Source organism: Rosa rugosa, chromosome 4 (assembly GCF_958449725.1).
Source record: "Rosa rugosa chromosome 4, drRosRugo1.1, whole genome shotgun sequence".
Lineage (NCBI taxonomy): Eukaryota > Viridiplantae > Streptophyta > Magnoliopsida > Rosales > Rosaceae > Rosa > Rosa rugosa.
In genome coordinates this window covers 44752051-44888249 of record NC_084823.1, presented here as the reverse complement: position 1 = coordinate 44888249, position 136199 = coordinate 44752051, and the positions used below count along the sequence as shown (strand labels likewise).

Sequence of the window (136199 nt, the reverse complement as noted above, 5' to 3'; positions counted from 1 at the left end):
GTCAAATTTTTGTTCAAATATTAAGCGACATAAGGCTACACAAAATCATAAAGAATCAGATATAACCAAGTTTAAACTCCAGCCTTGCATTGTGTAGAAACCTTGCTTCCATTCAGATCTGGACTTGACTGATTTAAACACTCTCCAAAACTTAAATCTATATATGGAAAAGGTACAAACTTGCCACCAGAAAAGACACAATTGGAAAAGAATCACCCAATAAAAGAAACTCAATACCAATTGGGTTTCTTTCAGTAATCACCCAATTGTAATAAAAAGAACATAACTTTTGAGTTTAGACGTGTTTTTTTTTTTCTTGAATTGTAATCACCTTTCAGTAAGACTTTTTTGTATTTGTAAACACAATGATCAGTATATTTGATTCACAGTATTCAAACAACATTATTAAAACTTTAAAAGTGGCAAACCAATCAAACCCAACTCACTTGTGTGATTTGAGTGTTCCCAGAATCAATTCTAACATCAGCAGTATACATGTTCACGAATCGTTAACAGAAAAGTGGATATTAGAAATTTAGATTTTACCATGGAAGAGGTATTTGCATGCTGTGGTCTAGACAGACTCGCAGGTCGCTATTTTTCTTCACCGTCAGTTGTTTGTAGCATTGTGGGCATCCCTCGTACCACCAGCCATCATGTGTTGAAAATCTGGAAAAGAAAGCTTCGCAGTACACCAATTGGTTCTGTATTAGAACATAAATATGTTAGAAATTTGAGGTCATTTTGTGAGTTGTTTGGATTAGCAAGTATATAGACATAGCTTGAATTTTTTACCTTGTATTTTTGGGGGTTAAGCTTGTTCAATTTACGCACAGTGGTTTTATCCTCTTTTTCGACTTCTGCTGCTGTTAATTGTTTGTATGGAGTGGGCAGTTTTTTGATATTATCTGTTGCCTTGGAGAACCTTGAAATTTGCAGAAATGTTGGTAGGAAACATGCAGTGAGGAGGAAGATGTGGTGTATAAAAAAATGTTAAATATTCAACTTACTCGAACTTTCTTTGCCATTACTCATGTTCCATTCTTACTTCATCATTATACTCTAAAATCCGATAAACAGTATGCAAACATTTCCATCACGAAACTAAAACCGTTATGACATCCGCAAGCCATAACCAATACATCCAAGTAATTACACAGAAAATCATAATCTAAAATGGCTGCTTCTTTTTTAGAGAGGTTACGAAAACATTTGTTTTTGTCTTTTCTAGCGATAAAGGACTTGCTCATATAAAAAGAATTTTTTGCAATGTTTTACTGTATGATTTTTGGAAAACTCTTTGCCAAATAAAGGAAACATAACAGTAACTCTCTTTTCTGTTTAGCATATTTTAACCAATTGTTCCAATCACCCGACAATCCTACACATTCAATAAAACGTTAAACAATTGTTATCAACGGTTAAATAAGTAACTGCCTATAGATTGCAGACAAATTTGATCAATGGTTATAATCACCTTAACGGTAAATCTCCACAGTAAAAATTTCATTTAATAATGATGAATTGAAAAACAGAGCCCCAAAATAACAAATAAAAAATTGAAAATAATAACAAAAGGAAATCTATCAGCTTTTCCATAAGAACTATACTGCTTCCACTTAAATAAAACATTGCATAGAAATGAGTACAATTTAAAAAATTACATTACCTTAACCAAACAAAAGGTGCTATAACAAACTCCTCCCTAACTTCTTTCAAATATCACTGATCTTGATACCTGAAATGTATTTTTTCGATCAATTGTAACAGCAAATAACATATTTGTGATTATGTCTTTCTTCGAGAGAGAAAAAAAAAATTATATTTAGTTTTTCATCTACAAAACTGATTTCAACTTATATAACATTCGCAGAATGTCATGTAGTGTACCTGTAAATAAACAAATACTTTGTTATAATGACAATCATATAATTCATAACATTAACTGTTTTTAGCTAATTCTAATCTTTATTTCTTTCAAATTCATATCTATTGCTGTTCACTCTTTTTTATCTGTAAGCTCATTGACATTCATAGAAACACAAAGTAAAAACAAAGTCAAACAAATTCATATATAAACCCACATCAAGAAAGAGAATTAATTAGCAAGTACCTATGGGTAATGGAGAAAAAATGATTACCTCAAATTTGGCGTTCTATGTTGCAGAACTCTTGGTGAAGTTTACACTGCCCGAGACAAAATAAGAAGTAATGAGTATGAGTTACATATTAGTTTTTTTTTTTTCTTCTTTTTGATTGGTACTATGAAGTGTAGTCTAGGAGACGCAAATAAGATTTGAAGAGCTTAGTACTATAATTGACCTTTTACTATGACATTAAGAAGCAAACTAAAATCCCAGTAATAATCATTAGCAGAAGATACAATAACTCTTAAAAGAAGGAGAAAAAAAAAAACCAGACCTGCATCCCTTTAATAGATTCTTAGTTTGAAATATGCTTCAATGTTCTTAGTTTGAAGTATAATACAATATTTTTAGTGTCAGATTTTATCCTAACTACATCCGTGCATGTTCTTTGGTTCAAAACAATTGATAACATAATTCAAAGGTGATCACAAAGTTGAGCAGAAATATCCAAAATGCAGCTATGATAGGCTTCCACTAAGTCAGATTGAAAATAGCTAAATTCAATGACTTCAATACATCAAAGATATTACCTCCTTCACTGTCAGTGAATTCAAGTTATTCTTGACGTGATTGAACGCAGCAGTAGCTGTAATAAATTGAAAACAGAAAATCATAAAAAATTCTTACCGGAAGCAAAGAGACCAAGACTCAGACTGCACAAAAAAAAAAAAAAAAACTCAGCTTCTGACCAAACCTCCGACAATCACAACAACGATAAAACACAAAATCCAATAGCTCAATATAACTGAAATCTAGTAGCAGAGAATAAAAAATAAAAAAAACAAAGCTCAATTTAGAGGAATGATGAATGATGGGTTGGTGGTTTCCTATGCTATTCAAGCAGGTGTAGTAATCTAAGAGCCATATTGGGCTCATTGGAGCAGTTTGATTCACTACTCAGTTTTATCCTATCGGTCCTTTCCATAACTATATGAATGATGTCCACATCATTCCAATCTTATACCTCTATTTACACAAACAGTTTCTACATAAATATAAAAAAAAAATACCAAGTTCGTTCGTTCTGATGACAGAAACCGATTCAATCTTTTGACTATAGCTGCAAATACACACAATAAATTTATCACTTACCTTTATCAAAACTACACAATCAACCATGAAACAAACCATACCCAAAACTTAATTTGACCAAAAAACAACACAATCAAAAACACACAACCCCGAAACCCTCAACTACCATCTACAGATCAGAACTTTAAACAAAACCCAGACTACATTCAGATACAGCTGCAATCGGACCTGAGAAACACGCGAGAAAATTACCCGATCAAAGCTTCAAACATTCCAACACTGCCGATTTCAATCCCTCTTCTGGCATCAAACAGATTGAAGACATGCATCAAACCGATGCATGAGAAATCAGAGGAGGGGAAAAAATAAACGGAATCGAAAATCAAATACCGAGAATCATGCTCCTCCCGTCCCCTTGCTCCTCATCTTGGTCGAATCGAAAACCCATCAACAACCCCTAAATAATCGAACTGAAATACATAAGTAATTCGAATTGAAAACAAAAGCCATAAAAAACGAACCTTCAAGTCAAAAATCTTCATACCCGCCCCTCAGTCTCTAGGAAATTTTATCACTCTCTTTCGCTGTGAATTCCTCTCCCATTTCCTCCACAATCAGCCTCCTTCTCCTCGCCCAAATCAGTCGCACACCCAAGAATATGTCACAAAAACACCATATCAGACACACACCCAACAATCTTTCACAAAAACCCAACAAATAAGTGCTGAATCGAATAGAAATAGACAGAGCAACGACATGCAGAACCCATCACCCAACAACTACATACCTCCAGATGCGCAGAGCCGAGCTAAGAACGAAGAGAGAAAGAGAGGAAAAAGATCGCTTCTATCACCCCCAACACCTTTTATACCTAGGTCAATAAGAATACCGTAATTAAGCAAAGAATGAAGGGCAAAACGGTCATTTCACAGTACCGGCTCGGCTCCAGCCGGCACTGCCGATGAACAGTTAACTGAGAATTAGAAGATATTAAATTTGCAATGTTGGACTTCCCATTAATTCAGGTCAGGCTGAAGAGATACTTGGAAGAGTTACCGGGATTGCTCCTCTCCCCTACGACCCGCGTTCCGGATCGGTCGATACCGATCATGGTACGTTGGAGACCCAGATCGCCATCTTTAACGATCTCATATTGAATCGATTGTTTACCTAGGATCTATTTCTGGTGTTATTGAAGAAAATTGATTTCTTCTTCGTGATTAGATTGCCTTCATCGTTCATTGAATATGCAGAAGTTTAACCGATTTAATTCAAATTTAAAGGCATTATCTGCCTCTCTTTCATACATTGGTCATTAAATTCTTTCTATTATTGTTGTTGACATACACAAATTCATTTGATTATTTCTTTGCATTTAAAACTTTCTTTAATTGGTTAATGACTTAATCAATCCTTCAAAATAATTTAAGAGTTTGATTATAAACGTAGAGTGCATAAAATTCAGAAACCTACCCTTATCGTACCGAGTACCTAGGTAACTAGCGTACCGCGTATTCGCACCGCTACGACCCGCGATCCAGGTAACACTGCCGCGGCCTTCACCACTGTTGTTGTTGCGTATGCACGCAAGAGCAAAGAACTTGCGTATGCATTGTTGTCAGGATCTTTGCTGACAACAATGCATTGGTAAAGTAAAATTTGTTAGCGTAAACCACAAAATGCCATCAGCAAAGTGAATCTCTTTTTTTGTTTCCTCTGGAGGCTTTCTTTCATTGGAAAAAGTCAATCCTCTTCTTTTATGGGTGCGGCTATTGCTACCCTATTAACTACTTTCTTCACCCTACAAGTTTTTGATTTATTGAAAGACTAAAATACACTAATATAAAATTACAATAAAAGACAATATCTTATTAAAAATTATAATTTATTTTTCTTATTACACAATGTATTAACATATGACATGCATACAATTGCCTTCAAGTGGTAAAATGAGTCATCAAAATAGCAATATTAGTCCTCAAAGTGGTAACATGAGTCCATAAAGTAGTAAATTTTCTTAGTTGCCACATGAGCCCTCAAGTGGTAAAATGAGTCCTTAAAGTGGTAAAATAAGTCCTCAAAGTGGCAAAAATAGTTGATATATAAGAAATATTAACATATCATAGCCTTACCCCACCCTACAGAACACGTATTTAAACTTCATTCTTAATTTCTTCATTCATCGTCCTAACGCTTTCTGTTCTGTAAATGAGTGAACTAAGTAAACTTGAAATTAAAAAAATATATATATGGTGAGAAGAGAATATAGGGTGAAGAAAGTAGTTAGTAGGATGTCAATAACCGCACCATTCCTTGCTTCATTTGTTCAATGCAAGCAACATTATCCTCATAAATGCTTGTTGGCTCGTCTGTGGTAGACTTCATACCACAATTACTCCGAACATCCGTAACTATGGATCGAAGCCATATACATTCATGAATTGCTTCGTGAAGAGCAATAATCTCTGCATGATTCGAAGAGGTAGCGACTAAGGTCTGCTTTGTAGACCTCCAAGATATCGCGGTCTTTCCTTTGGTGAATACATAACCAGTTTGGGAACGACCTTTGTGAGGGTCAGAGAGGTACCCAGCATCAGCAAAACCTTCCAAAACACTTATATCATTTTGGGTTTGGGATAGGGGACGTGAACCACTATGTATGGCGTCCCTGACATTTGATGGGTCCGAATCCGTCGTCTCTCATCAATCAAAATAACTAAAATGGTCACTCCAATCAGTAGCTGATCTATGCCTAAGGTTGCAGCCCAACCCAGAATTCTAGTAAAAAATAAGTACCTAAAGGGCTAGTAATAGCCTACCCTAGAAAAGAAAAATCATTGCGTTAATGTCCTAAGTCTCTCTTTTTCCTTCCAAAGCTTTTCTTCTTCCGGTCTTCCTCAACGTTTTGATTATGAATATACATATAAGTTTAGCCCACTCGATATTTTGATTATGAATCCCCGTGACTCCAGTGTTTTCTAGTGAAAACTTCATTCATACAACACATGTACACAAAAGCAAATTAAACCAAACAGTCTCTAGTAATATCACTGCACATATACTTGCTTCATCAGCCAAAACAATACCTAAGAACTTCCCAGATACATACAAACGCAAGATCCAAAAGCCTATTATTGATCACTCGATCACTATTCCACGCACCTCAAGGTTATTCAGCTCCTTGGGTCTCTTATAGTTCTTCAACAACAATGAACAGCAAACAACACTGACAGAAGAAGCAGCCATTGCAGCTCCAGCAATCCAAGGGGGTAAGCGAAATCCAGTGGATGGGAAGAGAACTCCTGCAGCTATTGGGATCCCGAGCACATTATATCCCAAAGCCCAAATGTAGTTCAAACGAATACGGGTGAAGGTCTTCCTTGAAAGATCAATGGCAGTTATCACATCCTTCAAGTTGCTCTTCATTAGCAGAATGTCTGCTGCCTCAATTGCAATGTCAGTGCCAGCACCAATTGCCATTCCTACATCTGCCGCCACAAGTGCTGGTGAGTCATTGATGCCATCTCCCACCATCGCCACAGTGTAGCCTGAAGCCTATGAATAAGATATTTGAAGTTTAATAACCTGTTAGCATAACTAACATAAACATGAATGAACTTAAGAACTTCCTCACGTAATAGAGTCATTGTATGTACCTGCAATTCCTTCACTTTATCTGCTTTCTGGTCAGGTTTCGCTTCGGCTATAACAGTATCAATACCAACTTCATTGGCAATAGAATTTGCAGTTCCCCAATTGTCACCTGTCACCATTATGCTTCTAACATTCATTGACTTGAGTATGGTAATTACTTCTTCAGCACCTGGTTTCAGTGGATCAGATATTGCTAGAACTCCGGTCACTTCTCCATCTATGGCTACTAGAATCCCAGTTTGAGCCAGCCCTTCAGCTTCTGCTAGGTAGTCTTCTGCATCGAGTGGAACTGCAATGTTCTGGTCCACCATCAAGCTCTTGTTCCCCACAATTATTTCCCTGCCCCAAACAATAGCCTTCACCCCGTGACCAGTAATGGAGGCAAAGTCATGCGCTTCTGGCCCGGCTGGATTCTCTTCATCTTCTCTGAATTTTTTGGCATACTCAACAATGGCCTTGGCCAAGGGGTGTTCACTGTTAACCTGAAATGTATGCGTCATAAAGAACTGTTAACATACATGCTCAGATGTTGATTTTGATTCTGAAAAACATTTCAGTCCATCTAATAAAGCAGATATAGCAATTGCTTACACAGGTTAAAAGCCTACCTCAGCTGCAGCAACAAGTTCATAGAATTCTCGAAGCACCATATTTTTCACGAGTCGTGTGTTAACAACCAGTGGCTTCCCAATTGTAAGAGTCCCTGTCTTGTCGAACACAATGCAGTCCACCTACAACATCAATAATCACATTCATAGGAAGCAAACCCAAATTTTCTGGGAGGGCATGGTCATCAAGGTCCACAACTTGGTGAACCAAATAAAAATTTACAGCAGCAGTTATAACTCAAAAGGAATATGTACAATTCTTCAGACCTTTTTTTAACATTTTTTTTTTCGTCGATGCAACTTCATAATGCATGGGTGAAAATGCAAAAAAGATGAAGCTCTCTAACCTTATGTGCACTTTCTAATGCTTGACCTCCATTGATCAGTACACCTTGGGATGCACCGACTCCAGTACCAACCATGACAGCAGTAGGAGTTGCTAGGCCTAGAGCACAAGGGCACGCAATAACCATGACAGAGATCCCAAACTGGAGAGCAAGCTGAAAGCTATCCATGGACTTCGGTATCCAAGATTTCCGGTAGCCATGGAATTTTCCAGCCAAAAACCATGAAAGCCAGGTAAAGAATGAAAGCATGATCACCTGAAAATTATAACCACTTTTTAAAAAAGAAAATCCTACAATATCTTCAAGTAAACCAAACAGAAAACATACAGAAACAATGAAATTGCATTATAAGTTTATAAAACATACCAGTGGCACAAAGAATTTAGAAATGCGGTCAGCAAACTTCTGAACAGGAGCTTTTGCCATCTGAGCTGACTCAACAAGCAGTACAATCTGCGCGAGGGAACTTTCTGATCCAACCCGTGTTGCCTTGATATGCAACACACCATTTTCATTTACAGTACCTCCAATGACTGTATCACCCTTCCTTTTTGCCACTGGACGCGCTTCTCCACTTATCATACTCTCATTTACATGGCTTTGTCCCCATATCACATAACCATCCGAAGCTATCTTCGCCCCTGGAATAATTTTGATGACATCGTTCTTTTGTATCAACCGACCATCAATTTCTTCTTCACCTAAAATGTTTCCTTCTTCGTCTGGAGTCAACAAAGTGGCTGTTTCAGGTGCCAAATCCATCAGTTTGGCAATAGCATCAGATGTCTTCCCCTTAGCTAACACCTCTAGGTACTTCCCTAAGAGAATGAATGAGATTAGCATTGCACTAGTCTCAAAGAAATCTGTACCCTTAAAATGTGGGGAGGTGGCAGCTCTCAGTACGGAGTAAACTGAATAGAAATATGCTGCATTTGTTCCCAAGGCAATTAACACATCCATATTAGCAGAACCATGGCGCAATGACTTGTATGCCCCAGTATAGAACCTCCGGCCTATGATGAACTGCACCGGAGTAGACAGAATCCACCTTATAAGCTCCCCAATGCTGAGCATATTTACTACTTTCTTGTCTAAGCCATGCTTAAGTCCAGGGAAGTACATGAAGACCATGGAGGTTAAAAATACTGGAATGGTGAAAATCAAACTCCAGAGAAAATCTCTGTAGTACTGCTGAATTTCCTCCTTCCTATGATTTTCTCTTCCTGCTCCACCGCCTGGATAAATTTTTGCCCTGAAACGCCCGGATCCAGTTGTTTCAATCACATTGATGAAATTTCGGGGCCCTGTCATATCTGGCTTGTAAGACAGGGAAATTTTTCTGTCATCATGATGTATGTCTACACCTTGCACCCCAGGGAGTGCTTGAAGAGACTGTTCAAGTATTCTCATTGAATGATCGGTCCTTACACCGTCAACTTTAAGATCTATCTTGCTTATGTCTTCACCTGAATTAATAAGTATGGCTTCGAATCCAGTGTCTTCAATGGCTACCATCAGCTGATTGCAGCTCACTATCTTTGGATCATAGTGGACATCTGCTTCTTCAGTTGCTAAGGCAACTTGGGCTTTTTGTACACCATGAACTGCCTGCAAAGCTGATTCAACAGTGGAAGAGCAAGAAGTGCAAGTCATTCCTTTGATCCTTATTCTGCACACCAACGTGGACTTCTCGTTTCCCTCATCAGCAATCAATGTTGCTTGAAATCCAACATCTTCAATAGTCTCACGGATAGTCTCTGCCTAAAAGGTGTAAAACAACAGCTAAATAAGGCTAATTAAGTATGAAAAAATAAACTTCTACATAAAACTAATGGGAACAACGATGAAAAATGAAACTAGAGAATAGAAGCCTGATAACTGTTAAGAGTATAGGACAAAGTCAAGTTGAAAAATGGACTGCATCATGATGAACACATGTCGTGATCTGCTGCAGTTTGTTACACCAGTAACAGAAATAGTAGTATAAATAGTCATGCTAGCTATTTTTCATTCTCATTCAGTTATAACAAACTGTACGATTACCAAAAGGTTAATACCAATTGCCTCTCTGTTTTTTCTTCGTCTTCCTCCTCTAGCTTAGGGTTTCGTTCACCATTGTTGCTTCAATTTCAAGCTTTTTCACTATGACTATGAGTTTTAACATGTTAAAACTCATAGTCATAGTGAAAAAGCTTGAAACTCCAAAACTATTTTGAAGTGTGAAATAATGCTAGCAAGTTCATATACATTGACAGCCAAGAATCTAAAATCTTGTATGAATTGTCTCTACACAAAACTTGCTCAACTACAGATGTCTCCAGCTGGTTCAACACTCTTGAATTAAACACCTGGTATTATCTAGTATGAAAAATGAAACACAGAAAACCATAGAAGCCACTACTCTTCATGCTTAGTAGAAATCAGTTTGTAGCTAGCCACACTGTTGGGGGCATACAGAAAGTTGTTTTCATACAGTTGCAACCTCATCTGTATAAGTTCGGAGCCTCCACTAATCTTTTTGATTTCGTATCTTGGACTTATGTCTATGACGATGTTGTTTGTAGGCTTCTACTATCTTTCTAATCTAAATCCTAAACACTAAATCAAAACCTCAGAAAAATGTCATCTTAGACATAAACACAAGAGCAGCACCTAAAAGATCAGCAAAGGATACTATTTCCTGTTTTTTCTGTTCAGTTTTATCTAGGATCAAATTCTCTGATATTTCATGTTGACTTTAAATGATATTAAATAGGATGCTCAATGTTTCTTGTAATCTTGTTGCTGATAGAAACACACAAGGAAAGTTTAGCAAGAGAGCAAAACGTTTATATAAGACGAGCAAGAACAGTTAAGTTTCTGATTCAAGGTGCAAATCTGTCCTTATTGGCTTAGTAATATTGTCTACGTACGTAGCCCAAATGTTGAGCTGAATAACATGAAGTGAATCTGGTTTGAGGTCCTGTATTCTATTCAAGTTATTCAAGTTGGTTTATTAATAAATAGTGATTATGTAATTTGTAAAGTTTGTTGTATGGATTGACTTTTGTGGTTTAATATGCAAGAGTTTGGGCTGTAGTTGGTGTGAAAGAGATTTTTTTTGCTTATCACCAAAATTATTTTCTTGAGCACAGAAGTGACTACGTCAGAAGATTAAGATAAGGTTTAAGGAAACGCGAGAGAAATTGTGTAGAACACTCTCTCTTATTAGCTATAATAATAAGTAGATGAGTTATCTCCCAAAATTGAACCAAAGTCTTTAAAAACTTACAAATATAATTGTCCTAAGCTTAGTAGCGCAGTAAGTGGTTAACTTGGAAACAATATATATTAGCCAAAATTCTTTGGACTTATCAAAGTGGTATACAGGTTCTATGTGCCCCCAAGAGTATAATATCTTCTAAATAAGTACTCTGCTGCTTATGACCACTTAGATTTGAAATATAAACACAGAAACAGCAAATATAAGCAAGATCCTCAAATTTTTTAATACCAACCCTTTATTGTTAAGGGTACTCAATTTTTCTTCCAAGTTCCGTGGATGAAGATAATTTTTGTTAAAATAATTAAATCATGTTATGTCATGAAGCTAATTAGGTTTTAAACTTTTAATTAATCGAAGCTCCCTAAGAAAAACTCAATTTGGCATAATCCCAATCTCAACTTAAAGTGAATGCATGTATGCAGGAAAATGACTCCTACCCAGAAACTGAACAAAAGTAGCAGAAGTAGGTAAACTAAATCACATTTTTTTTTTGAGAAATATGAATTGCATTAATAAGCAATCTAGATAGTTACATCAGAAATAAGTACACGGGAGAGCCATTGTAGTCCATCCTCAACTCAAACTTGAAATGCAGGAAACACAAGCGCATTTTTTGCTAAAGTATGCGCTGCCTGATTACATTTCCTAGGGCTATATGTACATATAACTGAAGAGAAAAAGCGGAAAAGATTTCGCACTTCTTCAACCAAAGCACCTTCAATCGACCAATTAATATCTGCTACATTCAAATCATTAATTACTCCCAAAGCATCCATTTCCAAAATCATTAAATCACATGTTTCACATTAAATGATCAATGGAAAACACCCAACAAAATTAGATCCACAAGAGAAAAAACACATAAAAAAAAAAGTTATAAAATCTAGAAAAAACACATAAAAATAAAAAATAAAAAAAAGTTATAAAATCGAATTTTAGTGTGACATCATCATCCATGTGATCCAACAAAACGATTCTCACTGCAAAGAAAGAGTAAAGTAATGGACTTACGTTAACGAAATTGGGGAAGAACATGACTTGGGCACGGTTGTTGAGCACGTCGACCACCGCCTCGCGAATCCCGGGTAGCCTCTTCACAGCCTTCTCTACCGATCCCGCGCAGGCTGAGCAGGTCATGCCGATGACGGAGAACACGGCCTTGGACTCGGTGCCCACCACCATAGTGGTCTCCTCCGTCACCACACCCTTCGGATACTTTGGCATGGAGGGGTAGTGAGGCCTCGGCGACAAATCGCTGCCGCTGCGGCCCGCGATCTTTAACGATCTCATATTGAATCGATTGTTTACGTAGGATCTATCTTCTGGTGTTATTGAAGAAAATTGATTTCTTCTTCATGATCTAATGCAGAAGTTTAACCGATTTAATTCAATTTTATTTGCCTCTTTTTCATACATTGGTCAGTAAATTCTTTCTATTATTGTTGTTTACATACACAAATTCATTTGATTATTTCTTTGCATTTAAAACTTTCTTTAATTGGTTAATGACTTAATCAATCCTTCAAAATAATTTAAGGGTTTGATTATAAACGTAGAGTGCATAAAATTCAAAAAACTTACCGCGTACCTAGGTAACTAGCGTACTGCGTATTCGCACCGCTACGACCCGCGATCCAGGTAACACTAGTTGGAGATGAGGGGGGCTGATGGAGGGCCTTGAAGGCGGTTATGTGCTTTGCCTGCATTTTGGGTAATAAGCTCATCTCTTATGAATTTCACTTGCTTTCAACTTTTTTTTTCTGATACAGATACAAACATGAAACAAATAGACATATCATTTTGAATCAAAACTACTGAACTCGAGTTGCTCATGATAAACTATCAAACTCTAGCAACATAGGTACTGATTGTTTTTGCTTTAAAATTTCAGGTGGGTTTACTGTATGATGAGGTTTCCCTGCAGAATGTGTTAGACATGATAGCTGATTGGACTCCTGAAGAAAGACAGATGCTGAGAGATAAGGTGATAAACAGTAAACACCTATATACAAAAATGTGTCATCCTGCAAATACAATTGGGATTGATTAATTTAATAATTTTGCACATCTAAGTGTGAATTTTTTTGTCTTGCAGGTTCCGAAAATGGGTCTAAAGACACCATTTCGTGATGGATTACTCAAGCAAGTTGCCGAAGATGTAGTAAAGTTTGCAAAGGTAAATTTCTCTTACTACTGAAATAGTATGCATGTGTGTGCATGCGATGGGAGCTCATGGATCATCTGTTCTTGTACAGGATGGCCTGGAAAGAAGAGGCTTTAAGGAATCAGGGTTCTTAAATGAAGCGGTGGAGATTATGAGAACGGGTAATGACATGGCCTTTCAAATTTTTTCTTTTCCGGGGATAATATGGTGTTCATGTTGACTAGTCCATATATGCATGGCAGGTGTAACACCGGCTGAGAAGCTATTGGAGTTGTATAATGGGAAGTGGAAACAACAGATAGACCCAGTTTTTGAAGAGCTACTATACTGAACTGAAGTTGGGCACTTAAGCAGGGTCACTTTTGTGTGTGACCATCGCAAAATTTCTGGTGTAATCTATATGTACGTAGCTGCTGTCAGTTTGTGTCTTTGTGTATTCAGGCATTGGATTTTAGGCAAATGATCCTTCGGTTTCCAGGTTATGTATGAAAGGTTAAAATAAGTTCAAACTTCTTGCTTGAACTGATTTGCAGTTTTGCACAGCCTAATGGTATGTTGTGGGAACCCCATATATATATATATAATATATAATTTTTCTGATATGCCCTTGTTTTTAACAATGTAGTTCTGAGTAAGCAAAAAGAGTAAAAGAGCAAATATGCCTCTGATGTGGCATATAACTTAAACTTTTGATTAAATCTTCATCCTGGTGTGTAAAACCTTTCAAATTTTTTATAAATGATGGATGAGAAAATTATGAAATCCATAGGAATTTATAAATGATGGAATCTTTAACTCCATCAATCTAAAATTCCATTAATTGCAATTTCTGTTGTTTGGTTGTATCCATTTAGAATTTGAAATGTGTAATAAATTAAGAAAGTTTAAAACAAATAAAAAAATAAAATAGAAAAAAACCTTGTTTTGGAAATGAAAATTGAATACTGTAAGGGAATTCGTAAATGACACCTATTTTGGTGGAAATTGAAGTGGGGAATTTAAATGATGAATTCCTTCGTTTTTTTTCCACAGAGAAATTTAAAATTTCCAGTTTGATAATGCCAAACGAGGGAATTAGCTTATAGGAATTATGAAATCCTCACTTTCAATTAAATTCCATCATATTTTCCCTCATCCAAACACACTCTAAGTGTAATCAATTACTAAAAATTCAAGACCCTCACATTTATAATGGAAGCAAAGGTAATTAATCATTTTTCTTGTCAGTATTTAATTAAAAAAATCAAAAATTAAATTGAATTCAGAAAAGAAATATATATTTAAATCGTAATTGGAGCCCATAAAATCTGATAATTAGAGTAATACTAAATTCTTTTAAGGGTTTTTATCCATTTACACCATTTTTAGAGATTTTTTTCCCACTTACCCCATTAAGTTTTTTTAATTCTCTCTTACCCAATACACTCTAAGGGAGTCTTCCCTAATACCCCATTAAGATTTTTTTTTTGTTTTTAATTTTTTTTTAATACCATTTTACCCCTCACCCCTTTGTTACTTAGAGAGAGAGATAGAGAAAATGCAAGAGAGAGAAACCATAGGAGACTTCGCCGGAGCCCGGTCCCACCTGCCGGAGTCCGGTCACCGGCCACCGGAATCCGGTCACCGTGGAGGAGAGAGATAGAGTGGCCGTGGATGTAATTAATTAATTGATTTAAGGGCAAAATGGTCATTTGGTGTTAAATTAGGTAGGTGGGAATAAAAATCTGTTGGTGGGGTAAATGGGATAATTTTTGCTCATTTTGGGGCTATGGGTCAAGGACCCTTCTTTTAATAAAGGATGGAAGAATATGGAATGAAAGAGTTAAAAATGGATCTAATAATTAATTCTTCACTATTTTTTTATTTTATCTTTACAAAAAGAGTAGTGCTACATACACCAAAAAATTATACAAAAAACTAATACCAAAGGATGTGGCATCCTACGTGGCATATGTCCAGTCATCACCTTCAATTAAATAATTTGCAGCATATTATCTATCTAATAATATTCATTTTCAATTAACCTAAAAATGTAAAAAAAAAAATTAAAATAACTTCCTTATATAAAAGGAAGACGTGATGATCAAACAAACCAATCTATAACTCTGCAAATTTAACGGTTCACAGATGTATAGAAAGAGGTGGATGATTATAGATAACCAGCCCTGAAAAATTAAACTTTTTTTTTTAGAAGAGAAAAAAAAATAATCATAACTGAAACAAGTCATGTAATCTAGCTAACTAAGATGTCGCTCATCTTTAGAAATTAGAAGCATCGACCTTCGATTCTTCAACTATTGATTAAGGCACTTGAGGAAGGGTGCCTTAATCAATACTTTGATGCAGTAAGTATTCTTGGCTTTGGATTGGAGGCCCGAGGAATAGTAAAGTGCATTTGCATCAGATTCTTGTCTATAATTTTGTCCTCGTCTTTGCTTGTATTCTCGATTTCATGGCTATGGCTATGGCGAGTCATCTTCACTGTGGAGGACTCTGGAGGTGTTCTATCAAAATAAAAATTTTAATTGTTGATTTTTATTTTAAATGAAGAAGAATAAAATATGAAGACATGTGGGAAATTATTAAGATTGAGATGATGATGTGGCACATGCCACCTCATTTGGTATAGGTTTTTTGTATAACATTTTGGGATCTGAAACATTTTCCTTACAAAAATTATATGTAAGTTTAAAATTTTGGAGGCCCACACATTTGGAGGCCCTAGGCACAGGCCTATTTCGCTTAGGCCCAGGGCTGGCACAAGAGCTTCTCTTTTGATGGTGAGATAGAAAAGGATTGTCTTGTTGAATCATATTAATGATTTTTGATCTTTAAGTTTCAACTTTCAATTGGGTGCTGGGGTCTGATACGCAAGCAATGTCAGTATGGAAATCAAATCTCTCAGGTTGCAGCCGTGCCTTAAAGTCATGGAGTAGAAAAACATTTTCCAACCCCACCACTCAAGTTGCAGAGAAGCTTGTTGAATTGGAAAAGCTTTATGAGTCCAATCAGCCTGATGTTCTGCAGCAGATTCAGAATATTACTTCCCAGATCACCAATCTCTGGACCCAGGATGAAATGCACTGGCAGCAGCGTTCCAGGGTAAATTGGCTAAAGTTGGGAGATCGGAACACGAGTTTTTTCCATCACTCAACTCTACAGAGAAGACAATTTAACAAAGTCTTGCGCCTTCAAGATTCAAATGGGGATTGGTTGGAAACTGATAGAGAAATTACCAATCTTTTCTCTGCTTATTTTCAGGAGTTGTTCACTTCGAATGGCCCGCAAGAGTGGGGTGAAGTTCTGGATTTTGTGGATCCAGTTGTCACCACTGATATGAATGTCAAGCTCACTGAGTTGATTACTCTTCAGGAGGTTAAAGATGCGGTTTTTGATCTAGGTGCAACAAAAGCTCCGGGGCCAGATGGTTTTTCTGGTGTTTTCTATCAATCTCAATGGGATACTGTAAGAAGTATAATTCATGAGTTAGCCTTACAACATCAATCAACATCCTCTCTGCTCCAGGTTATGAATCAATCTCATCTTGCTCTTATTCCTAAAGTTAAGGCACCTGTGACTGCTTCCCAATTCAGACCAATTGCATTGTGTAACTTTTCTTACAAAATCTTGACTAAGATTCTTGTAAATCGTCTCAAGACTTTCATGCCATGTCTAATCACTGAGAATCAATCAGCTTTTGTTTCTGACAGACAAATCCAAGATAATATTATTGTGGCCCATGAGATATTTCACCATTTGAAGTTGAGCAAGTCTGGTGACAATTACGCATTCGGTTTAAAGTTGGACATGAACAAGGCATATGACCGCATCGAATGGAATTTCCTTCGAGCTGTTCTTCTGAAAATGGGCTTTGCAGATCGGTGGGTGGATTTGGTTATGAATTGTGTTACTTCTTCAACTCTCTCGATCCTTATAAATGGAAAACCAGGTCCATTTTTCAAACCTTCTCGTGGCCTTAGACAAGGAGACCCCCTGTCTCCATTCCTATTTCTTTTTGTGAATGATGTGCTGTCAAATATGATCATCAAATCTTGTCAACAATCTCTGCTGCATCCAGTGACAATTGGTCCCCAAAGTCTGGGTATCAGTCATCTCTTTTTTGCAGATGACTCACTGTTTTTTCTCAAGGCTTCTCTGCAAAATTGTGAGATGTTATCAAATTTACTCCATACTTTTTGTATAGCCTCAGGTCAGCTCATAAATGTGGAAAAATCGTCCATTTATTTCAGTCCGAATACTCCCCCAGAAATAGGTCATCTGCTCAGTTCAATCATGCAAATCCCAACTGTGACTGATCCGGGGAAATATTTAGGCCTCCCTACATTTTGGCATCGTTCCAAAAAAGCTGCTCTTGGTTATATCAAGGATTCTATCACCAAGAAGGTGAAAGGCTGGAAGCAAGCTACTCTTAGTCAGGCCGGCAAGGAACTTCTGATTAAAGCTATAGCGACAGCAATTCCAGCCTACCCAATGGCTTGCTTCAAATTCCCAGTTTCTCTTTGCACCCAACTCAATGGGATTTTAGCAAATTTTTGGTGGGGAAGTCAGGACTCTAATGGTCTGCACTGGAAATCTTGGGATTTTCTTTGTCTTCCCAAAAAAGATGGCGGTATGGGGTTTCGAAACTTGGAGGATTTCAACAACTCTCTCTTAGCAAAACAGGCTTGGAGAATCATTCAAAATCCTACAGCTCTTTGGGTCCGTCTTCTGCAACAACGATATTATCCGTCAGCTTCCTTTCTTATTGCCAAAAAAGGTTCTTCTTCGTCTTGGATTTGGTCTAGCTTGCTCATTGGAAGAGATCTGATTCTTCGGGGTTCTCAATGGAATATCGGTAATGGTATTGATGTTAATATTAGTCGAGACCGGTGGATCCCTTCTAACCCTCCATCAAGTCTCTTGTTACCTCAGCAGTATCAGCGCAACTCAGTGGCTTCCCTCATCAATTGGGATACCAACACTTGGAATCTAGTGGACATTGCACCCCATATATCTCCTGCTCAAGCTCAATTAATTTTTGCCATTCCAATTACTGATAGAAGAATTCTTGATTCTCTTGTTTGGACTCACACCAAAAATGGTGAGTTTTCTGTAAGGTCGGGGTATCACTTCCAACATTTTCAAGTGCATCGAGAATTATTTCAACATCCTCACAGGTCTCACAATATCCCGTCCCACTTATGGAATTGGATATGGAAGTTGAAGACCATTCCGAGAATTAAGAACTTTCTTTGGCGTGCTTGCCATGGAATTCTTCCAACAAAGGGAACTCTCACTAGAAGACACATTGCCACCTCTGCTGAGTGCCATATGTGTTCGCATCATGATGAGTCAATTGAACACGCCCTCCTGACTTGTCCCTGGATTGTAAGTGCTTGGTTTGCTCATCCTTTCTCTTATAAAGTCCCTCTCCAAACCATTACTTCTTTTGACAGATGGTTATTCTCTGTAAGTCAATTAGAGAAATCGAGTGACTTTGCTACGCACATATCTTTCTTTCTCTGGCAATGTTGGAAACATAGATGTGATTGTCTATATAAACATATTCCTCCAGACCCTATCAGGATTGCTTTGTCTTCTTATCATGCAGCAAATGAGTTTATTGCAGCAACCAAGCCTGGGATTCCCATTTCAAGACAATTGCAACGTCTTACTCAGTCTCTTCCTTGCCTCTCAAGATGGATTCCACCTCCTATGAATGCCATTCGAATAAACACTGATGCTTCATGGTTCCACCACTACAATTATGAGCAATGGCTACGGAAGGGTAGCCACGGTTGCAGTGTTTTGTGAGCAAGAGTTTCAGTCAACGTAATTCAATCACTGTATGAATGAATCTGCGGGTGATGCATGCCACATTTATTTACAAGCGTGACTTTTCTTTAAAATATTGCTTCAGTCCTCTTTTTGCATTGGTCTTGGTAAATCCCTCTCTCTCTCTCTCTCTCTCTATCTCTTTGTCGGTCACTTTTTTATAAAATATTGTTTCAGTCCCTTAAATGTCCCCCCTTCCGTCTCTCTCCCCCTCCCCTTCCCAAAAACCAGATCTGTGACCCCCACCGCCCTCTTCAAAAACCAGATCTCTGACCCCCACCGCGACCCTCACAACCCCCTCCGTTTCCAACCATCACTGATGGCCTCTCCTTCTATCTTTTTCATGTTATCTGCACTTTCCTTCACACATGGATCTGATCAATTTTATAATTGTAATCTTTTCTTCTGTCATATTGCGATTTCTTCGATTTGGCTGTAAATTTGAAAAAATTGTGTATCTTTTGTTTGTGAGGTAGAAATTTCGTTTTCCTTTTTGTGAGTTTTGATTATGAATTGAGTTTTTGGGTTTATTTCTGTTTTGGGTTTTGATCTTGAATTTATTTTTTTTTTTTGATACTTGCAGGTCGTATTGTTTGGCTGTTAAAACCCTCTGCCAACCTCATCTCTCAGGTATAGTTTCTGGGTTTGAGTTTTTATTGGTTTGAGATGGACTTTGAATTGGGTTTTCCTGAGGAGACCAATCTTGTATCTTTCTTAGTACTGCTAAAGTGCTAATATCTACTAATACTACTGCATCTAACAATATTGAATCACTGCATGAACTACCACTTGAAAGGAGTTTTCTGTTAGATTTATTTGATCCGAATCCCATTTTACATGATGGAACTTTCTGTTGTACTTTACTGTATATGAATATCTCTTTAAAGGTAGTCATATGCTTCTTCTTTCTTATCTAGCTCCTGCAGTTTGCTTCAACAAGGAATGAAACAAATAATAATAAGCCCAGAAACCTCTAAAGCTAAAGCATTAGAGAAGGTGGAGGATAAGTCCAAAGTTGCCAGGGTATACCAAATTTCCTATGCAAAATTAATTGTTTGTTGTTTTCTTACAGATTAATTGTTCCATAGTTTTCTTACAGATAATATGTCATTCATGCTGTAGTGCTAAAAATGTTCTTTGATGATTATTTAGGCATTGAAGGAAAGTGTTCTCCATTAAATATGTGAGGCAAAGCCATTGGCTCTGATCATTGATTGGAATTCACTCCTGTCTAACAAAAAGAAGAGAACTGTGATGTATTTTTTTGTATTTTGCTGCTGAGTTAACTGACTAATTTTTGTTCAAGCTGATTTACTTAGCAACTTGGATAATTACTGCTTACTCATTTCCTTTGCAATTTGGGCTTTTGTTAATTGTTCTTATACCCTTTACTAATATTTGTGTATGTTGTTATTAATTGCTGGCACATACTAAACTAGATTTCCCAACTTTCTTGCTTGTTAGCTCAATAGAAAATAGTTGATTGAGCCTTCAAACATTTAAAACCAATTGCAGGTGCTTGGCAGCAAAGGGTGAAAAGTCTGGTGGATGTGAAAGATATTCCAAATATTATCGTTCGCCATACCCAGGTGAATGGGCAAGTATTTCTTAGCTTATTTCTTCTGCAATTATTTGTCTTGCAATAAAATCTGATTGGAAGTTTAACTTTTTCTGTTAAAACTTTTTCATAAATGTAGTAAATTGTTGGTACTTTACTCATACGTAGATTGTCATTGCATAAACTGTGACATGACTGTGTAAGGATTGCATAATCTGAACTTTAACTTGCAGCATAGCCCTGGCAAAGTTTGCACCAGAATCACAGGGCACACTGAATTTTAAGTTTGGAACTTCTTCTAGAGCTGTATATTAGCCTTGAGAACTTTTTAGTTAGAAACTTGTATGTGATAACAGTACTATTGGGATGGAGTGGGTTATGTAATGCTGTATTTGGTTTGATTTATAGTACTCATAGTGACATTACTGTAATCTCTATGGTACAATGAATGAAGTTATTAATTTTATTTTCATCTTTTCTAGGCATGGTGAATTCAATACCCTGCAAAGCAGGTTAAAATCCAATGGAGATTTGTTAAATCATCATATTAATAGAACAGAAATTGGTAAATTAGGTTTGAATGGAGATGGGATGTCACGGATCAATATAGGCGTGGATAAAAGACATAGAGGTAGGGCCCCTGCAAGAGTCAAACTGAACAGAGCCACATTTCCATTTATATGTGACATATGGGCCTAAAGCAACTGGTCCACAGGGCACTGACATGAAAAAAAGTGGCTGCACCGTTACTTTGCTCCATAGACACAGATAATCGTTGCCTTTGACCTCTATACCCACGAATCATGCATGTGGCTGTTGTTCAGAATCGTGGTGGTGTTCAAAGACTCTCTTTTATGTGGATTAGCAGCAATTGCTCGTGATTCGAATGGTCGGTTGGTTGCGGGCAGAGCAATAAAGACGATGGCCCCTTCTGCAATGGCTGCAGAAGCTTTGGCTATTAGAGAAGCTATGCATCTTGCCAACACTTTCCCGTTGCAGGATATTTTCATTTCTTCCGACTCTCAAGATATTATCAACTCTCTTAGACAAAATAGCCCTGCTTCGGATTGGACAGCAACTAATATTCTCTCTCAAGTCCGGTATCTCCTTTCAACTCGGCATTTTAACTGGTCGTGGACCAGTAGAAAGGCAAACAAAGCGGCACATATTGTTGCTTCGTTAGTCTATAGTGGGAGGTGTCCTCCTAACTGGGTTCAGCACCCTCCTTCTCCCTTAGCTGCAGTTCTTGCTTTTGACGGTTTACCTAGTCCTCCTCACTTGTAGAGGCTGTTGTTTGTGTCTTTCTTTTTGTTGTTTCTCTCAAGGGTTCTTTTTCCCCTTGTGTTTTTTAATGATATTCCCCTTTGCCAAAAAAAAAAAAAAAAGTTTCAACTTTCAATTCTTACAAAAAAATTAGCTAAATTGGAAAACTTCACGGATGTTCGTCATAAATACTAAGATCTCTGCCAATTTTGACCTAGATGTTCTATAAGAAGGGCTGGCTCAAAACTCTTTACTCATCTAACAATGACACGGGAATATTTTAAAATTCATTTTTCGAATTCTGACATGAATACTTGTATTTCACACTCTATTATCCCTTCCTTTTCTGCCATCTGATTCACGTGTCTCAGGCTCTCAGCAACCACCAATAGTTTATTTAGAACATGTGGTAAACACATGCATTTGTCAATACTACTTTATATAATTCGGTTTAATCCTCGCATGTCACTCGTGGTATTAATCTTGCTATATTTTATTTCTCATCCAATCATCTTTCTTAGAGCAGCATTATTGGCTATAGTGTAAGTGGGTGCACAACAAGTTGAATTTGGTGGGACAATGTGTGTGTATATAGTCCTCGACGATCACCATTTTTCTTGTCGAGAAATATCAAAGTTGTTGCAGTGTACTAGCAATGGCACTCATTTCCCAGACAAGTTCATCATACTACTGCAGAAGCATTGGCTTCTCTTCCTCTGCATTTTATTCTACTACTACTACTACTAGGAAGATACAGGTTTTGCATGTAGAAAATGTTGCAGGACAGAAACGAGGACGTAAAAGTGCGATAGTTGCTGCAAGTCCTTTCACAGAAGATGCTGTAGTAGCTACAAAGCCGCTGATGAAAGAAGATCTTGTAGGCTATCTTGCCTCTGGATGCAAGCCCAAAGAAAAATGGAGGTGAATTTATATATTGCAGCTTACGTTTACATATGTATATGATTCATTTGCTAATCATAAATGCTTAATTGTAAACCAAGTAATAAAATCATGCTCCAATATCCTGTTCAGAATTGGCATGGAACACGAGCGGTTTGGCTTCGAACTAAATACTTTACGTCCGCTGCAATATGAACAAATAGCTGAGCTGCTCTATGGGATTGCTGGGAGATTTGAGTGGGAGAAAATCATGGAAGGTGGTAAGATTATTGGACTCAAACAGGTAATGTTACTTGTGTTCTGTTAGACTGCATTTTGATTTAGTTTTCATTACATCATTGGTTAACTTCCTTTAGGTATTATTCTGTCATTTGGACGATACATACTATTTTCAAATTCTATATTGAATAAATGGAATTTCCTTTATTTCATCCTCTTTTATGTGACTCCATATCATTTATTTTGATCTCGGACCAGCAGGGTAAGCAGAGCATATCACTAGAGCCAGGAGGTCAATTTGAGCTTAGTGGTGCACCTCTTGAAACTCTGCAACAAATTTGTATTGAAGTCAATTCACAACTCTGTCAGGTCAGTTAAACTTACTGTGTTTTTGAATTCACATGCATGCTAGGGTCACCCTTCATGTATAAATACCAACAGTTTGTTCTCATATATATACCATTTTCAATAGATCAAAGCAGTTGCAGAGAAAATGGGAATCGGATTTCTTGAAATTGGTGGTCAGCCGAAATGGAGAATTCAAGACATACCTATGATGCCCAAGGTATTGTTTAATTCTCTCTAAAACCATTAAGAGATCTCCAAAGGCATTAAAATGCTTTGCATTAGGAAAACTCAAATACTGACGACCGAATGCTTATTCGTGCTCAGGGAAGATTTGAGATTATTAGAAATTACATGCCAAAAGTTGGCTCGCTTGGACATGATTTGATGTTAAGAACTTGCACTGTACAGGTAAGATGACTTCTTTTATAAATTTTTATTTCATCAGTTTGGGTAAGGACGGCCGTCCCAAGGAGTCTAAACTCATACACAACTGCTTATTTGATCTGTTCATATTTCTAGGTCAATCTGGACTTCAGTTCTGAAGCAGACATGAAACGGAAATTGCGTGCTAGTCTTGCTTTGCAGCCTGTGAGGAACACTGACATGACCCTTCTATATATATATATATATATATATATATATATATTGTATATTCCCCTGTAAAACGTTATATACGACATATATATATCTAACATATATAACCTTTCAACATAATGAAACAGATAGCAACAGCCCTATTTGCAAATTCACCTTTCACTGAAGGAAAACCGAATGGTTTTCTAAGCAGGAGAAGGTTTCTATCTACAGTTCTCATGTTACTTCTATTTGTTTGTCCATGTCATCTGTATTGATACTTCAAGTTTCTGTAACAGTCACATCTACACTGATACCGACAAGGATCGCACTGGCATGCTTCCTTTTGCTTTTGATGACTCCTTTGGGTAAAGATCATAGTTGCTTCATTTCACTTTGTTGTTCCTCTAACTAGCCATCCTGTTTTGTTCACATATGCAGTTGATGTGCTACAAACGCAAGAATACAATTCCATTTCTAATTATGTGAGTTTGTATTGATATATGCAGGTTTGAGCGGTATGTTGATTATGCTCTTGATGTTCCCATGTACTGTGTTTATCGGAAAAATAAGTGTATCGACTGTACTGGAATGACCTTTCGGGTATAACCATCTATCTGTTATATTTTTTGTAACTTAATTATGTCTTTGTTTGTTTCAAGCTAGTGTTTTGTAGACATATTCAATGTGATGGTGTTATTCATGCAGGACTTTATCGCAGGAAAGCTTCGTTGCCTTCCAGGTGAATTACCAACACTGAATGATTGGGAGAATCATTTGGGAACTATTTATCCAGAGGTACCAATAATAATCAATCATCAGTCTATAACGTTAGGATTTTCTGATGCTATTGACTAATAGTATATATTTGCAATGTTGGTCTTTTCCATTAATTCAGGTCAGGCTGAAGAGATACTTGGAGATGAGGGGTGCTGATGGAGGGCCTTGGAGAAGCTTATGCGCTTTGCCTGCATTTTGGGTAATAAGCTAAGCTAACTAATTCATTTCTTATCAATTTCACTTGCTTTCAACATTTTTTTCTGATACACACACAAACATGAAACAAATATTCATATAATTTTGAATCAAAAGTACTGCATGAACTTGAGTGGTTAATGATTAACCATCAATAACTCTAGCAACATAGGTACTGATTGTGTTTTGCTTTAAAATTTCAGGTGGGTCTACTATATGATGAAGTTTCCCTGCAGAATGTGTTAGACATGATTGCTGATTGGACTCCTGAAGAAAGACAGATGCTGAGAGATAAGGTGATAAACACATGTTAACAAAAATGTGTCGTCCTGCAAATACTTGGGATGATTAGCATAATAATTTTGCAAATCTAACCGTGAAATTTTTTTTTAAGCAGATTCCAAAAACGGGTCTAAAGACACCATTTCGTGAAGGAATACTCAAGCATGTTGCCGAAGATGTAATAAAGTTTGCAAAGGTACATTTCTCTCACTGCTGAAATAGTATGCATGTATGTGCGTGCAATGCGAGCTCATGGATCCTCTGTTCTTCTGCAGGATGGCCTGGAAAGAAGAGGCTTTAAGGAATCAGGGTTTTTAAATGAGGTGGTGGAGGTTGTGAGAACTGGTAATGACATGGCCTTTCTAGGTTTTTCTTTTTCGGGGAAAATATGGTGTTTATACTGACAATTTCATATATGCATGGCAGGTGTAACACCAGCAGAGAAGCTATTGGAATTATATAATGGGAAATGGAAACAACAGATAGACCCAGTTTTTGAAGAGCTACTATACTGAACTGAAGTCGGGCACTTCAGCAGGGTCACTGTTGTGTGTGAACATCGCAAAATTTCTGGTGTAATCTATATGTAGCTGCTGTCGGTTTGTTTGTGATATATTCAGGCATTGGATTTTAGGCAAATGATCTTTCAGTTTTCAGTACCCAGGTTATGTAAGGAAAGGTTAAAATAAGTTCAAGCTTCTTGGTTGAATTGATTTGTTCAGCCTAATGGTATGTTGTGGATAGCCCTTCTATATATAATTTTTCTGATTTGCCCTTGTTGAGCTGTGTGAAAATTCCAGAAGGATTTTTAACAATGTAGTTCTGAGTAAGAAGAGAGTAAATATGCCTCTGATCGATGTGGCATATCACTTAAGCTTGATTTAAATCTTCATCCCGTTCGATCCAGGTGTGTAAAACCTTTCAAATTTTCAGGTGTACGTAATCCTAGTTGTAGCTATTTTTAGCTGCTTTCGGTTTGCGATTAGAGGTAGACCTTCCCACAAGAATAATATAAATGTAAATCTTAGGCAGGCCGGAAGCGTCTCATCTAATTTACAATGGATATAATCAGATCATTGTTCCAGGTTATGTCATGGAAGGTTAAAAATAATTGAAACTGGTTTTGAGTTGGAGTCATTTGTCCAACCTAATGGTATGTTGTTGTGGTAAATAATACGCTGCCGAGTTGAATAAAAGTTCACTTTGCTGCAGTCCAGTTGATGCTTCGAGTTGTTTGCTTAATCTTATCGCTCTTTTCTTCCATGTTTGTTTGTGCTTCTGTAGCTAATTATTATCTGTTATATCACATGGTTGATGGTATATCTGTTAGGCCTTCAGTAGAAAAGCTTAAATCATGCAAAATGTATAAAGGATGTTTGGGAATGGATTAAAATGATATGAAAATGTGATGAGAGAAGGTTTGCTTTTGTCAAGAAGGTTCCATTTCCCTTTGGCCAAAAAAAAGTTTGATACTGATACATTTCTCTTTAAAGAAAAAGAGACGTTGATGATCAAAATGAATACTAAAGCTTTGCTATATATACGTCAGTAGAGACTATTCTAGACTATAATCAAAGATGGTATATGCTCTAAATACATCAGTTCATGATAGTGGGCCTCTCTTGAATGGCCATAGAATTTGAATTTGGTGGTTTTTTTTTGTCATGTGGAACATTACTTTTATCAATGCTGATGAGTGTTGTACCCCATAATTTTGCCCACTTATCACCCCCACAGATTAAACTAAGGTTTTGATAGATGCCACAAGGCCTTGCTTTCTATGGTAGATGCCACAAGGCCTTGCTCCTCTTTTGATGATGAGAATAGAAAAAGGTTGCCCTGTTGAATATGATTTTTGGTATCCAAGTTTAAACCTTCAATTCTCGCAAAAGAAATCAACTAAATCGGAAAAATCTACGGATGTTCGTCAGAAAAACTAAAATTTCTGCCAACTTTGACCAGGATATATGTTCTGAAATAGAAGGGCTCAAAAAAACTATTTACTCATCTAACAATGACAACAGTTTACTAGTTTTTCGAATTCCAACTTGAACACTTGTGTTTCACGGTCTGCTATATATCCCTTCCTTTTCTTCCATCTGATTTCATGTGCCTCAGCAACTAAGACCTCCGGAATTTTTTTTTTTTTACTAACTTTAGATAAATTGGCAAACACATTTTGTGAATTGTGTTTAATAAATGCGGTTTAATCCTCGCATGTCTATTCCCACGAGTAATCTTGCTGTATTTACATACGTATATGGATTAACTTATCATAAATGCTTTCTCTGGTGGCGCCTTCTCTTTATCTGCTCAGACTACTCGAGATTTACCTATGCCTTCTTCTTCACTGCTGAAAAAGAAGAAGCCAGTTATTCGTCGGCTAGAGCGATCATCTTCTGAAATGGCTTCACAGGATACCGTGCACATCACGGCGGAGATGGAAGGTATGGCTCAAGAGGTTTCGGAGCCGAACAAGGTTAGTGGGTTGTCCTCGGTGGAACCTTCTGATCCAAGTTCTCAAGATCTAGATATTACTCCTGCCATGCAGACTGGTCAGAAGCAAACCTTGACTTACAAGAAAAGAGGTCGAGAAGAGGTAATTGTTCCTTCCCCTAAGAAATTCAAAACTATTTTGGGTGGTAAGCTTCTCACTCTCCATGCGGATGCTCTTGGTTTGGCTGAAGTTGAGGATGATGTCGCCCTAGTGACATTGAAGAAGAGGTCGGGAAGACCGTTGGGAAGCAAGAACAAGGGTCCCAGGTCTCAAAAGAAGGTTGTTTTGACCCCTTTGCGTCTTACCTATCCTTCTACTACTACTGCTCAGGAGGTTGGCCCTAAAGCTAAGGGCAAGGGGAAACTCTAGGTTTCCTGTTTCTGTGCCTACCTTTGATTTAGAGTCTGATGCTATGTAAGTTAGCTTCTCTACTTGTACACCAATTGAGGTCTCTAGGCGGGTAGAGTTGCTAAAGCAAGATCTTAGATAGTCTTGGGTTTTTTTCTCATTTGGTTAGGCACTCTAATAAGTGTGCGTATTTTACAATGAGGGTCACTTGTCGTTTGTTTGGCGGTTTGTGCCATCTAGTACGGTTGGTATGAAACAACATGTGATGTATGTGCCTTCTGGCCATGGATAAATTAATGAAGTTATCTATTTCTCAAAAAAAAAAAACTTATCATAAATGCCTGTAAACTAAGACCATGCACCCAATATTTCGATCAGAATTGGCATGGAACATGAGAGGTTTGGCTTCAATTTAAAAAGTTTACGTCCCATGCAATATCAACAAATAGCTGAGCTCCTAAATGGCATTGCAGAGAGATTTAAGTGGGAGAAAATCATGGAAGGTGATAACATTATTGGACTCAAAAAGGTATGATTACTTGTGTTCTTTGGGACTGCATTTTCATTATGTGTTCGTTTATATTATATGTCTAACTTCCTTTAGGTATATTTGGATGGTATATTCTATTTTCAAATTCTATGTCAAATTAAATGATCCATTTCTAAATCTCATTAGTTGATCCTCATATGTATGACTATATATCAATTATTTATTTTTTGGACAGCAGAGTAAGCAGAGTATATCACTTGAACCTGGAGGTCAGTTTGAGCTAGAGGTGCACCTCTTGAAACTCTGCATCAAGTTTGTATTGAAGTCAATTCACAACTCTGTCAGGTCAGTTAAACTAGCTATCTGTGGTTTTGGAATTCAGATGCAAATTAGGGTCACCCTTCATGCATAAATACTAACAGTTTGTCCTTTTATATATATATATGTTCTGACTAGGTTAAAGCAGTTGCAGAGAAAATGGGAATTGGATTTCTTGAAATTGGTGGTCAGCTGAAATAGAGCATTCAAGACATACCTATTCAAGACATACCTATGATAACCATCACAGGTGGTCGAGTTGGTAAAAGCCTCCAGGTGTGGAACCCCCACACCCGGGTTCGAATCCCGCCGACGCTTATTGGAGTTAAATCCCAATATATTCTTGGTGGTCAGGGGGGAGGAAGCGTTCTGACAAGATCTCCCGAGCACGGATTAGTCTCTGAGCCTAGGAAGCCTTTGAGGACACCGTGTGATTGACAAATCAAAAAAAAAAAAGACATACCTATGATGCCCAAGGTATTGTTTAATCCTCTTTAAAACCGCATTAGGAAAACTCAAATACTGATGATCGAATGCTTAAAAATTCATGCAGGTCTTTCTAAATGTACCCAGCAAATATCTAAATACACTCGGAAAATATTTTACACCCAGTAAATTTATAAATTTTTTAACTACACCTAGCAAATTTTCCTATAATACCCTTTTCTTTAATTAAATCCAACAAAACTCATACACCCAGCAACCCTCGTCTTTGGTTTCTTAGGATCTTCAGTGTCGGAAACCATTAAATTGCCAGAACAGTCGACAAACATAAAATTGTCCTTGATAATAGGTAATATCTAGAAAACAAGGCCTTTGGATCATGTATGCTTTATTAATCATGCTCCATTCATTGTCTTCTTCTGGTCTGCAAAATGTCATTCTCTCTTAGATATAAAGAGCCATGAACATGTAATCCGAGGTCCAAGAAGGATTGTTGATGGCACAAACTTTTTTACAGCGAACGGATCACACATGTGGATGACATTACTTCCGAGATCATCATGCTGATAATACTTTTCATATATCAAGTTATCTGGCAGCTTAAGTGTCTTTCGATTCAAAGGATGCAGTAAATTAGGTTTGGTTTAAATTTCCTTCCAAGATTTCTTCATTTAATTTCTGGAAGGTGTGCTCTTCCTTTCTCAATTGTTTGTCAATTTCTTAGAAGCTGCTTCATAGCTTTCAGTGCTTGTTGATTGATCGAAGTGCGATTGACTGCTACACAGCAAGAAAGTTAAGTTTTTTTTTTTTTTTTTTTTGTTGAATGATAAACCAAGATGAACATACCTTATTAGAAGTCTCCAAAATCATGATTGCACTCACAATTTTGTCAATATCATGTGTATTAAACCTAAGAGATGAAACAATTATAATGAAAAGTGAAATTTGGGTTTAAGGTTTTACCGGAAGAAACTACGTAACTAGCTAGACGTGAACATAGTGAACTGCTGGGTACAAATAGAAAAAAGATTTCAAATTTTATGGTTTCTTTTGTTATTATCTTAATTTACCATGACTTTTAATGTCATTTTGTCTTTTCATGTATAATTAATTTGCTGGATACATTTAGAAAGACTCATTCATGCTCAGGGAAGATATGATATTATTAGAAATTACATGCCAAAAGTTGGCTCGTTTGGACATGATTTGATGTTCAGGACTTGCAGCGTACAGGTAAGATGACTTCTTTTATAAATTTTTATTTCATCGGTTTGGGTGAGGAGGCTAAATTCATACGCAACTTCTTAATTGATTTGTACCCATTTCTAGGTCAGAATGCTAAAGTCATACACAGCTTCTTCATTGATTTATTCCCATTTATAGGTCAAACTGGACTTCAGTTCTGAAGCAGACATGAAACAGAAACTTCGTGCTAGTCTTGCTTTGCAGCCTGTGAGGAAAACTGGCATGAACCTTTTTTTTCCCCTGTAAAATGTTATACATGACATATATCTGACATATATAACCTTTCAACATAATGAAACAGATAGCAACAGCCCTGTTTTCAAACACCCTTCACTGAAGGAAAGCCGAATGGTTTTCTAAGCAGGAGAAGGTTTCTATCTACAGTTCTCATGTTACTTCTATTTGAACATTATAAAAAAAATAATTGTAATTCCTCTTTTGACTTTTCCCTCGAGTATCCTTTTCACATCAGGAATGTATTTATGTTTTGCCTGTTTTGGCTTATAACTTCCTGTAGAGAGTCAGGGTCTTAACCATTTTCCAATGAGGATTTCTATGACCTAGCAGGCAATTGTGCAGTTTAAATCTCATTGAGTAGCAAGCAAAGAGCGGAACAACTCTAGATTCTTTGTTAAACTTTCCTCCTCCTCTGACATTTCAATTCCTCTTATCACCATCTCAACACTATCTTGAAAGGGGATATCCCCAAAAAGGCTGCCTTGAACAAGGGACCTCACTGCCATTGTTGCTTGAAACGAAGTAGCCAGAACGGTTATACATTTTTCCTATTCATTTACAGGAAAATTAAGAAACAAATTAAACTCATACGCAGAGATAGAAAGGTAGAATACAACCATCATCAGAAAGAAAAAAGTATATATAAAAAGATAGCACTTACAAAATAAAGAACGAAGCAGCACCACTTGCGAGGGAGTTCCTGCATCATATTGTGAAAGATTAGAATGACCGGAATAATGAAGCGAGTACCAAACAGAAAGTACATCCATATCAATATTTGCATGAGAAGCTTAGTAGGATCAATACTCACATATAAGTTTTCAAATTTTTCGATGAAATCATCAAAATAGCTTGAGAATTCTTCCTGCACACAATAGGTAAAATTAGAAGAGGCAGAAGAATCAGCTCTAGCATAACACAGCCCCTAGAACTGTTCTGTTCTAAAATCAAACAATAGCCTTACTCGTAACAACTCAGATAATTTTAAATAACACAATTCAAACAAGTTCAAGAAGTTCAAGTTGCTTTAAAATGGAAGGAAATATATGCAATGCTTACCTCACTCATCCCGTCTGGTTTTTCTATCCTTATCGCATTACAATAGATTTGTCCGAGCAATATTGGTTTAACCTGCAATCAAAAGGTTGTGCACTCAAATGAGAAAATTAAATCATAATAGCAAAAGACTGTTCAAAAAGAAAAACTATCAGTTGATTAAGCAATTACTTAAAAACTAAATGTATATGCGATTAATACTCATGCTGCGACAAGTATCTTTTACATACTGTTGCAATAAAAGAGAGAGTATTACATTGGCAGAACATGAATGAAACGAAACCTGGCTAACAACTAGCAACTAAAATCATTTGTTAGAAAACAATGACAGAAGATCTGTTGTCAGTACCCATTGTGTGCTCAGACCACATGCGAGAACACCGAGAACACGCCTAGCTCTTTTAATGATATCTTCGTCCTCCGTATTACCTGTTTCCAGGATCATTTTACACTCATCCTGCACATAATATTATAATTAAATAAGAGATTTCCAAGAAGATCTTTCACAGTCCCAAGTCCATTCGGTTGTCAATAAGAGTTTTTGTAGGGAGAGAGAGAGAGAGATTTATAATGGGATACCTCATTCATTCTGCAGGATAGACCATAAGATGCAAAGACGGATTCCACCTCTTTCTTCCACACTTTGTTCAGATCCTCTGCAAGAGATCATAGGTGAGACTGTGAATATTTTTTTTTCTTTTTCTTTGTTTAGATCCTCCGCAAGATATCATAGATGAGAACGTAGGTAAACTTTTCACCTATACAAGACACTTACTGATTGTACAAGATCCAGCCTATATACCCATTACGATATGTTTCATCTATTTCTAGTCATTATCAAGATGCAAATATTGCCAGAATTTTTGCGCAAAATTATTTACTAAGTAATACCCGATCGAAATCATAAATTTGGCCTGCATATTGTTCTAAACAAACATATGCTCTGTCTGTTCCCACACTTCATATATATTCACAAATAAGAAAGCAAATTTAAGAGAAAGAATAAGAAAAAGAGATCGAGGAACGTACTACAGATATCATCTTTCGAGAATTCCACAGTAAAATATTTGTAAGTCGGCTTGTACATCCTTTCCAATCGAAACCCTGAATTGGCATGCAGATAAAATATATAGGAATGATCATGGACTCTGATTTGTACATAAGGCCCATATTTAATACCAAACACAAATTTATATGCGGCCCTGTGGTTAAGGCCCATGTTTCTTTACCCTGAGGTCATTAGTGATTTGATCAAGGACAAATAATAATATAATTAAATTTTACAGCATCTCGAAGGTAATATAATCAGTACTAACCTTCTTTAGTCTCTTCGTCTGCTCGTCCAATTATTAGGCTAAGAATATGTATTGCTTGGTGATCGATATATAATAGATAGAGATGTAGGGTATTTATATGCATAGTACTATGACCCTCCCATAAAGGAAACTTAGCCCTAATTACTTTAGGATAATTAATTTTCCTAGATAAAAAAGGAAATAGGTTCGGGATTGGAGAGTAATCAAGTCCATACAGCCATACTGTTAACGCTTTCGACTCAACTCTAATTTACTTTCTATAAATGAATCATCATCCTTTTTCATATGAGAAATGCTAGCAACCTTCCCCATCTACCTTCCATTTCTACATTTCTCACTCATTAACTGACATTTGTCCTCTTATTTCACTCAAAATCATAACATTAATGTCTTACAAACTAACTTTTGTATTTTCTGAATATGCCCATATTTATTGCATATCAACAAATTTATTTTCTTTCATCTTTCTATTTAAATTCGTTTCTCTTCTCTTTCCAACGAAAAATTCTTCTCCCCCATTCTCATTTTTCATTACAAAGCCTGAAAGCCCAAATTTAGATAATCATATCACTGAATAAATCATCATGATTGAAGGAGATTGATGACCTATTATTCAATCCCTGATTCAATTTTGTTTAAAACCTAGAATTTAATACAAACTACATGGTTTGAGTAGAAAGAATGCTGAGACAACAATGAAGGTTTATGGGTTTCGATCATTATTTCTATTTTTTCTCTATGTTGTGGGCGTGGGAATTGTTTTTCTTGATCTGTGCTATAGAATTGAACCCACAAAATTGGTATTTGGTTATTGTGGGCATAAATTTGTTTAATCTGGGTGTGGGAAACTTTATTTTGTTTGGGTATTGAATCGAAGAAGAGTTAGTATCGAACCAAAGAAAAATTGGGGGAGAACCAAAGAAGAATTATACAAAGAAAAAGGAAAAGGAGGAGGAGGAAGACGAAGAACTTTTCTGATCTGGGTTATGCAATTGTTCACAGAAGGTGGGTAGTGAACCAAAGAAGAATGATACATAGAAAAATGAAGAGGAGGAGGAAGAGAAATGGGAACAAGAAGAGGAAGATGAAGAGGAACACGAAGAGGACAAGGACGACCAGTTCGCAGATAGAAAGAGAGACCTGATCGCAGAGAGAGGGATTTAAATGAAGATAAAAGAAAATAAGAAAGAATTAATTGTGCTATAATTAGGGTTATATTCAGAAAATATAAAAGTCAGTTTGATAAACATTAATGTTATAGTTTGAAGTGAAATGAGAGTACAAGTGTCAGTTAATGAGTGGGAATGGTAGAAAGAGAAGGTAGATTGGGAAAGGTTGCTAGCATTCCTCTTTTCATATTACCTTGTGTGTCTTTTTGGACATAAGACCTTGCTCTGCAATCATGCAAGAATTCTAGCTTCTTTTTTTTTAGGGAAAATTTCGCAAGCAGTACACCAAGTAAAGACCACTAATAATTCTTATACATAAAGTTCCAAACCAAACATTTCGGTACACGAAATCTGAAACTCGACCCACTATCAGTACACGACGTCAATTTTTGACACCAAAATGTCCATTATGCCCTCAGTTCTTTTTTTTTTTTAATAAATTTTTTTTTCTGTTTTTTTTTTCCTTCGTTTTTTTTGTTTTTTTTTTTTTGTTTTTTTTTTCCTTCGTTTTTATCTCTTTCTTCTTCCTCACCTCCACGCTCACTCCCTCGCTTCCAACGCCGCCCTTGCCCTCCAATTGGTGAGATTTATGGTCCTACAGCTTATATTTGTAACTCGGCCAATATTTAGTCATGTGAAAAGAAAGAAAGAGATAAAAACAAAGGAAAAAAAAAAACGAAGGAAGAAAAAAAAATAACAGAAAAAAAGAAGGAAAAAAAATAACAGAAAAAAATAATAGAAAAAAAGAAGGAAAAAAAATTATTAAAAAAAAAAAGAACTGAGGGCATAATGGACATTTTGGTGTCAAAAATTGACGTCGTGTACTGATAGTGAGTCGAGTTTCAGATTTCGTGTACCGAAATGTTTGGTTTGGAACCTTATGTATAAGAATTATTAGTGGCCTTTACTTGGTGTACTGTTTGCGAAATTTTCCCTTTTTTTTAATACGAAAGATAGCTTATATTAGATATGGAAAAGCAAGAATTTTAGTTCTCCAACTAGTTTTTACATTTAACACTAAAAAGGATGCAAAGTCTTTTTAATTTGAACACTGACTATAGACATAAATTATAGGTTTTGAAGCAATCTAGCCAATATGTTTCCTAGCCTAAATGCTTCGTTCATGACTTCATGGTCTCGATCAGTGGCGGAGTCAGAATTTTACATTAGGTGAGGCCACCGGGAGTCAAGAAAAAATCTGGAAGTTTTCTTTTCTGAATGGGATGTATAAGGATTAGAAGGAGCCTAGTTTTTTAGATCTTTTTTGTCATGTAGTTAGTACGTCTACATGCACGGGGCGAGTTAGAGTTATTTGAATCAATCAGTTGGCTTATTTGGAAGGGGAGGGATAATCTGAAGCATGAAGGCAAAATGGAGGAAAGAAAACAAATTATAAACCAAGCTGAAGAGTGGTTAATTAATTACATGATTATAAGACCGCAAGGTCGAATGGGAATTTGGGAACCCATCTTACTGTTGTGCAGAGGGACAGAAATCAAAGACGGACGCCTCCAGATGAACTAAATGTGAAAGTCAATGTAGATGCAGCAATTGATTCTAAGAATGGTAAATCGAGTGTGGGTATAGTGATAAGAGATGAAAGTGGGTCACTTAAGAGTGCTGCTCAGAGGGTTATTCAAGGTACACCAACTGTTCTCGCTTTGGGATGTAGAAGGATTTAAGAGGGTTGAATTAGAATGTGATGCTACTAACGTGATAATGGCCCTCAACAAGTCAGAGTTAGATCTTGCTTTGGAAGGTGGTATATTTGAAGAAATTAAGCTTCTATTGTCAAAGTTTGAGTTCATTCCTTGGAGGGCAATACCTAGAGAATGCAATCACGTAGCTCATAAGGTAGCAAGGAAGGCTTTCAGTGGCAGGGGCATCATCTTTTGGAATTAGGAGGCTGGGCCACCTTGGCTCAATGAGGCTTTGCTAATTGATTGTCATGTTTGATGTATGGGGGTAATACTCTTTGTTATTTGCTCTGATCAACCAAAGTTTTGAATGAGGTCACATTAACCTCTATGGTTGTAATTGACCAAGTTTATTAATGAAATCTTTCATTTGATCAAAAACAAAGTGCATCATCAGAAGTTTTGGATGAAATTGAAAAACAAGAGGAGATAGTGTGTGTGTATTTCTGATTTCCCATTCCAATTGGCTCGTAAATTCTTATATGGTTAGTCACTTAATCATCTAAGTGATAAAACTCAAGTAATCATCACCCAGGTCATATGGCCATCCATCGATCTATGCCATGTGCTTCTGTTTCCTTCTAGTTATATTACCACCGTTTGCTTTGTCCGATCCCTTCATGTTTTGTGCTTCTTCAGACCTTTTACCTCCTCCATATTTGTTAACTTAGATGGTCAATTCTTGAGGTTAAATTGGATACAGAAAGAACTATAGGTATAAGGTTAAATGAAGAGAAAGGGTGGGGGGAAATTTCAAGTGCAGCTGTCCACCTGGTTTGATGGGAGTCTTGTTTTCTACGGAGGGAACATCCCAACACACTCTGCTGGTATTGAAGATGTGGATGGTTCATCCAACTCTCTTTGGCCTTTTCTCATCCAATCCAGTTTTATCTTATTGACTTTAAAAGATAGGCTCCAACTGGAATCATATCTCTTAATATCTTATTGATTATTGAATTAGACCACTCAATTAGTAAATTATATCATCTATTTTATTTTATTTTTATGCGAAAATTATATCATTTATTGGTAGGTATAGAACTATAGATCAATGAACAAGACCACCCTCTGGCGAGTGAGACATATTTTCACTAAGTGGTAGATGTGAAGACCCCATGCATCATGGTTGGTGTGTACCTTATTCTTCTAATCTTGATTTCAAATAATCTAGAATCATTAAGAATAACGTATGGCAAAAAAAATCTCAATTTGATGTGTGAAAAAAGTGAGAAGATTGGATCCCTTGTGTTCATTGGATTCCTATACACTCTTAAGGACATGGGATTTTCTTAAGAAATTATATGTTGGTTTAGTGTAAGAAAGATCAACAATCAACATTGGATTCCAAGTAGCCAATGCAACTAGTCCTAGTGGGGGTGTTGGAGAAAGATCGGCAAAAATGTTGGACAGACTGACAGGAATCTTCCATGCATGGCTCCAATAATTGTAGTTTCCTACTCTCCCTGATACATTGCACACATGGTGTAAGATATGCAATGGGAGAAGGTACCTATCTTGATCTGAAAATAACATGAAGGTTAATATGGTGCGGATTCTTTCCATAATACTAAGCATATATACTGGGATTTTAACTCACTTATACTGACATGATGACATAAAAAGTACAGAGTTATTCACATTCACTCAAAAGTCATAATAATGCATATTTTGTAAGGATGTAAGATATATTAAAGTACAAAATATAGCTCAAACAATTTTGTAAGAGATTTTTAGTGTTGAAATGTTCATTGAGAATGTGCGTTCAATGCTCCTTTTTTTATTGTTTTTGGTGGGAGTCTTTTGCCAATGATAATTTCGTCGGCGAAAATGCGTCCCTTTTATTTTATTTTTCTTGGAAGCATTTGTCGATCATCATTTATGAAGCTCAAGATAATGTTTATTTTACCCAACATGCATGCATCCTGAGAGGAAGATGCGCGTATTAATGTATGTATTGTTGTTGTCATAACACATGTAGCTTCGAATATGACATCTCTCTTTCGGATACTACTTCACATTCGTTAGAGGAATACACAACATTAAAGACAGTGATCTCCCCCTAATATGTGCAAATAACTACTCGAATTAGAGAGAAGCAAACAAAACCCACCAAATTAAGAAAATGGGCGTTTTTGGAATCTTGTTTGTGACAGAAGTGAAATGAAATGGAGAAGGGATGGGGTTGATATAGTTGAGATCGATTGAATGTGGCCAGAGGTGCAAGCATGAATCTTGTTGTCGCTTTCCTTTATCCAGCTCACAACTCTTGTTGGGAGCTTGACATGCCTCTCTGAACAAACCCACATGAAATTATTAAATGGAAATTTTGTATAATTTTCAATTGGTAGCACACAAAATATCACAGATCGACTTGAAGAAGAAAGCTTCAAAACAAAGCCTAACACCTACAAAAAGGGGCATTCCCCATTCCCCATTTCACAGTTTTCATCCTTCCTTGCTTTCTCTTCCTCTTTAGCCTCCCAAGCCTTTGTTTTCTATAGTCGAAAATGAGAGAAATCTTGCACATTCAAGCCGGGCAATGCGGTAACCAAATCGGAGGCAAGTTTTGGGAGGTAATGTGTGATGAGCATGGGATTGATCCAACTGGAAAGTACAATGGGAATTCTCATCTTCAACTTGAGAGGGTCAATGTCTACTACAATGAGGCTAATGGGGGTCGATATGTGCCTAGAGCTGTGTTGGTGGACCTTGAGCCAGGAACAATGGACAGCTTGAGGACAGGTCCTTATGGGAACATTTTCAGGCCAGATAACTTTGTGTTCGGCCAAAATGGAGCTGGGAACAATTGGGCTAAAGGGCATTACACAGAAGGAGCTGAGCTGATCGATTCTGTTCTTGATGTGGTTCGTAAAGAGGCAGAGAACTGTGATTGTCTACAAGGTAATCTTGAACCTGTATCTGTCATATATAAGCTTTTCTGATTAATTTCCTCTCCTTTTACCTGACTAATATCCCATGGCTTTGATATCTTGGTAAAGAAGGAACTCAAAATGGGACCTTTGCGCATATTATATTGCTAGGTTCAAAATGGGATTAAACTAGTCTAGCGTTGACATTTTTTTGTATTAATTCTCTGCCCAAAACCATAGAAAAAGCACAAGCACAAAAGATGTAAGATTCAACCTGGTCAGCAGCTATTGGGCTCAACTTGTTGGGCTAAAGTGACACCATGCTTCGATATCAGCATTTTTTTTTTTTTTTCCCTTCTATCCTAATTCCTAAACATGTATCCCGCAGATTTGAGGTTCCAAATTAGAGAACTAACTTCTAAATTTTTGCTCTAGCAATTCTAACCCTAAAATGTTGAACCACAAACTTTCATACTTGAGAAATACTGTTACATTTCATTTAATCAGATTCAACGACAACTTATGTTATCAAACTATTTCAATGATAGAATTATTGATAGTATTCATTTTAAAGTCCATTTCATTTTTCTTCTTTATAAAAGTTCTATTTTTGAAATGCAATGATAGAGATCTATCCAACATGAAACATGAGGAGTACTACTTATGTGAAATATATCAATTCAATTAATGGAGTGTTTTTGTTACAGGCTTCCAGATTTGTCATTCCCTTGGAGGTGGAACAGGGTCAGGAATGGGAACCCTACTGATATCAAAGATCAGGGAAGAGTACCCTGATAGAATGATGATGACTTTCTCAGTCTTCCCTTCCCCTAAAGTCTCAGATACTGTGGTTGAACCCTACAATGCCACCCTCTCTGTTCACCAATTAGTGGAAAATGCAGATGAGTGCATGGTCCTCGACAATGAAGCCCTCTATGATATCTGCTTCCGAACTCTCAAGCTCACAAATCCAAGTTGTAAGTAGCATTTTCAGCTTCCTACTAAAACTTGCATCCGATATACATGGTATATAGTTTTGTAAATATTTAATTATCGGTAAGCACTTCGACATGTTATAGTCAAAAAACTCATCTAGTACTACCATGTATGTTGTGTTACTAAATTATCAATTTGAACCATAAGTTACATGCATGGGACGCATGAATCTAGTAACATAACATACCATATATACTAGATGCACGAGTAGTCGATCGCAAGAGAGATTTAAATATAGTGACGATGCATTTAAGAGCTAGTTTCATTTCAATGAATTTTTTTTAAGTGTAATTAACTTGTCATATGCATATGGGGTTTTTACTATCTGAACCTACATTTTTACAGTTGGTGATCTGAACCATTTGATCTCCACAACCATGAGTGGAGTCACATGCTGCCTCCGCTTCCCAGGACAACTCAACTCTGACCTCCGAAAACTTGCCGTGAATCTCATCCCCTTCCCACGCCTCCACTTCTTCATGGTTGGTTTTGCACCCTTGACCTCCCGCGGCTCCCAATTCTACCGTGCCCTCACCATCCCTGAGCTCACACAACAAATGTGGGACGCCAAGAACATGATGTGCGCCGCAGACCCCCGCCACGGCCGATACCTCACTGCCTCAGCCGTGTTCCGTGGCAAGATGAGCACAAAAGAAGTTGATGAACAAATGATCAACATACAGAACAAGAACTCCTCATACTTTGTGGAGTGGATCCCAAACAATGTCAAATCAAGTGTTTGTGACATTGCTCCAACCGGGTTGTCCATGTCCTCCACATTCATGGGGAACTCGACCTCGATTCAAGAGATGTTTAGGCGTGTTTCAGAGCAATTCACAGTCATGTTCAGGAGGAAGGCCTTCTTGCATTGGTACACAGGAGAAGGTATGGATGAAATGGAGTTTACTGAGGCTGAGAGTAACATGAATGACTTGGTCTCAGAGTATCAACAATATCAAGATGCTGTGGCACAAGATGATGAGGAAGAGTATGAAGAGGAAGAGATGGAGAACTGAGGACAAAACTAAGTTTTGGGTTGGGAAGAAAAATCAACTATATATGTAATGTTATTGGCTCTCTATTGAGCTTAATTAATTTTGAGCTTATGCAATTGTGCTTGATTATTTTGCTTATCAATAAGGGGGGTTATTGTAAACTGTTCATGGGGATTTGTTGTCATCGTGATGTTGTGAATATATGATGGTTGCATTTTATGTAATTTGTCATTCTGATTACCTCTTAAGTAATGTGCAATATTTCATGGATAGATAGGAAGAGTAATGGACAAAGGGAAAGGGAAAGGGAAAGGGGAAGGGGAAGGATTAAAAAAACAAAAAAAACAAAAAGTAAAAACATCTTAATGCGGTGAAGGTGGATCGAACACCTGACCTTCAGATCTTCAGTCTGACGCTCTCCCAACTGAGCTATCCCCGCAGTTGTTATGTTCTGCTGTTCGATTTTATTTGTTAGTAAAATGAGTTAATACTATACTAGGATGCTTGTTACACTTACACATGACCAATAATTATTTTGTGGTCTGAAGTCTGAACCTACATCTGGCTTGTTAAGTGAACGAATCGAGTAATACGGTGTACAACTTGGCTTGCTACCTTTTTAAAAAAGTGAACTCGACTCCTTTAAGCAACAAGCTATGCTTGATGCGACTAAATTACGAATTTTTTTATATATATTGTTAATTCTAAATGAAAGGCTAATTAATTATTGTTAACTTCTCCGATCTAGTCAACTAGCATTTTATCTAGTGGATGAGATTCCAACTTTGAATTGCTCCTCCTTACTAATACTAGCCTTCATGTATACATGCTCCGCAATTTCTTTTTTTTTTTTGAGAAAATAAACAACAAAATGAATGGATTAAAACAATTATTGTATAGAGAAAATAGTGGGAGCGAAAACTTAGTTGTGAGATATTTTTTTTATTTTTTCTTAATCAAATTTTATTTTACAATTGTCATATTTACCCCTTTGATTTAATTAGTTTTCAAAGTTTTTTAATCTTTTAGGTATATATCTGTCGAAATTTTTGGTTTTAACTAACAAATTTTCTTCTCTTAATAAAATACTAGCAGTGGCCTACACACAGCGTGTGAGGGATTTTTTTTTTTTTTTTTTTTTTTTTTTCAGTGTGTGTGGTGTAGGTAGTTAAAAATTGTGGAAACTCCTACCACGTCTCCACTACATATAATTGAATTTCTGTTTTTATTTTTTATTTTGTTAATTGACTTTACTATCCCTATTGCAGTATTGCTTATTTCTGATTCAAAGTATCTTAATATATAAGGGGCAAATTGGTAAAAAAAATCAGTTATGTAGAGCAATCTCTCTTTTCTTAATAATAGTATAGAGATAATAAATAGAAAACTTCATAAAAATTTTAAAATTAAAAAATCGAGTAAGCAACTCAGTTACCGAATTCGTACAAATATTTTATTTCAATTATTATTTTTGTAAGAAATATAAAAGTGAAATTGATTTAGCCATATAAACTGTGCTTGAGCAAACAAACCAAGCTTCATAAGTAATTAATCACAGTTTGATCCTAATTTGAGCAATCTCATGACTCGAGAGCTTACAAACTTACTCGTGGAGCATACCAAATCTCAAGTTTGGCTTCTTTCATTTACAAGTCATGCACGTTCAAATTAGCTAAACTCAAACTTAGCTCAATATGAACTCGAATTGTACCAACCAATTAATGTACAATCTTATTGCAATTATTGTTAAATCCTGTGGTAAACTTGTGGTTATAGCTTATAAGGTACATTGATAATTTGTTAAATATAATTCTTCTTAAATATCCTTCTGTTCTGTGGTAACAGTTATCAAATGGGTCCATAGCTCAGTGGTAGAGCATTTGACTGCAGATCAAGAGGTCACCGGTTCGAACCCGGTTGGGCCCTTTTTTCATTTGTTTGTGTTTCTTTCCTTTTTCTTTATTTTGTTTATTATTAACCCCGTTTCAGATTTTTTTTCTCTTCTTCATTTTAGTCTTCTAAGCTAAATTTTCTCAATTACCATTGGATTTAATTTTTTTTTTAATTAATGGAATACTGAAATTCAAACTTTAAACCTCTAGTCAACAAAAAACTTTTTTTTCTTTTTTTTTTCTTCTGTGCGAAATTTTCCCAATTACATACCATTGGATTTATTTATTTTTTAATTACTGGAATACTGAGATTCAAACTTTAAACATCTAGTCAACAGTTTGTTGGAGAGAATAACCAAATGCTAGTTAGTGTTAGATTCAAACTCTTGATGATACAGTCCCCACAACCCTAGAACTCTTTCATCAAATTTTATAAATACATAAAACCTGGAACTGATCCAATAGCCGTCACGTTCAACTAAGGTTTGAAACCTAGGATATCCACAACCCTAGAATTTAAGCATCGATCCGATGAAGATGATGCCGATAAAGATGGTGATATCAAGAATATACTCACGGCTCACTGCTTGTTTTGGCCACAACGACGATCATGAGATGTGGAGTAGTAGGCAAATCCCAAATGATGTCATGGGATTAGTTCTGCAACGCCTACCTCGCCCAGATTACATCCAGTGTCGTGACGTATGCCCTACCTGGCGAGACATAATTGATAGCAGCTCTGTTGCCCCTCATCACCTTCTGCCATGGCTTTTACTCGATTCCAAACATCTCTTCTTCATCAAAGACGGTTTCCTTCTTAGTGACCACCGGAAAATTTCGACACTCGTTAAGCCACGATGTGTTGGATCAATTGAGGGGTGGTTGATCATGCACGAGTACGTTAAGAAAAGCCGCTACTTCTTGAACCCGATTACAGGTGCTCGAGTCATACTTCCTTCATCAAAATGCATTGAGAAAGAGAAAGTTGTAGCCTCTTCGGTACCAACAAGGAGAGAGCACTGTTATGTGGTGAGCCTTAATTTACTTTCTGGCCGTTTGGCTTTTTGTAGGCCGACCGACCAATCATGGACTCCCATCGAAGCTTTCGAACCCGAAACTGAGAATGCCCTCGATTTTCGAGATGTAGAAATAGTTGCGGGAAAACTATATGCTGCAACTAGCAGTGCATTGGAATTTCTAATGGTGTTTGACATCAATTTGAATGGGGGCGTTCCTAGCTATACAGCTGAAAGGGTAGTTATGCATTACCCTAGTGATGGTGGGATAAAACTTGACTATAAGATGTACTTTCGGACTTGGTACCTGGTAAAGGATTTTGAATCACATGAATTGTTTCTTATTTTGCGTAACACTGCTCTAGCCCAGGTGACTGAAGGATTTCAAGTGTTGAAGTTGGAGCACTGTGATAGTGGTGGTGGTGCTCGTTGGGTGGAGATTGTTGACCTTGGTAGTCGGATATTGTTTGTGAGCATGCTTAACAATAAATGCATCTCTTCCGAGAGAGGTCTTAGTGGCTCCAATGATAAGGCGCTTGAAAGAAATTGCATTTATTTTGCTTTTGATTGGCATAGTACTGAAACATCACCTATAGTCGACTTTGGGGTGTTTTCCCTGACAAAGAGGAGCGTCAAACCCTTGAGTTGTCCTATAAATCATTTGAGCCGAGAGTTGAATCAAATTGTGTGGTTTACACCAAATCCTTGGTAGCTAGGTTAGTTTAGTAATCCTTGGTGACTTATGTCTTCCATTATGCTCAAAGATTTTCAGTTTCATCACTCTAGGAAGTGCAGATAGGCTTACGAATTACAATTGAAAGGTCCACCAGTGGAGTGAGTTCTTGCTCAACCCTCAGTCCAGTAAGTTTTAATAAGATTGATTCCTTGCTCTGAGCAAACACAGTGCACCAACACACCTACACTGGTAATGCTTCTTTTCTTGGCATTAGTGAATGTTTGAAATCTTTCCCTGGCTCCTATTGCTTATCGCCAAGCAAATACGGTAGCGCTCAGTATGCGTTGACACAGTTGCGAAAACTTGTTTGGAATCATGTCCTGATTTTCTTTTGATGTAATGCTTGCTGATTGTAACACCCATTGATTTTAATATAGGTTATTTCCTCTCAAGAATGAACACACCTTTCCACGGCAAAAAAATTCGTTGTTTGCTTTGAGCTTTCTGTCCAATCCAAAATTGAAAAAGTTTAACATTCATTTTGAATGACCCCTTAACCAGATGGTTTCCAGTTTCTACATGATTTTCTAAGATGATTGAGAATCAAAACCATGACATGTTTTCCAGCCAACCCCAAATTACCTGCATATCTAGAAGACAGACTCATATACACCACTTGGTGCGGCAGCACGGGCATGATTTCCACAATAAGAAACAAATTTTATTAATGAGCGCTAACATAACATAAGGAGCTGATGTCATGTCGACAGGAGTGACCATGACAAATGGCTCTGTACATAAATTACAACCATGGTAATAGCAATTTTTTCTATTCACCCTGTCAATGCAACAACGTCCACAACAGTTTGAACCCTTTACAAAAATAATGTTCCATATGCATCATAGTAATTTCCCAAGATTGTTGTATTGGAAACAGGTAAATGAACAACAATGAAGGGCACATCTGTCGTAAACAACGTAAGTGTCCATGTTACTCCCACACCAAAGAGACCAAACCAACCCATCCAATAGTATTGCAAAAAAATGCTTCAAGATCACAACAAATGAACCAGCCACGCAAATAGAAGATAAGGATCACATCTACTTCAACTCTGAGGCTTATCTTCAAGACTGATTAACTTTTGAGTCTCTGATCAAGTCACCAAAAAATTGAGATCCCTGTGTCTGCAGTCCCTTGCTCATCTTTCAGAAAAAGAGAGTCCAATAAAAGGAAAAGAGACTCAGGTTTGATCTTCACTACTAAATTCTCAAGCTGTTGCATTCCTTTTAGTTTCAAGTACAGAACCCTCTCTGAGGGCTACTTGTGCCTCATCATCCCTTCCAAGTGAAAAAAGAGCTGCAGCTTGCAAATAGGATGCAATGTGCCAAATAGGGGAAATCACTTGGGCTTGTGACGCATCATTCAAGGCTTCCTGTGGCATTTCACTCATGAGATAAGACAAACTACGGCGTGCATAAACTGTCGGAGAAACCATGGTCCCAACATCAATAAACTGCAGGTTACATGAACAAACTGTCAGCTTGATGGCAAATATACTCCCTTTCAAATGGGGAGAGGACATTGGGCTAGGTTTTGGGCTAAGGGTTAACGGAATTGGAATGGTTTAGCCTGAGTTTGGACCAGCCAATTTAAAAAGGTAAGTACAGGCAGGCCCAACTACATGCCTTATCATACTTATAAGCCCAACTATAGGCCTTATCATACTTATACAAGTTTGAAAACTTTATATGGCACTCAGTCTTTACTTGTGCAAGAATTGATTGCCAAATCTGGACATGTACTCATAAAGAAGGGCAGCTAACAAAATCTAACCTGAGTGAAGCAATCAATTGCAGCTCTGAAATCTTTATGACGGAAAGAAACATCACCCTTTTTCTTCGAGTTCAACGTGTCCTGCATTTGGTTGGTCCACATCTGGAATGAAAGCTGAAAGATAGAAGAACTCCTGATTAGCATACTGCATACCACAACCTATAACTGAGCAAGTAATGTAGTGTGATACAAGTTCAATGGCATATGTAACTGCAAGACAAATGTACCCAGTAGATGACAAAATCACAAAAAGCATAATACATCAGTCTGGACAAGCATAATACAATGCTGCATGGTTTAAATGTGATGAGAAGACAAGATTTAAAAAAGAAGCGCACAAATCTATTATTGTGCATACTGCAACTTAACAAGAAGCACATTCCACTTGAACCAGTGAACGTAGTATTAAAGCTAAAAGTTATATCATAACTAATTGGTTGATACTATGTCATTTTGGGGGTATAGTCATATATAGATCTCAAAGCAACTTCATGTTTTTTTTTTCCCCTTTTCTGGCTAAACATGCATCTTCATGTCACTGAGCACAAGTACTGATGAAGGATCAAAATGTGTCAGGCCAATACATCAAAATAAATTCTGTATCTTATTTAAATAGACTAACTAAAAGAAAATAAAAATGAAAAACATAAAAACAAAAACAAAAACAAAATTGAGCACCACTATTGGAAATCAGAAGGAACTATCGACATAATACAAAGAAATAAAAGACAATAGAACTGAAAGATTAGTATAGTTGATTATGGAGAGAAGTATCAAAAGCAGAATGGTAATTATCGTAAATAACTAATTAGAGTACTTAGCTATCCTCAAAATTAATATATCAGATACGAACCTCAGTCGCTGCTCCTTCATCATCCTTATATCCAATACTTTCTAAGATCTCATGGATGGCCGTCAAATCCATCCTCACACAAGCTTCACCAAGCGGTGATAGACTAGGTAAAGCTGCTGCACCATGTGGTATACCCATCAATACATGAGAAGGAACCTGCAGAAAAATTTACTTAAAGCTCATCTAGATAGCAAAGTACCGTTCAACTTTTCATGATGAAGCACAATGACATGATCTAATGTTTAGGCTGATTGTAACAAGCAAAAACTAATAATTAAAATATAATAACAAAATAACACATAAAATCTGTACATAAAGTCATAAACAATAGAATGATGTACAACGCTTCTGGAACACATAAATTTTTCAAAGCCTGCTTAATGGTAGTGGTATAACCCACATACCCAAGAGAAATTGAAATAGTGAAAAAATCACAAAATTTGATATGTGCCACCGTATTGGAAGAGAAGACCCAACCACAAAGAATAATACCAACCTCAGTGTCCTTCTGGAGAGGAACCAAAGCAGCAACTAATGACTTTGGATTAGGACGCTCTCTGGGTTCATATTGCAAACATCGTGAAGCTAAACGTACTAACTCAGTTCCCTCATCATTTGTAAATTGGCCTTCCAAACAAGAATCTGTTAACATCTGAAGATTCCTGTCCCGAATAAGGTCGAGTGCCTACAACATTACACAAATTAGATGTGAATTTCCATAAAACCAAGAACTTAAATGCTCAAATGAGAACCACAATTTCACCAAAAGGACTCTTATGATAGAGCACATGCATTTTAAGCGATAAGGAATGCTGGAACCCTCAACCTTCAAAAGAGTTCAATGACCACGATAATGGAAAACAACATTCCACGAACAACTCATAAATATAATTTTAGAGACTGAGGATTTATGGAATATTACTTCCTTGATCATACTTACTCCTAATCAAAGTTCAAGTATGGTGCACGTACTAAAACTACTCATAGAATAAATACAGGAAACATCATAGTGGTGCATAAATTTGACATCTTGAAAGCGTCTTATTGCAAAGGAGACTTACATGGCTTGGAGGAATATGTTTTCCACTGAGAAGGTCAAGCAAAAGGGTGCCAAAGCTATACATTACACTCTCTGCAGTTACTCTCCCTACATAAAGATCAGATATATGATATTCAGAAGATAAAATAACCAAAGAGCATCAACAATTAGACTTCACAGAGAATATTCATTGGTGGTGAGGATTCAAAAGCCACTTGAGTATGTTATATTAGACATATAGATAAGAATAAAAATAAATATAAAATATCTGCCACAGATAATGATTCAGTGACAACATTAGAACCAATAGCAACAAAATACATTATATATGCATGTATGTGAAACAAGATGGAAACCATATAATGCCTTCACCTTTACCATGGAAACATAAACAGAATCAAGGTTGGCAGGTACGCACAAATGTGTGGACATAGGTGCGAGTGTATATAAAGAAATAAGAGATTGGAGTTCTAAAAAATTGCCCTTATCAAATAGCATATATACGCATATCTGAATAATTTAGCCTACTTCATGGAACAATGTAAAATTATGCGAAGTTATAAAATAACTGGTGGCCCACATCATAAAAGCTAACTGTTTGTCTTTAAAAGGTTCCTTCTTCTCAGAAAGAAAAATATCTACATAAATAATTGTCAGTGTGTTCATCTTGAAGCTGAGAAAAATTACATTCTAAAGATATATATACCTGTCCTTAGATACTCGGGAGGAGTAAATGCCAGATTTGTGCTGTAGCTTTTCCCATCTCTACTGTTTTTCATCATACCAAAGCATGAAAGTCTAGGGTTTCCCTCCTGAGGTTTGGTAAGAACAATTCATATCAGACTTAAACTACAATAGAGAGCTAAAAACTATACTGTAACATTAGCTTGAAGATAAGAGAGAATGAAGAGGTACTTACATCATCAAAAACTATTCTATAAGCATTCAAATCGTGATAAAGGGCACGTCCTCTACTGGTACAATATTCAAGAGCCTGTGCAAGATATAAAGCCACCCGTAACCGCATTGCCCACTTCATGGGTTGGGTTTCCCCTGAGTGAATACAGAATAAAACTCAATACTGAACGGTTTTGTCTTATAAAAACCAAATAGGGGTAACGCAGAATACAGAAAAGATGTCAAAGATAGGAAAAAATAGTCATAAATTCTTCAACTGAATGGAAACTACACTTGAATGTGGAAACCGGAGAGAAGTCAAAAGATAGATATTACTTTTGTGCCTACCCCGCAATAATATTCCAAAGAACAAATAATAAGAGGCTTTTAGAAATAATCGAATGGGAAATATGACCAAACATATTGTCAAATAAGAAGCTACTGCATCTTGAAAACAGAAGTGATCATGAAAATCTTAGCAACTGAACTACTACTACTAATTTTATCTTTTATGTTTTGTTAAATAGGATTATAAATACCTTAAGCTCCAATAGTGCAGAATTATAATTAAAGGGTTATATGTTTAATGGTATGTTAACCATAGATAAAAGCAAGACACAATTGCTTGATAGAGAAACATAGACACTCAAACTTATATATATACAATTTTCCATCACTACTGAGAGCATATCAGACTAGAAACAAAAACTGAAGACAGAAAAGATAATGGACTTACAATGAAATAAATGCTTTGCCAATGTATCGTTGGGCATATATTCAGCAACAAGTAACCTCTCATCACCTTCGCAACAACAGCCAAGTAAATTTGCTAATCGGATGTTGCGGAGCTGCCCCACAGACCTTGCTTCTTCCTAAAATTGAAAAGGTGAGGGTCAGAGAGCAAAAACTAAATAAAATATAAAATATAAATATAAAAATAAAAATAAAAAGAAGGGAAAGGGGGAAGGTGATGCATTAATTACTATCTACAGATTGCAACAAATGAAAGATAGTACAATCCAGATAATGCCCATATTTCTATTACTATCAACAGATTCGAATATTGCAAGACAGTACACTACAGATAACGTGCATATTTCTATATATTTCAATAGATATATGGCGTAGGTGCAAACATCATTGAACTACTTAAACTCAGTGGGGCATCCAATTTCTAGACATGCTCTAAAAAAATTGAACCTCTCGTAGTATGAGAGGGAAATAACTCAAATTATCAATAGTTTAAGTGATAGTTTTGTATGGAGAGGGAAATGATGTATTACCTACTGCCCTAAGAATTAGAATTTTTCTTTTTAAGTTATTTAGCAATCAGCATCATCAATTGGTTAAAACATCTATAGTCACTACATAATGAGTTTCTCTTTTTTAATAAAATCTTGTTTCTCAAAAGAAAAATTATGGGTATTTTCAATAGGCAACAACAAAAAACATCAACGTGAGAAAATGTGAATGTGGATCAATGAAATAAAATTTCAGGTTGAGAAATAGTGAGATCAGAATAATCAAGAATCAAAGCATGCTTACCAAAAATTGACGAGAATCGGGCCAAGCTGATCTATTGAATCTTTTGACAGCAATCCTTCTTTGATTGTCAAGCTTCCCCTTGTAAACAACATTAGGGGCTTTCTCCCCATGTTCAGAAACTATATTCTCAACAGCAAACCCTGATGTCGCTGTCCTAAGTTGCTCAATTGTGTATTCATGAAATGCAGGCAAATCAAGTTCATTTCCTTCCTCATTTTCTACAAAAGAACAACAAACTAAGACATTTGCAAACACTCTAAAAGGAGCAATAATGTGAAAAGAAAAGCCACTTCAAGGGTTCACTTACCCACAGTCTGGGGCTCAGGAACTGGTACATTATCTTCTGGACCTCCACAACACGCATAGAGCTTCGAACACCCACACCCCATCCCAACACCAGAATCCAACAGCAAACACTAAAAATTCTCTAAGCTTCAAATCTTTCCAATAGTTTGCAAACTCAAAACCCTCATCCACCTCAGTGCCAACCCATTAGGCTCTTCCACTTCGCAATACCTGTAAAACATTCATCACCCAGAATCTACAATCAGATGGAAAACCTCAAAATACCCATCAAAGTCCAGCTCATTCTCTCCATTATATGAAACTACCTTTAATAATTCTCCACCAAAAAAAAAAAAAAAAGGAAATCTTTTTGTGACAAAAACAGCTTCTTTCCAATGTTCCTTTCCGCAGAAAGCAAAAGATGCAATCACAGGTCAAAAACAAATCCAAATTTCAAGGATTCAAGTCAAGGGACACTTTATTCCTCACACTAGTGCTCAACACCCGAATAAGCACAATGAAGCTAGCCATGAACAATCAACAAATCTCCAAACACTCAGCATTCAGCTAAAACAAAACCACACCTCTCCAAACTCTCCAATCTCACTATGATCCAAGCTCCAAGTCAAATTGAGTCCACAAATAGTAACTCACCCAAAATCCCAACTCCCTCAAACACCAAAAAAGCTCCTTCCTTTACGCACAAACGCACTTACCCACTTCCCAAAATCACGCAAAACAGAGACCCTTTAGCTCAAATCAAAGATCAACCCAACCAAACCACACTATGCTACTACAGAAGAAAACTCACATAACCCCAAAATGAAACCCAAAAAACTCAAAAAAAAACATGGTTAAAGATGAAAGCTTTCATTACCTGAAGGAATGAGCGAAGCAAAGAAATGACCTTCACGATTGGGTCAAAGGCAATGAACGATTTTGTTTTCGTTTCTTCTTCTCAGGTTTATTTTATTTCTATTTTTGCCTTTTTTTTCCTGAATTTGGAAAAAATAAAATATATAAATAATAAAAATGTGAGTTCAGACTTTGGACATTGAGAGTTTGAAGGAGTTTGAATCCAAGAATCGTCCTCGTCTTCTTCGCTGTCGCTTCGGTGCTTTGCCTTTCTCTGCTGGTGATGACTGAAATTGCTGAGCTTTGAGATTTAGATGAGAATTCTATATATTATAATAAAAAGTTTTAATTTTTTTTTTTTTTGAAATTTAAATATATTCAAGTTTTTATCGGTGGGTATTGTTGTGGGCGTGTGGGATTAGTCCTTACATTTCTGTATTTCCACCGACATGACCCCTTTTTTCTGATTTTCCCACACCCAAAAGCCCCCATAATCAATTGCCCCCAGCCAGAGCTCTAAAGGACAAACCTTCCCCACAAAAAAAAAAAAAAAAAAAAATTAGATGGAAACCCACTATCTTAAAAAATAAAGAACAATATATTTTTTTCTAGAACAATAATCTTCATAGTTGTTAGGCCCCGAAATGAAGTAGTAATAGTACAAAGGTCAAATTTTTTTATGAACTATAGCTCAAATGGCATGAAAAATGATGACAAGGGGTTAGCACGTTTATTTCATTATCAAGATAATTACTTTTACTTAAAGTTGTTTTTATTATTTTTTTTTATAGAGTGGGAGTCATTTATTTCGTGAAATTTAAATGGAATCTACTTGAAATGTTTGCTTCATTTATATGATTCCGGAACAAAACATTCTCGCCTATAATTTAGTCTCTCCGCGTTATCTATCTTTCTATTTTATTGTATTCTTTTTGAAATTATTTCTGCATAACGCATGCTTATATTTACATGTGCAAGAACATTATCGTCTATTTTTCTTTTGCAATATTTGTATATTTGTTTTATCATATTATTTTTGTTATTCAAGTTTATATAGTGTCTTTGATCAAAAAAAAAAAAAAAAAGTTTATATAGTGTCCAATGCAGTTTAGGAAGACAAATCTTGTAAATATTTAGAAATAACTTGTTATTACATTATATATACATATATATATATATGGATTATACATTAGTTATATATTTACCTGCTCATTTGTGTAAAGATAGTTCAAAATATGTATAATTTAACTTGTCTAATGGTATAACAAAAGTTTAGTACATTCATGATTGTTCGCTTTTGTAGTTGTAAACTTTTGCTTTCCCCTCTGGCATTTGGGTGGTTGGCATGTTCACCACTTTCCATCCCGAATGTCTTACTTCAAGATCTCTTATATCAATATTAAATTATGTTTGCATAGAGTATTGAGTATCAGCGTATATCTAGAAGTTGTGTAACATTTGACAAAGAGTTATTCTTTTTTTTTACATAAGAGATTTATTTAGCAATAAGTGAAAGATATTGAAGTAATCAAACATTTGTATAACAAAAAAAAACAATGGAGGGTGTCTTGCCACTCTCACATCTCACTTAATTTATAAGATTATAAAATTGTATATCAACATTGCTTAAAAAGTAAAATGCTATCTTTTATACAAAACATGTAGTACAAAAAAGAAGATCAGTAAAACAATTACTCACTTAGTTTAAGTGTCACTGAGTTTGTTGTTAGTGTAATTATAGCTACACTATTGTAACTAAAGTGACAACATCGACTTGCGAAGTTAGAGTGATATTAGATTTTCTAATTGTCTTGTGTACGTGTACTAGTTTCACTAAGGGACACAGGAAAGTTTGGAAAACATTCAAAGTGAATTGGTCCATGACAAAGACTTGACTCAACTAATCCTGTAATGGAATCTTCAAAGTTTATATGCCTACAATCACGTAGTGCAACAAAAACAGAGGCTTTGAGACCATTTTTGTAAAAGGGTTGAATTCCTACTTGTACTGCACCTATATGCAAATACGTGTAGTCTTTCTTTTTGTGTTCTGCTAAAGTTTTTAGAGTTAACATTTGAATAGTTTGATGGTCAGAACCTACTTCAATTGTTTGTTCTTGAGTCTTAATCGAATATAAAGTTTTGAAGTCAAAAGTTCCTACTTTGTATATTTCGTTGTAGCTTTTCTTGGGTAGTTTCCAATTTCCTACAATTTCAGTTAGGCTATGAGAAGACCATCTTTTATATCTTCTGCAAACTTTGAAAAATTAAATTAGAGTTGAAATTTCATCCTGCCACTAGACGGTAGCGACACTATGCCAATAACCTCATCAGACGACAGAGCTCAGACGACAGACTGGTTGTTTTCTGTCGTCTGATATATTTTAACGACAGACAGTGCAAAAACTGTTGTCTGAATATAGCAACATACCATGGTAAGTTAGTTTTGAGAGTTAGGTTTATCTTCATACAACAGTTATCTGTCGTCTAATCAAAGGAGATAAATTTGATTTCGGTTTGGGTTATATCTGTTTTTTTTGTTAGTATTTAGACAACATTTATCTGTCGTCTCATCAAAGGAGATGAATTGACCTTTTAAGTACCAAATTTTTTTGGCACAACGTGAAGAGATAATGAGATATAGTGCCAAATTTTAAAGATTTCTCTCTCCCCGATAAATCTATCAAAAACTCAAAAGAATGGTTTCGCTCCCCAATTTTCAGATTCCCTCCTCATCCAATTTTCTTATTCCCTCTTCAATTTTCAGATTCCCTTTTCACCCATATCGAACTCCCTCTTGGCTTGCTCATTACAACAGAACAAAAAAACAAATTGATTTCCTCTCCTTCAGCTCTCCTTGACCTAATTTCGCTCAATCAACCTAGATTGAAGATTGAGGACCATTCTCGCCTCCGGTAACTTTCGATCTTAGTTTCTTCAATTTCATTCCAGATCTTTACAACTAATTGTTCTTGCTTTGGCTAGGTCTAATAGTTCATTTCGTACTGTTTCTGATTCAGTTGATTTAGGAACTGAACGAAAAATTTGAACTGATTCAATTGGAGAGCTGATCTCTGGGCACCTCCTAGCCAGAAGCCAACATCAGTTTCTATCTCCGTATCATGCACCACCGGTTGATTTGCTTAAGGTTTGTAACTTGTTAGATCTCACCTCTGTTGATATACATGTTTAGTATTCGGATCTGGAAATCTTTTGAATTTCTGATTTGCCATTTTGGATTTAGATAAGGATATGCTATTATTTTTCTCTGTGGCTTTTATTCTACCACTAGATTATATTCTCCTCTTGCGCAATTAGATCCACGTCTTCTGATATGATATGAAGATTCAGCTAGCTGATCTCTTAGAGTCTAGTTTATCTATCTTTGGCCCTTATAGTGTTCTAGTTGGATTACAATTGTATCTGAAAGAGTCCAAGAGAATAAAGTATTAATTTTTTATCTGTGGAGAACTAATATAAGGTGTGTGTTAACTATCAATTTTTTTTTTTTTTTTTTGCTGTTTCTTTATTTGGTGCGCATGCAGAATCATGGAAATCCAAACCAGTCATGAGCCTGAGCTTGTATTAAAAAACTTTACAACATGCGTTGGTCATCATATTGGAAGGTTACAATCCTTATCTCGTTTGAAGGTTGCAGATCATATTTTGCTTTTAGCTGATTTCATGATTACTTTGGCTGTAACAATTGGAGTTATTATTGTTCATCTTGCTGAAGCTTCTGTTAATTTTTTACTGGATTTCCTCTGTTTCATTGGAGCAATTTTATTTTGTTGTGGACCTGATGGTATACTTGCTCATCATTCTAATAGTGCAACAAATCTTTTATGTGCAGGTTCTATGGCAACAAAAGAAGTTGCTCATTGAGGGTGGCATTTATACATATATGAAGATTCAAGTTTTGGTACTCGTCAACATAATTCAATTCAATGAGACTGATAATAAATCATCAACTCTTGTTACATATCTGTTGCATTTCAGTACTAAATTTTTTACATACATGGTGTCTTCTGAAGTTATGATAATTTGTGATTATATATGGAGGGTTCAGATGTTGTATTCGATTAGCCATTCACCACTTATCTCTGTCACTATTTGGATAAAACTTCTGCTTGTCAAGACATACTTGTTGTAGATCAGAAACTCCAGTTTGTGATCCAGAGAATTTGAGGGATGCAAATGTACCACTTGTTTCTCTTTCCCTGTCAGGTACTGTCCTCAGTCATGTAGAGAATTCACTCATAATCTCCCCCACCTTGGTCAAGTTACCATCTTCATCAAGGGCTCCCAAAAAATACAAAACCTCTAGTGCATCCATCATTGTCTCAGGAGCAGGAGGATCCATGAAATCATAATGACTCAAATCCTCTTATACTAGGGCCCTGACTAAATTATGTTTCTTTTTGGTCCACTGATGTGACATAGGAAGGCAGGGTATTGCCACATCTACCATAGCATGCAGTTTATGTTTATGTCTTTATTCTTTATTGTATCATAATTGTAGATCTTAACATAGTCTTTCCCATCTTATACACTCAGGAATGTGGTCCTCGTTTTACACTCAGAAATTAACAGTCTTTTCCATCCTTTTGGTGAAATGTCCTCTACTGGTAACACATGTGAGTACTCGGATATGTTATTATGCATTTTGTTCTATTGTTTTTGACTTAGAGAAAGAAAATATGGACCAACTGAAGTAAACTGCAGGTCCTTTAACGTGAACAACTTAACTGGACCAATCCCTGCCTTCTTGGGAAACATTAGCACTCTAAAATACTTGTATGCTCTACCTCTATCTCCATCTAATTCTTCAATGTGTTTGTTAAATCAAGTTTAATTTTTGTTTGATTTAGCCTGCTTTGATGAAAAGGAGAATATGTTTTCAGGAACCTTGAGACTAACATGTTTTTCTAGAACTGTTCCTCCTGACCTTGGGAAGTTGGTTAACTTGCAGAATCTGTAAGCTCCTTCTTTTCAACCACAATTTGTTTTACTTTTTTTGTTTTTATTTGAAGTATTAAGTAGTTGAATAAGCAACTACCAACTGATTAGTTGGCTCTGGTGTCTACAACATTATTAGTACAAACAATCTCACAGGAGTATTGCATGTACGTGTCTAATTCTGACCTCGAAAAGACCATATTAAGGACGTTGGCCAAAGGTGCAGCAACATCTCTAAGCTTTACAGGTGATTAATTACTTGTACTTGTGCTAATTTTTTATTTTTATGTATTAGAATGAAGTTTACTGTTGGTATATATAATTAAGCAATGATAATTGTTAATAGTTGGACTGTTTTTAGTGTTTGTATTAAGAATTTCATGATGATTATGCTGATCGGCTATTGACCATTGAAGCCGATCAGCATAGTTGGTCAATCTTTTGTTCCTTTTGTGCTTTGAATTGTAGGAGTTCTATACATTGAAGAAACCAGCTATTCTTAACAATAAAAGTGTTGTACAAGTAAGTGATACCTCCTCAGTCATTTTCTAATATTTATTTTAACAAAGCAATGTTGGTACTTTCTCATTTTCTTAAATCTCCTCAATTATGGCTTCTAAGCTAGAAGTTCTAAATTCTGGGTATGTTTAATGCAGGGTTGGTAAACCTGAGAGGAAGAAGTCTCAGAGTTGGTATGCATTTTTAACATCTGAACCATCATCATATTCTAACATATACTTGTGTCTATATTTACTAGCTAATGCAAGCAGACATTTGCATTCTTTCTGTGCCTAGTTCAGTTTTAATATTTTGGTAACAGTTATTCGATATATGTGATTTTAGATTTGAGCTGTTCACATTTGCATTCTAAAGCTCAAATATTTATAAATTGATCCACATGTTTTATAATTTTTTTTTTCTATATCATTTACATTTGAGTTGCATATTCTGCATTACCTGTCGTCTGGCTTGCCTCTACTCATTCATATGGATTGAGGGAAGATGAATTGTGAAAATGTCATTTTATCTTTTAACAGTACTTTTAAGTTTAGAATATTAGTAGGCAATTATTATTATCTTCACCTTGCAATCTTATAGTAGCTATACAATCTTATAGTAGCTATAAACATATTTCAAACTGTTGCATGTGTTCAAAAGGCAGAGTGTTGATGATAAAGTTCAGAGAAGAAGACATAAGACATATCATTATGCTTTGTCTCAACCAGTTGAATGAGAGCTAGACTTATTTCTATTGTGAACAGTGGTCATTGGACGTTGGCTGTTGTGAATCTGGATGAAGAAACCATTCACTTCATGGATTCGTTAAAGAGGCTACTTCAGGCTAGATCGATTTTACTTTGTTGAATATTTGGAACAATTGATGTAGTTTGGTGGCTGCTTGAAGTGGTAGTACAGTTTTTGTAGTGTTTATCAATGGATATGTTGTTAGTGGTTTCTAGGTTTTTGATGAATATATGGTACAAAGTGATTTCCACTTTCTATATGAATGGTATATTTTGGTTTATATTTTCAGGTTCTGATGAATGTATGCTACATTACTGTGGTTTCCAGGTTTTAGAATGTATGTTGCTTTATTAAGAAAAGAACAGCACATTGAAGCCAAATTTTGTGGTTGTAAACCAAATCACACAACATAAAAAGGAAAACAACTGAACATCCAACAACAGAATTCAAGCAAAATTCTGTTGTTTGAAACAACCAGAATCCACAGACTAAGATAAGAGTTTATAGTCATAGTGTTATTCACACAACAGATTATTGTTGTGTAAAATCATTTCAAACGACAGATGTAACAAAGAAACTTTAAAATTCTACACATCAGACGACATTTTATTGTCGTCTCACATTAAAACAGACAATAGATTTTTTGTAAAGTCTGTTGCTAGAGTTTGACAACAACAACATTTGACTATCGTTCTATTTCATATCTAACCACATATACTTACAATTTGTGCATATTTAAGCACATTCAGACGACAGATTTGTTTTAGGTGTATGTCGTCTGAGTGAATTTCTGACGTCGGACTTTACCCGTCGTCTGAACGTCAATCAGATATCAGCTTACTAGACGACAGATTTTTTACATATCAGACGACGGTCATGGTCTGATGATGTTATTGGCATAGTGCGACCATTTGACAAAGCAACTAATACGCTGCCAACCTAGAGCATATAAGGCACATGGAGTGCATATCCTGGCACAAGGCCCTACCAGTCCTACACAACAAGTGTAGACCCTTATTTCACACCAAAGGCGCGACCAAAATAAACTGCAGTAAATAAAACTGGAAATAACATAACTAACTAAGGTCGGGCCCAAAAGAAGGACCCAAGCCCAAGCAACAATAGAGGGAACAGGAAACCCACAGACTACCAGCTGGGCTTGGCCCAACCCCACAACAGCCACCGCCGCCGGACCCTGCACAGAGCCGCCCCGCCGCCTTCGCTAGATCGCCGCCAGCGATCCGTCGTCGCGCCTAGGAGACCTGTCATCCCAGATCGAACACAAACCCTGCAAAAAAACCACCTTCGTCGCACCATAGAGAAGCCGTGTGGAACCAAACCAACCCAGATCGGGATCAGATGATCCTAACCAGATCGGATCGCTCCGAGTAGCCCCCAGCCACGCCGCGCTGGAGGCCTCACCGCCAGGTTGCCTCCAAGTCCGAGATCGAATCCGTCGAGTTGGCCAGCGAAGGGAGAACCAGAAACTAACAGTCGCGATTTTCCCCTCCTTCACCTCCCTGACCTCCACCGTAGCCTCTCCCATTGGAACGAGAACGTTGATGGAGAGACCCAGCCTCACACCAAACTCACTCGGAGCCCGGCAATGGCCCGTCCGACGACAGCGTAGAGGCACGCCGCCGGACAGGGGTGAAAACCTACTATTGGTCTCTCAGGCGCGTGCGACGCGTTCCAAAAGCACAAATGTTTTAAAAATTAATTTATCATCTGACGGAAACATAGTAGGAAAGCTGTGCTAAAGCTGGCAATTATGCTACGTTGTAATCGTGTTACATATCGAGTTATCTTTCCGTTATGTCACTGCTATTTAAAAGCAAATGGAGCTGCCAGTAGGGCGCTCTTTAATAGTTGGTGCTTGTTAGAATACAAGTATTGTGTAGAGATTCCTGATATTATTTCGGGACATACTCTAGTTGCTTATTGTAATAAGGGGTTTAGGCTCAATGTCCCCCCCTTGTATTCGATAGTTTCATTAATCAAGGCTTGAGGGCAGCTGCACCAGCCCTTCATTAAAAAAAAAAATTAGAGTTGAAATTGAGATAACCGATTTTGGCCTAACCAAAATTAACGTGCAATTCGGTCGATTTAAGGTAGTTGTCAATTTTCAATGAGAGGAGATCCACCCTAATTTAATATAGGAAACACTAATTACATATTAGTCAATTTTTTTATTATTGAAATTGAGATAACCGATTTTGGCCAAACCATTATCCAACGATAACGAGTTTGAATTGCCATTTCCCCCCTTTTATGGTATTGCTCGCGGAATTATGGAGAATAAGGATATTTGGACAATAAACACCTATATGCACTAAATCGATATTATAACAACAAAGAGTAAGATACTTTTTCCAAATAAGTTGAGTTGATGACTGTATGACAAATGTATTTAAAAAAAAACAAATAAAGTTACATTTGTTGATAAGCCATAAGTTTTAAAAATAAAAAACAGAAGCATCATTAATTTAAATTAGCAACATTTGAACAACTGTTTTATGATAATGGAGCAATCTTGATCTCTTCAAACTTTATAGTTAGAAAGCAGCGCTCTCAACAAACCCTAGCCATTTTAGGCTAGGATTTCATCACTTTTATCATGCAATTGCTAAGCTTCAAGGTTGCTGCTTATCAACACCACCATCCTTTGCTCTTGACGTCACCCTCCCTCAAGTAGGTCATGTGCAGAGTGATAGGTTCTACGACCGATTCTCGTCGATTGTATGCATAGGGGTTTCAATTAATCTCTCATGTCTAATCTTGCTGGTAGTTTAGGGTTCAGGCTGAGACAATCTGGATACTCTAGATCCTATGGTAGTCTGTAGTGGAACTACAGATCACTGCGTATTCCTAAACCTGGGCTTGATGGTGAGGTTACTATGGTGGCTGGGTTGGTTGCTCTTAACAATGGCAGTTCAGGGACTACATGATTGCCATGGTAGTTTCCTACGACGGTTGCAATGGTGTTGAGGTTGTTGCCTGGAGCCATTGGGTTTAGACCCAAATTTTCTAGGGCTAACCGTTGGGCTTGTGGGGCCCACACCCAAGTGTGGGCCTCATTAGATTGTTGCTGTTTCAAGCTCAATTTTGATAAATGGCAACATTTCACCATAAACGAGCAAGGGTTCGAAGAAGAAAACTGGTGTGGGGTAGGATGGCTTGCCCCTATTTTCTTTTTCCAAAGGTTATCCTCCAACCCTAATGGGAAGAGGGTGCAACTGCTTGATTATTTGCAGGTTGGTTAGCATATACTTGTAAGAGGTGATTCTATGAGTCTTCTTAGAAGTGTTATGTGTTCTCGTATCATTGCGTGCTAGGCGTGAGTGGCTAGCAACATATATTTCTACCTTTAAAGGCTAGACACTTATTTTTTCTCCAATAAAATATATACATTATGATAATGCTTACAAAAATGTATCCACTAAGACGAGTTTAGGAAAGCATGTTGATTTAAGCAATTATCATACAATCAATTAGCAACTTTATGCCACCTTCAATTTTGATTTACCTTTAATTTTGATTTTTTGAATATCACGCTCTTAATAATTAGGGCATGAAAGAGTTCTCCAATTTTAAATGCAAGATAGTCGATCATATTTTCGAGCCAATACGTTGGTGGCCGTTAAAAAAAAAAAACCATATTAACATAACTAGCATAATTTCTTGAAAATTGAGAATAACCCCTTACTAAAATCATTGAAATTTTATTTATAAAATAAATCAAGAGAGTTTGACTCAATAATTAATTTTGAAAATGTGGATTTCATTAAAAAGCGTGCTAAGATGGTCATTACACACCCTTCTTCTGACCACCTATATCCGAACTAATCGCTCGCTTATTTAAGCAAGTTTATAACTACGAAAATTCTAAAACATAGTATATGGGCATAGCACCACCAAGAGAGAGGCGGACCCTTCACCTTCAGGCTTGATGGTGGGACTTGTGTCTTACAGTGTCAAGGCCCTTCTAGTGAGGGATCCTTTTTTTTTGTCTTTTTTAGAGATAGGGAATTAGACCAATTTTTCGATCATATTTTAGCATCTCAACCGTTTAGTTTTTAGGTCCTAATGTGTAGATCACCTCTGCAAATTTTCAGGCAAATTGATTATTGTTAAGGCATTCAAAACTGCGATTTACAATTATATGTATGAACGGTTCAGGTTGGACAGATTCGGTTCGTCCATTGATTTAATCTAGTTCTATACCTTAACGATCACCGATTTGACTGAAAATTTGCAGAGGTGATCTACACATTAAGACCTAAAAAATGAACGGTTGAGATTGCGATATGTAATCGAAAAGCTGGTCTAATGCCCTATCCCTAGAAAAGACCAAAAAATGGATCCCTTAGTGGAAGGGCCCTCATATATATATATATATATATATATATATATATATATATATATATATATATATATATATATATATATATATATATATATATATAAGCATAACACCACCAAGAAACTATAATTTCTCCTTGTCCTTCAAGCTAGGGCCAAAAAGTTGAACTGTATAGGTCAACCGCAGAACTTTTTCAGCGGCACGTTTCTCAACTTTGGGATTCATATATTTAGATTCCTTAGGGTCAAAGATCTCAACCTCATAAGAGTGATTAAAAGCTGGTAAGCCTTCCATAGCCTTAAAAGAAAAGATCCAAAAATGGGGACCAAAGCCTAAAATAAATAGCCAAAAGCCAACCTAAAGCCTAAACCCTAGCTGCAACAAGGGACCGTGAAAAAACCCAAGAGTTTTCAGCATTCTTGGGCCAAAACGTAAAGACAATGGGCCCTCCATGTTCTATGGGCACCTAGAAACCGGCGGGAGGAACCATACCCACATCATTGTTCCTTGACGTCCCCTTCATCAGCCAGATTTCAGGGTATGTCACTGTAGCATCGTCGCCCCATACTAGCGCCAGCACCGCGCCTATATCTGACTCAATGCCCATCGACGTCACTAGTAACACCAGCGGGCAGCGACTATTGATCCATGCTTGACTCCACCTCGATAGCAAAATTTTGCTCCATTTTAGAATAAAGCAGAGTATTGATCACCCCCACCATCATAGTCAGCGGTCTAGCCATTACCATATGACCAACCCCTAACAGACACCAGGGTCAGTAAACGATTTACGCTCAGTCAATCTAGATCAAAACCCGCAACCTCTTGAACTTCGACATTGAAATATCAGCCAATGCCGCCAACAAGCAGAAGAGAAAGAAAAACGATCTATTGGATCAATATCATATTGACTCACCAATCTTTCGGCGGAAACAGATGACTCATCGACAAAAGACGTTAGGCTGCGGCCATCAGACGCCTAATAGATGTGTTTGATCTCTTATAGGGTCTATGGAATTCCTTGCCATGACAGTTAAAGTTTGGTGATCTCAGTCGCTCGCTCTTTATCTCTCATGGCTCTCATCAAGATAATTGTTTTTTTTTTTCCGACACAGTAATTAATAAAATTAGATTACTTTGAGAAAATATAAATAAAACGATCGGCTTATAAATAAAGCCCATTAAGGAATGTGTATACATGGGAATGCAGATAACATCAATGGATGTTAATGTCATGATGTGACCTGCTCAGTAATCTAAAGTGATAAAGTAATGGCAACATGAGACAACTATCAACATCATTCTTATTATTTTGGTATTTCCAAGTGTTTTCCAGGAAGAAAGAGAAACCCAAAAACAAAAAATATTTTAGTCCCAAGTGTCTAGCTAATCCAATCAAAACCATGCAAAATGCTAGGATATGAGCTGTTAGTCGTTGCTCTACGTGTTGAAATTATGATCAAAGAGGTCGAAGGGGTCAATCAAAACAATAGAGAGAATGTAGCTACCTTAGAAATTTCTGGAGAAATGAGGTGCAAGTACCAAGTCTTCTTTGTAGGAATTCAATAAGCTGAAGCAAAATCTGATCTCTCCGGATTCTTTGCTCTATGACAACAGACAATATGGACACCAAAAATATTCATATAGAGTAGAAGAGAGGAAGGGACCGTGAACAAGTTTCTTTTGTTCAAAAAACATGGAACAAGGAGTGCTTCATAATGATCAGATCTTGAATTAAAATTAATAAGTTTATCTTGTTCTGGAATTTATTAAGTCTCCCTTGTTGGTCCCTTGATAATTTCATATTAGCTAGCTCAATTGCTTGTACAAGATTTCTCAAATGACTTTTCGTGTATCACATATTTTTCGTGAAATTAATAAGGTAGTTGATGCTTTGGCGAATTATGGTACGACTTCTCCTAATATGGTGTGGTGGGATGCTCCACCATCTTTGTAGATACCTCTACTAGTAAGCTAGTTTGCTATCTCACTAAGCATAAGTAACACCCTCTTAGGGGGCCCACAAGCCATAGTGGGGCCAACCGCAACATGCATACCGTAGCCCGACATATAACCTACCCCGTGGTAGTCGGAAGCGGTCAAGACCTCGCCGGGAAGCAACCTTTCCGGCCTTGCCAATATGCCTCCACAATATGCATTTCTAGACTAGAATGAGACTTCTTGTCCCACATTGAAGAAAATGTAAAGGAAGGAGCCTCCCTTCCCTATAAAAGGAGACTCCGTCCCACTTACTCCATTATCCCATTTACATCTCTTGTAATCCTCTTTGGGCCGCAAGGCCTAAACACACTAGTTAAACTTTCAAGTGGACGTAGTTTCCCGCTAAGGCGGGAGATGAATCACTATACATCTTGTCTTCTCTCTCTCTCTTACTCTCTCTTTCTTCAACGTTAATTAGAGCCTGCGGTTCAAACATTAACAATATTTTATTTTATTGCATTGTCAGAGTGACCAATTGGGTACTCCCTAATTTCAGTTACGATAGCTTGTTTATTTTTCGTTGCTTTTGTAGGGAGGTTTGGTTTGGTCCCCCTCCTAAGTTCCTTCTTTTCTTTTTACTTTTTTAATAAATTCAAGTAAGGGGAAGGCCCCTTATTTGCTTCAGCAAAGAAAAAAAAAAAAAGGTGTTTAAAATGATTTTGGTATCATATCTCTATTCTCTAAACAACTAAAAAACAAAACTTACGCTACAATTTCACGAGGTTTGGAGCAACTGACTTTATTGGTAAATATACTATCGCGTATTCTAACATTGTGTCTTTGAATTGGGTTTGAGACACATGGTGCGGCGACCTAATTCAATCTCTCTGATCCACCACTGCCCGAATCGGCCTTCACGGGAACAACAGTTCCATAGAGCCAATGGATCCAGTTTTGGTTTGGAATTCATCTCAGTCAGTGATCATGCAAATAACGTCCGTCAGTCCCCTGGAATGTTTCACATGGATTCTGCCATTTTAGGACTTCTGGTAGATTAATGTTGTATAATGAAATATGGAATGATTTTAAAACTAACCCTAAGTGGCCATGTGGTCCTAGGTTGACTAGGGCCCAACCTACTTGGGATAGGCCGTACATGCATTTTTTTTTTTAATGTTCTTGGAAAGCTCCTTTATTTTTTTTTTTAAGAATATCATGTCGATATATATTAATACTCAGGCCAGAAAGGACCATTACATATGCTCCTTCTACCATCTCTGGGTAGATAAAGAGTTTGTGAAAAATCACAGCGATACATAGATTAGGTCCGATCATTTAACGGTACCCATGCTCACTTATTCAAGCAAGCCTACAGACTATGAAAACATAGTAAATAAGCAAGCCCAAAAACTTACAGTTACCCTAAAAACAAAGGAAATAGAGCTCCCTAAAAAACTGAGGGAAATATTGAAAGTAAACAAAGTTACTAACATAGAGTTGGGCCTAGGTCAAAAAAACCAAGCTCAAAACATAGCAGACCAAACAGCCCCAAGAAAGAAGCCCAAGCACCGGCCCAAACAAAGGAGGGTTTGACCCCAGCCCAGACCATCCTCAGCGTCAATGGTCAACTGCCTCAACCCGAAGCCGACTGCCGCCGCCGCAAAAACCAAACTCTAGCCCCCGCCGCCGCCACCTACAGCCAGACCTCGCCCAAAAACCGCTGCCACCCAGCGAAGTCCGAGCAAGCCACGCTGAAACCAAAACCAGTCTGATGCAGGCCAACTAGCCACCGCTGCCACCGTTTAGTTCCTCCATCACCGTCATCCAGCAGGGAGGTGCCTTGACGTCGCTCGACCCACGTTGTACCGCTGCCCACCGAGCCCAAGACCTTGTCCGGAGCATGTCGCCAAAGCCAACCCGTTCAAAACCAAGGCAGAACCTCTCTCCAAGAAGCACCCAGGCCGCTAGTATTTTATTTCCCGTCCGGCAGCAGCCACTAGCCAGCGAGGCGAGCCACCGCCGCCCATGGGCGCCACCGGACAAGAAGAAAACTTTGCAAACTCAAGACCAAGAAACAGTCCGAGTTTTGTGGAGCTAGGTAAAATATTTATGGATTATGGTCTAATTGATCTATAACGCTTTTGTGGCCATAAGATTGTTAAATCAGGCTTCTATTACATAATCCAACCACTATCCCGAGTCCGGACTTACCGACTGAATCAATTCAATGCTACAAACTTCTTGATTGTGGTTTTCGTACCATATCTAATTTACATATAGCATATAATTTTATTGACTAATAAATAGCACAGAAATAAAATAATTTATGTGTATCTCGATTTGTTTTTCATTTTGATAAAAACTATCCGTTAAAGCCCGATTCATAATACAACAAAAAATGAGAAAATTTTCATTAAATAGAATTGGTTGTAGGTATACAATTCACACCTCTAATGCTCTCTCTCTCTCTGTTTTTTTTTTTTTTTTTTACCGGCTATGCTCTCTTTTCTAACCTAGTTGCAACCTTTGCAAGCTATTCTCTTGTTAATGGTACTCTTTTCTCGTTTTGAAATTTTGTCCCATAGGAATAGGATTATATCTAGGTAAAGTTTGAATGAGACCACTTTTATTGTTTTTGCCACTGTCTCTTTTGCTAAGCAGTTTCGACTGTCGAGGCTTCAGCCATCACTTGTGTTACTTTGTGCTGTCTTTGTGAAGCTGTTTTTCCTCTCTTGCATTAGCTTCAGAGTGAACAGACTCAATTATTGGACTTTGACTTTTGTCCTGACCATCGCCCTAGGCGGAGGCCGGAATAATTTTCTTACTACTTCTGTCGTAACTTTTGTACTTCTGCCTTCAATACAATATTACAGTTGATTATTCACTCTAAAAAAAGAAAAACTCCAGGGAAATCCGACACGTGTGCACATAACCAGCCGTGCAGTACGGTTTTCCTTCAAACTATTCAGCACGCACGTACAACCCAACCACGCTCCCACTCTTGGCGTTCAGCAAACGACCACATCACTGCCGTCCATCCAACCCCCCATCCATATCCCACAGTGCAGGCGGCGCGTGGAGATTTCTCCCCCAAATCATTTCAGAAAAAAACAAACCGAACTAAAACGAAACATACGGCCCATTGGAAAAATATCTAACCCAAAATAACCTTCTTGGAAACCAGTTAGAACTTAGAAGCAAAGTACTGTTCCATTTCCGTAAATTTTACCATTTCAAGACCCATATACGTAACTCCACATCTCCTTTATATCACCCCGCACGACTAACCGACCCAGCAATAGAAAAAGTTCACCACCACACCCACTCTCTCCAGCTCTCTCTCTCTCTCTCTATCTGCAACAAGAAAAAGACAAAAGAGGTACGCTGCAAACCCTAGAAACCACCACTCTGTTTGATTTTAGGGTTTCGATTTTTGATTCATGCTTTGTTTAATTTTTGTATAGGAAGCTAGGAAGTGTGACTGTGTGTGTATATATAGATAGATAGATATATATGTATGTGGTGTTGGATGAGTTGGGGTGTTGATGGGTAAAGGAAGACCTAGGGCTGTGGAGAAGGGGGTGGTGGGGCCCAATTTGAGTGCTTCATCGTCTTCTTCGTCGTTGACCATACCATCTGCACCTGTGTATTACCCTAGTGAGGATGAGTTTAGGGATCCTTTGGAGTATATATGTAAGATCAGGGCTGAGGCTGAGTCCTACGGGATTTGTAGGATAGTTCCGCCGAGTAGCTGGAAGCCCCCATTTGCTTTGGACTTGGATTCGTTTACATTTCCGACGAAGACGCAGGCCATTCACCAGTTGCAGGTGAGGCCTGCGTCGTGTGATTCAAAGACTTTTGAGTTGGAGTACAATAGGTTTTTGGAGGATCATTGTGGGAAGAGGTTGAGGAGGAAGGTGGTTTTTGAAGGGGAGGAGTTGGATTTGTGTAAGCTGTTTAATGCTGCCAAGAGGTATGGGGGGTATGATAAGGTTGTCAAGGAGAAGAAGTGGGGGGAGGTCGTGAGGTTTGTGAGGCCGGTGAGGAAGGTGTCTGAGTGTTCGAAGCATGTGTTGCATCAGTTGTATCTGGAGCATTTGTTCGAGTATGAGGAGTATTATAATAAGCTGAATAAAGAGGGGGGTAGGGGTTGTAAGAGGGGTTTGCAGGAGGAGAAGAAGGGTGAACATAATGCTGAATGTTCTAGCTCCAAAAGGAGGCGAACAAATAATAACGATGGTGAGAGGGCTAGGGTTCGAAAGGTAAAGAAGGAAGAGGAGGAACATGATCAGATATGTGAGCAATGCAGAAGTGGGTTGCATGGGGAAGTGATGCTTTTGTGTGATAGGTGTGATAAGGGGTGGCACATATACTGTCTCTCCCCGCCTTTGAAACAGATCCCGTCAGGGAATTGGTACTGCCTAGATTGCTTGAATTCCGATGAAGATTGTTTTGGTTTTGTGCCCGGAAAGCGTTTATCACTGGAAGCTTTTAGGCGCGTGGCTGATCGGGCCAAGAAGAAATGGTTTGGGCCAGGACATGCGTCTCGGGTGCAAATAGAGAAAAAGTTCTGGGAAATTGTGGAGGGTTCCATCGGTGAGGTTGAAGTTATGTATGGCAGCGACCTGGATACTTCCATTTATGGGAGCGGTTTTCCGCGTGTAAATGACCAGAGACAAGAGTCAGTTGAGGCCAAGATATGGGATGAATATTGCAGTAGCCCATGGAATCTCAATAACTTGCCCAAGTTGAAAGGATCAGTTCTTAGAGCTGTTCATAATAACATTACTGGTGTTATGGTGCCTTGGCTCTATATTGGGATGCTGTTTTCATCTTTTTGCTGGCATTTTGAAGATCATTGTTTTTATTCAATGAATTATCATCACTGGTATGTACTGTTGTACCTCATGCACTATTTATTATCATAATTGAGATCATTTTGGCTTTAAATGCATAATAAATTATCTGTTAGATGCTCATGAGAGGCTTTGAATGTCCACATTCTGTGGAGCAAGATGAGATGCCAACTACCACTTGTGTGTGTGTCTGTGTGATGAGAGAGAGAAGAGAGGGAGAGATATGTGGCAAACACACAGAATTGAGTATGATTAGTAAACTTTAAGAAACAACAAAAAAAGAAAAAAAAGAAAAGGGAATGAGAAGGAGATATTTCTTCCTTCAGTAACAAAACTTGACTTTTCAGGAACCCAAGCACACAAGAGTAGTGTTATTTGATTTCTGTTCACCTGTTGATGCTCTACCTTGAAAAGAATTAAACAAAAATGGTTTAGGAAGGTTTCTAACAAAATTGTTTGCTCAAGCTAAGGAAAGGAAACTGGACATTTCGTGGAATCATATGCACATTTAGTGTACACTTTTTAAATAATCTTATGTGATGACTCCTGATGCAACTCAGTCATCATGAATATAGATTCATTTGTGAAGTTTTAAATGTTGAAGTATTTGTAGTTGATAATGCCGTTTCTGATGTGAAACTTTGATTATAAGTATTGTAAATTTGTAAGTTTTTCCATCAGGTTGCTTGTATTTAAGCTTCATCTTATAGGCTTCATTTTATAGTCATGTTCTACTATTGTCTAATTTGGGCTTCTTATGATGAAGATGACACCATATTTACAGTATTATTGTTAGCCTCATTGTTTATGGAAAAGAAACAGCTTTGCATCTGTTGGCAAAGAAAGCAAATTATTTCAGGACTTGAATAAAATTTGTGCTTCATAGTTTAAGTGTATATGGGTTATGACTTTTGTATCTTGTCCTTGACATTGAGCAGCTTGGTTGCCTTTGGACATTTGCATATATAACAATTAAAAAAGAGAAAATGATAGAAAATTATTTTTGTTTTCTCTTCATAATGTATGGATCTTTCCCTTTTCTTCACCATATTGATGCCTTGATAAACAAATTTTGGCATGTGAACATTCAAATTTACACATCACTTTTGGTTATTAGATCTTCCCCTGTACCTTTTTATTCTTCTGGATGTGATATCACTGTTATAGTATTCACTCTTGTAATGTGATCTCAGGGGAGAGCCCAAATGCTGGTACAGCGTCCCTGGTAGTGAAGCCAGTGCCTTTGAAAAGGTATCTCTTTGATTGTGTCAATTGTTCAGGGTTTTGATTGTGTTCTTAGAATAACTTTTATTTATCATTTAATAGCATCCTTACTGTAAATTTTTGCATGTTTTATTTATGTATCCTCTTAGTTTTTAGAATTTATTTCTGTGGCAAGGGAATGAACTTTATTTTATTTCCATTGTTCCTCTCACTTCTTTCTGTAGGGAATCTTTGATTAATCTAATCTTTCATTTGTTGAACTTTTTGTGGCGGTTCATCGTGTGCCAACCTAATAGTTGTTTCTTTCCAAGGCTGTATTAAGTTTTAAGTTTTGTCACATTTAAGACTTATAGTTTCCATTTTCTGCAGGTGATGCGTAACAGTCTTCCTGATCTTTTTGATGCACAACCTGATTTGCTCTTTCAGCTTGTCACCATGTTAAATCCATCTGTTTTGCAAGAGAATGGAGTTCCTGTATACAGCGTCCTACAGGTTTGAGCACTTTGAACTCTTTATCGGCTGTTCTTCATCTTCTTCTTCTGTTTTTTTTTTAGACGTTTAAGGACGATTGCTGATCTCAATTCTTCTCTGGGAAGAATATGAATAGAGAAAAGCAATAAGAACTTACATTTTTGTGCTGCTAGAGATTGCAATTATAAATAGACATGTCCTGGAGACTTCCTTCGTTATTATTATTATTATTTTTTACTTCCCTTCTTCTAGTTAAGGAAAAGCGGTGAGGTACTGAAATGAGGATACGGTAATTTATAAAATTTTGAAGAAACTAAGAAGTTGTTAAACCTGTTTTGTTTGTGTTGTTACGGAAGTTAGAACCAAGCAGCCTGCTTCAGGTTGCATGAACCAGATATATTATCCCTATTAATGTATCAATGGTTTAGGAATGTATATTATCCTCTCTGTTTTATTTTTTTTTATATTTTTAACATCATAACAGTATCAATGGTTTCCCTTCAAAATTTACGGATGTATATTATCCTCTATCTTCTATTTGTAAATGATTTATTCTGTATTTTTATTAACTTTTGATGGTGTATTTTTCTCAAACCTGATATGACTCTTTAATACTGTTAGGAGCCTGGAAACTTTGTCATCACCTTCCCCAGGTCTTACCATGGAGGTTTTAATCTTGGTATACCATTTTAGTTTTACAAGTTGCTATTGATCAATTGAGATGGTGCCCAGTTAATTCACATATGCAGGGGTAACCCTTTGGCTTTCGGCTTTTCCAGGTTTGAATTGTGCAGAGGCTGTCAATTTTGCCCCTGCTGACTGGTTACCTCATGGTGGGTTTGGAGCAGGGCTCTATCAGCTTTATCATAAAACTGCAGTTCTGTCTCACGAGGAGCTCGTTTGTGTGCTAGCCAAGGTTGTTAATTATCTGACATGCAAATATCTTTTCGTTTAAAATAGGTTCAACAGATATTTACTAAAGAGTACAAGCCTGTTTTGGAGGTGATGGATACTCCAATTTTTCCTTTGTTCAGTATACATATGCATACAATTGATACTTGACACTCGCTCATCAAAATTCATTATTTAAGTTTCTTTAAAAAGACAAAGCAATTGTTGTGGTATATATTAATATTATCTCCTTCACATTTTGTGTTTTTGGGAAAGCTTCAATTATTGGGTCAGCTTTCTATGATTCGCTGCTGATGTTTCCAAATGGATTTCAATCCTCAAATGCAACTTTTGACAATTTATGATATTATGGGACGATGAACAATACAAAATAATTCCAAGGCTTGTTTGTTTGCTATATGTTAGTTTTGTCCTACCAGACAACCTTTATTTTGGACCTCTTGGCATATAGCTTTTGTTCTAAAATACAAGTTTTATGCTACTCACTGGCTATATTATGTAGGCTCATGTTGGATGTTTGTACGTCTTCTGAATGAAGTCATAGTAGTGTGGACTGGGGTAGCCCAAGGGTTACTTAGCCTACATTTATTAATATATTTTGTATGCCATGTTTTGAGTAGCAATTTTTTTTTTCCTTGCTGCTCATAGAAATGCTTCAAAAGTGTCTCTCTTTTATCATCAGTTTATAACTATAGGTGGTTTATTGCTCTGCCTTTAAGTAAGTTGATTGTACGTGTCATGTGCTTAATATTGATTTGGTTTAAGCAGAGTGACTGTGACAGCAGAGTATCATCTTATTTGAAGAAAGAATTGATAAGAATATGTAACAAGGAGAAAACCTGGAGAGAGCGCCTTTGGAAAAAAGGAATCACCAAATCATCTCTTATGTCTTCTCGGAAGTTCCCTGAATATGTTGGTACTGAGGAGGTATTTGCCACAGTGCATTCAGACGTTGTATTTTGAAATCATGTTGTGCAATTATATTTATATCTGTTTCCCACTTTTTTTTTTTTTTTGTAGGATCCTACGTGCGTTATATGCCAGCAATATCTTTACCTCTCTGGTGTGGTTTGTCGTTGTCGACCATCCACATTTGTATGTCTGGAGGTATGTGATTCTCAGACTCAGTTGTGCGGAAGGTCAATTTTAACATAAATTATATTTCCAGTTCATATCACTCTTGCATTGATTTACCAAAAACTCACCCTAATTTAAGAAATGTGTTGAACTGAAAATATTTGCCTTTTGTGCAGCACTCGGAACGTCTTTGTGAATGCAAATCCAGCAGACTCCGTCTTCATTATCGCCATACACTTGCAGAATTGCACGACTTGGTGCTTGCAATGGATAAACATTGTGGTGAGGAGACAACACAAAGTAGAACAAAAAAAAGACAACTCCAATGCTCCAATGAACCGACTGCTTTAACAAAAAAGGTATACACTATCTAATAAATGTTATTTTGCTAAATGCTAATAGTTCATGCGGTGCTAAACATTTGTTTCCAAGTAAGCTAATAAACCAATGTGGCGCCTAACTGCTTCATATGCCCTCTTTTATTAGTACATGGATTTTTGAATGCATATTAGTTTTCTGAGACCATGTAATGTGTGTAGGTCAAGGGTGGTCATGTTAATTTTGCCCAACTTGCGGACAAATGGCTGTTGCGCTCATCCAAGATTTTCCATAGTCGGTTTTCCAGAGAAGACTATGTTACTGTATTGAAAGAAGCTGAACAATTTGTTTGGGCTGGTTCAGAGATGAATAATGTAAGTTGTAATTGTTACTTACGTATGTTGCTTTCAAATTTTCACTTCACCAAAATGATTTTCATTTCCTTTAAATTCGGAATATAGGTTCGGGAAATGGCAAATAATTTGAAAGAAGCTCGGAAATGGGCAGAGGGTGTGAGAAAGTCTGTACCTAAAATTGAAAGTTGGTCATCTCATCGCGACAAAGATATAGAGAAGATTCACTTGGAATATATCAATGAGTTGCTGAGTTTTGATTTGTTGCCCTGTGATGAGCCTGGGCATCTTATTTTGAAGGTTACAGTTTAGTGAGTAGTTGTAATTTTACTTTGATCTTATCCTTGGTGTACCATTGTAGAACTTACCCAGATGTGCTCTTTTTGTTTGTTTATCTTTTATACAGGATTATGCTGAAAAGGCAAGGATACTGATAGAGGAAATCAATACTGCTATGTCTTCATGCCCAAAAGTATGTCTATATAATGTTGCATGCTGTTTTATCAATATCAATATTGAGTAATACATTAAGTGAAACCCTATTTTTATTCGTGGTAGTTTAGAAAAGAGTAATAACAACCACTAGACTCTTAGTTCAAATCTCAATTTTTTCTTGCACTTAACTTTCTTCCTATGTTGTATACCACTCCTACTTTCTCTCCCTTCTCAGTCTACATATCATCTTTTGACAATATTTTAAAGATGAACTTTTGTGTCATTCTAAGTTCATTCAAGATCAGAGCGTAATAGTTATATGATTATATTGCAAGAGCTTATAAAACTGTCAAGTGATAGCACCATTCATTTACATTCTGATGTCTGATTTACTTCAGTCATAATGGATTGAAATTTGTTGTATACTGCAGATCCCTGAGTTGGAATTGTTGTACAACAGAGTTTGTGAGTTCCCTATTTATGTAAAAGAAAGTGAAAGGTTACAACAGAAAATTTCATCTGCTAAGGTAATTTACTTCAGATTATAAATTGCTCTAAAACTTGTCTGATTGACTCGTCTATGATGAGTTCGCAACAGTATGGATGCTAATGTTTGTAATGGACTACTAGTTATACAAAGTATTATTAGTAGATTGTTTCTTTTCTATTGTTTTTTTTTTTGGTCTGAATTACTAGATTGTTTCAGCTTATGGCAAACTAATGTTGATAATCTGGCTTTATCATCGGGGCAGGTTTGGATAGAAGGCATAACAAAATGCATCTTGGAGAAACAGCCTGCTGCAATTGAGCTTGATGTTCTTTACAAGTTGAAATTGGAGGTATAACTTTAAAATGCTGTTTTTAGCTGAAATTTGGTTATGTTATTTCTTTTTTCAATTTCTGGACTCTTTATTATTATTGTTATTATTTATCTATTGTCAGAAACAGTGATCAAATGCATACAAATTTTTTTGGTTGTTTTTTATTTTCTTTATCCATGGTGATCTGAAAAAACTGATTATAATAAACAGATCCCAGAAGTCGAAGTTCAACTCCCACAGATAGAAATGCTTTCTGATATAGTAGGGAAAGCTGAATCATGTCGAGCTCAATGTGTTGAAATTTTGAAAGGTCCTATTAACCTCAAGGTTAGACAAATGTTTAATATGTTACCCCCCCATAGATTTTTTATTTTGTATTTTCAAGTACTCGTATTTATAAAGGTAGGGCTTTTGCAGGATATTGAGGTGCTTCTTCTAGAATGGGATGCTTTTACTGTCAAAATACCAGAGTTGAAGCTTTTGAGGCAGTACCACACTGATGCTGTTTCTTGGAATGCTCGCTTTGAAGCTGTTCTTATGAAAGTTCATGAAAGAGAGGATCAACATAATGTAGTTGATGAGTTAGAGCACATTCTAAAGGATGGGGCAACTTTGAAAATCCAAGGTTGTGGCAAATGCTATCTTTGTCAGTAGTCACATAAGAATAGATTGATATTATAGCTAACAGTAGCTTTGTTTTTTTAATCAGTTGATCAGATGCCTTTAGTTGAGTTTGAGTTGAAAAAGGCTCGGTGCAGGGAAAAGGCTTTGAGGGTAACTTACTATTAGTTCATCTTTCTTCTCCTCCTCCCTCTTTCTATTAGTTTACCCATGGCTCCCACTCCTTTCTCCCTGCTCTTGTGTTTTCTTTACAGTGTAATTTACTATTAGTTCATGTTTTGTCTTCCTCCCTTGCTCTATTTTTCCACTGTTTTTTTTTTTTTCCTTTTCGTACTTTGCTGTGCTTGAACTTCAATCCAGTGCTCACTTTGTATATGTTACATGTCATCAATACAGACACGAGAATCTAAATTGTCTCTGGACTTCATTCAAGAAGTGATGGTGGATGCACAAGGGTATGCCTCTTTACCCCTTGATTCCTGTTATGTGTGAGTAAAACTGATGTGTTTTTGCATTGACCCTCCTTCAATTGGTATGTCCCTTTCAGTTTACATATTGAGGGAGAACAAATATATGTTGATATGTCCAAAGTACTTGATGCTGCCATCCAATGGGAGGAAAGAGCAAAATATATTCTTGCACATGGAGCTCAAATTTCTGACTTTGAGGATGTTCTTAGGTTTTTCACATACTTTAAATGTTCTTGTTTATCATCTTGAGGTTTCATGGATAAGTTAATTTGCTGGTTCTAATAGTGACTTTAATGTTTTAGGAGTTCGGAAAACATACATGTGACTTTACCTTCTCTCCTTGATGTCAAGGAGGCACTATCAAAGGCTATGGCCTGGTTGAGTAGATCTGAGCCGTTTCTTGTGCATTGTTCTTCGTTGGAATCTGGCTCAAGTTCTTTGCTGAAAGTTGACACCTTGAAGGTTTTTGACGTAGACTTTATTTTCTTTGTTAAAAGTTGGTAAGCTTTAGATTATAACAATATGCTCTAATGTTGCAGGAGTTGATTTCTGAGTCAAAGAATCTTAAAGTATCTATGAAAGAAATTAAGATTCTTGAGACTGTTTTGATGAACTGTGAGGAATGGGAGCATGATGCTTGCTCTCTACTGCACGATTCAAGATGCCTATTGGATATGACGACCATTGGTGAGGGGATAAGTGAGGAACTTATTTCCAAGATTGAAAATGTACTTGGAAGAATAGGATCCATGGAAAACACTGGTTTATCTCTTGCTTTTGACTTTGTTGAGCTTGCAAAACTCAAGGATGCTTGTTCTCTGCTGCAATGGTGTAAGAAGGCTATCTCTTTCTGCTCTGCTGCTCCTACTCTCGAGGTGAAACTTTTTATTCCTGTAACAATCAATTTTGTTTTTCATGCTTGTGATATATCTGTCAATAAAGTGAACACGTGGTTTGATGCCTATCTACTAGTTATCATTCAAAAGCCTTATATTTCTCAACTGAATGCATTTTATCTTATAAGAGATCTCACCAGACTTAAATACTCCCATGACTTTATCCTCCAACTTTTTGCCTTAAACTTCCAACGACAATTGCTATAGATCAACATTCAAATGATAACACCATTATTATGCCACCTTAGTTTGCATGGTTGAAGATGTATGCCATCTGTATGCATCAGGCTATTCAGTTTGTGTTTTTGTGTGTTTTAACTGCCAAAATGTATAATAGAAGTTCCTTTTTCTTTCTCGTTTTTGGTAGTTTGATTATCTTATTACATGTCTTTCAGATTAGCAAGTTTACAGTGACTTCTTTTCCTTGTAGGATGTTGAGAGTTTGATGAGTGATGCGGAGACTTCATGTTGTACCAATGCCTCTGGTGCACTCTGTGACTTGTTGTTTGAAGGAGTCAAATGGCTTAGGCAAGCTACAAAGATTATTTCTGCATCTAGGAATTCTACAAGATGCAAGTTGAGTGAAGCTGAAGAAGTTCTTACTGATTCCCAGGTGCAATCTTTGCTCCTTTGGTTGCTTTTTCGTATTTAACTCAACTGACCTGGATGATTTAATACTCAAGTAACTAAATTATATCTTTTATGTTTGCAGAGTATTAGTATCTCCTTCCCTCTGACAGTTACTCAAATTGAAACTGCCATTGAGAAACATAAGTAAGTATTCATGTCTTTGACCTATTTTTTATTTTCGCTTTACATTGTTAAATGAAATCACTTAATTTTTCAATTGGAGGACTTTGGACACATTGTTCCATTGCTTATCATGCATTACATAATTTTGTAACCTTGATAAGTAGCTATGCAATTCATGCTTGCTACAAGTCCAAGCTATTGCAGAATCTATTGATGATTCCTCTTGAGCTGCATGAATGAAGCTATATCTTAAGCACTAGACACATAGAGAGAATGCATCTATTAACTGAGAGCATCCCAAACCGGGAATATAAAACCTAGTAAAAGATTTAAAAGATCTCCATCCATTGCCAATTGGGAGTTTTAATTTCTGAATGGTATGACAGCAGGGGGTGTGTTGAGGACTCCCAATTATATGTCATCTGTGAGGGGATGTTTATGCGTTTTCTAATTATGTGTTTATTTACTTTCCAAAGTTTATTTATTCATTTGGTAAGATTATATTGGTTCTGCTGGCGGCTGTGATAGAAATAGTTGACATTGGATTCTAGTGGTTCAATATATAATCGATATAGTAGCAATTCTTTGATATTTATTATTTAATAACATTGAAGGATTCGTTTCTCTTAAAAATAAATAAAATTTGTTGAGAGTGAACACTAAAATTACCCAGTCTCAAAACTTGTATTTTAGAACTTCTAGGGTACTGCTTGAGCCAGTGGCTTCGTGTCTGCTCATATCTTGTTATTTCCTGAAGTGATCCGTCACACCTTTTTAATCCTCTTGATCAATATGACCGTTGGATCTTAGTATTTGGGGTATACAATTACTTTGGTTATATTCAGGTTACTCAGTGGCTTTCAATAGTTGAAAAGATCTTCACTTTCATTTTCTTAAGTATCAAATCATCTGTGTTGTAGGTCTTGGCTAGAGCAAGTGCATCAATTTTTCAGCCTAAGGCTGGGGGAACGATCTTGGTCTGTTATATTACAGCTAAAGGTATTATATTTATTCATGTGCATGTACATGATTTACTGCTTCAGATTACTTGTTTTTTTTTTTTTTTGGTAATTTTGTAATGATGGGTTAACTATTTCTATAGGATAGTAAGATTAGACCAAACCCTTGCTGGTTATTGGGTAGGTAGTGGCAATCTTGAAGTCATGCAGATACTTTCTTTTCGATGCAACAAATTTGGATGTTGAAGTGTACTATTCTTAGGCTTCATGATCTATGATTGTTGAAGTGTACAATACTTGGGCTTGGTGACCTGTTGTAAAGCTTTTGCATTTTCCTTTCTTAGAGTATTTATGTAATTGACATGAATGAATTCCAAATGTATCTAATATTACATGCAGGAGCTTGGGATTGCTGGTGCTTTCTATTGCTCAGAACTAGATTCAATATTATCTGAAGTTGAAAGGGTTCAGAAGTGGAAGCGACAATGCATGGATATTTTCAGGATTGTGGAGGAGAATTCACTGCTTGGTTCTCTAGAAAAGGTTTCAAATTAAAATTTGTTATTCCATTTTTATATGTCTGCATTATGACTTTGTGAGTCAACAAGAACCAACCTAGATACTTAATAAACTGTTTTTAATGGTTCACAGATACGACAGAATCTGGATAGATCTATGCATATATATGACAAGGCACATGGTTTGAAAGAGGAAGGTTCTTATGCGTGCTGCTCCATTGGTTCTCTGGATCAGGAGTTTCTTACCTGTTCTTTGTGCAAGGAATGGTAAGGTATTTATTGTTATTCTGTTATTTGGCAGGTTCTTTGACTTTAAAATGTTGTTATTAGTACTTTTAATATTTTGACAGTAGTTGATACATGAATCCTACTTTTGCACTTAAATCATATATTCTTGCTGCAAGCAAATTTTAAACAAGAAATCAATTCTTGCTAGAGTTTTTCCGCTGTTACAAATCGATATCTTTTTATGAACAGCTACCAGTTGCGGTGCTTAGGATCTTTGACAGTAGATGGGAAACAGTCAGCATATGTGTGCCTGTGTTGCCAGTATCTAGTATCTGGAACTTTGCAAAATGGAGGAAGTCCTCGGGTATGTGTTGGTTTCTAATCACTTTTGGAAGGAACTTGTATGGTTGTATCTATGTATTTTAAGATTCCTTTTATGTCGTGGAATAGGGATTTGGAGGAGTTCGTCCAGCACTGCAAAAGATTATTGAACTCTTATCTGATGAAGAGGATTTCTGTGTTTGGTAATTAACTCTACTATGAAGCACTTCTTGCAGTAATAACGATTTGTTTAGTTATACATCACAATAAGCTTCAGGAATTCTCACTATAATTATGTACTTACAGTATGGAAGAAAGAGAGATGTTGAAAGAGGTTTTGAAGCAAGCTCGGGTATGCAAGAGACACTTGGAAGGAATAGTGGATTTTGCATTAGCTTATTCGGACAAAGATCTGAGTGTCCTCTTTGAAAAACTAGCCACTGCTTTAAAGGTATCTGAAGGAGCTTGTTATAGTGTACAACTGTTTTCTTTAAAGAACGTACCCCTCCCTCTGTTACCCCATTTGCCATCTTTTACCACATCAAAAATCTCTTGATGGGAAATGAATTGCCATATAGGCAAAAGTTTGAATGCCTTCTGATTAAAAATTGGTTTGTTATGCAGGCCATAGAGTTGGGAGGTTTTTATGACGATGAAGGTTATTGCAACCTTACATTGGCAATATCAAGATACTCGTGGAAAGTCAAAGTTCATAGATTACTCGAGGGTTCACAAAAGCCGACAATCCAACAGATTCAACAGCATTTAAAAGAGGTATATGCTGCAGCCTGCTGGTATTAGTTAATTTAAAGCGAGTTCTTATTTCTCAAAATGTATTTCTTGTGCAACAATTCCGTAATACTATCTGTTGAAATTTTAGTATAATGGTTGGCACAAGACTTGGAATTGGTCGACAGTTTCTTTGTTATGTCCAGTATATGGATAGAAATTAAACATATTTTGGAAGTTGAGCCACACTATACTAAGTTGTACAAACCCTAAACTTTGTGTATAGTTCCTAAGAAAGCTAGAATGCAATTATGTATGTGGTTTAGTTTTTGTTCGAGCAATTATTTATGTTGTGCTCTAATGTGTTCACGACGCCGAGTTTTGTTTGCAATATGTGGTAGAGAGTGGCCGTGAACATTCCACCTGAAGATTACTTTAAGCAAAAACTTACGGAACTGAAGTGCGGTGGCTTGCAGTGGGCAGATAAGGCTAAGAAGGTTAGAGCATTGCTAATCTCTCTCTGTCTCTGTCTCTGTCTCTGTCTCTCTCTTATTTTGTGCTGTTCTTTATGTGCACAGGTTGCTGCTGATTCTGGGGCTCTCCCTCTGGAGAAAGTTTTTGAACTTATTTCTGAGGGTGAAAACTTACCTGTTCTTGTAGAGAAGGAACTTAAGGTAACAGACTTGGCCTTTTCTTATTTGTGTGTCCTCGCTTTTGTAGTAACTATGCTCAAAACTATGTTTGATGGTGCAGCTATTGAAAGATCGGAGTATGCTTTATTGCATATGTAGAAAGCCTTATGATAAGAGAGCAATGATTGCATGTGACAAGTGTGATGAGTGGTATCACTTTGGTTGTGTGAAATTACGTTCCACACCGAAGGTTTACATTTGCCCTGCATGTGAGCCTCTAGCAGAAACATTGTCTTCATCAGCAGTAGTTGATAGTGAGAGGTCAGACTGATCCCTGTAAAATGTAGCCTTCGTCCTATTTTTATTACACCTTCGTGTCTTTTCAGTAACTTGTTTTGCCTGTACTCTTATGCAGATGTGCTGATGCCAAATTTGTAGAACCAAAAACACCCTCTCCTAAGCACACAAAGCCCAGGATGAGCCCAAACAAAGATGAGTTTATTGCAACACAAAAGATGGTTGCAAGAACAGATGACGCCAATGTTTTTAGGTCTTCTAGTGGGATAGACCGTTTATGGTGGCGAAATCGGAAGCCTTTCAGAAGGGCGGCTAAAAAACGAGCTGAGCTTGATAGTCTCTCTCTATTTTCTCATTTGCAACAATGAGTACATGGGCATTGAATGTTTAGCCATTATTTAATTTATTCATTGATTATAATTGCTTTTAGCTCAATTAGATAGTCCTAATTTCTTATTCAATAGGGAAACAAAAATCATTTGAGTTGCTTGCTCGTGCTTGGCCGCGGGTAGGGTTTTGATAATATAACTGCAACTGCAATTGAGGTTGGATTAGCAATGGAGATTTTTACTCCCAATTCTGAATCAGGGTGGATAACTGCTTCAAATGTCGTATTAGCTAAACGTTATAACAGAGAACAATTATAATGCAAAGTTCAATTTATGCAAATGAGATTGTATCAGCAATGGAGATTTAGTATATACTGCCACATTATTACATGGTACTCGGATTTCACACATGGCCACTTGTGACTTGTGAGGACAACGTCTTTATACGAGTCCCCAATTCCCCAGCTAGTATTGTCGTTGCCGCATTTCTCAAGTCTTTCATCTTTTTTTTTTTTTTTTTTTTTTTGAGAAACTGGAATTCATTGAAAAATGATCAAGGATTACATGAGGACGGAACAGCCATCCTTAATTCTAAAACTAGGCCCTTATATCAGCCTGGTTACATTCCAGCAGCCATAATGGCAACTGATCAGATCAAGTACAAGTGTTACGCTGCCTAATAGCATAACTTGCAAGTTCATGGGAAACTCTATTACATTCCCTTGGGATATAGCCACAAAAGATTGTACTAAAATGCCGCATCAATAGTTTGATCACTTCCACCAGGTGCCCGTCAATTGCAAGGTTCTCCTCATCTGTTTGAATTGCTTGTATTATTGCCTGAGCATCCGATTCAAGTTCCAAAGCACTATACCCTTGCTCCAACGCCAATTGTAACCCACATGAGATTGCCAAAATCTCTGCATGTCTAGGAGTAGTGACACCAAAGAGAGGAATGGTTCTTGCCACCGCGATTTCCCCTCTGTTGTTTCTAATAACAACCCCGGCACCACCAACTCTGTTATTGGGTACAAATGCACCATCAGTATTCACCTTAACAAAGCCTTGTGAAGGAGGTTTCCAGCATTTTTGTTTCTCTTTTGCTCCCCTACCCGTGGATATCATCACTGCTCTAGACTCATCGTGACTACTCTTTGCCAGTTTGTACGAATAGAGCGCATCAAATCTTTTATTCTCAAACACCCATTTATTTCTATCATGCCAAATTCTCCACATAATAAAAGCAAACAGATCAAGCTCCTCTTGTACAAGTACCCAGCTGGCATGGTCAAAGAATTCCATGACAGAATTTTCCTTCCAAGTAGAAATGATACTACTGAAAGGAGATAAGGCCCACATCATTTTTGCATGCTTACAATTAAAGAGAGCATGAATACTTGTCTCACCTTGGCATCCACAACGTGGACAAGATGCATCCATCATAATGTGACGTCTATTTAGGGTGGGAGAATATCCTTCATAGCCCGCCACATGAAAATCTTAACTCTCTCTGGAACCTTTAGTTTCCACAGCCTTTGCCACATCTTTTCCATCACCTTCATATCAGATCCTTCGCCAACTGTTTCCTCTCTCAACTCCATATCTATAGCCAAATTATAGCCACTAGAAACTGTGTACTCCCCCTTTGCTGTGAAATGCCATATCCACCTATCCGATTGTTGCCTTCCCGGAAGTGGAATGGAAAGAATTGCCTCCGCATCCCCGGACACAAAGTGTTCTCGGATAAAGGCTTCATTCCATCCTCCTGCCCCCGACATCAAAAAGCTTACCGGAGTATCCAATGCCACACTTGCCGGAGTGTACGGTTTGAAACTTACGGGTCTCGGTACCCATGGGGGTGACTATAAATCCCCGTAGTTTCTCCATTTCCAATCCGTCGACGGATACCCCTCCATAATAACTCTCTACCCCACAAAAGTGACCTCCATGTGTAAGAAGTATCCCTGCCTTTGTTTGCTATCAACAAACTTGAAGTAGGGAAATATTTTGCTTTCATCACTCTGGACACCAAGCTTCGTTCATCATGGACCAATAATCTCCATACTTGTTTAGCTAGTAAGGCTTGGTTAAACAAACTAATGTTTCTAAGTCTCATCTTGAATAAAGAAAAGAAAAAATAAAAAAATAAATCCTTCCTCTGATAAAAGAAAAAATAATCTCAAAATTTTTAAATTCCTTTAAAAGTAAGAAAAGAATAATGTTATGTGTATCATCACTTGCATCTTATCTTATGTGTTAGTTGATTTGATACGAAATTATCTAGATTTTAATCAGCTCGTGTTTAAAACCTGCTCACCTAAGGGATAGTTTTTAAGAGACTATGAGGGACAAGAGAATCTGACGGCTGAAAATAAATGTACAGTTTTAAGTTGTTATAATTTTTGCTTGCATATTTAAGTGGTTTAGATGCATTTGTCCCTCCACAGTTCTTTAAAACTGTCTGTTAGGTGAGCAAATCTGTGATTCACTTAGCATTACTCGCAAAAAAATTATTTTATTGAGAAAAGAAAAGGAGTAAATACTACACTAAAATAGGCTGGTCCAAGCTCATGCTCATGTGGCCCAATTATCTGCTCGGGTCCTGGTCCGACCCATTTTCATTTCCCCTCTTTTTAACGTCCCGGGTTGAGGTAACAGAATCACCTGCAAAAAGCTGACGAACCACTCCAAGTGTTCGACGAAATGCCTCACTGAATTTGACGAAGGCGGCGCAAAGATGAAGTACGTGAGGCCCTTGAACATGTTCCTGGATTTGCACAAGGCCAAAGCTCTCCAACGCGGCGGCCGCTTGCTCGGTCTGGACGTCGGCGACAAGTACGTCGGCCTCGCCGTTTCCGACCTCGATAACAAAATCGCCTCCCCTTTAAGGTACTCTCCTCCAATTCAATTTCCTCTCCAGTGTTCATCTGTATATGATTTAAGGCTGAGTGTGTTGGTTGCAACGATCCGCAGTGTTCTGCTTAGGAAGAAATCAACCCTGGAATTGATGGCCTCTGATTTCCAGAGCTTGGTGAGTTTTTTATTTATTTATTTATTTAATTTCAGGAGTACTCTACAGTCTTAGCTGCGGCTCGGAATTTCAGCTGCTTGTGTTGTTTTTTATATGCAGGTCTCCAAGCTTTCTCTGGTGGGCTTTGTAGTTGGCTACCCTTTCGACAGACAGCGAGGCACTCCTGAAGTGTGCATTCTTAACCTAGAGTTATCTATAGGGACACTCGTTCTATCTCTGTTTTCATGATTTACTTGTCTTTGTCTTAGGCTGTCCAAGTGAAGCTTCTGATTGAGGATCTCTGTAAGACGAGAAAACTTGAAGGCATGAAGTATACTTATTGGGACGAGTGCTTTACTTCAAAGGTTGGTGCATTCATTTGAGAGAATTATTTAAACACTGGCTATATATGAAGATTCCGATATTAATGCAAGCACAACATGTTATCATATACTGATTACTGATGGTTGAAGTTCATAAGTATGGCCACTGCTTCTAACTTGGATTTGTCCCATGATAATTGAGGAGGTATCATACTCCCATTTCAATTTCATACCCCTCAAGTTGCGTTTTACTTGCAACTGTTGAAGATGTTGCTCTCACTCTGAGTGGTAGCAGAAAACCAGCTTAGACTTGGTGGTTAAAGCCAGTCTAGGCTATTACTGCAAATTGCTTGTATGCGTGATTGTTACCTTGTAACTGATCTAGATAGAAATCTGAACTACTAATTTGCTGAACACAGAATGTCGAATTACTGCTAAAGCCTTTGAGTTTCCATCCGGTTCAGTCAAAGACAATTGTTGACAAGTTTGCTGCTGTTGGTATACTCCAGGTAGTGTTGTAAGTTCTCTTTTGTTAGATAAAATCATCAAAAAGTGATGGGTTGTACTGCATAACAACGAAGAAAAAATCTAAATTTTTGGTTGCTTTTGAGTATAAAACACTGACGAAATCGAACAATCTAATAAGTTCTTAGTTCATTCGGTCATTCCAGAATAGCTCTTTTGGAGTTTTGGTGGAGTATGATAAATCAATTTTCTCTCATTTGGCAGGGGTACCTTGATTATGTGAACAGGAAGCTGACGTTGGATCAAAAGCCATCACCTTTGCTGAACTCCTCATGAACAAATCAGTTGGCAAAGACAGATGACTGTTTTAGCAGATGACTCCGATTTATCCTTTCATAAATTGTAGTGTAGGGAACTCTCTCTCAAGGAAAACCTAACTTTGTACATCATTTGAAGTTCTTTCCTTCCCCCAAAATCTCAAACTACTTGTATGAAGGGCTTATCAGCAAATTTGCCACTGCTTTAATATAACGCAATGCTATTAGCAATCTGAAAAAGTAGTTATGTTCATTCGGGAGTGCCAATAATAGCTCCCAAATTTTAAAAGATCCTTGCTTTGAAATGAGCAGAACTAGCAGATACGAGTACATCACCATCACCATCACCATCACCATCACCACTGAAGTAAGAATGGCGAGTAATGCAACATGTCGTTTGCTTTAGCAGTGTAAAGTGTCTACAAGTAATGCAAAATGTCGTTTACGGACTGTTTGATATGGAGCTCACAGTCTCACTTCTGACCTGCTAATTCCGGACATTCTATTCCTCTTGTTTCTCAGCCACCAACAACAACAGCAGAAACGAGAATCGGCTCCCACCCATTTCAGGTATTTGCGCAAATTGTTCTCTGTTAGTTCTTCATTCTCTCTGTTTCAGGTCCTGATTCTTAAAGAGATATTTGAGCTTATTTCTTCAATCAAACAAAGAAAGTTAAGTTCTTTACAGTAGAGAAAGAATTCCCTTGGGGGGAGAGTTCTCCAGTTTAATGGTGGGGATCATCCACTAACATGGTTGCAATTGGGTATTTACCAGTGCAACATTTTATTTTCCAGGAAAGCTTTCAAATCATAAATGGCTTCAAACTCAAAGCGTCTCAAATTATGCTCACACAATGAGGATAGGATCAGTGGGTTGCCAGGTGCAGTTCTTTGCCACATTCTTTCCTTCCTTTCAACCAGAGAGGCTGTAAAGACTAGCGTTTTATCACATAGATGGAAGAATGTGTGGGCTTCTGTTCCCATTCTAGATTTCGATGAAGAAGAATATTACCTAGAATATGTATTTCGTACTTTATCACGGCCAATAGGATATGACCCGGATTGGTTTGCACAGTTTGTGAATCGTGTGCTTTTGTTTCGTTGCCCGGGAGACATTCATAGATTCCGCCTTGTAGCTACAAGGATGCATGATGTTTCTCTTATTTATGCTTGGATTTCTACTGCCATTAGGCGTAATGTTGTGGAGCTTGATCTTAGAGTTGGCACTTCTACAGACCCACATTTTGAGATCCCCAAAAGGCTTTTCATGTGCAGCACATTGGTGAAGTTGAAGCTGTGGCTGCGCCGAGATATTAGTGTCATTACTCCTAGGTCAAATTGTTTCCCGTGCCTCAAGTTCCTTCATGTTACACTTCTGTATCCTGATTCTGACTCAATGGAGAAGCTCTTTTCTCGTTTCCCTGTACTTGAAGATCTGATTATAGATGGAAACCTTGAAGACGCATCAGCTTTCAAACTTGATATCTCTGCACCTAAACTAAAGAGACTACAAATTAGATTGACTGTCCATAAGTTTGCTATGGGTTCTAATAATTTTGTAAATTATGTGTGCCAAATTTTCATTAATGCTGATGCTCCAGACCTTGAAGAGTTAGATATCTGCTCTGATGTCTTGGTGAGCTTTTCTTTGAAGAATGCCAACTGTCTAAGCAAAGCTGAGGTAGATTTCTCTGATGTGAAAGAGCTTGAGGACCATGATTGTTTCCTTGGCCTAGTTGATCGCATACGTCAGATTTTTGCCGGAATTTGTGATGCTAAGTACCTGACAGTTAAAGCTCCAATTTTGACGGTAAGTATGCTACTTGTTCTTGCAGTGGTTGATAGCCTTTTTTGTCTATGTGATGGAATTTCTCAATGGAATGTAAGCTATATGATGGCGAGGAACTGTTTAGTTTTGCTATTCTTTGATTGACCTATTTACTTCATCGTATCTGTAGGCCCTTGACATTGGAAATCAACGTCTTCTGCCTACATTGAATAATTTGAGCCACTTGGAGCTGCAACTTGAAACTTGTCGATGTTTGCAATCACTGACAACTTGGCTCAAAATATCACCAAATTTGGAACATCTCAAGATATCAACAAATAGGGAACATCTTTGGTTTGCAGATGTTAGTATATCTGGAATTATTCTTGTGACAAATGATACCAGTATCATTTAGAAAGATTTCAATTTAACTCACTCATTTTCAATCATGTTTAGGACTACAAATATTGTGATGATGACAATGAGGATATTCTTGTACATGAATGGGGTGCACCAGAATTTGCAAACATTTGTTTGGTTTCACACCTCAAGACTGTTTGCCTATGGGATTTCAAGGGGTGTCCAAATGACATGGAAGTGGCAAAGTACTTGGTGAAGCATGGCAAGGCTTTGAATAAGGTGACTATTTATACTCACTTCAGTGAAGACAAAGAGATGGAGATACAGTCTCCCATCACCTTATGGTCGAAATTTTCAAAGTTCCTGAGGGGTTCCAAGACTTGTAAAATTCAATTTAAGACGATCGTTTCAGATTCTTCTTTGGGAATATAATTTTTGTGCACTCTTGTACATGTAACTATGCATGTGTTTTAATTTCTGTCTTCTTTATGGTCGATTTCTAACTTCTAAGTTCCCAAGGGATTAAAGACGATCATTTTACAATGGATATTTCTCTGGGAATGGAACACGAGTTTATTTATGTGCACGGCTGTTTTTAACTGTTGTTATCTTCTATTTTCTTAATGATTTCTTCTCTCCATCTGAGCCCTGGCTGCTTCTGGTCATGAAAGTGATGGTATTTACCGCCTAATCATTGAGGAGTTTTAGAAGTTGCTTGGCCTAATGTATGAGACTTACTGTGTTTGTTCAGAAGAAAGTCTGGGACTTGTTTTCACTTGGGTCACAGTCAAATTTCATTCAATATCCGAACTTCTTATGCTCAGCCAGTCTGCTTCCACAGTATAAAATGAACAAAAGTGTCCGAGTGCCAAAGTGTATGCAGTGTCCGATTTCTTCCATGTTTAAGTGTCTGTCCTGATTAACTGATTCTGAATCGATGGAGAAGCTCTTTTATTGTTTCCTGTACTTGAAGACTCTGGTATAGATGGAGTTGGAACAAACCCTTGGGGGAAGATTCTGTTTGGAGCAATCTCTGCGCCTAAACTAAATAGACTGCAAATAATTAAGTTTTAAGGTCCATGCATCAGAATCAGATATGCTGCTAATAATTTTGTAAATTATGTGCCGATGGAAATTACCAGTATAATTTAGAAAGCTTTCAATTTAACTCACTTATTTTCAATCATGTTTAGGACTACAAATATTGTGATGATGACAATGAGGATGTTCTTGTACATGAATGGGGTGCACCAGAATTTGCAAACATTTGTTTGGTTTCACACCTCAAGACTGTTTGCCTATGGGATTTCAAGGGGTGTCCAAATGACATGGAAGTAGCAAAGTACTTGGTTCAGCATGGCAAATCTTTGAATAAGGTGACTATCGAGTGAAAACAAAGAAATGAAGTCACAGTCTCCTACTGCCTTATCGTTGCAATTTTCAAAGTTCCCGAGGGGTTCCAAGACTTGTGAAATTGAATTTCGGACAATCGTTTGTCACAGATTCGATCTGTGAAATATAACGTGACAAGTCTTACTTTCTGTCTTCTTTATCATCGTTTTTTGACTTCTAAGTTTCCTCCAAACAATCATTTGGCATGGATATTCTTTGGGAATAACATGCGTTTATTTATGTGCACTTCTGTTTTTAACTGTGAACTTTTATTTTCTTTAATGGTTTCTTCTCTCCATCTCAGCCATTGCTGGCCTGGTTTTTAAAGTAATGGTGTTTACCACCTTGTCATTAATTGAGGGTGTCGTTGGTGTTGCTTGGCTTTATGTGAGCAGTATGTTATTCCTACTGAGTTTTGGCTTCAGTACTATAGCTGGAATTCTTGGGGAGGATTATGTTTTTGAGTCTTGATATCTCTGCACCAAAAAAAAAAAAGAGGCTTCAAATAAGTATGAACGTCCATGCATCTGTTGCTGCCAATAATTTTATAAATTGAGTTTTCAGTTCTCATTAGTGCTGATGGTCCAAATCTTGAAAAGTTAGATATGCATGGTGATTTTATGGTGAGCTATTCTTTGAAGAATGCAAAATTTGTAAGCAAAGACGAGATTGATTTCTCACTAGAATGGGAAACAAAATTGATCAGTATTGGCATAATAGGTCTCCAAGAGTAGTAGCAACAAATTGGAACGATTCTGGGTTTCGGCATGGCAGATTGATGGTGGAGTCCTGGTGGTGTTGGTTGGTACGATCGCTTGGCTGCCCTATAGATTGCTTAGTAGATTTCTTCGGTTTATGTAATCTTGGCTTACTAGTCACTACATCGTTTCTACTGGTTTAGTCTAGGTTACTATCCTCTTAAAGTCTTAATACAGTTTGGCTGGCCTTACACTACATGGCCTTACCATGGTTGTGTCGATTGGCCATGTTAAACTTCTTGGCACTTTGGGACAAAGTTCAATTTTCTTAGAATAAATGCACCGGTGGATCCAATTGCTGGTTTTTTTGAGAAAGTGAATTGCATTAAAAAGCAATCTAGATAGTTACATCAGAAATAAGTACATCGGAGAGCCATTGTGGCCCTTCCTCAACCCAAACTTGAAATGCAGGAAACAAAAGCGCTTTTTTAGCTAAACTATGCGCTGCCTGATTACATTTCCTAGGGCTAAATGTACAAATTACTGAAGAGAAGAAATGGAAAAGGTTTCGCACTTCTTCAACCAAAGCACCTTCAATCGACAAATCAACATCAGTAGCATTAAAAGCATTGATTACTCCCAAAGCATCCATTTCCAAAATGATAGCTGTCGATTGAAAACCTGCCTGGATAATAGTATGAAAACCCAACACTGCTGCATATAACTCCGTAGCTTTGACAGAGAAACCACCCTTCATCCCCTTTGAAACTGCTAGCATTAGATCACCATTCTCATTACGGAGGACCGCTCCCAATCCCCGCAAACCAAGCTCAAAATTTAATGCACCATCCACATTCAGTTTCAGAAAAGGAAAAGGAGGCCGTGTCCAACTGACCTGGGCAGCAGGTCTTCTAACAGAACAGCAAGATTGTAACTGTTGCTCTTGGAAATCTTGCTGCAACTTTAAAGCCTGGGCATACAGAAAATGAGGGCTGAACAGTTTATTGGGTAAAAGGCTTGAATTGTTGAATGCATCGGTTAATTTTCAGTCGTATCAATATGTTGGATCCACGCAAGGTTTTAAATATCGGTATCTTCATATGTATCGGTACTTTGAAAAAGGGAGATATCAGAAATATAGGGGATACAGGGTAACAAAATGTCGTTTTTGAAAAAAGTCAATTTATTAGAAATTTAGAACTACATATAAATACATATGAATGTCAACTTCATCTACATCCAAAAAGAGACTCTAGGCGGTTGAAAAGCCGCTCGCTGGTCTACGAAAATGCAATAATCAGACCAAGACATATGATCCATATAGTGCGAATTGTAGTGATGAACATGATAGTTATAGATCTCTTTAGAGCTGCCGACTGTTTCCCCTATAAGGGGATAATAAGGATGAACCCAACTGGATGACTGATCATATACTTCTCCATATTGATTATATCCATAAACATCGTAACCAAATTGATTGTTGTCTTCATGAGATTCATTTGAGATCCCATTGCGCTCTATGCCTAAACTGATAGAGTCAAAACTTAAGGCAATTGAAGAAACATCAGATGGGATACTTTGATCATTAGTTGCACCTGTAGTCCTCCTCCCATATCGGGTCTTCTCTTGAGCACCATGACCAGCTGTTCTCACTCCGTGATCTTCATCTTGGGTGGTATGATCAAAATTACCTTCACAGGTAAATTGGAATCCTCCATCCACAGAAGATTGTCCATATTCATATCTTTCACCTCCACCACCTGTTCCGCTTCCACCATCTCCACCATCATCAAAACTATCTGGAGTTGCTGTACCACCCCACGCATCATCACTATCTGAATTATCTTCTGGGTTTTTAACAACTTCTTCAGATAAGACTCTCTCTATGTTGATTCCAGCATTAGTTGCAGTTTCTACAACTTGTGGAAGAGGTCTTCCAGCTTCATCATCGAGGTGTGCAGGCATAATCCAATTATGAAGTGGATCAATGCCATTATCAAGCGGCTCGCTTGCAACATGAAGTAGATCTATATAGTTGTTTTCATTGACCACATTATTCTTTGCCTGTTTATCTCGCAGCCGCAGCTTCATGTTGTAGTAGCAGTATACAATCTTTTCCATCTTCTGATATGCCAAACGGTTCCTTTGCTTAGTTGCAGACTCTCTCTACCTTGATTTCAACTTTCTATAATTCAACTACAGAGTTATAAACTACATACAGAGTTACAGACATAGTCACAGACTACACAGTACCAAATCTCTCCTCACACAGATTTGCATTTAGACTTTTAGAGAATTACTTCTCACCTAAAATCACCTTGAGGGTATTTCTCCTCACCTAGATTCGCCTTGAGGGGATTTTTTTCCTCACCTAGATTCACCTTGAGGGGATTTCTCCTCACTCATATTTTCCTTTAGGAGATCTCTCTTCACACAGATTTTCATTTAGAGAATTACTGAGTTTTTTTTTTATTTTTACCTCAAATTTTACATATATTTCTTCACTTTATCGGGGATATATCGCAAATATCTAATATATCGGGGATATTTGACGATGATATATCGGGGATATTTGACGATGTCGGAGAAATTTCGCAGAAACGGAAAAGATAAGATATTTACCCTCTAGATATATTGGTCCGTCGAAAAAAGGAGATATCGGAAATATCACAGATATTTAAAACCTTCATCCACGCGCCTTACTAATTCAGTGATCTTTTTGGTCACTTAGTTGCCTAACCAATTTAATGATGTATTTAAATTATTAAATGTGAATAGTGGATTGGCATGTCAATTACATTTTATTAGTGCATTGTGTAGCTTGAAGCAATTATAAATTTTGGATGAATAGTGGATTGACAATTATCAATTTGATAGGCAAATAAGCAATTATCCTTAATTCATGGGTGCATTTGCTCTTAAGAGTCTATAGGCGTCCGAAGTTGAAGTTACAGGTCTTGAATTTTATTTAGTATTCTCTTGATCTAAAAAAGTTTGGAGAGAAGAAGACTTATCCTACACCTCCTTGCTAGGGAAGATCTACAACCTCGACGTTGAAGGACTGACGTGGGACACATACTGTATTCATAGCCCCTAGGTATGGATTTCTGCAGGCGAATAGATCGCGCAACCTAACGCATGTCTGCTGGCACAGGGATTGAATTTGAATTGAGGCCCTGTTTGGTTGGTGGAAAGGAAAGGAATCATTTTCCTTTCCATTGGGAAAGTGAATCCTGAGGGGGGGGGGGGGGGGGGAGGAACCAATTTCCTCCACTTTTTCCTTTCCTTTGAGAACCAATTTCCCTTCCTTGGCTGTCCCAAACGCAGGGAAGGAATTACTTTCCTTTCCCAATGCCCAGATTCTGGGAAACAAACATTGAGTCTCAGGCCAATACAAGCACACCCACACAAACTAAACCAACCCACGTTGGCATTTTAGTATTCTAGTTACGAGGTTTTTAATTTTCTATTTTCCATTGCACTCCTACAATAATTTTACTTAGGTAGTGACAGTTAATAGTTGTGTTACGGATTTGCGGAGAGGTAGCGATTCCGGTATTGTTATGATAAGACGAAAAATTAAGCAACATGTCGTTTTCTTTTCTATATAAATATGTCACACACTCCCCCGTCTCACACTCTCATTGATCACCTATTCACCTACTTGAAGTAGTTACACACTCGCTACTTCGAGAAGCTCTAGAGACTCCTACTCTCAGAGTCACAGGGAAAGCGAGCTAGTTTCCGTCCGTCTCTACTTTCTCAGCAACCAAACACAAACACAAACACAAACACAGCCGGCCGGTGGCTTTACGACGAGAATTGGCTCCACCATTGATATTCTTACCAGGTATTTGCCAAATCTCTTTTCTTTTCTATTAATACTCTACTCTTTTATACGTGCTCTGTTCCAAATCTAATTAATACCGAAACCCTAATGCAATCAGCTTAATTTTTAACTTCAGTAAAGAAATTTAACACCTTTACCAGGAAAATGGAATTCCTGAAACCAGTTTCGTAGGGGGTGGGGGAACCTGTTGCAGAAAAGTTAGTTTTCGATCTCCAGTTTAATGTTGGGGGGATGATCCAGAAAGAAAGCATCACTTTTAGGAAACCCAAATACCAGTACTACGTACACACAAACACAAGCACAGAATTAAGTTAAGCTACCCAAGTTTTACATGGTTGTTTTACTCTAGTGGCACATTTGATTTTACAGAAAGGGTTCGGGTTCCACTTCCACATGGTAAATGGCTTCAAACTCAACTCTTCGCAAATCACGCAATGAGGACAGGATCAGTGAGTTGCCAGATGCAATTCTTTGCCACATTCTTTCTTTCTTTTCAACCAGAGAGGCTATGAAGACCAGCATTTTATCTCATAGATGGAAGAATGTCTGGGCCTCAGTTCCCAATCTAGATTTCAATGAATATGATTATTACCTAGACTATGTTTTCCGTACTTTGCCACAACCAGTAAGATATGACTCGGATTGGTTTGCACAGTTTGTGAATCGTGTACTTCTCAGTCGATGCCAGGGAAACATTCATAGGTTCTGTCTTCGAACTACTGATATGATGAATGTTTCTCTTATTGATTCTTGGGTTTCCACTGCCATAAAACATAATGTTGTTGAACTTGTTCTTAGTTCGGGGGGTCCTCGCTTGCCGGATTTTGAGATTCCGAGATGTCTTTTCATGTGCAACACATTGGTTAGTTTGGAGTTGGGTGTGCACAAAAATATTCGTGCCGTTACTCCTCCCTCACATTGTTTCCCCTGTCTCAAGTTGCTACATGTTACATTTTGCTTTCCTGATTCTCACACAGTGGAGAAGTTATTTCCTTCTTTCCCTGTACTTGAAGATCTTATTATAGATGGAGAACATGAAGATGCGTCAGCTTTCAATCTTGTTATATCTGCACCCAAACTGAAAAGACTGCAAATTAGTTTCATTGTCCGTAAATTTGCTATGATAGCTGCTGCAAGTGATTCTGAGGATTATGAAAATTATGGGTGCCAAATTTTTGTTAGTGCTGATGCTCCAAATCTTGAAGAGTTAGATATCTACTATGATATTCTGGTGAGCTATTCTTTGAAGAATGCCAAATGTCTGAGGAAAGCCGAGATAGGTTTCTTAGATGTGAAAGATCTTGAGAACCTTGATTATTTTCTTGGCCTCGCTGATCGCATATGCCGGCTCTTTGCAGATATTTGTAATGCTAAGTACCTGACAGTTTCAGCTCCAATTTTTGCGGTAAGTATTTTCTCGAACTTGTTCCCGCAGTGAGTCATAACCTCTTTCTCTACGTCCTGGAATTTCATTAAAGAATGCTATTGTCGAGGAAATCTTTAATTTTGCTCGAGTCTTTGATTTACCTATTTACTTAATCATATCTGTAGGCTCTTGACATTAGATATCACAGTCTGCTGCTGACATTTAGTAATTTGCACCACTTGGAGCTACAACTTCAAACTTGTCTCTGTTTGCAATCACTGACAACTTTGCTCAAGATATCACCAAATTTGGAACATCTCAAGATATTACCAAAAAGGGAACACCTGTATGTCAATGTAAGTGTATCTGGAATTACCCTTATGCCAAATGATACCAGTACAAGTTAGAAAGATTTTGATTTTAGTCCTAAATCATATCTAGGAGTACAACTATTGTGATGACGACGATGAGGATGAGCCTGAACATGGATGGGATGCACCAGAGTCTGTGCCTGTTTGTTTGATTTCACACCTCAAGACTATTTGCCTATGGGAATTCAAGGGGTGTCCAAATGAGGTGGAAGTGGCAAAGTACTTGGTGAAGCATGGCAAGGCTTTGAATAAGGTGACTATTTATAATCACTTCAGTGAAGACGAGGAGATGGAGATACGGTCACCTAGTGCCTTATGGTCGAAATTTTCAAAGTTTCCTAGGGGTTCCAAGACTTGTAAAATTCAATTTCAGACAATCATTTGATACATATTCTTGTTTGGGAATATAACGTTATATGCACTCTTGTACATGTAACTATGTACGTGTTTTAGTTTCTGTCTTCTTTATGGTCGATTTCTAACTTCTAAGTTCCAAAGGGATAAAAGACGATCATTTTACAATGGATATTTCTCTGGGAATGGAACATGAGTTTATTTATGTGCACGTCTGTTTTTAAATGTTGTTATCATCTATTTTCTTTTATGGTTTCGTCTGTCCATCTCAGCCCTGGCTGCTCCTAGTTATTAAAGTGATGGTATTTACCACCTAATCTGTGAGGAGTTTCAAAAGTTGCTTTGCCTAATGTATGTGACTTAATATGTTTGTTCAGAGGAAAGTCTGGGACTGTTTTCACTTGGATCACAGTTTGAAATTTCTTTCAGCATCCAAACTTTTTATGCTCAGCCAGTTTTCTTCCTCAGTATAGAATGAAGAAAAAGTGTCCCAGTGCCATTACTTCTAGCTCAGATTGTATCCAGTGTCTGTGTTCCTCCTTGTGATAGTGTCTGTCCTGATAAGCTGATTCTGATTCTCAAATTGTTTCCTGTACTTGGAAGACTATTATAGATGGAATTGGAACGCGCACTTGGGGGACGATTCTGTTTTGAGAAATCTCTGCGCCTAAACTAAATAGACTGCAAATAAGTTTCAAGGTCCATGCCTCAGAATCAGATATGCTGCTAATAATTTTGTAAGTTATGTGCTGATGGTCAAGATCTTGGAGGTTTGATTTCTTGGTGAGCTATTCTATAAAGAATGCAAATTGTAAGCAATGACAAGATTGGTTTCTCACAAGAGCGGCAAACAAAATTGATTATTATTGGAATACAATGTATCACCTCAAGAGTAGGAGCAACAGAGCAGAAAGAAAGGCCTCTGTTAAACCATTGCAAACCACAACATTTGGTATCCCGCTTGTAATAGGAATAAGGTAAAGAACTAAAGAAGCACATCCTCGTGCCTCCATCAACAAGGAGGGCTTAGTGTCTAATATATGAAATGGCTTCAAACTCAAAGCGTCCCAAATTATGCTCCCACAATGAGGATAGGATCAGTGGGTTGCCAGATGCACTTCTTTGCCACATTCTTACCTTCTTTTCAATCAGAGATGCTGTAAAGACCTGTGTGTTATCACATATGAAGGAATAGATGGATTTCAAAACTTTTTAATTAGTGCGGAATTAGTTTAACAATTAAACTACTAACTAAACATAAAATCCATTCCTTTAACCCATGATCCTGACTTATTGTGATATGTATATAAACATAGCATGCATAGTAAGGAAGAACAAAGAGGTAGTTTATGTTCTACTCACCCTTGGAGCGTGATTTTAATCCGATCCAAGTGAACCACCAAAGTTCCTCTCCTTGTGTGTGTTTCCTCCACCTTGAATTAAGAACTCCTTGTGCTTGTAATCTTCTCCTTGATGTAACAAGTAAAGCCACAAAAGGATATGGCCTCTAAGGATCTTCACCAAGTGAATCAAGAGATGAAGAAAGATGAAAGAAAAGAAGAAATTATGCAAGTGTTCTTCTTTCCTTTAATTTTGTAATGGACCAAGGGAGAACTCTCTTTCTCTCAAATCTGAAAATAATAGTGTGGAGACACTCTCACTTTCTTTGTCCATGCTTTCACTTTTATATAATAGGAAATAACTCCAATTACTAAAAGAAAAATACTGACTTTCATAAAGCCAATATTTTGGCTGGTCCATACATGTTATTGGACACTAAAAATGTGTCTTGGGCTTTCATTTTTATATAATAGGAAATAACTCCAATTATTAAAAGAAAAATATTGACTTTCATAAAGCCAATATTTTGGCTGGTCCATACATGTTATTGGGCACTAAAAATGTGTCTTGGGCTTTCATTTAAATCTCATTTAGTGAAGCCCAAGTCCACACCAAAAACCCAACAATCGTTTAGGCCCAATAGGTTCGGTTTTACCCGAAAATCCTAATTATGTTCAAATAATAAATCTAATTAATTATTTGCTCATAACCAACTCTTGTTTAATCTTCTTCATATACAATCTCAAAGATCCACTTATATGGTGTGCGATCTCTTAGGTTCTAATTAACAAGGCAGTGAAGTTTATAGAAACCATTCTATTTTGTTTACGAATCAAAAACTTCATTTTTGATTATCCCTTGTTATTAGGATTATAAATGTTTATTAATCCTCGGGGACTTCACAAGTCATGAGTGACGTCTTGCAACATATCATGACTACCTTAGTTAATGTAGAATGACAAAGAACCTATTCAATTGGAATTACAATACAATACGGTCATTCTCTAACACGATGTTCTAAATCACATCGTTGGGGTATGAAATTGATATGTCAACCCCCTAATGTGATTTCCATTCTTATGTGATTCTTAGAATGTGATTCGAAACTCCTTTTTAATCTCATTCATTGCTTTGGCCAAAGACTCATTGAATCACATCTTTGAACATACACCTTATTTACTTAAGGATAGAGATTCATTGTTATACACTCACATGTCTCCATGACCGAATTGATTATACCAATAAATGCATCTATTATATCCATTAAAAGACACAATATGATTGCATCATCAAGAGATAATCCATTCACTCATAAGACAACTATGGTGTCTCAGGTCAAAAGACTAATTTGTATTATTGCAATTTAGAGTTCAAGTTTGACATGTAAGTAAGACTCCATACAAGAACTCTAATGATCGCGTTCAGTGTACATTTTAAGTTAAGAGCACCCACATACTTGTATTAGTGTCTCTACACAAATGATAAGAGACATATCATCCTCCATATTGAGCATACACAGTATGTGTCAGTCTTTCCGGATCATCAATGTCCAAGTGATAATCCTATGACTAGGAACCTTTTAGGATAAGAGTGTAAAAAAGTAAAAGTTTCACACATCTAACTCTTTAGATTACTTTCTCTTTAACTCATATTCTTTTGACATTGTTCAATCAAATATCAAATATAAGCAATGAATAATAATCTTGCCCTTTTGATTAATAATAGGGTTAAATACTGTTTACTCCCTGAACTTTCAGAGAAAAAACAGTTCAGTCCCTCCCTTTTTAATTTCACACGCTTACTCCCTCATCTCTCAATTTTGGACCAATAGGTCCATTCCATTACTCTCTGTTCAAAAACTCTATTAAAATGCTGACGTGGCAGTCATTCCGCAGCAAAATGTCTATTATACCCTCACTTTTTTTTTTCCCTTTAATTTTTAATTTTGTCTTTTTTATTTTCTTTTCTCTCTTTTTTATCTTCTGCTGACCCATTTCCCTTCCTTCATTCTCTCTCTTCTCCTCCACCTCCATCTTCATCAGATCTCCATTGTTCAGAGCCCCCATCATGATTTCCACTTCTACAGACCAATTTCTCCTCCACTAGTACTGTAGGCTCTCCGAGAAACACCATTACCCCAAACACAAATCGAGACCCAATCCAAAAGAATCCGAATTGAAACCCTAAATCCCCAAATCAACCACAAAAGAATCAAACAACGATTTAGATCAAGAAATGGATTTTCAGGTGAAGATTCAGAGGACCCATTTGTGTGATTCCAATTCCAAATTGGAATTACGGAGGCTGTGGTGTTTTGGGCTCCCGAATCCTTTTCGCCAACGGCCTATAAGTTTGAGGAGGAGTGGTGAGGTTGTCGGAGCTCATGATCTTCCGAAGCTCGGCCTGGACCTTGAAGAAGACTTGTCGCCAGCTGCCTCTATTGTCGGAGCCGAGAATCTTGTCTCCTCTTCGTTCATCTCCAGATCCTGAGCGAATATGAGCTTTCTGGAGAGGACCCAGGTTTAGCCCCAGTCCCACAGTCTCTTAATGGCGGCGTACTCGCCCATGGCGGAGACCGACTTGGACCGCTGCAGGGCCTAGGTGGTGGCCGGGGAGGAGATGGGCTGGAACTTGAGGGAGAGGGACGAGAGCCTTCGCCGGAGACCCAAAGCCTGGTCGAGGCCGGAGGCCTGGGAGACTAGTAGGGCGCCCTGGTTTGCGGGCATTCTCTTATGGAGGCTCTGAACAATGGAGCTCGTGATGATGGAGGTGGAGGAGAAGAGAGAGAATGAAGGAAGGGAAATGGATAAGCAGAAGATAAAAAGAGAGAAAAGAAAATAAAAAAGAGAAAAATTAAAAATTAAAGAAAAAAGAGAAAAATTAATAAAGGATTAAATACTTGTTACTCCTCAAACTTTTGCCTGAAAAACAGTTTAGTCCCTCGCCTTTCAAATTAAACTGGATAGTCCTTATTCTCTCTAATTCTCACACAACAGGTCCAAAAAAGGTCTAAAATGACTATAATACCCCCAAGATCCTTTTTATATATTTTTTTTTCTCTTTTTTATCTTTTTATTTTTAATCATTTTTTTAATTTTTTTTTTTTTTTTGCTTCTCTCTCTGCTCTCTGCTCTCTCTCTCTCTCCCCCCACCCCCCTCCTCGTCCTCATCGCCGACGACGATGCACCCGCACCCCATCCCAACTCCTCCGACTCATCCCCGTTCTGCGCCACGTACGAGGAAATGGTGGAGAGCGGCGACCCGGACTTCCAGTGGGACCCGATGACGCTGAACTACACTTCCGGCACGACTTCCTCGCCCAAGGGAGTGGTCCACTGCCACAGAGGGCTCTTCATCATCACCGTCAACTCTCTCCTCGACTGGGCCGTACCCAGATAGCCCGTCTATCTCTGGACGCTTCCGATGTTCCACGCCAACGGCTGGAGCTACCCGTACGGGATCCCACGCTTCCGTTTGTGAGCCTGAAAGATGACGTGGGGCGGAGGCCGACGGAGAAGGAGATGATAGAGTACTGCAGAGGAAAGCTGCCGAATTTCATGGTGCCGAAGACGGTAGTGTTTATTGAGGAGCTGCCGAAGACGTCGAAATTTGTATGGGATTGAATCATTTGTATGGGATTGAAGGCTGGGTATGAGTGTTCAACTAAGGGATTGATTCGATTGAATTCGAGATTTGGGGGTTGGGATTTGTGGTTGGGATTCGATGGAGCAGAAGAGGCAGATGAGCGTGAGAGATTGGGGGTTTAAGTGGTGGACTGGTTCTGGAGCTCGGTCCTGGTTGGAAATGGGATCGGAGCTGGAATTGGGGGGAGAGAGAGAGAGCAGAGAGCAGAGACAGAAGCAAAAAAAAAAAAATTTAAAAAAAATGATTAAAAATAAAAAGATAAAAAAGAGAAAAAGAAAAGAGAGAAAAAAAATTTTAAAAAAGGATCTTGGGGGTATTATAGTCATTTTAGACCTTTTTTGGACCTGTTGTGTGAGAATTAGAGAGAATAAGGACTATCCAATTTAATTTGAAAGGCGAGGGACTAAACTGTTTTTCAGGCAAAAGTTTGAGGAGTAACAAGTATTTAATCCATTAATAAATTAACGAAAAAAAAGGAAGTTAGTGTATAATAGACATTTTGCTACAGAATGACTGCCACGTCAGCAATTTAACGAAGTTTTTGAACGGAGAGTAACGGAATGGACCTATTGGTCCAAAATTGAGAGATGAGGGAGTAAACGTGTGAAATTAAAAAGGGAGGGACTGAACTGTTTTTTCCCTGAAAGTTCAGGGAGTAAATAGTATTTAACCCTTAATAATAATTACCATAATAATTATATCAAAATGATTGTTTTAGGACACAACTCCTTCAACATAGGTGGAAGAATGTGTGGGCTTCTGTTCCCAATCTAGATTTCGATGAAGAAGAATATGAGCTAGACTATGTTATCCGTACTGTGCAACAACCGGTAAGATATGAGTCGGATTGGTTTGCAGAGTTTGTGAATAGTGTACTTTTGTTTCGTTGCCCGGGAGACATTCAAAGATTCTGCCTTGTAACTACAAAGATGCATGATGTTTCTCTTATTGATGCTTGGGTTTCCACTGCCATAAAGCATAATGTTGTTGAACTTGTTCTTAGATTGGGGGATCCTCCCTTGCTGGATTTTGATATTCCGAGATGTGTTTTCATGTGCAACACATTGGTTAGTTTAGAGTTGTTTCTTCACCAAAATATTTGTGCTGTTACTCCTCCCTCAAATTGTTTCCCCTGTCTCAAGTTGCTAAATGTTACATTTTGGTATCCTGATTCTCACACGTTGGAGAAGCTGTTTTCTTGTTTCCCTGTACTTGAAGATCTTATTATACATGGAGAAGCGTCAGATGGAACGCTTTCCATCTTGTTATATCTGCACCCAAACTTCCGTAAACTTGCTAGAATAACTGTTGCAAATGATTCTTCGGATGAAAATTATGGGTGCCAAACTGCCAACCTTTTTTTAGTGCTGATGCTCCAAACCTTGAAAAGTTAGATATCTACTATGATTTTCTGGTTAGCTATTCTTTGAGGAAAGTCAACCTAGATTTCTTAGATGTGGAAGAGCTTGTGGACCGTGAATATTTTCTTGGCCTCGCTGATCGCATATGTCAGCTTTTTGCAGATATTTGTAATGCTAAATACCTGACAGTTTCAGCTCCAATTTTGGTTGTAAGTATGGTCGAACTTGTACCCACAGTGGGTGGTATCATTTTTCCTATACATACTGGTATTTCTCAATGGATTGCTATATGATGTCGAGGAAATTTTAATTTTAGTTGTCTTTGATTTTTCTATTTACATCATCATATCTGTAGGTTCTTGACAATGAATATCAACATCTGCCTACATTTAATGATTTGAACCATTTGGAGCTGCAAATTCAAACTTGTCAATGTTTGCAATCATGCACTGACAACTTGGCTCAAAATATCACCAAATAGGGAACATCATGGTTTTGCAGATGTAAGTATCAAGTGGCAAAGTACTTGGTGAAGCATGGCAAGGCTTTGAATAAGGTGACTATTTATACTCACTTCAGTGAAGACAAAGAGATGGAGATACAGTCTCCCATCACCTTATGGTCGAAATTTTCAAAGTTCCCGAGGGGTTCCAAGACTTGTAAAATTCAATCTAAGACGATCGTTTCAGATTCTTCTTTGGGAATATAAGTTTTGTGCACTCTTGTACATGTAACTATGCATGTGTTCTGTCTTCTTTATGGTCGATTTCTAACTTCTAAGTTCCCAAGGGATTAAAGACAATCATTTTACAATGGATATTTCTCTGGGAATGGAACACGAGTTTATTTATGTGCACGGCTGTTTTTAACTGTAGTTATCTTCTATTTTCTTAATGATTTCATCTCTCCATCTGAGCCCTGGTCTGGTCATGAAAGTGATGGTATTTACCACCTAATCATTGAGGAGTTTTAAAAGTTGCTTGGCCTAATGTATGAGACCTACTGTGTTTGTTCAGTAGAAAGTCTGGGACCTGTTTTCACTTGGATCACAGTCAAATTTCATTCAATATCCGAACTTCTTATCTCAGCCAATCTGCTTCCACAGTGTCCGAATGCCATTACTTCTAGCTCAAATTGTATCCAGTGTCCGATTTCTTCCATGTTTAAGTGTCTGTCCTGATTAACTGATTCCGAATCGATGGAGAAGCTCTTTTATTGTTTCCTGTACTTGAAGACTATAGTATACTATAGTATAGATGGAGTTGGAACGAACCCGGGAAGATTCTGTTTGGAGAAATCTCTGCGCCTAAACTAAATAAACTGCAAATAAGTTTCAAGGTCCATGCATCAGAATCAGATATGCTGCTAATAATTTTGTAAATTATGTGCTGATGGTCAAGATCTTAGAGGTTTGATTTCTTGGTGAGCTATTCTATAAAGAATGCAACATTGTAAACAATGAGAAGATTGCTTTCTCACAAGAATGGCAAACAATTGTTATTGGAGTAAAATGCATCACCTCAAGAGTAGGAGCAACAGAGCAGAAAGAGAGGGTCTTTTTTAAACCATAGTGAACCACAGCATTTTGTATCCCGCTTGTAATAGGAATTAAGGTAACTAACTAAAGAAGCACACCCTCGTGCCTCATATATGTGTTGATTAGGGATGCCCAATAGTATAGAAAGTGTACCTAACACTCTTCTCTACGCTTATAATCAAAATTTTAAAATATTAACTTTAGAGTGCAGAATGACTTTTTGAGAGTGTCAATAATATCTCAAGAATATAATATATGAAATTTCTTACAATACACACAGAGATGACACCACCATTTAAACTTGCCGAGAAGAGTAGAAAGGTTTGTCAACTAACATATTAACAACTGAATCAAAGTGTCATTAGGGTCATTGTTGAAATTTGGACATGCTTAATGGAAAAAGCAGATAAACGACATGTTTTTTGAAGATGACAAGAGAAACAGTTAAGCGACATGTCGTCTATTTCCTTCACTCTCACTCACCCTTTTAACTTCACCACACACACAGTTTCTTCTGCTTCCTCTGAATCCTTCTACTCCTGTGTTTGTGTTTCTCAGCAACCAAACTATGCAGACCATTTCAGTGCTCTGAAATCAGAACAGGGAAATTTGATCCACTATTCATAACCCCATTTCAGGTATTTTCTAACATCTCTTCTTTGTTATTTCTTTACTTTTTTGTTTGTCCTCTGTTTCAAGTCTAATAATTTCGCATACCATACCAAACCCAACGCCATTGAGCTTATTTTTTTTAGTTCTCTATTAAATAATCAGAAAGTTCAGTTCTTTGCAAGAAAAGTAGGATTCTTGAAATTATTTTCTTACTGCCATATATGTTAAATCAACTTTTTGGAGAAACTTTGTGGGGAGATTTATATGAAGAAACTTTAGGGATTTTACCAAATACAAATACCAACACACTACTCAAGCACACCAAAATGCTTCTTAAGCATTGTTGAATTGGGTTTTTACCAGTTGCCCATTTTATCTTACAGAGTGGTAAAATGGCTTCAAAATCAAAGCTTCAAAAATCAAGCATTGAAGATAGGATTAGTGGGTTGCCGGATGCAATTCTTTGCCATATACTTTCCTGTTGTACTACAAGAGAGGCTGTGCAGACCAGTGTTTTATCACGTAGATGGAAGAATGTGTGGGCTTCTGTTCCCAGTTTAGATTTGGATGAACAAAAATATCACCTGGATTATGTTAATCGTACTTTACCGAGGCCACTAAGATACGTCTTGAGTAGTTTTCCGCAGTTTGTGAATCGTTTACTTTTGTTTCGTAGCCCCATAAACATTCATAGACTCCATCTTAAGACTACTATGACGTCTGATGCTTCTCTTATTCATGCTTGGATTTCCACTGCCGTAAAGCATAATGTTGTGGAACTTGATCTTTGTGTGGAGACACCTACAGAGCCACATTTTGAGATCCCCAAAAGCGTTTTTTTGTGCAACACATTGGTGAGTTTGAAGCTGTGGCTGTCCCAAGATGTTAGTGTTGTTACTCCTAGCGCAAAATGTTTCCCGTGTCTCAAGTTCCTCCATGTTACAGTTTGGTGTCCTGATTCTGACTCGATGGACAAGCTCTTTTCTTGTTGCCCTGCACTTGAACATTTGATTATAGATGGCCAAGTTGACGACGTTTTGTCTTATAATATCAATATCTCTGGACCTAAGCTGAAAAGACTGCAAATTAGCTTCATTGTCCATAAGTTTGATACAAGATCTAGTAATGTTGTAAATTATGTGTGCCAAATATTCGTTAATGCCGATGCTCCATACCTTGAAGAGTTGGATATATACTATGACTTTTTGGTGAGCTATTCTTTGACGGATGCCAAATCTATGAGGAAAGCCAAGATAGATTTCTTAGATGTGGACGAGCTTGACAACCTTCATTGTTTCCTTGGTCTTGCTGATCGTGTGCGCAGGCTCTTTGCAGAAATTTTTAATGTTAAATATCTGTCAGTTTCAGCTGCAATCTTGGGGGTTAGTAATTTATTTTGTCCTGGAATTTCTCAAAGGAATGCTATATGATGACATGGAAATCTTTAATTCATCATTTCTCAATAGAATGCTAATGTACTTCATCATTTCTGCAGGCTCTTGGCATTAAAGATCAACATCTTTTGCCTACCTTTGATAATTTGAAGCACTTGGAGCTACAACTTCAAACGTGTTGCTGTTTGCAATCACTGCCAACTTTGCTCAAGCTATCACCGAATTTGGAACATCTTGTGTTTGAAAATGTAAAGTATATCTGGAATGATCCTTATGCCAAATGATACTGGTATACAAACTAGAAAGATTTAAGATTAACTGACATATTTTAAATGTATTCAGAACACCAAATTTTGTGCTGATGACAATGAGGATGAGTTTGTACATGAATGGGATGCGCCAGAGTTTGTGCCTGTTTGTTTGTTTTCACACCTCAAGACTATTTGCCTACGGGAGTTCAAGGGGTGTCCAAATGAGATGGAAGTGGCAAAGTACCTGGTGAAGCACGGCAAGGCTTTGAATAAGGTGACTATTTATACTCGCTTTTGTGAAGAAAAAGAGATGAAGTTACAGCCTCCTATTGCCTCCTTGTGCTTGGAAGTTTCCAAGTTCCCTAGGGGTTCAAAGACTTGTGAAATTGGTTTTCTGACTTTTACCTAGATCCTGTATTTGGGAACATACGAGACTACTTGGTGAAGCACAGAAAGGCCTTGATTATGGTGACTGTTTATACTTGCTTTTGTGACGATGAAGAGTTGAAGTTACAGGCTCCTGTTGCCACCTTATAATCAGAACTTTCAAAGTTCCAAAGGGGTTCTAAAACTTGTTAAATTGAGTTTATGTGACAACAATTCACATAGATCCTCTTTCTGGGAATAGAACATGCATGACATATGCACTTGTATAAGAATCTAAAACTCTTTTCTTTCTGACTTCATAGTCACAGTTTTCAATTTACGAGGGTTGAAAGACAACATTTGACCTGCGCACTTCTGTTTTTGACTGTTACTATCTTCTCTTTGTAGTTTCTTTAACTTAGTAGGATTGAGATTTTTAGGACATATACGCTTGATATTGTGGCACAGCATATCAAGGTCTTCTGCTGCCAATGCTCAATAGTTAGAACTACGTGTTCAAACCTGTCGTTGTTGGCTATCATCGGCAAATTTGCTCAAGATATCACCAAATCTTGAGCATCTTTTGATTGAAAACGTAAGTACGTATACATGGACTGACCTTTGTTCCACATTGTACCAATATACGATTTTGAACAATGTTGATCTTACTCGTCGTTCTGAATCATGCTTAGAACATCAGTATCAAGTGCCCTGCTGCTGATGACAACCAGGGAAACTTTGTACCGGAATGGTGTCCACTGGAGTTCTTGCCTTATTATTTATTGTCGCACCTCAAAACTATTAGCCTACAGAGATTCTTTGGATGGCCTTGTGAAATAGAAGTGGCAAAGTACTTGTTGAAGCATGGTGGGGCTCTGAATCGCATAAAAAAAAAATTAAAAAAATGGTGGGGCTCTGAATAATGTTACAATTTGTAGTCGTCTGTTGAAGATTGAAACTTTCCTTCCAAGGGGTTCAAAGACCTATGAAATTAAATTTCATATGTTTTAGTATGATTCATTTTCTTAAGTTTATTGTGACTATTGTGTTGTGAACTCTACTTTTCTTCTCTCTTTCTAGCTTATTTAACTTTGGTGGAATATGATTACTGAAATATATGTGCTGTAAGGGACAAGGCCCCATGGCCTCTTTACAAGTTTAAGTTTACATGGTTTGCCCACTTCTATGCTAATTGATGGTGCTTGGAATAGCTTAGTAGTGGTCCAACTATCTTGCAAGTTAGAACCAAACATCAAGAGTTCTTTGCACTCCATAATAAAGGTTTTTTTTGTTGTTATAAATAACATTCGAGAATCAAAAGCACATATGCCTTTAGAGGATTTCAAATTAAATTATGTAACGTTTCATTCTTAGGACTTTCGTTGTTTTTTACTGATCATTTCTTTAAATTAAGTAAAGATATTATTAATATATCACTAAATAGATATGCTAAAAATTGATTGACTAAACATTCAAATAGTGAAGGAAACATAATCAAGAATTCGGTTGAGAGTAAGTTAGAAATAGAACTCAATTTTCTCCGATACAACCAACAAATTGGTGAAATGAACCGACATTAATCAAAGCATGATGCAAAACATTAACAGTTTAACATGTTGGTAGTGTCTATTATAGGTAAATGCATGTGGGGCAAGGCTTTTGAAAACATATCTTCTCTTTCAGATTGTAACCAACTAATTCAACAAAATCATACACTTTGTTGACTGACCACGCTAATCACTCACTGATTGATTTGTTTATAAGGTTGAAACTCCATGACAGAGCCAATAGTGATTTGTCTGAAAGCAGTTAATAAGCACAGAAAAAGACTGAGCAGTCTGCTAGCTATTCATTTAACTGCAATCACTTTCACATCAGAAGAAGAAACAAGACTTCTTGTACACCATTCAAATCCATGTCCTCTTCCACCTACATCTCCAGTAATTTGTGACTTCATAAGTTCATATTATTTTCCAGAATTATAGTATATAATCTTTGATACAGATTACAGACAAATGAAACTAGTATAAAATGTGTCGTGATCATAAACAAAGTTTTCCAGCTTCAATATTCTTGATGCTTCTTCAATTTCTTTAGTTATCATTTTCCAGTTTGGTTTGTCCCTTCTAGACCAGCCCAAAAAGAAAGCAAAGAGCATTGCATTTATTTTTGGATCCGACCACAGTACATCAGAAATTCAGCATTTTTCCTTTTGGACAAAAGAAACTCAGCATTTGAAACACCCAATTCAACAAAAGGTACCAATTAGATTTAGCAAATCTTCGTTTTGTATTGTGTCGTGTGTGTGATGTGCAAGTTTGATTGGTATGAATAGTGTTCTCTATGATAATGAATGAGTTGAAGCTAACAAACAAGATTATGATACGATCAAATTCATCTTTTATACTATTGAATGTCACCAATACGTTTTAATACGTAATTAACGGAGTTGGTTGACAGAAAGAGAGATTTCTATGTTAACAGTCATGTTAGTTAAGACAACAACCAAACTAAATATTAAATTTCTACATGTATTTGTTTTATACTTTTATATTTGCAAGTTTAGGTCAATTTAGGAGGAAAAAAACAAAACAAAAAAGAAGAAAAAGGGGAGAGAGAGAGAGAGGAGGGGGCTCTATGCCCCAGGAAAGGGCAGTCTGATAAGGACATGTAAGGTTGGAACTTTGGTGGGTCACAGACTGTCTTTCCAATTGTATTAGTCTTTCCTTTCAATATGGTCAGATACTTACAGCCCACCCCACTCCTCACTTACATATTACAATAAAGAAACAGGAAAAAGGTCTTTACTCTCTTACATTGCTAGTTCACACTCTCACCCCCTCTCCTTTAATTCAAAAGCTCAAATTTTCAATTCATTTTCCTCCCAACCCCCTTCCCCTCTTCTCCCCTTTGTCCTTTCCTCCCTCTTTCCCCCTTTTCCACCTCCCTCCCTCTGCATTTCCTGTCAAAACCCTAGATTTCAAATCTAGGGTTTTGTTCTTTGTTTCACTGATTTCACAGCTGCTAGGTTCCAATCTCACCTTCCCTGTAACTACCTCAGCCCCTGATTTTTCTGCATTTTGCTTTTCCTTCCTGGGTCTCTGCTCAAGCTCTGACCTCACCTTGTTTTTCCTGGGTAAAGATCAAATTTTTACTGGGTTTTCCAGATTCTTCTCAGCTTGAAAGCAAAACCCTTCTTAAATCCTTTGTTCCAGAACCTCACTGGGTTGCTCTATCTTGAAGATTTGGGGTTAAAGCTGTGATCTTTTTTCCCCCTTTTCTTTTGGTTAAAGATTTCCGAAATTGGGGAGGAGGTTTCAAGGCCCGAGCTTTGAAGTGTTTTGAGTGACCAGTCTCTTGGTAAATGCATGGATGGGAGAGAAGCCATGGCCATCTCTGGTGCTCAAGCTTCATACTACATCCATAGGGGAGGCCATGGTGGGTCTTCACCTGGATCACAGATTGCTGGGCTGCATGCACCACCTGGGTTCAGGCCCAACAACACTGCCTTTCAACAAGCTCAGTCTAATGTGAGGGCCGCCTCAGCATTCTCAGTAGAGCCTTCTTCAAGACCCAATTACCCTCAAGGCATTAGCATCAATGTTTCTCCCGGAGGAGCTCCATCTTCCGGTGAGCCTGTCAAGAAGAAACGAGGGAGGCCCCGGAAGTATGGGCCTGGTCCTGGTCCTGGTTCGGCTCCTGATGCCCCGGTTTCTCTGGCATTGTCTCCAATGTCTTCAACTCCTAATCCTACTCCAGGATCAACCTCACCGACTCCGAAAAGAAACAGAGGAAGGCCACCTGGGACTGGCAGGAAACAACAATTGGCTAATCTTGGTAAATTTCTATGCGACTTCTAATTCCATTCTTGTGCCCAACTTGATTCTCTGGTTGTGAATTCTTTTAGTCTACTAGATTTAGTGGGATAGGTAGAAGTGGACCAAGGTCTATGAGGTTCCTGGTTACTTTGCATTCTTGTTAGCATTTATTAGTTTCTTGTAAAATTTATTCAATTTTCGTTTCTATTAATGGTGGTTAATTCATGCCACTTCTGCTAATTTTCCAAAACTGTTCTCGTTTGATAATTATGGGTAATGACCATCAATTGTATTAGCCGAAACATCTACCAAACATATATAAGCTGTGAACTGAAGTCCATGCAGAAAAGAAGTCATGGCTTAGGTCTTGGATTTGTTTAATGTCTGTGACACTTAATTTTTGTAACTTTTCTCAAATGGTATTTTTCCCGTTAAATGATCTTCTTTGAATCTATCTGAAGTGAATTTTCTGTAATAGTTATTTATCACTGTTTGTTTTTGCATGTACTTAGTGCTTCTTGGATATGTTGAACTGTTTTTATAGGGGAATGGATGAACAGTTCGGCTGGACAGGCTTTTGCACCCCATGTTATCACCATTGAAGCTGGAGAGGTATGCTCTATAAGTTTAAATTACAAAGATGCCTCAAATACGTGTTCTGCTCAAGAATGAGTTGCACCAATTTTGACATTGATAGTTCAAGTCATAAGAGGTTGGCATTGTCTTTGTGTTGTTTTCTGATGCCTAAGGAAGTGAAAACAGATTGATACCAGAAATTGAAAATGATCATGCTTTACCAGCCTTCATTTATTTACTTGGCATAACTAACTAGAAGTTGTAATCCATATAGTTCTTACAGCAATTGTAGTGGAATTTTCTGGATCAGAGTATTTTAAGTAAATCATAATGTTGCTGTTAAAATTCTATATGATGCTTTACCAATTATATTTAAAGCTCCATAGATATCATTATATGTTTTAACATGGTCAGTTTATAATATGGAGATTGTTGCAAGGACTCATCAGTAAAAATGCTTATAGAAAGTTAAAACACACATATCAGACCACTTTATATGCAAGCACACAAATTTCAGCATACTGCTTGTTTACTCACTTATGTCTGCAGCTGTTAATGAGTCTTTATGTTGAATAGTTTGGACCGATTTTTCAATGACTAATAGACTTATTAGCTACATTTGATCTTGTTCTCTTGTTAAAAGGTAATTCTTGTTCTTCTCTTTGTAGGACATTGCAGCAAAGTTATTGTTATTTTCACAACAGAGGCCAAGGGCACTATGCATCTTGTCAGGAAATGGAACAGTATCTTCAGTAGCACTGCGTCAGCCTGCATCAACTGGTGTCAGTGTCACATATGAGGTTGAAGCACTCAACTCTGTCTTAATTTCATTTTACATGCCTTTCCTTCTGTGTTGGACATTTAAGATTTTGAGAATTTCAAAATTAGCATATAAAGCTGTATATTTTCTTCCTCTTTGCAAAGCATTTGTTGCAAATAGCAGAGTTCAGTCTGTGTAACATTGCATCTTATGTGATTGCAAAGAGCTGTCCAGGCTATTGTGGTAAGTCTGTGGCTGGTTACAGTTTAGTACATTTGAAACTGGTTTTTTCTCCATAATTTGAACATTTTGTTTAGTTTCAAATAGGTGATAAGAGATTAGTGAGTAATAACCGCTTACCATGAAGATATTGGATAGAAGAGCAGTGGTATACAAATTGAAAAGCGCTACCAGTTGAATCAGGCTATTGAAAAAGACACAAAGGAAGAGTATAAGACAGGGAATCTATTTACGTTTAGAAAATGGCAAGGAAAAGAAACTTTAGAGTTGTCTAAGGTTTGGGTTTTCAGCTATGATGTGTTATTTATGGGTTGGGAGCTTGGAGTATTATATTGTATGTCGGCCACTTTAGTTCAAGATTGGAATTACAATCTTAGTGAGGGTTCATGAAGTGTCGATGCCAGAGAATAGTGTAATGTGCTCTCAACAGATGATTTTCTGGTTGAGAAGAGCAGTAATATGTCAGAATGAGAAAACCGTCCTAGTAATAATGGTTTGCACCAATGAAGCTAGAGAGCAAACAAAATCTAGGCATATGATTAGAGCAGAACAAATCATATGTTGTCAAAAGTTGTGAAGTTTCCAAATTAAGTAGTGGTGCTGGTAATACCAATAGTTGTAGTAAGATATGATTGCAGTGCTGTAGTATTTGTTCTGGGAAATACATGGTGGTTTATTCAGCAAGTTCAAGTTTGGTGTTAAACAAAATCTTGTCAAGTGGCTAAAAGAGTTGATTGACTGGGCAGTGTAAATGAGGTACCCAGAAAAATGAAGCGGTACTGACATCGATTCAATTTGGTTTCTGATTATGGTAGGTTGTCAAACAAAAATACAAATCATTGAAGGCTGTTTGTTGATTTAACAGATTGATAGTGGCAATAACAACTGCAAGTGTTGGTGGCTTGATCAGATAATCTAAATGTTAGAATCACTTCACTTTCAATCTAATACAATTAAAACTGAATTGACTATTGCTTAAAATGGAGAAAAGATGCCATTAGGAACTGAGAATGGGTTAGCTGTTAGAGCAGGGTTGACAATGATACTTTGTCAGAATTTAGTTCAGATACTTTCCGGGTCAAAGTAGCTTTCAAGTTTCAATTGTTTTCTTTCCTATTACCTAGAGTTGCAACATTTTTTTATTCTCTTACTTTGGAACAGCTCAGAGGATTTGATTCTTCTGCAAGGAATATGTTCCCGTTGTATTAAATTAATTATCTTTTTTTGTAGATTGGGATTAAGTTATTATTGTAGTAGTTACTGCCGCAACTCAATACCGGAAAAAAAAAAAACAAAACAAAAAAGGAACAGCCCTTATTCTTCCTAGTCCGATTTTTCCAACGACTCAACTGTATACATGGATTTGCAGGGTCGTTTCCAGATATTATGCTTGTCAGGTTCTTACCTGGTTGCCGAGGATGGTGGCCCCCGCGATCGAACAGGGGGGATAAGCGTTTCCCTTTCTAGTTCTGATGGTCATGTCATTGGTGGTGCTGTGGCTATGCTTATTGCAGCAACTCCAGTGCAGGTAGTTTATTCATTGGCTGGTCTCAGAGCTGATGATATGTTTTGTGCATATTTTGGCAAGTAGGTTCATGTTTGCACATGTACATATGATGTGACATGTTATGTGTGTGTATAAGCACTTTGAAAATGGTTTTGTTCGGTTGGAAGATTATATGATTGAAAAACACTTGCCTAGAAAATCTTGATTTCTGATGGTATGTGGAGATGCATCTGGGGCTAGCACAGTGGGTCTAATTCATATTTTTTACAGATCGTGCTTTGCAGTTTTGTATATGGTAGCTCCAACAAGATCAAGAGCAAGCCAGTGGCTGACCCCAATAATGGGCAGAGTTCTGAGCCTCAGCACAGTGAGAAATTACCTTCACCGGCTACAGCTCCATCTACTCAAAATTATGCTCCATCCACAGCAGGCATTTGGCCTGGGGGGCGGCTAGTTGATGCGAGAAATGCTCACACCGGTATTGACTTGACTCGCGGATGAAGATAATGCTGCAACAGACACATGCACCAGTTTTGTATATATGTGTTGTTGTAAATCAACTGAATCTGTGAGAATTGTAACATTACCAACTCTTGTTCACCCACTAGCGGGTAACAAGTCTGTGCTAACATAATCTGTAGCATAAGCTATAATCCCGAGGGTTATTTTAGCAACATTAGTAACTCATTGAGAGAGTTTCAGGTAGTGTGGGGATTAAGACACTCATCTGTAGCAAGAAATTCTTTCGGCCTTTTGGTTGAAACTTCCTATGAAATCAAAATGCTTATGCAGTTCTCAATCCAGAATGATGATTGCTGAATGAGAGGCGTAATTTCAAATGTCTGGAACAGCTAATCTTCTTCTTATGCATAGGTAAAGAAGAATGGCTGAAAACCACTCTTCGTTTGTTGCACTTGTTTGATATCTCAATTTGGTTCCTTTTGTGCGGAAGCTGTATCACATTGGTGAAGATCAGTTCTAGCCGAGTGTCTAGAATATATTTGTTCTCTGCTGACCTTTTCCCTTACACAAATAACCTTTTAAAGGAGAACTTCTGAAGTTTAGTTTGGTCATGGAAACCAAAATATTTTTCTTTGGATACACGGTATCTGGGGCAAATGTACGTTCATTGAGAGCATAACCTTGCTCTGCTCGAATGGAGCAAAAATGCGGGTAAGCCATAGGCTTAGGCATAACAGTAAACTACGTTTAAGATCACATAGTTAACAATAAGTCATTATATTCACACATAGATTGCAATATTACACGAAAGGGACATTGGTAGATAACATAATTCTTCATCCAAATCTCTCTTTAACAGATGTGTATGTACCTAGTACACCAACAGCCACACCGATAACTATAATACATCCAATTATTGCAACTTCGACGCTACACTTCCGGTATAATCTGAATATCTTTACGTAACATATACATGGAAGCAACATGGACATAGTGACACAAAGAATGGCTCCAACAAGTGCCATCAGTGTGTCAAAATATGGAAAAACTATGGCCAATACAACTGTGCTCACTAATAGCAGTGTTCTTATGAACATGAAAATGAGCATGTTATTCCATTTTTTCGGCAAGCTGTTCTCAATGGCATTTGCTAAAGGTGTCATTAGGAGTGCATACTTGACGATGGGGATCGCTAAAGTGGTGTATATTGCTATTTTTGAAATGACTTTACTTGTAGGTAGGTTCATTATCACTTGAGATTGAACATCATCGCCAAACATTAAGTAGCCAAGAACAGCTAGGATAATGTAGTTCACAGTGCAGAGGGGAAAAACGATGAACAAAATCTGCGCAAGCAACGATTAGAAATCAGAAATTGAGTACTCGAACTAACTGGTAATAAAAGGTATTGGTACAAGTAATTACTTACCTTGTAGAAATGATTTCTATGTCTCATAGAAGAGTATACCATGGGAGTAACGGAATGAACTCCATAACAAAATGCAAACAAACTAAGAGAGGTAGGAATTCCGGTCAAATCAAATATCTTCCCTCTTTTAGAGAACCCTACTCCATCAATACCAACACAAACAATTGAGACGACGATGATAATGGCTGATAGAAAGCCACACATTGAGACGTAGGCAAGCAATCGTAGGTTTTTCAAGCACATTGTAGGTAATATTATTAGCCCCACAACCATTGTAAAAAATGGTTTTCCCCCTATGTGATATCCGCGTAGATTGATCCCAGCCTGTGGGAAAAACCTTTCTAAATTATCAGCTTCCATTATCAAGAATCCTATTGAGACTAGGTAAAGCTCAAGATACATGAAAATGGACACGAACATCCTGCCTTTAGACCCGAATGCATGGAAACCAACATCAGGATAGGTCTTCATTGATGCATCGGTGTTCAAGCATTTGGTGAGTAAGATCCCAGCATAGCAACTTATAATTCCAGTAGCTATAAGAAAAGGAAGGCTTGACCACCCAGTCCTCGAAACTGCATAAGGGGTTGTAATGAGCCCAAGTCCTAGAATTAAAAACAAAACTGGATTATCTTAAGCATGTATTTCAAAAAATAAAGTAAACAGAAATGAAGGAGTTAAAATAAGAACCTGTCAGGGCATTGATCATGTTGAAGCAAGTTTTCAGGAAGCTTGTTCCTTTAGCTTCTTGGACTTCCGCTAGCTGATCTTCCAACATTGTGAAGAAAATACCACTAGATCATGAATAGCTAGTTGGTTGATATATCTTCATGTTACACTTTTTTTCTTTTCTTTTTGGGTTCATCTATTGAGGATCTAACTAAGTGTGACTACTTCCCCAAAAGAATAGGCCGGATCCAAGTACTGTGGCCAAGAAAGTAGGATCCTAGCTGCTGTATGTCAAGCAGATCAATTAGCTGATGTGGAGATTGAGATATTCAGCTGATATGTATCAAAATGGCCAGGGTTGTTGAGATTTAGTCAAATTTGGTTTTGCACATAAAATTTTAGTTGAAAAATCATTTGAGAACACCATTTGGTAGATTTGACTTTGTAAAAAGACAAATTAAATAAATAAATTACATAACAACTAATGACTAGATCATGAGTCGAATTAAAGACCTCCAATTTACATATAGAGGAGACTAATGCCACCGGGGAACAAAAATATTCATTGTTTTTTTTTTTGATCAAGTAAATAACTCAAATGCTACAACTAGTCTTTCGTGAGTCGAACTCACAACCTCCCACTTACAAGGGGAGACTATGCCACTAGACCAAATGGTACTGGGCAAAATATTCATTGTTAATTTATTTTACATAAAAATATAAAACAAGTGGTGGCAAGAATTTACGGTTTAGGTATTCCTATATAGAAGTGGAATGGTATCCTACAATATGGTATTGGATCCACCAGATAATTTTTCTATCTAATTGAAATCCAACATGGCTTCCAAAATCCCTCGTTATTTTTGTATATCGGACATAAGGAATCCAAGCCCAACAATCTTATATAACCCTTTTCTATGGCATATATATTGCTTCAATATTCCTTCTTTCTCTAATCAATTAAGGCTTCGATGGCTAAGTGGTCAGATCTTCCTGGAGATCTTCTTGTGCCTATCGCCAAACGGATGGTCTTAATAGAAGATTTTTTGGCTTTTGGTAGGGTTTGTAAATCATGGAATTCTGCCGCCACCAAAGAAAACTATACTGGTGGATTCACTCATCAAACTCCGTTGCTTATGCTCATAAATTTGCTGGTGGGTAGTACTCCCAGGCATGCACTTTACAACCTCAAAAAACGTAGGGACCTTGATATTAATATTGGATCCTGTCTCCGGTATAGTTCTTCTCTTGGATGGCTCATCCCACAAGAAGATAGGAATTATCTATTGCATCCTTTCAAAGACGAAAAAATTGTGCTGCCACTCTTTTTCAATGGTTCGGAAATAACGAAGTTTGTCTTATCATCTGCTCCTTCTCTGACATCAGATTACATAGTCATGGTTGCACTTGCTACTGATTGCCTTAGAGAGTTCGCATTCTGGAGACCAAAAGACGATGCATGGACTATAATATCATCACCAGGTAGCTGCTGGATGCCAGATGAAGGAAGATACGATATAGCTTATTATGAAGGACAATTTTATATCGTGGAAAACGACGGCCGTGTCTTGGTTTGTGACATTGAGGACCTTAAGAAAGCAAAAACAAGGGTCGTTGTTTCAGAGATGCCAATTCTACATGAGATTGCCGAGAAATTATACCTGGTAAAATCGGCCGGCGTCTTATTGTTGGTTATCAGTCTTTGGGAACCTTACAGAAGCACTAACTGGTTTAGGGTTTTCGAGGTGCCACTTAGTACTGGTAATTGGTCAAACTCAGTGGAGGTAAAGAACTTGGGGAATTGTGCCTTGTTTCTGAGTGAAAATAGTTCTTCATTCTCTATACGGGTCTCAGACTACTCTGCTTTGAAGGCCAATTGCATATACCACGCAGGTAGGTGTTTGGGTGTTTTTAGCATGGAAGATGGAAAGATGGAGCAAAAATATTTTCATTATTATGATTATTTTGATTCAAAAGAACCATATGCATGGATTCAACAGTATGGATACAGCGGTGTTTCTATGGAGAATGAACTCACCTTCACCTGAAAAAAAAAAAAAAAGAAGAGTGCGTCTCCTTGCAGACTCTTACAATTGTTTGTTTGTTATTTCCTGGTTGTAATTTTAATATAATGGTATTGGATGTACTACTGAAAGTCTGAGTGAGTATTTAGTGCAGCGACATGCACTTGCACCAACATGAATGAACGGCTGGATAATGTATAATTTTTTGTTATTAAAAAAAAAAAAAGTTGTCTATAAATATAAACGGGTAAGATCTACTAGTTCACTTGCATTATCGGTGCATATAAGATTTTTTTTTCATAGTGAGAGTGCCAGAATACGTTTGGGTCACAAGCTATGACCCTTTAGCGGATAGTAAGAAATATGATGTAATTAGAAGAGTGTTCATTGGCCAAAAATAAATAAAATTAGAAGATTGTTTCCCGACGTCGGTATAAGATTTTCAAAAATAATATTAGTAGAACGATATATCCCCAGCACTACCTTATTGGGATAGAGCAACTTGTAACAAAAAAATCTCTCCGATCTAGCTCTACTAGGGTTTTTAGAGCCGTTGTCTGCAACTCCTACACCTTCTCCATCCTCAAGGATTAAATTTCCGGTTGCCCTTCTTTTTCTTTTTCGCTAGTACTGGGGATTCGGTGAGCCTATGGACGGTTTTTATTGGCTGCTTTGAGCTAGTTGACTGGGTGCGGTTTTTATTTGACGGGTCGTGGCATCTGAGATGTCAGAAGATGGGGATTGGGGACATGCGGATGGATCGTAATCACGTTACTTGGGGGAGTTAGATCAGAACCGTACTGGATCTTGAAGGTTGGATCTCGATGGAGGTCTGGTGGATTTGATTGGGTTTGGCATGTGGATTGTTGGATGATGTGTAGCCTGGTCGGCGGGGGCCATTCTTGTTGGAGGCATGATCTCAGACTGGCCTTTCTTTTGGCTGCAATGAGTAATGGTGGTGTGGGGGACAACTTCGGTTTACTCTCGGCAGGTGCTCTAGGATTTGGTGTGGTTAGGTGTTGAGGACGGCTGCGACAATGGAAGCGGCGCTGTTGCTAGCGGTGACAGTGATGTTAGCGGGGCTGACAGTGGTGATGGTGCCTCTCTTCCTACTCATGCTTAAGCTTGGAGTGATTGGGCCTTCTGGGCTTTGAACTGGATTATGGGACTCATTTTTGGGCTCATGGGTTGGATAACTCCTTTGGTGTGGGGTTGGATGAATTGGGCCTCTATGGCCCATAGTAGTATTTAATTTTTGTTAGGTCGTATAGACCAGTTGCTCTCTTGACTTTTTTATTCATACTTTGGAGTTTCTAGGTTTTTGTTAAAACAAAAATACGTAGACTTTCAAAAAATTGGGTGTGCTAAGGGTATGTTGGGTTCTTATTCATTTGATAATAGGGTTTTAGGGTACTCGATCTATAAACGGCTCTTCTAACGATCCCTTCTGGAGTGGGTCGTTTTTGTACTGCTTGCTGAAATACAATATTGGGATGACCTTTTTCGATAAAGAAAAAACAATATATCCCCGATGGATTTGTCATCGGTAAAGGGCTGATATTCAAAAGTAATATTAGAACAATAAGTTATTTGACAAAGTCTAAAAAATAGAACAATAAAAAAAATAAAAATAAAATAGAAATTGATATCATTAGAATAAATAGCAAATTACCACTACCTACACTTTTAGCCCATAAATTATCATCAGTAAGCCTGTTTTTTTGAATTCCCGTGCGCTAGTGTGCAAGGTATTATACCTTGAGGTCAGATTCTTTCCCTTTTTGAATTATTTCTACTGACACATAAATTACAAAACTGCCCTTGTGGTTTGGATAATATGAATTAACACTGCTGAATATCAGTAGCATTATGAAGAAATAATATTTCTACATTCCATCTTTGTTTTTCTTAAAACAACTCATTTATTTAATAATTCCAAAAACTATTTATACATATTACAATATGAAACTTGAACACTATATCATTTATCTCTAGCTTTGCTGCTTTCACATACAAGTAGCTTTGAATTTCACCTCTTCTCATGATGAAGAAGTTTCTCCAGCAGGGGATTTTCTCATGTGCTTGAAGCTCTCTTTGATTTCCTTTTCAATTTGTAGCACATTGTTTGCGTAAACACTTCTATCCCTGACTGCTTGGTTATTTGCAACTTGTTGTATATAGTTTAGGATATATATGCTCCACAGTCAAACTACAAAATGATAGAGATTTCTAAATGAATGTATTCATTTAGTTAAAGCTACTGACATTCAGTAAGGTAATTAAGTAAAAAGAAATCTTACAGATACATTGCTGCAAGCATATTACATATAATAGCAAATTAACCATTGCTTCCTCTTTGTCATTGCGATTAATCTGTGTATATGATAAATGCAAATATGAGTAATGACCCTTAGTAGTATACTGACCCCTGATAGTCTACTGACCTCCGAAAACGGAACATGCAGAAAAAATTAGTCAAAAAACCCCCAAGTCCTGCCATTGTTCTATCTCCCTCGCTATTACAACAGGCAAACCTAACCAATCCCTAAACCACAACTCCCCAACGCAACAAACTCCACAAATTACAAAAGAAAACAATTATAGGGCACACAAATGCCAACGCCTAAAGCTCAGATCCAACCAAAACAAATCAGATTCTCTCCTAATCGAAAATATACCTCTTCTTCAAAGTCATTGTCGTTCTCGGTCGGTGTGGCCTCGTCATCGGATTGATGGGAGTTGTCCTCAATGGCGTCTTCATCGTCGGAGTCGGTTGAGCGAGCGACGACCTCGAGCTCTTCCTAGTCCTTTTCGTTGTTGATTGGCTCCGCCGGATCCTAGATCTGTTGCTTCGCCGTCAGAGCCTCTATCTGTTGCTTCGCCACCGGATCCTCGATTCGTTGCTTCGCCACTGAAATGGAGGTTTTGATTTGGGGAGAAATGTATTTGAGAGAGAGAGAGAGCTGATCGATGTATCGTGATATAGTGAGTGGCAATTTTCATAATTCCATGAAATTTAACTATCCTTTATGTCTTTAATGCAAATGAACAGTTACTGTAGCTACCTGTAAATGACTGCAAGGAGACCGTGTCTCTGGCCCTTACGCATGGGAAGGAAATGTAGCAAATTGTGGTTAATGGTAATAACCTCTAGAATAAACAGCCAAAAGGCTAAAGTCTACATACACTTAAATAAATTTGGCAAGTTACAGTCAAGTCCATATCCAATATTAGTACAATACCAAAGGGTGTTCAAAACTATAATTTAAAACACTGTTTCCTGCTGAATATGGGGTCGATAATTTATAAATAATATTACTATATTAGTAAAACAACATTTTTTTTTATGCATATGTTGTTAGGAAAGGGTTTTCAAAAATAATTTTAGTAGAACATCCTAAATATTTCGTCAAAATAAGGTTTTTTAAAATCATATGTAGAACAACATTTTCTCCATAAAGATGTCATCGATGTTGGAAAAGTGTGGCTTAGATTAGAGCCATTTGGAATCCCACATCAGAAAGGTGAAGAGTCATCCTTGGGTTATAAGGAATGGTACCACACACACTAATGCCGAGGCCTTTTGTATTAAAACCCCATACCCGTTCTGCATCGGGTGGCTAAAGTGGGGGGAGTATCGACATTATTGGATCCGTGTGTGTGGGACTCATTTGCTGCTTTCGCACAACAAACTGGCATCAGAGCTCTGGTTCTGAATTGGGAATTGATTCATTGATTGAAAACCATGGTTGACGAGAAAAAGAAAGGGGCTGAGTCTTCAGGTTCTTCATGTTGGTCGACTTCCAGGCCATCAATTGGTAATGCCAAATTTGAAGTTGAAAAGTTTAATGGCACCAACAATTTTGGCATGTGGCAGTGTGAGATGATGGATGTCTTGTGTCAACAAGAATTGGATATAGCTCTGGAAGATAAACCTACAGATATAGATGATGTGGAGTGGGAGAGAATTAACAAGTGGGCTTGTGATCGATTCTATCAGAATGTGCCTTGCTAAAGATAAGAAATTCTTTGTCATGAAAGAAACTTCTGCAAAATAGTTGTGGAAGAAATTAGAAGACCAATATATGATCAAGAGTGCTGAAAACCGGTTTCACCTGAACAGGCGGCTTTTCCTATTTAATTATCGACATGGTGTTTCTGTTTCTGAACACATCATTGATTTCAGTAAGATACTTGCAGATTTGGCTAATTTGGATGTGCAAATTGGTGATGAGGATAAAGCTTTGTGTTTGCTAAATTCTCTTCCTGACGAGTATGAGCATTTGATTACAACTTTGTTTCATGGAAAGAATGATGTGAAATTTGATGATGTGTGTACGTAATTCATTGATAAATAATGAGTGCCGAAAGAAAGAGAAGCAACTTCAGAATGTGTCAGGTGAAGCACTTGTAGTAAGGGGCAGATATGATGAGAGAAAACCTACTGGAAAAAGAGGTAAATCTTGTTCCAAGTCAAGAAGTAAATTTCCTGCAAAAGATGAGTGTTCTTTTTGTCGCAACAAAGGTCATTGGAAGAAAAATTGTCATAAGTTGAAGAATAGAGACAAGAAGGGTTCTGAAGTGAATGTTGTAAGAGATGATAAAGTCATCGACTTTGATTTTGCTTCGAGTTGTTCATCAGCTTTTGAAGATTTTGAAGAAGATGAGATTGAGTTTGCTTTGGCTAGTTCATCTGCAGTTGGTTATTCTGACAAGTGGTATCAAAGCCCAGGTTACGTTTCCCATTTGGATTGGGATCACAAGATTTGGAATTGGATGCTTGTGGTCAAGGTGGAGCTATTGGAATTCGCATCATGAGACAATTGAAGATGGCTCGAATCACGCCAAGGTGGAGATTGTTGGAAAAGTGTGGCTTAGATTAGAGCCCTTTGGAATCCTACATCAGAAATGTGAAGAGTCATCCTTGGGTTATAAGGAATGGTACCACACACACTAATGCCGAGGCTTTTTGTATTAAAACCTCATACACGTTCTACATCGGGTGGCTAAAGTAGGGGGAGTATCGGCATTATTGGATCCATGTGTGTGGGACTCATTTGTTGCTTCCGCACAACAATTGGTTTTTCAAAATAAAAAGTAAACATGTCATCAACACAGAATTTTCAAAAGAGTAGTATTATTAAAAAAGGATGTCGAATTTATATTGAAGATGTGAAAGTTATCCCTAGCTAGGCTTAAGTGATTGCTACAAGTTTTTGTGGTCAAATGGTAAGGTATGCATATTCATAGAAAACTTCCGTAATTTTAATTTATTGATATTGGAGTGATATTCAGATAATCTTTAAAACTAGATTATAGTAGCAATATATATACCAATAACCCACTCCATAGGGCCATACCTGGATTTTTTTTTTTTTTTTTTACGTTTTCACAAATTTAGAGTACCGAAATTTGAACGAATATGAAAATTCCAAAGCATTTATAGACCAGATTTAGGAAATATTCTACATGCTGTGCTGATATTAAAATTCATTTGGGCCAACGAAAATTGGATTCAAAGGTACGGCTGCTAGACTCGTTGGTAGGCTTTATCTTAACAAGCTTCTTGTTGAGAACCCTAGCTTTTTCCTCTTGTTTTTCCCTCAAACAAATTTCGACTTAAGATTACGGCTCTATATTCCTTCCAAAGAAAGCAAGCCTTCAATGGCTGACTGGTCTGATCTTCCCCAGGATCTTGTTGTGTGTATCTGCCAAAGGATGGATTCCATGCAAGACTTCATCACTTTCGGCGCAGTCTGTAAAACATGGAGTTCTGCCGCCACCAAAGATAACTTTACACATCAAGTTCCACTGCTTATGATGCCAGATACAGAGGACAATAATAGTCCTTTTCCCGGCCAGTGTTACAACCTCATAAAAGGTAAGGTTTCCAGACTTAATATACCAAAGACTATCACTCAACGTCGTCTAATGCCCTGGTGTAGGTCTTCTCTTGGATGGCTCATCATCGCCTCATCTAGATTTTTGACTGATGATTCCAGACATATATATCTGTTGCATCCTTTCAAACATGAAGAAATTGTGCTGCCAACCTTTGAGTTTGAGTTTGGGTTTATAAAGAAGTTTGTCTTATCATCTAGTCCTTCTCTGACATCAGATTACATAGTCATGGTTTCTACTACTTGGTCCGATAGAAAGTTCGCTTTCTGGAGACCGAAGGACAATGGATGGACTAAAATATCATCAGAACTAAATAATTGGGAATCAGACACACGATCATATGATATAGCTTATTACAAAGGACAATTTTATATAGTCGAACGGGATGGCCGTGTGTTGGTTTGTGACATTGATGACCCGAACAAAGCAGCAGCAAAGTTGGTTGTTTCAGAGATGCCAAATAATCTAGTGTCTAATGATAGCGTACAGCAATTGTACCTGGTGGAATCAGGTGGCGCCTTACTGTTGGTTTTCCGGCTCAAGAACACTTCTCGAAATGGGTTTAGGGTTTTTGAGGTGCCACTTAGTACTGGCAATTGGTTGGACGCGAAGGAGGTAGAGAACTTGGGGAATCGAGCCTTGTTTTTGACTTTAAACAATTCTTCATTCTCTATAGAGGTCTCAGACTACTCTGGGTGTAAGGCCAATTGCATATACTTTGCACGTCATCTTCTTTCTGAATGCACTCCGACCTGTACAGATCTGGGTATTTTTGATATGAAAGATGGAGAGGTCGAACCATTCACACCGAAATCCTGTCGCGTTCAACAACCATATGTATGGACTCAGTGGACTTTTTGAGTAGGATATGATTCATGATTGCCATGTCCTCAGAAACTTTTCTTGTGCTCTTTCTTTGTTAGAAACATTTTTTCAGTTGAGTCAGAAAATTATGTACCATTATTCTTCTTTGTTTGGGTTAGACTATAATGATGTTTAAACACCTTTGATCTAACTAACATGCAGAATATATGCAGCATGAATATGACTATAGTCTACAGCGGAATTAGGTTTCTTTTTAAAATGTTGCAACAATCCAAGCAGATTTTCAAGATTTGAAACTATATATGTAGTACTGAGCTTCTGTACCACATTGGCACATAAGATCATTGTTAATCAGCCACACAAGGAATATAACAAGTTTCTTCAGTTTGGAGAACTGATAGGTACTGTGCTTAATCAAACATTAACAAGTCTTGGGAGACACAAAGCAAGCTTTTTATTTTTTCCTTTCTATACACAATAGGCAAGCATATGCATACTGCTTAACTGTGCTATGACCCCGTTGAAGCCTTCATATTTAAGCATTCATGATACTCCCAACAGCGTCTTTATGCCATGCTGCACAAAAAGTACGATATATATCAAAATCTTATGTTGCACATACACCAGAGAACTCTACTCGTGATCGATCAACCACACTAAACAGCACAGGCAACACAACAAAACTAAAATAAAAAACCAGACATATGGTTTTTACCTCGAGGCTAAGGGCAGCAGTTGTAGGGTAATAGCGATCAGCAACTTTCCCATCTCTGTCAACTAGAAACTTGGTAAAGTTCCACTGAATATCATCTTTAAAGAAACCCCATTTGCCTAACTTCAAGAACTTGTACAGTGGAGCAGAGTTATCACCATTTACTTCAATCTAACACAAGAACAAACGAGGGTCAAATTACAAACCACATTTCACATTATACAATGACCATGAAGCTATTAGATTCTAGTTGAAATAACCATAGAGGAACAGCAGGTATAAACTTTCTAAAGTTGCAATAGTTCAACAGGAATTACAAGTAATCGGTCATTTAGTAGTTAGTAGTTAGTACAGTCATTTACTTCTACTATTCCAGTTGATTTGACCTAAGACTTATAAACAGAGCTATCCTCTAAATGACGGAAATGAGTTTTGCATGCTCATAGATGGAAATGCCGTTCCACATAATTTACAGAAACAATAATGCGCTCGTGGTTGCAAAATCTTATGACTGGCAGAAAATAGTAACAGGTGTGTGCAACGGGAGAGTTAATGCTACATCACTTTCAGTATCTACCTTGTCAAATATCGGAAATTCTGATTTGAAACGAGTGCAGACAAACTCTTCAATCTCTTCATTACTTCCCGGTTCCTGTGCACCAAACTGATTGCAAGGAAAAGCCAGTATCTCGAATCCTGTATCAACCCACAGTGAATCACACAAAAGGGGAAAATTATGAAAAAGGTGGATTCAGAACTTTTGAACTATATATATAATACATTTGAAAAAGAGATTTCTGATTTACACTAGGAGGATTCTTGTTTCTCTAATAAAGTTGGACTATTCCATATGCAAAACAGTGAAAATCTATAAGAAAATTAAACAAGCAGAAGATTTGCACATTCTAGAGAGAGGAAGTCAATGGAATCGAGAAATGTAACCCACATGATTAAAATAAAAAAACTCGATGGTGTCACCTCAAAAATACAGTTCCTAAACTGGTTAACATATTACAGTCTCCAATGGTTCTCAAAATGATAGGCATGAAAGAACAATAGTAGTTCAAAATTCAAACCTTGATCTTTATACTTTTCATATAGTTGATTCAGCTCCGCGTAGTTTGAGTTTGTCAGTCCACTGCAGTAAATCAGAGGAAAAGAAATGAAAAGATAATAACTTTTCTATTTCTTACAAAGAAGAAAAAAATTGAGAAGCTACGGATATGAAGATACCATTTAGAAGCAACATTGACAATGAGCAGAACTTTTCCCTTGTAAACGCTAAGATCCACATCATTCCCCTTAGCATCCTGCACTAACATTCAAATTAATATCTACCCCAAGAACTACAAAATTAAGATAAAAGAACATTAATTTCTCGACTCAACCCAACTTCCCACATAGTTTCAACACAAACCAAACATTCTCACATTCCCATCGCGATTCTCCATATGTTTCCAATTTCAGGAACTCAGTGGATCAAAAACAGTTGTCTATCCCTCTAAGTAATTGTTGAACATTAGGTAAACACTAAGAAGGGATATCTTCCTGAATTGCGGGGTGCTTTTTGAGATTATACTTCAACAGTTGTCACCCCTGAACCCACCAAAGATGGTTAAGTTAGGGACGATCAGTCCAATATAGTGCTCTAAACCTTTCAATAATGCTTCTTTCTTGACAATCAACTAGACTAGACTAAGGAAGATCAAATCTCAAACATGTTAAAAAAGGAAGCACCTATCATTCAAAGTTTTCTTCTTAGACATAGTCAACACAATCACATACAGTCAAAACTACCCAGCTACAAAATATTCACATTTTGAAGAACATTTCAAGACACAACTAGAAAGATGCAGCAGAAAAGCATAAACTAGTTGAAACATAGGCTTACCTTGACAGTGAAGTCGTAGATCATCTTTGGAGTCTCAGTGGTTGCCATCCTATTTTCTGGGTTGAACTCTTAAGTGACAGAAGCAGCAAACAAATAGGAAGCAGCTGGGAAGACAAGTGAAATTGGGAAGAGAGAAACATATGGAGAATATATGTTCCCGTTTGACTTCAGAATACCTCCAAGCTGATTGTTAATGACAGTTTTGCCCCTTAGGATGAAAGGAAAAAAAGATTAAATTTATATGAAAAGAAAAAACAAGTTACCTCTAAAATAAGAAAAGAAAAAATAAGTTACCTCTAAACTTAAAAAGTATGATTTTTTTTTAATGGAAACAAAAATAGAGAAATTCATTGTACGAATTTTTCACTTTAATTTTCATCAAAATATGTGTCATTTTGAATTTCTTTGCAAAATTTTTAAATTTTAAATATATACAACCAAACAATGAAAATTGTAATTACTTCAATTTCCATCAAAATAAGTGTCATTTCAAATTTCCTTGCAAAAGTTTCTTTTTATTACTTTATTAGTTTCTAAAACAAGGTTTTTTTTAAGTATTTTTATTTATTTTGAATTTTCTTAATTTATTACATATTTCAAATTTTGAATAAAATAATAGATTTCAAAATTTCAAAAATTTATAATTGTCTCATAATTTACTTTGCTGGAGTGTGCTATAGTAGGTTACATTTTGTCCTTGAAGACGATGGGTTTGGTTCCAAGTTCCTTGGGGCCTCGTTTGAACATAGTATGTTAGTATCATTTGGTTTAGTTGTATTGATCTCCCATTTGTAAGTGAGAGATTATAAGTTTAACTCACAAAAGACTAGTTATTGATATAATAAAAAGTTTGTGTAGTAGACCGTAATGTATAGAACAATTTTCAAAAGTAATACCCATTTCACAGATTTAATTGCAAGATAGAACTTTCCTGCACAGAGGGCACTGCAACGTTCGTGCGAATTCTTTAACTAAATTTTATGCACGAATTGATATGCCAGTGCTTGATTAAGTCAATTTTGAACCAAGTTACACGTCATTTGCAAAAATCATACCCCTCAAATCGGTGCAACGCTAATTCTTGTCGAGTTTAGGGTAGGAAATTGAGGTCTGATCAGCTTTGAGTAGGGTGAGATAGTTAGATAAGTACTCTACCATTCACGCAAAGGGAAGGGGAGTGACTGCGATGGTGGTTGGTGAGGCTGACACCACTTTGGGTCGTGATGAAGCCACATTTACCCGTCACCATGGCTTAACAATGACATTGGTGAGGGCTCAGACTTCTGTCTCTGAAGCTTATGGTATTGAGGAACAGGACTGAGAAGGGATGAACATTCTATGTTCTGATGCTTCATTTCATTTGTAGCACTTTCCTGTGCTCCCTGTATCGTCAGTTATGATCGTAGTAAGATTTAGTCTCAAAGAATGCTGCCTTGCTATATTAGGACCGATTCAATGAACTAAGAAGGTAGTGCAATTTCAGAGTCTGAATTTCGACTAAATCAAACCATACATTACAAGTGGTTTTGCTCAGTTTGATATGACATACACAGATACAACCATAACATGTCTCGGAATCACACTAAAACTCAGAAGCAACCCTACTTTCCACTAACTGGTACACAAATAGCAAGCATAAATCCTGATGAAGCCTACAGATCTTTGCACTCATGAGACTCCCAACAGCTTCTTTATGTCACACTGCAAAACAAGTTTGGTATATAAAAGCGAGTGATATTCATCTATAGGTAAATCTATTGATTATCAAAACAAGAAACAACAGCAGCTTAACATAATCAAAATCAAGAATCAGACATCTAAGTTTTTACCTCAAGGCTAAGGGCGGCAGTTGTAGGGTAATAGCGGTGAGCAACTATCCCATCCTTGTCAACTAGAAACTTCGAAAAGTTCCATTGAATGTCATCTCCAAAGACTCCCCGTTTGCCTGACTTCAAGAACTTGTACAATGGAGCAGCATTATCACCATTTACATCAATCTAACACAACACAAGATGGTGAAATCACAAATCGCGTATAACATGATGAAAAAACTACATCAAAGCTATCACATGTAGTTCAAATTGCCAGAGGAAAGAACACATGTAAACTTCTAATTTGCATTACTGTTAATAACTGGTCAGTTAGCACAACTACTCACTACAATATATACCATATTTGAAATCCTTGAAACCGAAATTTGTAAAAAAAGAGATCCTCAACAGGTCGAAATGAGTAGATTAAGTTTGTTGCCAAGCACATAGATGGTAATGCACTGCTTCATCATTTGACAAAGACTACAGAGGAACTTATGGTTGAAACACCTTGTGTCTGGCCTAAAAGTAGAATAGGAGTGAGCTGTGGGAAAAGTGAATGCAACATAATTTTCAGGATTTACCTTGTCAAATATTGGAAATTCTGATTTGAAACGAGTGCAGACAAAGTCTTCAATCTCTTTATTACTTCCTGGTTCCTCTTCACCAAACTGATTGCAAGGAAACGCCAGTATCTCCAAGCCTGCACCAACCAGTATAGCATACATAAAAGGCAAACAACGAAAAAAGTAAACTTCAATGAACTTTTGTACTAGTCTTATATGTATGATGTGAAGAAGGATTTCTGTCTTAAAATTACACACAGAGTCAGAGTTCTTGCTTTTCTGATACAAGTTAAGATTGCCACAGAGAGATGTATGCAAAACAGTCAAACTTCTAATAGTAATACTTGTTCAACCTTGGTCTTTATACTGTTGATATAGTTGATTCAGCTCCGTGTAATTCGAGTTGGTCAGTCCACTACAACAAATCAGCAGAAAAAGAAAAACAGCAGTGAACAATAGAACAAAGATTCAGCAAGTGCGAGAATCAAAAAATATGAAGTGAATACCATTTGGAAGCAACATTGACAATCAGTAGAACTTTCCCCTTGTACACACTAAGATCCACATCATTCCCCTTAGCATCCTGCATTAACATACAAACTTAACAAGTCAACCATCAAAGGGACTGCAAAAATCAATATACAAAGAACACTTCTCAACTCAGTTTTCAACGCACACTTGACACAAGTCACAATTCCACTTTCATTCCCATTGATCATGGAGTTTCCTTACTCTCTCATCCTTAACAGTTATGCTTTACTCTTGGCAAAACAACCAGACTAAAAGGAAAACTCTCAAACATGGGAATACCCCAACCAGGGTTTAGAAAAAGCAATCAAATTTCTTAAACGATTTATTATTGAGTATTGACAGAGAAACAGAGCATATTAAACACAATCACAAGTCATCAGAAATACCATCTAGTTTTGCTAATTATTTACATTTTCGATGAACATTTACAGACCCACCTAGAAATTACAGCAGAAACTGATTTGAATATGAAGCTTTACCTTGACAGTGATGTCATAAATTGTTTTGGGGGTCTCAGTAGGTTGGGTTGCCATGATGTTACTATCTGCTCTGAAGTCTGAACAGGGGAGTACGAGAAAAGTGAAACTGGGGAGGCAGAGAGAAGACGCTGTTTGACTTTCCAATTACGTGTAAACAAATGTTAATTACGCTCATGTCCAGGTCGAGAAGCCCATATGCCCAACGGCCCAGACCAATCCAATCGACCTTCAATTTATTAACTTAATTATATTTTGCTGATTTTTTTTTTTTGGATTACAAAAGAAAATAACAACCTAAAACCCTTAAAATAACCAAAGCCTAACCGATCAAAATGAAGAGTTCACATAGCTAAAAAAGAAAGGAATGATTCCAGGTATCCTTGATGTGTCCAATAGTTGTGACGACATCTGATTTATTTTTTATGTTAAGTCATGGCTATTGGTGCACGGGGAAGAAATTAATTTCTTTGCTTTGTTCATGAACATGGACAAAATTTCTAAGGGAGTTTCTATTCATACCTCTAAAATTGGTATTTGTACCTCTCTCTTTTTCCAAATTATAGTTGACTTTGTTAACTCATGTCAAATTACCAATAAGGACACAAAAGAGGGGGAAAAAAAACTTTTTTTTTTTATAATTTTTTTTAACCCCACTCCACCCCCTCCCCTCCCCTCCCATAATGTCAGTGAGGTCTGAAATTGTGACATCCATGATATCGGTTATCCTAGATAACCAATAGGTCACAGCTCATAGACAAAAAAAAAAGTCTCTTCTTACCTTTACAAACAGTATGTTTCGATGAGACAATTCGCAAAATTCTAAGCTGTGCATTGCCTATTATATTGCTGCTTGCGCTTTTTTTCCAAATCGAAGCAATTAGTAAATATGTGTCTCTCTCCAAGCTAAGGAGCATTATGTTGGACCGGCTTTGGAACACCATGACCACTTTCAGTACGGGCATCTGTACCGACTGTACGTAAATCATAATTAAGTGATGAAAACTTTGTATCCAAAAACTCAGTTTAATTAAAAATTTTGAGAATTGGGAGTAATATCTAAACATCTCAGATAGCAGTATACCAATGTGCTTCTATATTCAATTGATTTAATGAAAAATACTGTATTGACTACCAACTGGAGATTTTTTTTTTTTTTTTTTTTTTTTTTTTTTTTTTTTTTTTGCGCAGCTTAATTGTATGAAGGGTAAAATAGGATTGTGAAATCTTCAAAAATTGAATGAGGTTCGACTACTAATTTTGGAGGTATGAATAGAACGTAAAAGAAGAAGTTTTTATTGATTTTATTGGACGATGGGCGTTGTGGGAAAATTAGGGAGGTCTAGATAGCAAATTGGTTATCTATAAAAGTAAGTTGGAGGTCTATTAAGTTGGGAGGTCCAAATGCCAACTTTGGAGGTATGAATAGAAGCTCCCAATTACTAATAGAATTTTTATTACAATAGTTAGGAAAACTAGAAATAATTAGGTGTTGTAGAGAAACTGAAATTGAGAGGAATTTGCTGTGTATTCTCATTGATAATAGGGGACTCTTTATATAGAGGATTACAATGCATAGAATCTCAATCGTACAAGGAAAGTAATCGTACATTGAATAGGAATCTAGATCCTTCTAATTTAACCATATTACCACTAGGTCAAGTAACCTAGAGTTTGGGCCAAATACAAATAGAGATATCCTTAAACATTAGGGAATATGTTTTTATTTCCATTCCACTCTTAGGTCCCGTTTGGTTGACCAGAATGTTACTGTGGGAAAAGGAATTGTACTAATTTTCATTTCAATGATGGAATGGAATTGATTTAGCATTTCCATTTGTGGTGTTTGGAAGGATTCAAGACTTGAGATTTGAAAATGGTTTGAGAGAATTAATTTGTTAATGATTTTCCAATAATGCCCAATCGAAATATGGAAGATTAAAAATGAATGAGTGAAGATAAGAATTATTAATTGACCAGATTTTATGAGGGGCTAAACAAGTAAATTTTCAATTCTTTTTTTATGGAATTGAACTCCGGTCAACTCATTTATTTTATTTTCCTTTCCAGACTTATGATTTAACCAAACATGACAATTTAATGGAATGGAAAACTATTTCACATTCCAGATTTGATTTCCTGGCTAACAAACGGGGCCTTAGGGGGGATGTGTACATGCTAATTAATTAATCATCAGTAGCCATTTTTAGTTTCCAAATGTTTAATTATAGTCACGTGGTTTGAAAGCGTCAGTTTTTATCCAAAACTTAATTTTGTCAAAATTCTCTTATAATAAAGGGTGTAAATTGTCTTTTAACTCCAAATACGTTGACTTTTTCTTTCCTACCTGACTACCTCTGAGGCCTTGTTTGGTTTGCAGAAAGAAATCTTTTTCCTTTGCCTTTCCCATGAATTTTCTTCTTCGCTGTTTGGAAATACTTAGGAAGTTGTCTAGAAAGTTGGTAGGAAATACGTAATTAATACAATAAAATAATGAAAAATAAGTAATTAATTAATGCAAGGAAAGAGTGAGAGAAAATGAATCCCTTCGGGGTATGAGAGGACTTACTTTCCCCCATTTTTTCCCTTCATCCGGGAAACTTGTTCCTATCCTTGTGCTTACCAAACAAAAGAAAGGAAAGAGTTTCTTTTTCCAACCTCTCAAACCCGCGAACTAAACGAGGCCTTATAATTTAGAATATGGTTCTTAAGCTAAACGACTATGCTTAACGTAAATCCATTTGATTTCATGGATTGCAAAATCCATATGACTTGACTTCTAAGTTCTTGGTTGCAAAATTGGAAAAGAGAATCAGAACAAAAGCTAGGAGGATTACGATATTAAAAATGGAATTTGTTCTACTTGATATTAAAAATGGAATTTGTTCTACTTGATATTAAAAAACAGAAGTTTACGTGTCATATTGTTGCATGAGCGAATAAAATATGAGTATGAAATAAAAGATAATTATTGCAAGTAAAGATTTATCAGATCAATCGACTAATCAATAAGAGTTAAATTCTCACCTTTTTTATGAATCACACGCACAATTATTGCATATCGAATTTCATTTCAGTAAATCAAAACCTAACTCTAATAAGAATATCAACTTGTTTGCTCTAGGTAGGTGGCGACAATGGCGGAGCTATGTGAGGACCTACTGGGTCCTGTGCCCCAGTCAAATTTTGGTTTCTAACTATATATGTGGTTCTGCTATATATCACAGCCACTAAACTATTAATTGTTATTTGTTAGTGAATTTTGTCCTATGCACCTACCTAAAGAACTAGTTATCTTTATTGTTTCTTCTTTTTTCTTGCTAAGTAAAATATTTTGCGTGTTAGCTAACTAGAGTTCTATTGTATGCATGTATTTGTATAATTGCGGGGAGTTCTTATTTCCATAAAAGTGGTTAAGAGTGTTGATGAACTAAAATAGAATGATGAAACTATTTTATTTAATAATATAAGTTTAATGGAAATAAAAATTTAAGTGCCCCACCTATACTAAATTCTGGCTCCGCCTCTGGGTGGCGAGTTCCTTGCTTGGTCAAATGGTCGCCGTCTCCTAGTAGCAGGAGGAAACTAAGTGTCACTGGATTCGTTTTCCAGTGGCATCATGATGGGAAAGCTGTGCGTTTGGTAATTATGCTTTGCTGTAATCGGGTTGCAGATCAAGTTATCTTTCCGTCGTGTCACCGCTGCTTTCGAGCAGTTAAAGCAAATAGAGTCGCCAGTAGAGCGCTCTTTGCTAGTTGGTGTGTTGTTGAGTACGAGTTTTTAGTAGAGACTAATGATAGTATTTCAGGATGTTCTCTAGCTACTTTTTGTAATCAGGGGTTTAGGCTCATTGTCCCCCCTTGCATTCGACAGTTTCTTTAATCAATGTTATCAAGGCTTGGCTCGCTGAGATCCATGTTTCTCGATCGGGTTAATCTAGATGACGAGGAGGTGCGGAAATTGTTTTCGGGGTGTCCAAATCTCGAGCACTTTGAGCTCCGAAACTGTCTGGGGGTGAAGGATTTGTGTATACGTAGCACCAAGATTAAGAAGCTTGCTTTTGGATTTGTTCCTAATCTAGCTGCATTCAGCTGGAACACTACAGAGATCGAGATTGATTGCCCTAACCTTCTTTCATTAAGTTTCACTGAATGCGACTTTAACCAGTTTGTGCTTAAAAAAGCGCCTGCACTAGTCGAGCTTTCTATTCATCTTTCGGTGCTAGAGCCTGAGGACTATCATTTATGGAGGAAAACTGTGCGGCTACTCCTGCAAGCACCTAATGTTAAGAAGCTTAAGGTGCCAAATTTGTGGATTATGGTAAACTTTCTCCATTGTTGACTATAACATTTCGGTTTTTGGTTAGCTACATGCGAAACTTGTGCATTAATTCTGAGAAATGGATGTGATTGGTATTCGTTTTTGTTGGGTGTGGTACTAGCAACTTAGCAAGTTAGTGGGAATATAGATTGGCTTAGAAGAGTAATGGCCTTTTTTTTTTTTTTTTCCCCACACTTTTATCCCGTTGTATTTTTGTTGTCTTAATTTGGCATGTAGGGCTGCACGTGGTTTGGTTCGGTTTCGAGTTCAAATTTGCATGTTTGAGGTTCTACCGTTCTAGGCAAACTAACAATGAAGAAAAAAAATTTAAACCAAACCAAATCAGCCTAGATGGAGGCGTTCTGGTTCGGAGGTTTTATCGGTTTTTTCAATATATATAGTTTTTTTTTTTTTTTTGAAGCTAGCTATGGTCAATATATATAGTTTAAACTGCATAAGTTTTTCAACTTTTTCATATTGAGCTTGAGCAATATACCGAACAATGTTGAAGCATGAAGTTCATGTAGACATGTAGTATTTTTTTTTGACAAGTAAAAGAGATTTCATTAATTTTAAAGGCAGAACAGCACATACATGTATTGCACAGTTGCACCCTAAATCTCTATATACAACAAAAACAAACATGTAGTATATGTAAGCAATTCATTTGTTTATATATTATTTTTCTTTTCCAAATTGCAAAAGTTATACAATATTTCAAATGTAGTTTTCCACTACATCCATACATGAGAAGGCATCTTATAAAATTAAGTACTTTTTCTTTCATCAAAGATAGATATTGCATTAATATTTCCTTTCTACTAAAATATCAATCTCTTTTCTTTTTTTTTTGGACGAAAAATATCAGTCTCTTTGTTATTATTGAATTTATAAATCCTTTTGACATGTTAAACGTCTTACGCAGTTATTGTATATATTTTATCTAACAATTACTAGTTTTCAATGTACATTTAGTTTGGTTGGATTAACATCAGTTTAGACAATTCTGGAACCAAACTAAACCGATTTCAAATTGGTTTTGGTTTTGTAATAACCAAGGACATAAAAGACTGATCCAAACCAAAAATTGAGCGGCTCTTTGCACACCCGTATTGGTATATTATGAAATTAAAGATCGAGTCAGTGAGTCGTGATATATATGATATGTTGGTTAGCTAGCATAATTGACACCGTGAAAATCATGTGTTCAAATCTCATTGGCATCATGGATGAGTGAAGTGTGGTGGTAGAGAAAAGAAAAAACAAAATGTACTTAAAGAGTATTATGGTAACTAAATTTCGGTGGAGGTTGTAACCCCAAATGATCACTAAGCTTTATAGTAGAGATGTAGCTATACCTCTGTGTTTGTCTTCTTCATACATAGGTGGTTTAACCCTTTTATTCACTTTGCTTGTTAATTAATTTGGGAGG

The 136199-nt window shown here is 37.2% G+C and overlaps 20 protein-coding genes, 3 long non-coding RNA genes, 2 other non-coding genes and 1 pseudogene across 46 annotated transcripts in view; 17 read left to right on the top strand and 9 right to left on the bottom strand.

Moving 5' to 3' along the window:
• The window catches only part of LOC133745386 (uncharacterized), a 5074-nt gene extending 974 nt beyond the window's left edge, over window positions 1-4100 (bottom strand). The window contains exons 1-9 of one of the 18 annotated variants that reach the window (XR_009863589.1): window positions 3724-4059; window positions 3570-3636; window positions 3408-3479; window positions 3158-3207; window positions 2678-2800; window positions 2142-2187; window positions 1670-1738; window positions 796-925; window positions 547-704 (exon numbers count right to left, since the gene is read on the bottom strand). This is a non-coding gene — a long non-coding RNA (uncharacterized LOC133745386). Of the gene's footprint in view, window positions 1-546; window positions 705-795; window positions 926-1669; window positions 1739-2141; window positions 2188-2677; window positions 2801-3157; window positions 3208-3407; window positions 3637-3723 lie in introns of all 18 variants that reach the window. The other 17 variants (XR_009863588.1, XR_009863583.1, XR_009863579.1 and 14 more) reach the window with 17 other exon arrangements.
• LOC133743794 (glutamate--cysteine ligase, chloroplastic-like) overlaps window positions 1-13779 on the top strand; it is a 17198-nt gene extending 3419 nt beyond the window's left edge. The window contains exons 3-5 of the mRNA XM_062171825.1: window positions 12945-13037; window positions 13149-13229; window positions 13309-13779. Of these exons, the coding sequence (XP_062027809.1) occupies window positions 12945-13037; window positions 13149-13229; window positions 13309-13437 (303 nt within the window). The 3' untranslated portion in view covers window positions 13438-13779. The remainder of the gene's footprint in view (window positions 1-12944; window positions 13038-13148; window positions 13230-13308) is intronic.
• On the bottom strand, window positions 6188-12407 carry LOC133743789 (probable copper-transporting ATPase HMA5). The gene is made up of 6 exons (XM_062171822.1): window positions 12065-12407; window positions 8155-9549; window positions 7789-8043; window positions 7442-7564; window positions 6836-7315; window positions 6188-6734 (listed from the first exon to the last, which is right to left on the bottom strand). The coding sequence occupies exons 1-6, from the start codon at window positions 12341-12343 to the stop codon at window positions 6318-6320; spliced, it is 2949 nt and encodes a 982-aa protein (XP_062027806.1). The 5' UTR covers window positions 12344-12407; the 3' UTR covers window positions 6188-6317.
• Window positions 13780-22510: 8731 nt separating the features above from the next.
• Window positions 22511-25904, top strand: LOC133743790 (glutamate--cysteine ligase, chloroplastic-like). The gene is made up of 15 exons (XM_062171823.1): window positions 22511-22794; window positions 22906-23056; window positions 23254-23361; window positions 23465-23557; window positions 23665-23748; window positions 23860-23928; window positions 24063-24133; window positions 24213-24281; window positions 24423-24516; window positions 24622-24711; window positions 24812-24892; window positions 25092-25184; window positions 25286-25366; window positions 25446-25515; window positions 25597-25904. The coding sequence occupies exons 1-15, from the start codon at window positions 22529-22531 to the stop codon at window positions 25683-25685; spliced, it is 1509 nt and encodes a 502-aa protein (XP_062027807.1). The 5' UTR covers window positions 22511-22528; the 3' UTR covers window positions 25686-25904.
• Window positions 25905-28397: 2493 nt separating this feature from the next.
• LOC133743791 (glutamate--cysteine ligase, chloroplastic-like) lies at window positions 28398-31045 on the top strand (annotated as a pseudogene).
• On the bottom strand, window positions 30556-32911 carry LOC133743793 (uncharacterized). The gene is made up of 7 exons (XM_062171824.1): window positions 32835-32911; window positions 32385-32461; window positions 32155-32262; window positions 31809-31880; window positions 31561-31614; window positions 31411-31449; window positions 30556-31297 (listed from the first exon to the last, which is right to left on the bottom strand). Exons 1-7 carry the CDS (start codon window positions 32890-32892, stop codon window positions 31100-31102), a joined length of 606 nt encoding a protein of 201 aa, XP_062027808.1. The 5' UTR covers window positions 32893-32911; the 3' UTR covers window positions 30556-31099.
• Window positions 32912-38339: 5428 nt separating this feature from the next.
• On the top strand, window positions 38340-41088 carry LOC133742566 (tubulin beta chain-like). Its single transcript, XM_062170249.1, has 3 exons — window positions 38340-38888; window positions 39565-39834; window positions 40199-41088. The coding sequence occupies exons 1-3, from the start codon at window positions 38495-38497 to the stop codon at window positions 40867-40869; spliced, it is 1335 nt and encodes a 444-aa protein (XP_062026233.1). The 5' UTR covers window positions 38340-38494; the 3' UTR covers window positions 40870-41088.
• A 126-nt stretch (window positions 41089-41214) lies between these two features.
• On the bottom strand, window positions 41215-41287 carry TRNAF-GAA (transfer RNA phenylalanine (anticodon GAA)). Its single transcript has one exon. It is a non-coding gene; the product is annotated as a tRNA-Phe (tRNA).
• Window positions 41288-42702: 1415 nt separating this feature from the next.
• TRNAC-GCA (transfer RNA cysteine (anticodon GCA)) lies at window positions 42703-42774 on the top strand. Its single transcript has one exon. It is a non-coding gene; the product is annotated as a tRNA-Cys (tRNA).
• Window positions 42775-43292: 518 nt separating this feature from the next.
• On the top strand, window positions 43293-44468 carry LOC133744888 (uncharacterized). The gene has a single exon (XM_062172917.1). The coding sequence runs from the start codon at window positions 43293-43295 to the stop codon at window positions 44466-44468; it is 1176 nt and encodes a 391-aa protein (XP_062028901.1).
• Window positions 44469-45131: 663 nt separating this feature from the next.
• LOC133745125 (serine/threonine-protein kinase BSK7) lies at window positions 45132-52076 on the bottom strand. Its single transcript, XM_062173118.1, has 11 exons — window positions 51763-52076; window positions 50908-51116; window positions 50601-50818; window positions 49792-49927; window positions 49078-49211; window positions 48865-48970; window positions 48181-48266; window positions 47616-47804; window positions 47120-47275; window positions 46267-46380; window positions 45132-45946 (listed from the first exon to the last, which is right to left on the bottom strand). Exons 2-11 carry the CDS (start codon window positions 50987-50989, stop codon window positions 45701-45703), a joined length of 1467 nt encoding a protein of 488 aa, XP_062029102.1. The 5' UTR covers window positions 50990-51116; window positions 51763-52076; the 3' UTR covers window positions 45132-45700.
• A 2356-nt stretch (window positions 52077-54432) lies between these two features.
• On the top strand, window positions 54433-55663 carry LOC133743077 (uncharacterized). Its single transcript, XR_009862925.1, has 4 exons — window positions 54433-54655; window positions 54761-54888; window positions 55286-55366; window positions 55594-55663. It is a non-coding gene; the product is annotated as an uncharacterized LOC133743077 (long non-coding RNA).
• A 630-nt stretch (window positions 55664-56293) lies between these two features.
• On the top strand, window positions 56294-57750 carry LOC133706802 (uncharacterized). Its single transcript, XR_009844726.1, has 3 exons — window positions 56294-56377; window positions 56466-56537; window positions 56645-57750. It is a non-coding gene; the product is annotated as an uncharacterized LOC133706802 (long non-coding RNA).
• Window positions 57751-67480: 9730 nt separating this feature from the next.
• On the top strand, window positions 67481-81716 carry LOC133706806 (lysine-specific demethylase JMJ17). The gene is made up of 34 exons (XM_062132354.1): window positions 67481-67627; window positions 67713-69136; window positions 70298-70355; window positions 70698-70820; window positions 71421-71478; window positions 71579-71715; window positions 72480-72638; window positions 72732-72818; window positions 72965-73147; window positions 73328-73480; window positions 73568-73759; window positions 73866-73931; window positions 74326-74421; window positions 74647-74733; window positions 74926-75042; window positions 75133-75340; window positions 75425-75489; window positions 75733-75791; window positions 75884-76015; window positions 76109-76268; window positions 76346-76681; window positions 77133-77315; window positions 77415-77476; window positions 78376-78454; window positions 78814-78957; window positions 79066-79199; window positions 79410-79524; window positions 79611-79684; window positions 79788-79932; window positions 80106-80255; window positions 80612-80707; window positions 80789-80884; window positions 80964-81163; window positions 81258-81716. The coding sequence occupies exons 2-34, from the start codon at window positions 67794-67796 to the stop codon at window positions 81505-81507; spliced, it is 5547 nt and encodes a 1848-aa protein (XP_061988338.1). The 5' UTR covers window positions 67481-67627; window positions 67713-67793; the 3' UTR covers window positions 81508-81716.
• A 2383-nt stretch (window positions 81717-84099) lies between these two features.
• Window positions 84100-85823, top strand: LOC133706825 (uncharacterized). Of its 2 annotated transcripts, none has more exons than XM_062132376.1 (6): window positions 84100-84357; window positions 84442-84499; window positions 84599-84667; window positions 84748-84843; window positions 85221-85318; window positions 85531-85823. In XM_062132376.1, exons 1-6 carry the CDS (start codon window positions 84206-84208, stop codon window positions 85547-85549), a joined length of 492 nt encoding a protein of 163 aa, XP_061988360.1. In that variant the 5' UTR covers window positions 84100-84205; the 3' UTR covers window positions 85550-85823. The 2 variants fall into 2 exon arrangements, with proteins under 2 accessions (XP_061988360.1, XP_061988359.1); XM_062132375.1 differs by having other exon boundaries at window positions 84105-84357; window positions 85221-85310.
• Window positions 85824-85977: 154 nt separating this feature from the next.
• On the top strand, window positions 85978-88316 carry LOC133706824 (F-box/FBD/LRR-repeat protein At1g16930-like). 3 transcript variants are annotated; one of them, XM_062132373.1, is made up of 4 exons: window positions 85978-86153; window positions 86379-87393; window positions 87542-87715; window positions 87808-88315. In XM_062132373.1, exons 2-4 carry the CDS (start codon window positions 86398-86400, stop codon window positions 88141-88143), a joined length of 1506 nt encoding a protein of 501 aa, XP_061988357.1. In that variant the 5' UTR covers window positions 85978-86153; window positions 86379-86397; the 3' UTR covers window positions 88144-88315. The 3 variants fall into 3 exon arrangements, with proteins under 3 accessions (XP_061988357.1, XP_061988356.1, XP_061988358.1); XM_062132372.1 differs by having other exon boundaries at window positions 86359-87393; XM_062132374.1 differs by having other exon boundaries at window positions 85978-87393; window positions 87808-88316.
• Window positions 88317-90198: 1882 nt separating this feature from the next.
• Window positions 90199-91414, bottom strand: LOC133744887 (uncharacterized). The gene is made up of 2 exons (XM_062172916.1): window positions 91397-91414; window positions 90199-90771 (listed from the first exon to the last, which is right to left on the bottom strand). The coding sequence occupies exons 1-2, from the start codon at window positions 91412-91414 to the stop codon at window positions 90199-90201; spliced, it is 591 nt and encodes a 196-aa protein (XP_062028900.1).
• Window positions 91415-93456: 2042 nt separating this feature from the next.
• Window positions 93457-95947, top strand: LOC133745500 (F-box/LRR-repeat protein At4g14103-like). The gene is made up of 4 exons (XM_062173583.1): window positions 93457-93651; window positions 94021-95056; window positions 95203-95373; window positions 95459-95947. The coding sequence occupies exons 2-4, from the start codon at window positions 94052-94054 to the stop codon at window positions 95771-95773; spliced, it is 1491 nt and encodes a 496-aa protein (XP_062029567.1). The 5' UTR covers window positions 93457-93651; window positions 94021-94051; the 3' UTR covers window positions 95774-95947.
• A 4859-nt stretch (window positions 95948-100806) lies between these two features.
• On the top strand, window positions 100807-102122 carry LOC133744886 (putative F-box/FBD/LRR-repeat protein At5g25850). Its single transcript, XM_062172915.1, has 2 exons — window positions 100807-100880; window positions 101447-102122. Exons 1-2 carry the CDS (start codon window positions 100807-100809, stop codon window positions 102120-102122), a joined length of 750 nt encoding a protein of 249 aa, XP_062028899.1.
• Window positions 102123-104141: 2019 nt separating this feature from the next.
• LOC133746058 (F-box/LRR-repeat protein At3g59190-like) lies at window positions 104142-106646 on the top strand. 2 transcript variants are annotated; one of them, XM_062174223.1, is made up of 4 exons: window positions 104142-104264; window positions 105003-105620; window positions 105734-105880; window positions 105975-106646. In XM_062174223.1, the coding sequence occupies exons 2-4, from the start codon at window positions 105207-105209 to the stop codon at window positions 106290-106292; spliced, it is 879 nt and encodes a 292-aa protein (XP_062030207.1). In that variant the 5' UTR covers window positions 104142-104264; window positions 105003-105206; the 3' UTR covers window positions 106293-106646. The 2 variants fall into 2 exon arrangements, with proteins under 2 accessions (XP_062030207.1, XP_062030206.1); XM_062174222.1 differs by having other exon boundaries at window positions 104622-105620; window positions 105975-106645.
• A 2432-nt stretch (window positions 106647-109078) lies between these two features.
• LOC133743727 (AT-hook motif nuclear-localized protein 5-like) lies at window positions 109079-113949 on the top strand. Its single transcript, XM_062171755.1, has 5 exons — window positions 109079-110086; window positions 110612-110679; window positions 111312-111443; window positions 113013-113171; window positions 113421-113949. The coding sequence occupies exons 1-5, from the start codon at window positions 109618-109620 to the stop codon at window positions 113649-113651; spliced, it is 1059 nt and encodes a 352-aa protein (XP_062027739.1). The 5' UTR covers window positions 109079-109617; the 3' UTR covers window positions 113652-113949.
• Window positions 113950-114392: 443 nt separating this feature from the next.
• LOC133742356 (amino acid transporter AVT1I-like) lies at window positions 114393-115868 on the bottom strand. The gene is made up of 3 exons (XM_062170022.1): window positions 115732-115868; window positions 115042-115646; window positions 114393-114958 (listed from the first exon to the last, which is right to left on the bottom strand). Exons 1-3 carry the CDS (start codon window positions 115817-115819, stop codon window positions 114449-114451), a joined length of 1203 nt encoding a protein of 400 aa, XP_062026006.1. The 5' UTR covers window positions 115820-115868; the 3' UTR covers window positions 114393-114448.
• Window positions 115869-116681: 813 nt separating this feature from the next.
• LOC133744885 (F-box protein SKIP23-like) lies at window positions 116682-117758 on the top strand. The gene has a single exon (XM_062172913.1). It carries the CDS (start codon window positions 116682-116684, stop codon window positions 117756-117758), a length of 1077 nt encoding a protein of 358 aa, XP_062028897.1.
• Window positions 117759-123398: 5640 nt separating this feature from the next.
• Window positions 123399-124496, top strand: LOC133744884 (putative F-box protein At3g25750). The gene has a single exon (XM_062172912.1). The coding sequence runs from the start codon at window positions 123399-123401 to the stop codon at window positions 124494-124496; it is 1098 nt and encodes a 365-aa protein (XP_062028896.1).
• Window positions 124497-124738: 242 nt separating this feature from the next.
• Window positions 124739-127217, bottom strand: LOC133707325 (probable phospholipid hydroperoxide glutathione peroxidase). Its single transcript, XM_062132880.1, has 6 exons — window positions 127064-127217; window positions 126406-126482; window positions 126249-126310; window positions 125750-125868; window positions 125176-125343; window positions 124739-125036 (listed from the first exon to the last, which is right to left on the bottom strand). Exons 1-6 carry the CDS (start codon window positions 127109-127111, stop codon window positions 125004-125006), a joined length of 507 nt encoding a protein of 168 aa, XP_061988864.1. The 5' UTR covers window positions 127112-127217; the 3' UTR covers window positions 124739-125003.
• A 1320-nt stretch (window positions 127218-128537) lies between these two features.
• On the bottom strand, window positions 128538-130608 carry LOC133745167 (probable phospholipid hydroperoxide glutathione peroxidase). The gene is made up of 6 exons (XM_062173167.1): window positions 130451-130608; window positions 129947-130023; window positions 129794-129855; window positions 129459-129577; window positions 128893-129060; window positions 128538-128764 (listed from the first exon to the last, which is right to left on the bottom strand). The coding sequence occupies exons 1-6, from the start codon at window positions 130502-130504 to the stop codon at window positions 128732-128734; spliced, it is 513 nt and encodes a 170-aa protein (XP_062029151.1). The 5' UTR covers window positions 130505-130608; the 3' UTR covers window positions 128538-128731.
• Window positions 130609-136199: the final 5591 nt, after the last annotated feature.

Excerpts from the sequence above, each read along its gene's own strand:
- LOC133743789 (XM_062171822.1), bottom strand. The coding sequence starts at position 12,343 with ATGAGATCGTTAAAGATCGCGGGCCGCAGCGGCAGCGATTTGTCGCCG. Across the intron at positions 9,550-12,064 it reads TCTTCCCCAATTTCGTTAAC|GCAGAGACTATCCGTGAGAC; the intron begins GTAAGTCCATTA and ends TACACCTTTTAG. Across the intron at positions 8,044-8,154 it reads CTAAATTCTTTGTGCCACTG|GTGATCATGCTTTCATTCTT; the intron begins GTATGTTTTATA and ends TATAATTTTCAG.
- LOC133743790 (XM_062171823.1), top strand. The coding sequence starts at position 22,529 with ATGGCACTCATTTCCCAGACAAGTTCATCATACTACTGCAGAAGCATT. Across the intron at positions 22,795-22,905 it reads AAGCCCAAAGAAAAATGGAG|AATTGGCATGGAACACGAGC; the intron begins GTGAATTTATAT and ends TATCCTGTTCAG. Across the intron at positions 25,367-25,445 it reads ATGTAATAAAGTTTGCAAAG|GATGGCCTGGAAAGAAGAGG; the intron begins GTACATTTCTCT and ends GTTCTTCTGCAG.
- LOC133743793 (XM_062171824.1), bottom strand. The coding sequence starts at position 32,892 with ATGTACAAGCCGACTTACAAATATTTTACTGTGGAATTCTCGAAAGAT. Across the intron at positions 32,462-32,834 it reads CTCGAAAGATGATATCTGTA|AGGATCTGAACAAAGTGTGG; the intron begins GTACGTTCCTCG and ends GATCTCTTGCAG. Across the intron at positions 32,263-32,384 it reads TATCCTGCAGAATGAATGAG|GATGAGTGTAAAATGATCCT; the intron begins GTATCCCATTAT and ends TATTATGTGCAG.
- LOC133742566 (XM_062170249.1), top strand. The coding sequence starts at position 38,495 with ATGAGAGAAATCTTGCACATTCAAGCCGGGCAATGCGGTAACCAAATC. Across the intron at positions 38,889-39,564 it reads GAACTGTGATTGTCTACAAG|GCTTCCAGATTTGTCATTCC; the intron begins GTAATCTTGAAC and ends TTTTTGTTACAG. Across the intron at positions 39,835-40,198 it reads CAAGCTCACAAATCCAAGTT|TTGGTGATCTGAACCATTTG; the intron begins GTAAGTAGCATT and ends ACATTTTTACAG.
- LOC133744888 (XM_062172917.1), top strand. The coding sequence starts at position 43,293 with ATGGTGATATCAAGAATATACTCACGGCTCACTGCTTGTTTTGGCCAC.
- LOC133745125 (XM_062173118.1), bottom strand. The coding sequence starts at position 50,989 with ATGGGGTGTGGGTGTTCGAAGCTCTATGCGTGTTGTGGAGGTCCAGAA. Across the intron at positions 50,819-50,907 it reads TCCTGAGCCCCAGACTGTGG|AAAATGAGGAAGGAAATGAA; the intron begins GTAAGTGAACCC and ends GTTCTTTTGTAG. Across the intron at positions 46,381-47,119 it reads ATGAAGGAGCAGCGACTGAG|CTTTCATTCCAGATGTGGAC; the intron begins GTTCGTATCTGA and ends TCTATCTTTCAG.
- LOC133706806 (XM_062132354.1), top strand. The coding sequence starts at position 67,794 with ATGGGTAAAGGAAGACCTAGGGCTGTGGAGAAGGGGGTGGTGGGGCCC. Across the intron at positions 80,256-80,611 it reads TTCAACAGCATTTAAAAGAG|AGAGTGGCCGTGAACATTCC; the intron begins GTATATGCTGCA and ends AATATGTGGTAG. Across the intron at positions 80,885-80,963 it reads TTGTAGAGAAGGAACTTAAG|CTATTGAAAGATCGGAGTAT; the intron begins GTAACAGACTTG and ends TTGATGGTGCAG.
- LOC133706825 (XM_062132375.1), top strand. The coding sequence starts at position 84,206 with ATGAAGTACGTGAGGCCCTTGAACATGTTCCTGGATTTGCACAAGGCC. Across the intron at positions 84,844-85,220 it reads ACGAGTGCTTTACTTCAAAG|AATGTCGAATTACTGCTAAA; the intron begins GTTGGTGCATTC and ends TGCTGAACACAG. Across the intron at positions 85,311-85,530 it reads CTGCTGTTGGTATACTCCAG|GGGTACCTTGATTATGTGAA; the intron begins GTAGTGTTGTAA and ends CTCATTTGGCAG.
- LOC133706824 (XM_062132374.1), top strand. The coding sequence starts at position 86,398 with ATGGCTTCAAACTCAAAGCGTCTCAAATTATGCTCACACAATGAGGAT. Across the intron at positions 87,394-87,541 it reads TTAAAGCTCCAATTTTGACG|GCCCTTGACATTGGAAATCA; the intron begins GTAAGTATGCTA and ends TCGTATCTGTAG. Across the intron at positions 87,716-87,807 it reads AACATCTTTGGTTTGCAGAT|GACTACAAATATTGTGATGA; the intron begins GTTAGTATATCT and ends AATCATGTTTAG.
- LOC133745500 (XM_062173583.1), top strand. The coding sequence starts at position 94,052 with ATGGCTTCAAACTCAACTCTTCGCAAATCACGCAATGAGGACAGGATC. Across the intron at positions 95,057-95,202 it reads TTTCAGCTCCAATTTTTGCG|GCTCTTGACATTAGATATCA; the intron begins GTAAGTATTTTC and ends TCATATCTGTAG. Across the intron at positions 95,374-95,458 it reads GGGAACACCTGTATGTCAAT|GAGTACAACTATTGTGATGA; the intron begins GTAAGTGTATCT and ends AATCATATCTAG.
- LOC133744886 (XM_062172915.1), top strand. The coding sequence starts at position 100,807 with ATGGAGCAGAAGAGGCAGATGAGCGTGAGAGATTGGGGGTTTAAGTGG. Across the intron at positions 100,881-101,446 it reads GGTTCTGGAGCTCGGTCCTG|GACACAACTCCTTCAACATA; the intron begins GTTGGAAATGGG and ends TGATTGTTTTAG.
- LOC133746058 (XM_062174222.1), top strand. The coding sequence starts at position 104,631 with ATGGCTTCAAAATCAAAGCTTCAAAAATCAAGCATTGAAGATAGGATT. Across the intron at positions 105,621-105,733 it reads TTTCAGCTGCAATCTTGGGG|GCTCTTGGCATTAAAGATCA; the intron begins GTTAGTAATTTA and ends TCATTTCTGCAG. Across the intron at positions 105,881-105,974 it reads AACATCTTGTGTTTGAAAAT|AACACCAAATTTTGTGCTGA; the intron begins GTAAAGTATATC and ends AAATGTATTCAG.
- LOC133743727 (XM_062171755.1), top strand. The coding sequence starts at position 109,618 with ATGGATGGGAGAGAAGCCATGGCCATCTCTGGTGCTCAAGCTTCATAC. Across the intron at positions 110,680-111,311 it reads TCACCATTGAAGCTGGAGAG|GACATTGCAGCAAAGTTATT; the intron begins GTATGCTCTATA and ends TTCTCTTTGTAG. Across the intron at positions 113,172-113,420 it reads TTGCAGCAACTCCAGTGCAG|ATCGTGCTTTGCAGTTTTGT; the intron begins GTAGTTTATTCA and ends TATTTTTTACAG.
- LOC133742356 (XM_062170022.1), bottom strand. The coding sequence starts at position 115,819 with ATGTTGGAAGATCAGCTAGCGGAAGTCCAAGAAGCTAAAGGAACAAGC. Across the intron at positions 115,647-115,731 it reads CATGATCAATGCCCTGACAG|GACTTGGGCTCATTACAACC; the intron begins GTTCTTATTTTA and ends TTTTAATTCTAG. Across the intron at positions 114,959-115,041 it reads ATAGAAATCATTTCTACAAG|ATTTTGTTCATCGTTTTTCC; the intron begins GTAAGTAATTAC and ends TTGCTTGCGCAG.
- LOC133744885 (XM_062172913.1), top strand. The coding sequence starts at position 116,682 with ATGGCTAAGTGGTCAGATCTTCCTGGAGATCTTCTTGTGCCTATCGCC.
- LOC133744884 (XM_062172912.1), top strand. The coding sequence starts at position 123,399 with ATGGCTGACTGGTCTGATCTTCCCCAGGATCTTGTTGTGTGTATCTGC.
- LOC133707325 (XM_062132880.1), bottom strand. The coding sequence starts at position 127,111 with ATGGCAACCACTGAGACTCCAAAGATGATCTACGACTTCACTGTCAAG. Across the intron at positions 126,311-126,405 it reads GTCAATGTTGCTTCTAAATG|TGGACTGACAAACTCAAACT; the intron begins GTATCTTCATAT and ends GATTTACTGCAG. Across the intron at positions 125,869-126,248 it reads TGAAAAGTATAAAGATCAAG|GATTCGAGATACTGGCTTTT; the intron begins GTTTGAATTTTG and ends GGGTTGATACAG.
- LOC133745167 (XM_062173167.1), bottom strand. The coding sequence starts at position 130,504 with ATGGCAACCCAACCTACTGAGACCCCCAAAACAATTTATGACATCACT. Across the intron at positions 130,024-130,450 it reads TTTATGACATCACTGTCAAG|GATGCTAAGGGGAATGATGT; the intron begins GTAAAGCTTCAT and ends ATGTTAATGCAG. Across the intron at positions 129,061-129,458 it reads AATTTCCAATATTTGACAAG|ATTGATGTAAATGGTGATAA; the intron begins GTAAATCCTGAA and ends GTGTTGTGTTAG.